At 39.3% G+C, this 144,179-nt stretch overlaps 1 protein-coding gene across 19 annotated transcripts; it reads left to right on the plus strand.

Moving 5' to 3' along the window:
• The first annotated feature begins 18,066 nt into the window (after nucleotides 1-18,066).
• On the plus strand, nucleotides 18,067-78,136 carry Wac (WW domain containing adaptor with coiled-coil). Of its 19 annotated transcripts, none has more exons than XM_063276468.1 (14): nucleotides 18,067-18,178; nucleotides 19,115-19,150; nucleotides 20,708-20,922; nucleotides 52,098-52,204; nucleotides 56,432-56,547; nucleotides 56,961-57,073; nucleotides 61,306-61,614; nucleotides 66,716-66,982; nucleotides 68,239-68,361; nucleotides 69,095-69,243; nucleotides 70,924-71,042; nucleotides 72,283-72,469; nucleotides 72,829-72,956; nucleotides 76,700-78,136. In XM_063276468.1, the coding sequence occupies exons 3-14, from the start codon at nucleotides 20,784-20,786 to the stop codon at nucleotides 76,767-76,769; spliced, it is 1,827 nt and encodes a 608-aa protein (XP_063132538.1). In that variant the 5' UTR covers nucleotides 18,067-18,178; nucleotides 19,115-19,150; nucleotides 20,708-20,783; the 3' UTR covers nucleotides 76,770-78,136. The 19 variants fall into 19 exon arrangements, 17 of the variants coding, with proteins under 17 accessions (XP_063132538.1, XP_038951661.1, XP_063132536.1 ...); XM_039095733.2 differs by having other exon boundaries at nucleotides 18,154-18,178; nucleotides 19,115-19,151; nucleotides 20,727-20,922; XM_063276466.1 differs by lacking the exon at nucleotides 18,067-18,178 and adding an exon at nucleotides 18,283-18,724 and having other exon boundaries at nucleotides 19,115-19,151; nucleotides 20,727-20,922; nucleotides 66,737-66,982; nucleotides 68,248-68,361.
• Nucleotides 78,137-144,179: the final 66,043 nt, after the last annotated feature.

A 144,179-nucleotide genomic window follows, 5' to 3' on the forward strand; every position in this document is an offset into this window, starting at 1 on the left:
CGCTCCGAAAGTGGGCCACTCGGATGTGCAGAGAGTCTGCCATTTTCCTTTTTTTTTTTTTTAACCTCGACGGACTGGTTGTGTGCCCGGTCGTGGACGTCTTTCTAATGATCAAGAGTGAGACTTAGGGGCGTTGTTAGGGACTGTCCCATGTTAGTTCTAAGGAAGATTAGAACACAGAGAAAACAAACAACACCAACAGTCAAACAAACAACAGACAGGCGTGCTGCACGGCTTTGGTACCAAACTGAAAGCAAAAAGTCAGATGGAGGTGGCAAAGGTCCGGGGCCCTCTGAAAGCCAAAAATACAGACAGAGGTGCCGTTAGTCCGGATCTTTCTCCTCCCAGATTGGGCCCCGAAAAGTCGGGCCCCTAACACCCTTGGAACGTCTTCCAGGGCTGCGGGGCGAGAAGTCCGAGCTCGTCAGCTCCTTCTTCGTCCCGCCCAAATTCCAAACAACCTGGCTGAGCGCTCACAGAACAGACCTGGCTGAGCGCTCACAGAACAGACCCGGTTGAGCGCTCACAGAACAGACAGAATAAGGCAGAACGAGACAAAATCAGACAGACAGACAGACGCCGGCCGGCTTACCTCCCAGTGGGTGGTCGGTGGTCCCTGGGTGGAGGATCTCCTTTCCCGGCCAATGCACCAAATGAAAAGCTCTCAGGGAGAACTTTCCCTCGGGATGGAGACCCTCCAACTCCAAAGACCAGACCGAGACACCACAGGATGCAATCAGCAAGAGGATTTGGTTTATTGTCGGGATACACAGGCACAGGCACCTGCGGGCGCTTCAGTCACTCGGGGGACTGGCGCGCCCCATGGAACCAAGGATGGGCTTTTATAGGATTTTGGGGAGCAGAAGCAAGCATACAGAAGCAGATGCATGGTTACAGGGATATAATTGGTGGATTCTAATATGGCAAGGGTTTAGCCCGGGGGCAAGTTTCTTAGCTACCTTCTTGGAACATAACGACTGACTCGGCCCCCCACCAGGGTGTGGGAACTCTCCTGGGGCTTTTTTTTCATTGTCAGGTGCTCAACCGAAGTCGTCCTGTTGCCAGGCCTTCAACCAAACATATCTTGCTTGGCAGCCGCTGTGTACTCAGTGTTCTAACCTTTCCCTGAACCAGTCATCTTAAGTACAGCCTTGCAAAATGGCGTTACTGCTGCTAAGCTGGGGTCTTTCACCACTAGGACAATAATGGACTAAACCTCTGAAACTGTAAGATAGCCCCAATTAAACATTTTCCTTTGGTTATGGTGTTTCTTCATAGCAATAAAACCCTAACTAAGACAGAAGTTGGTACCAGGGACTGGGGTATTGCTGTGATAGGCCTGACCATGATTCTGTTTGGAGAAATGGGAACTTTCAGTTAGAAAAGCAGTTGAACACTTTACGGGGGGCTTAATGGGCCATCTGAGTAGGAGCAAGGGAGACAGTGGCACTGGGGGTAATTTGAACTGTGTGGGTCTACCTCAAGAGGTTTCAGAGGAAAAAGAAATGGTAGTAGGTGTCCTAGAGATTGCGGTTTGTAATATTTTAATGACGGATGCGGCTGCCTTTTGCCCTTGTAAAGAGAAAATTTGCCAAGGTTTGGATTAATTACTTTTGCTGAGATTTCAAAACGGCCTAGTGTGAACCTTGTCCTATGGTTATTAGTGGCCATGCTCATGCAGATCTGTAATGCAAAGGTACAGGCTGAGCGAGAAAAACGCCAAATGTACAATTTGTACAGAGAAAAGGGGCACCAGGAAATGGAATGGAGCTAAACAGATTAAAGAAAATCCTGATGTCACATGGCATAAAAGGAGTGGTTACCTCAGGGCAAGATCCCATCCAGTTAAGATTCTAACAGGCGGGCTGGAGAGATGGCTCAGCGGTTAAGAGCACTGACTGCTCTTCCAGAGGTCCTGAGTTCAATTCCCAGCAACCACATGGTGGCTCACAACCATCTGAAATGGGATCTGGTGCCCTCTTCTGGTGTGTCTGAAGACAGCTACAGTGTACTTATATATAATAAATAAATAAATCTTTAACAAAAAAAAAAAAAGATTCTAACAGGCAAAAAGGGAATTTTCTCAAATACAAGTTAGAGCCAGGTGCCGTGGTGCACACCTTTAGCCCTAGCACTCTGGAGGCAGAGACATGTAGATCTCTGAATTTGCGGCCAACCTGCTGGTTTAAAGATCCAGTTTCAGGACAGTCAAGCTTAGGCAGTAAAAAGAAACCCTTGAAAACAGAAAGCTGGTGAAGATGTAGTTGAACAAGGGGCCATGTTCCAGCTCCAACAAGCAGCAAGATTTGACAGCTTTGGCCATGTGCTTTACAGTCAAGGACAGAAGAGAGGGATTATGGAATTGGCCTTCACAACTAAGGAAAACCTCGGAGACTAGGCATGTGTCCCTTCATGAAGGTCTGCAGAGACCATTGTGTGAAACTGTAGAGGTGATCCCTGGATTGCCTTGGAGAACCCAAAATGTTAGAGACCTGCCTGCTTCTGCCTCCTCCTGAGTGCTAGGATTAAAGGTATAAGCCACCACAGGAGGCTCTGCTTCCTGAGGAGGATGCAGAATACCCAGTCACCTCATACTCCTGCCAATGAACGAACCAATTCTCAGATGATGGGCTGTATACCCTTTAGATTGTACCCCAAACAACCTTTTGTGAAGGGGTCGTCAGGCATTTTGTCACGTTAGTGATTAACATTGATCCACACGGTGAGTTTGCATATGTGACAGCAGGAGAGAGGCCTGAGATGCCTTCATTCAGTTTGGAATGAAAGAAGCAATACTATCAAGTAAGTGAAGGTAAGGTAGGGCGGTGTGGAGAGGGTCTAGGGAGGATGAGAGTTTGAAAAATACCTTAGAATAGATGAAAAAAGTCGAAGACAGAAATGGTCATACTGCAGATCCATTTGATTTTAGGCAGCATGGACTGTCTTTTTATGTTGTATTGGGATCTGAACTCAGGTTCTCATGGCAGATACTACCAGTAAAGCTGCCTTTCCAGCCCAGACCCGTTATTTTAGTCTGCAGTAACGTATTACTATTAGTGTGATCAGAGACTGAAAATTCCATTAATTTGAGTTGAAGTTTTTACACACACACACACACACACACACACACACACACACACACACACGGTTTAGAGTATAGCTCTCAGTTTGAGATGAACATTAAAGATTGGCTAGTCCTTCTCTCTGCCTATACATGACTCATGAAGTAACCATTATGTGGCCTCTTACCTGCATTACTTACTTTATTCCTATTTCCTGTTCAGGATATATCACATCGATCCATTGCTATCCTAGAGGTTTTCATTTCCCTTTAGAAATATTGTTGTTGGTGTTATACTAACTTTACTCATAATTGAGTTACTACCAACTTGAGAAATCAAAGCTTCTCCTTGCAGTTAAACTTCATATGCTTGAGGTTTTCATTTTGCCTTTTTACTTTTTTAAACTGGGCACAGGATCTTGTACCAGCAAGCCTAGTACCAAGGAGACTGCAACAAAAAGGCTGTCTCAAATTCAAGGCCTACTTGGCCTACAGTTTTGAGACTTTGTTTCAAAAAACAAATAACCAACTGAAAAGATTATTTTTTAAAAACAGATGGCAAGTAGAGAGTGTATATGCCACAATCACACTTACCTAATGCCATACACTTTTCAAACAAAATAAGACCCTCCTTGAGATTAGAGGTAAGAAAACTGTCAGAGTGAAATCAGAGTTCTCACCTTAGAGGTAAGAGCTTGCTCACTTGCACATTCTTTCCCCCCCCCCTCTCCCTCCCTCCCTCTCTCATTCCCTCTCTTCCTTCCCCTCTCCCTTTCCTGTACCGGTCTTTTCTGCATGGAAGTATGTGCACCCCAAGTGTATGAAGTGCCCTCAGAGGCAGAAGAGGGCATTGGACCCCTGGAGCTGGAGTTAAAGGCCGTTGTGGGTCCTAGGAATCAAACTTGGATCCTTTGGAAGAACAGCCAGATCTCTTAATGACTGAGCCATCTACCCAGCTAAAGATAGCTTATTCTTGTTATGTAAATAACCTTAACCCATGTTTCTAGATCATATGAATGTGAATGATCTAGAAACATGGATTAAAGTTGTTGCCAAAGACATGTTCTGCAATGGACCAGGTTACATGAAAATTTATTAGTTACACAACAAAGACTGTCCAAATTAAGGCATATACCAGATACACTGTCATATTATAGCAAAACAGGCAAACTATTACAAGTGTTAAATGCTGTCTGGTGCCATTCTTAGGTTTGGGTAAGTAGAGGTTAGTGGCCTGTTGAGAAAGCATTATAATGGTTTTGAGAATGACAATGATGTTAGGTTAGATATAGGTGTGGTTGTTAAATGGCTTTCCAATGAGCTAAAAATGGCCAAGATAATTTTTCTCTGGTCTGTAACATTTACATTCTCCACAATCAAGAAATTCAGTCATTTGACCTGTAGAATTTGACATAGTTGTGACTTTTTTTTCTGAGAATTTCCTCTGTTGGCCAATCACATTATATCTATGTGGGAGCCATTCTTTTATGCCTCATGGTGCTGGAAAAGGCTTGCTCTTAGAGTTTGCTATAAAACAATGGAGCTGGGTAGGCAGCAAAGCAGTCTTCAGGAGAGAGCAACAGCTGCCCATGTTGTGTAGGAACAAATCCCTAGGTCATATCAAATTTATGAGCTATTATGATAGGGTCTGATCTTTCTTTTTCCTGACCTCTGTATCTGACTTCACATTCACCTGTGACATAGTAGGAATATTAGGTAATAGTATAGTAATCAAGAATACAGTATGACCTAAAGAAGTAAAAATATCTAGGGGAAGAAGCATTTTAACCACTCACCACTCACAATCAGATTGACTCTGTCTCCACTTTTGTCTACAGTTATTTGTATTCTGTAAAATATTTTATTTGATGTTAAGAGGATAAGCTGTTATCTTTTAATTCATAATCTTATCCTAGGTAGTTTGATTCCATAGCTATACTCTTCTGTGGTGGCTAGTTCTAATTTTTAGAAAAAAAATTTTAAATAAATTATCATAACTTCTGGTGATACATAATTTTGTAACTGTCTTAGGGTCTTATTGCTGTGAACAGGCACTGTGACCAATGTAAGTTTTATAAAGGACAACATTTAATAGGGGCTGGCTTATAGGTTCAGAGGTTCAGTCCATTATTATCCAGGCAGGCGTGGTGCAGGAGGAGCTGAGTTCTACATCTTCACCCAAAAGAAGCCAGGAACAGACTGAGCATCCTCAGGCAGCTAGGAGGAGTATCTCCAAGCCCACCCCGACAGTGACACACTTCCTCCAACAAGGCCACACCTTCTAATCGTGCCACTCCCTGGGCCAAACATATGCAAACCATCACAGTAACAAACTTTATTCTGTTTGCACATTAGGTTCCAGGATGGAAATTTAAATGGATAGTCATATTACAGAAGAAATCAGATATCCTAGTATCCCTTTAAATTTTTTAAAACAAAATATATCCTTTCCCAGATATCAAATAGTGACAGAGATGAAAAGATTAAACTTGTGAGAACTCGGGTTTTTCCATAGATTTTGTGAACACAGCCAAGTCATATTTCCTTTTTTCTAATCAGATAAGAAACTGGAATTAATTTTGCAATATTGTCATTTACTTTCATTGGCAAAATATAAATATTATTCAATTAAAAGTTCTGGGTAACTACGACTGATGACTCAATCAAGAAACACGAACTTTAAAAAACACACACACAACAAGCTTTGTTATCATTGGAAACTTTTGTACAATTGAAATATAAAGGGTCAACCCAGAGCTGGAGAAGTTTCTGTGTAGGAGTTCTTGAAGTTTTTAATTTGTTAAATGTAACATTTTAATATCTGCAGTGACGCAGTTAACCACTTGGGTGGATCCAGATCTATCTCCTTCTTTCTTAGCGGGAAGCAGTGCTTTACCCTCTCCGCACATTGGTATTTAAAATAAAGGTATACCCAACATGGAGCTCCTTTTGGAAACTTATGGTTTCAACAATTTAAAAGTGGTATATTGAAGTCCAAATCACACTGTATGATGAGAAAATTGCTTTATGAAGGCCATGGGATTTGAATCATTTAAATATGCATTTATGAGTTAAGAAAAACAAGATCTTGGTAAGCTGTCACGGTAAAACACCATCATTTGTCATTTTACCAAAAGCACCACTATTTCTCACAATAAGAAAACATACTAAGGAAAAATGTAAAAAATCTCATCTAAAAATAAGATAAATATAAATATGAAAGGATTTAGAGGTATACGAGGTATCAGTGGTGAGGCATGAATCCATGTAGACATGCTTTCACAAGTTGGCACAAGCTTGAGGTAAGAAATCTAAGGAGTTTGTGTACTTAAGTTTTATAGTACAGGAAGTAGTTAGATATACCCAGTAGAATCCTTTTCCTCCAGGCTGAAGAGCTTTAAAAGAAATACTTTAAAAATTTTTAATTAGGGGTTGGGGATTTAGCACAGTGGTAGAGCGCTTGCCTAGCAAGCGCAAGGCCCTGGGTTCGGTCCCCAGCTCCGGAAAAAAAGAAAAGAAAAAAAAATTTTTAATTACTATGTGTCTGCATATTTGTGTGTACATGAGTGGAGGTGTTTGTGGAGGCCAGAAAAGGGTATCAGGCCTCTGTGAACCAGTTATAGGCAGTTGTAACAACCTGACAACTGAATTATGGTGTTAACTGATTTTAATATTTATTTCTGTATATACATACATGTATGTGTGTGTGTGTGTGTATGTATGTATGTATGTATGTATGTATGTTTTTTTCATGACAGGGCTTTTCTGCATAGCCTGAAATTGACTCTGTAGACCAGGCTGGTCTCAAACTCAAGAGATCTCCTGTCTCTGTCTCTGGAGTGCTGGGTTTAAAGGTGTGCACCAGGGGCTGGAGAGATGGCTCAGCGGTTAAGAGCACTGACTGCTCTTCCAGAGGTCCTGAGTTCAATTCCCAGCAACCACATGGTGGCTCACAACCATCTGTAATGAGATCTGATACCCTCTTCTGGTGTGTCTGAGGACAGCTACAGTGTACTTGTATATATAAAATAAGTCTTAAAAAAAAGGGGGGGGTGCATTACCATTGCCAAGTTGATTAAGTTTTTATTTTTTTAGTTTTTATTTTTATTTATTCTTCTTTCATATATTACATCCCAGAGTTTACCCTCTCTTCTCTCATTCCAGTTTCTCCTCCCCAAATCCTCTATTTCTCTGAATTTTAATATTTTTAACCATGGTAAACTAATATATGTTTATCTTTCTATTAATTCCAGTCTTTTGTAAACCTTTTAATAATATAATTAACCTTATCCTCTTAGGTTTTTTACCCTTCTCTGTTAAAAACTCCTTTACTTTAGGAAAGAAAATTTACCATAAAAACCTCCATATTAATACCATGAGACAAAGAAACAAAATAAGGACATTTATTAACTTAATCCAAATTGCATTTGTGGCACAAGGTGACTGAGGGCAACCGCTCACATACAGCTGAGGCTCTTGCAGGACTAGGCTGACTTCACTGCTGCTTAGGGTTTTTAGTTTTTACTTTTTATATTTTTAAAGTTTACATGTATGGGTGTTTTGTCTGCATGCATGAATACTACACGCATGTAGTGCCCACAGAGGGCAGAAGAGGACGTTGTATTCTTGGATTTGGATTTACAGATTGCTGTGAACTACTGTGTAGGTGCTGGGAATTGAACCTGGATCAGCCAGAGCACTTAACCACTCAGCTGCCTCTCTAGCTCCTGCCTAGACTTAAAAAAAAAAAAAAGATTTAAAAAGAAAAGAAAGAAAGGAAGAAAATAAGATTCTTTACTTTTTTTTTAATCTTTGAAGACCCTGAAAGTTACAGAACGTTAAGTTCTAGGAAGGCCTAGGTGAGGTACCAGATGACTTTGAACAATTATTTTACTTTAGTAGAAAAGGCAGAGAGGAAACACAGCTAAATTTCTTCATGGTAACCCTTTAATTAGTTTTGGATACAAAAGCTTTCTGTTCCTCTGAAAAAACTGAGGGGGTTAGCAAATACTTTTATTCACTAGGCTAAACCGGAGTCTCTGTTGAAAACAGTGGCTGCAGACTAGATCTACAATATTTGTATACCTAAGTAGTTTTTTTTTAAAGCGTATTTTATAAAATATATTCTACAACATTACATCATGTTAAATATGTCAGAAACCTACTCATATAACATTCTATTACATGCAACAGAAGAACATTTTCTGCAAAGATAAATGTATATTTAACTTTTCAAAAATTATTATGTTATATATGTGAGTGGGATATAAGAATGCCATTGTGCATGTGCGAAGGTCAGAGAACAACTTCTGGGAGACATTTTCCTCTCTCCTTCGGATAGATTTCAGGTATCTCAGGCTTGCACAGCACATGCTTTTATCTGTTGAGCTATCTCACATCCGTAAATTATCAATATTGAGTCTAATGACTTAATGGATATAGAGATTCCTAAATCCAATACTGTCTTTTTGTAAACAATACTAGTTTTACTTTGATAACTTTTATATATATATATATATATATATATATATATATACAAAACTATTAAAATATCTAATTTTGTAACATTTATAACAGAATGCACTAACCCTTAAGAATGAATTAATGTTGAGTAAAGCTTTGGTTTATTTAGTATTGCAAAGATAAACACCATGACCAGAAGATCTTGGAACAGAAAGGTTTTTTTCAGTCTCTATGTTGTTTTATGTATGTTGTTTTTGTTTTGTTTTTTTGAGGCAGGATCTCATTATGTAGTTCTTACTCTTCTGTAATTTGCTATGTAGACCAGGCTGTCCTTGAACTCACAGAGAATTCTGCTTGCCTTTGCCTCCCCAAGTCTGGGATTAAGTTTTAAAAGGTGCATTACCATATTGGGTGGGTGGGCTTCAGCATGTATTTTGTAGTGCATCTCTGAAGGAAGCAGGCAGGAACTTGAGGCAGGAACTAAAGCAGAAACTGTGAAAGAGGGCTGCCTACTGGCTTGTTCAGTTTGTTTAACTATACGATCTTCCCAGGGAAGGCATTGCCCACCATGGGATGGGCCTTTTCATTTCAACCATAAATCAAGAAAATGCCCCACAGACTTGTCTACAGGCAATTTATAGAGGTAGCTTCTCAACAGAGGTTCCCTCTTCCCAGATGACCCTAGTTTGGTTTGTATCAGGCGAGAAAAAAATAACTACCACAAGAGATGACTTTATTTTTAAATAGCAAAAGTAGCAAGCTCAACCTTAAAAAAAAAATGCATATTTCATATGCAAAGCCCAGAAGCATGTAAAGGTGTCTCTACATATAAGCTGGTTCTTTCATTTCTTTTTAAATCTTATAAATTTATATTTTAAGTTTACCTAGAAAAGAGCATCGTAGAATTTTCTTGAGCATTTAGTAAGAGCATGTTTTAACAATTTAGTCAATCATTAAGCATAAGATATTAGTTATCTCTCCTGTAAACCTGTAGTAAATATTTTTTGTAGTTTTTCCAGAACTAACATTTGAAAATGCCAGATCTAAATCATTCTATCAAGTAACTCAGAATTAACATTGCAAAACCTATAATTTTGTTAGTTCTGACTGTGTAAAGTCTTTGTGTAACTCAGATTTTACAGTTGACTCTCAGTTTTCTTTTTTTCCTTTCTTGATAAGTTTTCTCCTAAGAGAGTTGCAGAAGGAAAGGGACAATATAGGTAGACAGGTAACAGTCCATATACATTAATGCCATAATTCTAAGTTAAGAAATTATCCTAAAAATGTTTACACACACACACACACACACACACACACAGGCATACACATGAAGTACATCTTGCTGTTCAGCTGTGTTCAGAAAATTTATGGGCTGGTTTAGACTAAAACCACCACCAAAGAAAAAACTCAACTCCCAGAATGCATGTCATAAATTCCATAAGCACAATTAGACCATCATTCACAGAAATACAGTAGAAATTTATGTAGCATGTGTGAAAGAAAAGGTGAACACATGAAGCTTGTGATGTGGACTTCAGTCCTATCTATTTTTAACAGTGGCTTGGTAGAAGGGGTTGCACTTACAAATGGAGATTTCTTTTTTTTTTTTTTTTTAAAGATTTATTTATTTAATGTATATGAGTACACTGTAGCTGTCTTCAGATACACCAGAAGAGGGCATCAGATCTCATTATAGATGGTTGTGAGCCACCATGTGGTTGCTGGGATTTGAACTCAGGACCTCTGGAAGAACAATCAGTGCTCTTAACCACTGAGCCATCTCTCCAGCCCACAAATGGAGATTTCTAATTGATGTCAGAAAACACTTTATTGCGCAGGTAGGGTGACTCAAAGTTCCTTGTAAATTTCACCAAATGTGACTCCGTTTTTCAGCCCAGATGTGAAAACTTAGGTTCCTTAAAATTTTCTTTAGTTTGACTGTCTGTAGATTTTTCTTATTTACAATCCTGATTTTTTTTTTTTTTGGACAGACTGACCTCTCATTTTAGACTTGACTAACCTCAAACTCAGAAATCTTGACTGCCTGTCTCCTAGGATTAAAGGTGTGCACTACCGTGTCTGATCTCTTTTTATGTTTATTCAAGGATAACATAAAATCTGTCCCCTAGACATAGATCTAGTTCCGTTTGGGCATCTCTAGAAAAGAGTGGGATGTGCTGGTGATGAGGTAGCTCCAGGTTTTCTGGTGGAGGGCAGGAAAACAGAAACAGGTGACTAGAAGTCTGAAAAATAATGCACCTTACAACTTCTCTTTATTTGACAGTCTATATAATTTTTATTTTATTTATATGAGAACATTGTAGTTGTCAGACACACCAGAAGAGGACATCGGATCCCAGACGGTTGTGAGTCACCATGTGGTTGCTGGGAATTGAACTCAGGACCTCTGGAAGAGCAGTCAATGCTCTTAACTGCTCAGCCATTTCTCCAGCCCACATTTTTATTTCCAATCCTTTAATATATTTCTTGAATTCTGGTAGTTTTCTAAACTCTCTTATTAACCTCTTCTGAGCTGTCTTATCGTTTCTGATTGGATGCACTTAATTCTGAATAAAGCAGACTGCTCAGTGACCATTAGAACCTTCTACACATAATAAATTGCTCAGTTAGCACCTATAATTCTACTGCACAGGACAGCGTAGACTGTGTAGTTACCCGCTATAATATTACTACACAGACCTTGTTTAGAGTGCAAACACCCAAACCAACCAGTCAAATGGAAAGAAGAAAGAAAAAAAACCTAGTTACAGAACGAGGAAAGGCTGTAACCAATGTATTGGTGTGGACAAGTGGGAAGTTACAGCACAGGAGGGGAATCTGTGCTACCCATACACTATCTGCTACAGTTCTTAGATTTGGGATTAATGGAAGCTAATTTTAAAGGTCTTAATTGTCACAAAAATATTAGGTCAGACACAGGAGTGAATAATGACTGGCTTTCAAAGCACCTAAAATTAGTCCAGATAATTTCTCTGGTCTGCAACATTTTCACTCTCTGTAATCAGTCATTTGGCCCTGAGGAGTCTCTAGAACAGTGCAGCTTCTAGTCAGCGAGGTGGGTAGGGTGGGGGTGAGGGTGTGCTTCAGTTTATAAAACCCTAGGATTGGGATTACAAGTGAGTGCCTCCCCACCCAGTTCTCTTCTGTTCTTTTAAAAAATACAAAAGGAATTAGAAAACTCCTTCTTGGGGCTGGAGAGATGGCTCAGTGGTTAAGAGCAGTAACCACTCCTCTTCCAGAGGTCCTGAGTTCAATTCCCAGCAACCACATGGTGGCTCACAACCATCTGTAATGGGATCTGATGCCCTCTTCTGGTGCATTGGAGATAGCTACTATGTATTCACATACATAAATAAATCTTTTAAAAAACCTTCCTCTTGAGATTTCCATAATTTTGTTATTTTTCTGTTAAATAGCTTTTCACTTAAATATTTTCAGACATCTAACAGGTAGCTTTGATTTTAGTGTAAAATGATAATCATGTATAGGAAATGGTGTAAAAATAGGTTAAGTGCCAGCTGCAGGTATTGGATCCTGGGCACTCTAGGCTTTAGGGGTGAAAAAGTGTGATGATTTGCTCAGAAAATCTCAGGAAAGATCTTCTTGATAAGGTGAAATTTAAGCAAAGCCCACAAGAGGGCTAATAAGAGCCAAAGCATAGGTCAATATGTAACTTTAATCTTTTCAAATCCTATTTTTTTTTTTAAGATTTTTAAGATTTATTTTTTATACATGAGTACACGGTAGCTGTTTTCAGACACACCAGAAGAGGGCATCAGATTTCATTACAGATGGTTTACAGATGGTTGTAAGACATCATGTGGTTGCTGGGAGTTGAACTCAGGACCTATGGAAAGAACAGTCAGTGCTCTTAACCACTGAGCCATCTCTCCAGCCCCCAAATCCTATTTTTAATGATGGTTCTTAAATGCTTTAACCTCCCTTGTAGCCCACCACCTACTAGAGGTAGTGGAAAAGAAAGGATACAGAGTGGGGGTGGGGGAGTGGACCTGTTTAGAAAAGTTCTTTGGAGTGCAAGGCTTGAAGTGAGTCTTAACTACAGGGAGACCCTCAAGTGAGACACGAGAACGGAGTTCAATGCAAATGCAAGAGGTTTAATTTTTCCAATGTGTCGGGTGAGTGACTAGAACAAGCAGCTTTTATACTTTTTAGGGTACAGGTTACATCAGCAAGGTTATGGCTAAGCATATTGACCTTTGAATCTTATTGGCTAGCAAGCATATGACATGCATTTGAACTCTATCTGGGACCAGACAGTCAGGTAACTATCAGTACATTCTGCAGTTTTTCAAGAATGTCCCTGCTCCTCCAGAGAACTGTGGGTGGAGAATGGAACTTGGCCTAGCCTTGACCCAAGGTGGGAAGCTGGTACTTGGTCTAATCTTGACCTGAGGAGGTGGGTGTAAGGCTGGCGTAAAGCCCCTAGGGTCCTTCACATGAACCTCATAACCCACGTACTTTCTACCAGGCCAAGACTCTTAATAGCTCTTATACTTCAGTAAGAACTAGGGTCCTTCAGGGGCAATTCCTGCCTGTGTTGTCTGGAAATCGGCGGTTCAGTTCACATGTTAGTAGGCAGCAGCAGCTCAATCCACTCCCAAACACTTTACAGATACACCAGCAGTCAAGTTCTGTGGGGCTGTGTTAGCAACAATGGTAACATGTTAACAGGACCTAGAAGAGACAGCCAGGCCTTAGCCTCAGCTAGAGTCAGCAGGAGGGACCCAGAGGGACACCAGGAGAAATTTATTTTCAGCTGTGCCTCTCTTAAGGAAGCCAAGATCAGTGAAGACTGGAGAACCACAAGTGCAGAGTGGCTAGCTGTACCAGCAAGCCAAGAAGGCTCCTTAGCTCTTTTCTAGAATGCTGTTTCACCCATGTCCTGAGAGCTGCTTCTCTTTTGTTTCTGCAAACCCAAAGAGAAAATCCCTATCTTACTTGGAGCTCCTTCCACGAAGGCTCTTCCAAACCAAAATGAGAGGAGGAGGCAGAGGGAGAGGAAGGAGAAGGGGAGGGAAAGGAGTGGGAGAAAAAAAGGAGAGCCCTCTTTATCAAAGGTCCAATTGCTTATAAAAGGAATATCTAGGGGTTGGGGATTTAACTCAGTGGTAGAGCGCTTGCCTAGCAAGCGCAAGGCCCTGGGTTTGGTCCTCAGCTCCGGAAAAAAAAAAAAAAAAAAAAAAAAAAGGAATATCTAGCTCCCACTCAACTCCCACTCAACACCCTTAGCAGGCTGAACCCTGTCACAGAGGTGGTGGGTGGTGGTGGGTGGTGGTGGTGCTCCATAACAAGTCAGTAGGGGCTGAACCATTTTACCTTTATGGTTGGGTAGGTTGAGGTCACCCTGCTGACTTTGCCTCTGGTCAGACATCAAAGACCACAAACAAGACCTCCCCCAAGCAACTTGCCTTAAAATAGGTAGAAACTTTCCATTTCTTAACATTCTCATCTGTGGAGTCTCTTAGAGGCACCAGAACTGCATCTCTTCAGGACACACCTACCTGCATCTGACAAACGCGCTATCTATTTCAACTTTCATATTTTGCTAAAAACTAGGTTTCCCTATGTATAACAAACACAAATATCCTACAACAGCAACAGAGCAAAAGTTCTTGAGGCAGATATATTCTTGGTATACTGAAGAAGTAAGAGTGAACAGTGTGAAATCAATCAGTGAGTAAAAAAATCAAATCATGAAATGACAATCCAGATGACAGCACAGATGGGACAGTTTGCATAGCACTTGTGCATTATAAAGTGTTACCTTCTGAAATAGGAACCCACTGGTGTGTTAGGTGAGGAAAGTTTTTGTTTTTTGAGACAAGGTCTCACTATAAAGCTGAGAGTGGTCTAAAAATTTGCCATGCTATCTAGGCTGATCACACATTTGTAATCATTCTGCTGTGTCCTATGAACTGGGATTACAAAATGATATTAATTTTTAAAAGGATCACCTTGACTACTGTGCAGAATGAAGTAGATCCAGTGGACAGGGGCTGACATTCTCATGGTTCAGTGGTTAGGTGATGGAGATTGTGAATAGAAAGCCTATGCTCAATGTCTTTGGACATATATTATTATTGGTACAGTTTGCTAACGGGGCTAAAGTATGACAGAATCAAGGATGGCTCCAAAGACCATTCTATGGGAGATTAGGATTCTTTCGGGGAGTGTGTGTGTGTGTGTGTGTGTGTGTGTGTGTGTGTGTGTATGTGTGTGTGTTCGAGCACGCATGCATGATTTGGTTTTGAATATACTAACTGACTAATGTACTGTAGACATCTGAGTAATGTTGCTGAGTAAGTCTGATTGTAGTGTTTAAGGATGTGAGGGCTGCAGACTTAAACCATCCAGCTAGTTTTGAGTGTTATCGCCTAGATAAGAGACAAGTACCAGTAATACAATTTGAATCTTGGGGCAAGCCAGGTTTCAGGGGTTAGAAAATGGGGAGGAATGAATGAAGAAAATCAGGAATAGCTTATTCAAGCAGGAAGAGCAGCAAAGGTGGCAGCGTGCATGCCTTGGAGGCAGAGGCAGGTGGATCTCAGTGCTCTGTGAATTTGAGGCCAGCCTGGTCTAGAGTGAGTTCTGTGACAGCCAACATTAGAGATCCTGTCTTGAAACACACACACACACACACACACACACACACACACACACACACACACACACACACACAAACACACTCTTAAGATTTTAAAATGGAGAATACTGATGATCTGGAGCAGAGCCCAGGGTGTGAGGGAATGGTCTGCTTGGGTCTGAGAGAGAGTTGTGAGGGAAAGAGGGAGAGAAAAGGGGAGAGGGGGAGAGAGGGTGAGGGAGAGGGAGAGAGAGAGGGAGGGAGGGAGAGGAGAGAAGAGAGAGGGGGGGGGAGAGAGAGAGAGAGAGAGAGAGAGAGAGAGCGAGCGAGCGCAAACAAGCAAAAGTTAAAGAGTCCAATAAAAAAATTCAGATCAAGAAGAACAAAAGTAAATAGGAGTCTTCAGAGTAGTGTTTTTCAACCTGTGAACTGAACAACCCTTTCACAAGGGTGACCTAAGATCACCTGAAAACACACATATCTACGAATTTTAACAGTGGCAAAATTACAGTTTAAAATAGCAACGAAAATAATTTTACATTCAGGGTTACCACAACATGATGAACTGTATCAAAGAGTCGTGCAGCATTAAGAAAGTTGAGAACCACTGTTTTAGAGGGAAATGCAAATCAACCCCCCACTCCTTCCACAGATGCTAATTATTATAACTCGTTTTAAGTTGACTTAAGTGATCTGACTGAGCACGTAAAATACATCAGACAATTATGTGTAAGTGACAAGTTTGGCTTTGCGTAGTGCAGTTTATCAGAGTGATGTGTTCCATTCTGATGTAGAAAGTTTGTTGCTGCTTTCTGATTTCTATTATCTGGGGTAAGAAGCAAGTCTTTTGAGTAAGGAAGCATTGGTAGGTTTAGAAGATGTTATACAACTCATTAAGAAGCAGGGACAAAGATTAACAGACCTAGGGATTTGCCTATGTGCACTTCAGGAGTCAGGAAAATAACTAGCTTCATTCTTACAGGGCGGTTTTTTCCAGCCAAGGTCATCTGTCCTGTGTAAAGGTATATATTGTAGTGAGTTAAGAGAACTGTACCATAGGCCGTTAAGGAGGAAAGGAACTGATAGTATTTTCCAAGGATTTATCTAAGCGAGGCAATGGAGTGTATATTTATATATTTTATAGGGACTGAGCTCAGGCCCCAGGAAGAACAGCTAGTGCTCTAGACCACTACGCCTTATTTATCTCCAGCCGTAGGCAATAGTTTTTTAAAAAATGAGTATAATACTTGATTTACTCCCTAGTGAATACATGTAACCTTTATTTGTTGTAGTTCTGGCCAATATGTAAGATAATTTCATGGGTTTGTTTGACGATATGTCCTTGAAAATGATATAAACATTTACAGGGTACTATTCATGGCCAAAAGCACTAAGGGTATGCCTGAATAAAACTAATCTAGTCCAGGTTTTTACCTCTAAGACTTACTACATCTTTACTATGTCTAAGAAAACTAGACACATCACAACTATCACTGGTGGACATTTAAGTAACAAAATCACTAAGCATGAGAATTGTGAAAACCGTGACAGTCCATATATAGTGGAAAGGATGGTTTACAGTATGAGATATCAACTATTGAGGCAGACAATGTTGTCATCTATGTCATTCTCACATCTATGTACATTGGGTACATGCTGATGTGGGAGTGAAAAATGAATTTTACTGTGTAACTTTGCAATCAATGAGTATCACTCCTACATCTGAACATTCCCTCCATAGCTCAGTCCTGTTACTATTTCAGAAGGGAACAAGGAGTAAGAATGATGATGGAAGTCTTCAGAATTTCTGTGTAAGACATGTAATATTTTTTCCAACTTGGTGTTTGGGACCGGACCAAAGGACCCTTACAGGAGAGATCTGACTAGCCCCACCAAGGGCATTTTAATTGTTTCTTGTGTTTAATCTGTTACCAATGACCTCTCCCTCTAGCCCTCCCCTGTCATTCCAGGCACTGACCACCTTTTTTTCCTAGTTACTGACAGCTTCTGTGGGCACTAAGCAGGGTTTTACTAGTTGCCATAACAATCTCTTAGCATTTGATAAGTGAATCTGACAAGCCGACACTGCCATTTAAACATTTTTTTTCTGCTATGATTTCAAGATCTCTTTATTTCTAGGTCTATTCCGTTATTACACTATTTAGAATTAACACTGTTGTAACTTTTTGGATACCAAATAGTCTTTTCGATTTTTCTTTTTTAACCTTGATGGGGTATTGTTTACTTTCCTTATGTGTTTTATCCTGCTCTCTTTACTGTTTACTGCAATTCCTTCTGTTAAGCCCATGTTCCGGGGCTGCCACCAAGAAAAGATTGTCACTGTTACGTTTCCTCCCCGTGTATCGCAAATAATTTATAGCAACCTCACTCACTACACCGCACGCTTTCTTCACACCCGTCCTCTCGAAAGAATTTCCTTCCAGGGAGAGGAAGAGCTAGGAGGGACACAGGAATCGCGGTAGGAAGGCTCGGTGGCTCCCCGTGGCCGGGCACTTACGTCTGCAGTGCCCAGGCCTGAGCCACAGGCGTGTGCTCCGCGCTAGTCGGTGACAGCACCGGCCGCGACTCTGGGTTCTCACGGCCGACTGAGGGCGACTTCCGCCGCGGCCCGTCGAGGCTCCGCGAAAACCGTCCGGGCCGCCCAATTAGGGGCTTTCCGACCCCCGCAAGGAGCCCGAGGGGCGGGGGCCGCGGCCGCCTCGCGGAGGGCACCCCGCCCCCGCCGCCGTTGCGCCTCTGGGCGCACGCGCAGCTGCCGCCGCTCCGCATTTAGTCCGAGATGGCGTCCCTCGCGCCCCACGGTTCTCCTCCCGAAGGCGGCTCCCACCCCGCGCAGCCAGGAGGCCCCAGGGCCCGCCTCACGCAGGCTCCCGAGCACGACTACCCCTAAAGTGGAACGGGAGTGGCCGGATTCGAGAGCGAGGAAAAGCAGCAACCGGAAGGGCTTGACGGGTCGCGGCGCTAGGAGCCCAGGCCTCAGAGGAAGAAGAGGGCGGGAGCAAGCCGAGGTTTGCCGAAGGCGGCTTTCTCGAGCTGCGCGGGGTGGGGAGGAGGGGGTGTGGCGGAAACTGCCGAGCTTTCCCGAAGGCGGCTGCGTCCGAGTTGCCCGGATGTAGTTGGTGGAGCGGCGGCGGCTGTAGCAGCGGCAGGAGGCGGCGAGAAGGACTCGGCGGCGGGGGGGAGGAGGGCAGGCGGCGGCGGAGCAGGAGGAGGGAAGGTGCTGGAGGCGTTCGCTCTCCGCGGGGACCGGAACACGGCCTCTCGCCCCCTCCCCCCGGCTCGCGCTGCCGCCCTGTAGTTGGCACCTCTGTCCCGGCTGACCCTAAGCGGTGGTGACGGAGGGAGATGACCGGGGACCGCCGGCGCCAGTAACGGGGAGGTGCCGCGAGCCGCCGAGGGTGCGCCGAGTCCTGGTGCCGGGGCTGCCCGCCGCCCGCCCGCCGCCCGCGCGCGCGCCCGCCCGCCTCGCGGCCGCTCTCCCCCTCCCCGACACACACACACAGCCGGGCATTGATGGTAATGTATGCGAGGAAACAGCAGAGACTCAGTGATGGGTAAATCGTCTTTTCGTTTCGGGCCGGGCCGCGGCGGAGGGCGGGCAGGCGGACGGGCGGGCGGGCGGGCGGGCGTCCTTATCGGGAGCTGGCCGCGCCGCCATTTTTGTTGTTAACCCTGATCGGGATCAGTCAGAGGAGGCGGCTGGCCGGGCCGGGCCGGGCGGACAGGCGGGCGCCCTGGGGACCTGGCGGGCTTGGCGAGCGGGCTGCTGCTGCGGCTGCGGCCCGAGTCCGAACCCGGGCCTTTGAGCCCCGGGAGCGTCCGCAGCGCACAGATCCGCGCCGGTACGTTTGTCGCCGGCCCGCGGGGAGGGGCGGACGGGAGACCCGCTTTCTTCCTTTCCCGGGATGTCTCTCACACTACGGTCCTTCTTTACTGTTTTTCAGCTGTCACGACCGGAGGGGGGACTCTCAGCCTTTCCAGGTACCAGCCGATCATGGGGTGGAGGGATTGAAGGGGTTGGAGGGGGAAGGGAGGGACTGCTACTCGAGCGCAGGCTTCAAAAGTCGCTACAGGCCCTTTGGTGCAACAAATCTGAAAGTAGCACCACTGGCCCGCTTAAAATTCCGTATTGGCTTTTATTAGCATTCTCCAAACGTGTCTAGGGACTTATCTTGAGAGCTGACTAGAGGAAGTTCAGGGTTTTGTTTTGTTTTGCCTTTTGGTTTTTGTTTGCTTGTTTGTTTTTAAGGAAAAAAAAAATACTCGGAAGCAGGAAGACCTGGCTAGGTTTGAGTGTGAAGGAGTCACTGAGGTGTAGTGATAGGTGACTTCGGAGGCACATTTGCTTACTATTCTATTGGGGAGCTGAAAGATAAATGTGAAAGTTTTAAAAGTATATGAACGGCCAGAGAGAAGTAACTTGAGTTACTCTCAGTAACGATACTCTTACCATTTTTTTTTTTTTAGCTCAGATTATTCTATTTCAAGGGAAAGGTTTTGTTTTTGCTTCAGTTAATTTAAACCTTCTGTGACTTAGTACTTCATTCTAATAGAAATGATTCTGGGTGTCTATTCCACTGAAGGTTTTGCATGTAAAGTTTTAAAGGTTTGCTGAAGTGTCCTCAGGATACTGTCTGAAGACAACAGAAGTAAATGCTTTATACTCTAATCACCTTTAAAAGAGAAAAGAATAGGAACAGGTCTGTGTCCCCCTCAAGGTTCTGTGGTCCAGGCTTGTGTCCAATTTTACTCCTGTCAGTCTTCTGAATGCTTGATTACACGTGAGAGCCACCAGCCTGGGAAGAGTGCAAGCATGTTTTCTAACCTGGTACAGGAACTTCTGGGATGTCAGAACATTTGCATCTGTCAAACATTATTGACCTCTCTCTCTCTTTCCCTCCCTCTCTCCTTCCCTCCCTCTCCCCCTCCTTCCTTCCCTCCCAACTGATACATTGTGTTCATCTTCAGACACCTGCAGTGTAAAACCATTATTTTGAGAGCATTTAGAATTATGCCTTCTTAGAAACATTGTTCATGAATCAGTTTGTTCTGGCACATATTGTTACTTTTAAAAGTATTTTATCCCTGAAAACTTATAAATTAGGGATAGTGCTTTATTTAAATCAAAAAAAGAGGAAAAACTTGTTTTTTAAAAAATATGGTTATTAAAATACGCTAATTTATAGATGTGCTTGATGTATTTATTAGTTATAGAGATTAAATGGATAGTAATTTAAGCTCTCAAAAAGTGATTTTAGTTTTGAAGGTTTTTTTTTCTAGTGGATCAGTGTGCCAAAATACTGCTTAAAAAGGTTTACATGATCGAGTAGGTTTTTTTCTTTGTGTGTGTGTTTGTGTGTTTTATGGTTGCATTTGTTACTAGGAGTTGCACAGTAACTTTTGATCATTTACATCGTCTCTGAATAAAGGAAGTACTGAAAATGGAAATTCTGAGTTTTAGTGTAAGGGAACTTGATATACCAAAACTCGTAATTTAAATTGAGAATTGAGTTTAAATTTCAATTTTTCTCTCTTTGGGGGGGTGATGTTTTACAGACACTTAAGTATTCGTCAAAGAGTCACCCCAGCAGTGGTGATCACAGACATGAAAAGATGCGAGACGCCGCAGATCCTTCACCACCAAACAAAATGTTGCGGAGATCTAATAGTCCTGAAAACAAATACAGTGACAACACAGGTCACAATAAGGCCAAAAATGTGCATACTCAAAGAGTTAGAGAAAGGGAAGGTGGTAAGTAGCTTTCTGGCCTAAACTATCATGTATGCATACTGCGAGAGTTCAAGAAAACAGTGCATTTAGCTGGGGAAGTTACCATGTGCTGATACCACTTTGAATCCATTTTTGTTTTTTATTTTTGCAGGCACTGTAGGAAAATGGTGTTAGCATGAGCACAGTGTTTGATAGTGCTTTTACAAATACAGTCTTAAACTAAATGTTTGCTAATGATTAGAGAGTTCCTAAACAGTTTCCCAAGAAAGAAATTTTTGAGTTTTTAAGGATTTTGGTTTTAGTTTGAAATCATTGGTCCTTCAAATTATTTCCCAAGGTGTTCAAGTTTTAATTGTAATCATGAATTATACACGTAAGAAGTTTATCAAGATAGCTACCACCACTAAAAAGGTTTTTTGAAATTCAGGAAATTAATTTTTGTTATAACCATTTAAAATTTTATGTTCCACCCCCTGGGGGTCTTGATGTTTAGATGAAACAGTCCTTTTTTAAATTCTTATTTGGCCTTTTGTATTGAGGCTAGCCTCAGATGAGCTCTACAGCTGAGGAAGATTAAGCTAGTCTTGTTTTATTTTTTGCAGTGCTGATATCTTCCTGTTACCTGCTCACAAATTGTGGTGGGGATGGGAATCAGTACATTCTTAGGCTGACTTTACTTACAGTTTATGGACATAACATTTACTTTTAAAGCCCACATTGTGGGATAAAATAGTTTCACTCGGGTAATTAAAAGCTGTCTATTTTTCTTTGACAATAAGACCTCATTGCTTAAGTAGATAACATTTACTCACGCAGTATTGATTAAATAATGGAGGAGATTCGCAGTAGAATGCCAGAGGCTTATTGCTTTTGTTTATGACTAGTTCTTGATGTCTTTAACTGCTTTTTGAAAATATTTTACATCTTCCATTTTACTCTTTTTTGTTTATTTTATTTTTTTGTCTAATGGCAGAATCAGCATTACTTGGTGCTATCATATATTGAGAAACACTGGCCTCTGCATTGAGGAATTATTAATGATCAGGAGATTGCTTTAGGATGGAGTAATTAGCAGAAGATAGTTGTATTGAATATAGATATCACTTTGTGGTGCTTATGCAGATAAACTTAACATGCTTATAAGTGTAGCAGGTAGCGTATTCAAGTATTAGACAATCCTGGATACTAAAATGACAATTGTCAGTTTTATGGGTGAATTTTCTATAGTTTTGCATGCCTCCTGGATAGTACTATTGATCAATAACTCTTCTATGTTTATTTTGCACATTAACTATTGGAAGGCTAGACTATACTTTTAGTATGCTTTGTTTTGAGCAGTTTTGGTAATTGAACTGCAATAGTATATTGTACTTGAGCTGATAGACTCTCAAGTTGTTTTGTAACAGCTTTACCCAGTTCAACCATCCATTCTGAAATCCAGGAAGAAATTAGTATTATACACTCAAGAAAGTGTCTGTAAATGATTTCATCTACTTACAGTGAGGCAGTGAATTCCTTTAGGGTTAAAATAGTCCTCACCAGTTTCCTTGCTTATTCATTCAACAACTGTTGTGCCAAGAATTGTGTTATATTCGTGGAAGTCAAGCTATGCTGTGGTCCTTGTGACCCTTTGCCTTGAAGCCTTCCTTAGGGTTTTTGACTGTCGTTTAGGCCTAATAGTGGGTTAGTTGCTTGTCTTCCCTTTTTGTTTGTTTCTTCACTTTGGTTTTCATTCTCTCTCATAAACGAACTCAAATACTCATTGGCTTTGTTTACTTTTTATTTGTGTCTTTGTTGATTAGTTCCATTTGCAAGCAGATTGTTAGTAATTTTTCTCCCTAGTTACATGCTGAATTATACCTTATTTGGTAATTCACTTCCACCTCTTCTCTGACTTCTGTAGCATAACAGATACCATAACTCTATTCTTTCCTAGTTCTTTATGGCAGGAATGGAACATACTATGAGCTAATTTTTCCTTTTTAAATTAAAATCTTGTTCTTTTGAGAGGATCTCACTGGCTGGCTTGGAATGTGATACACACCAGACTGGCCCCCAATCCATAGAGATTCATCTCCTTATAAAATCAATCTTCAGTTCAGGGTACACCTTTGAGGTTCACTATACACGTGTATAATGAGTGTATTTATACTTTTTCTTTGAGTCAGGGCCTGTGTGATTACCTTACCGCCTCAGCCCCTCCTGAGTTCTGGGATTTGAGTAGTGGTCCACAGTTTCTGGATCTGTTTTTGTTTTCATTGTGTTCAAAAACAAGAGAAAAGAAAGTGTTTGAGAGAATCCTTAGGAGTTTTAAGTAATTAAAAAAAAAAACTTAATGGTATAAATAACTTAGGGTGTATTATTTTTGTAGGGATTCTGTGAAACTTCACAGAATTTCAGACTTAACAGTACTCGTTGTCTTCCATGAGTGAAAAAGTATATTTGGAGTTCTTGTTTAGATGAAATATGTATGTATGTATGTATATATGTAGGCACATATGTATTTATGTATGCGTGTACCTACATACACGAGTGTGTGAACTTAGTAAAATTACAAAATTACATATTAAGTACTGCTTCTGAGGATTTGAAGTTTCTAGCTGTATGTTCTGTCTATCCCATCAGTTCTAGAAATGTTCTCATCTTGTAATATATTCATTATGTATGCTGAGCATGCCTCATCAGAAGATCTGAAATCCTGTCAATGTTAAAGCCTTTTGGATGATGATACATCTCAGCTGGTAAAGTCTAAAGAGACACCCTAAACCTCAAAAGTACTGAACATTTGGGGTAACATACTAATACGTTAAAGAATTAATCACTACTGATCATTGGAAATTTAAGTTTTCTAGATACAGTTTAATAATGTCTGCATCTTTTTATAAAATAATCCTATTAAGTGTGGTCCTATGCTCATCATGGTATATTTTAGGCAGGGTTTTCCATCATTCATAGAAAGCTCTAGTTGTACTTGCCCCTCATGTTGACATTGGAAAGTAGTACAAATAGTTTTGCTATTTTTACATTTCTACAAAAAAGGAAATAAAACAGGAAACTATTGATAGGTGTGTCTTGAAATTGTCTCTTTCTACTGGTGAGTTGTAAGCTCTGAAGTGAGACAAACTAAAAACTTATTTGATAGTGCTTAATATGGAATGGGTTAGTTTAAAACTTAGCTTTTATCGACTTAGTACCTTCGTTAAGCTTTTTTTAGTGGTTAGTTTTTACCTAACTAATTTGTAATATCAAAGGTAGGACTGAACATTATAGTACACTATATATGTATAGCTCTAGGCCAAGTTGTTACATGCTAGTGTTTTCTATTTACCAAAAGTTTCTTTAGGAAGAAATTATAGTTTCCCACCTGAGAATAAAGCTTGTTTATTTTTTTCTTTTGCTAAGTGAGTTGTTACTTTGGTACAGAATTTAATATGCTTATATATGGATTTTAGAAACTTCACTGATGAGTAATTTTGGTTTTATGAAAACTTTTTCTTTAAAAAGTCATCTTATGGGGTTGGGGATTTAGCTCAGTGGTAGAGCGCTTGCCTAGCAAGCGCAAGGCCCTGGGTTCGGTCCCCAGCTCCGAAAAAAAGAAAAAAAAAGTCATCTTATTATGTAGTATAGACAGAAATATAGTCATTGAACCTTTAGGCAAGTTACAAAAACAGGAAATACTTAAGTGATCAACAGAGTAAGGTTGAAAGATAAGTAGTCTGACTTTTGTCTTTTCTCTGGGTGGCACAGGGTTTCAATGTAATGCCCTTATATAGTCTTGATGATCCTGCATCAGCATCCCTGCTTTTTTTTATTATTACATTCACATATTTGTGTGTAGGGAGCATGCAAGAGGGTCAGAAGTTCTTTCCTATCTTGTGGAGCCTGGGGATTGGACTCAGGTAGGGCTTAGCAGCAAGCACCCTTACCCCTGAGCCTTCTCACCAGCTCCTCCCTAGTGTTTTTACTTCTTTGATCATTTTGAAAAGGTGGCCCATGCTTATCTTGAATTCCTGATTCTCCTGTATACACTTTTGAAGTGCTGAAGCATGTCAGCAGTCTGACAGTTTCAATGTCTTAATGTTTCAGCTCTGGTGCTTTGCCCTTAATTTGAGAAAACACCCAACTGTGCACAGTCTAAGCATGTGTGATTATAAATCTTGATTTAAAAATGTATAACAAGTTATTTCTCTTATAGCTTTTTGCCATACCACTATTTTTCCCTTTTGTTTTATTTTTGGGAGAAATTGTTATTTATCAAGGTCTTTTTTTGTATTTCTATTTTATAAATATAAACATTTGGATGTCCACTTTGACTGTTTAAGAAAATCTCTTAGTCAAACTAATTTCTACTTAGCTAGATAACAAAAATAATTGGTGTGACACGCCAATGACTTCGGCTTTATAAGGTATAAAATTATGATTGTTTTATTTGCTGAAAGCATAACTTTTCCTAAGTGTGTATGCTGTGTGGTTTTGGGGTGACATATCAGTTAACTGATGCTAAAGAGAAGATGACATTGAGCTGGTACCTTTGAGACACTGTAACAAGTTAGGAAACTAATTCCCTTATCATTTCAGAGCCTAGTATTTCAAGTTTATATGTCCACTCGCTCTCTTTTTTTTTTTTTTATTTTTAAAGATTATTTATTATATATAAGTACACTGTAGTTGTCTTCAGACACACCAGAAGAGGGCATCAGATCTCATTACAGATGGTTGTGAGCCACCATGTGGTTGCTGGGAATTGAACTCAGGACCTCTGGAAGAGCAGTCAATGCTCTTAACCACTGAGCCATCTCTCCAGCCCCATATGTCCATTCTCTTAAGGGCTTCTGTGATACCTTAAAGTTGCAAAGTCCCTCTGATCACATAGTCCCCCTCTGAAATCAGTTCCTAGTGTGTCCTGGTCTGCTGATTAAATTAATCAAAACCTTTAGGCCCTACTGTTTAGTAGCAAGCCAGAGTCTTCCATGTACATAAAACTTTATTTCTACCCTCAGATTATACTTAAGGTAGAGTATACCTTAAGTATACTTCCTACTACCTAGAAAAGGATGGTTTTGTGCTTACTGCCACTTTGTGATGATTCCCTGAGAGTGGCCCCTGAGTATTCCCTAAGAGCCCCTGAGTGGTGTTTTTTTTGTTATATACTTATTTCCCATACAGGAAGTAGAATTGATCTAGTTAAAGTGCTGTGAAGCCACTGAGGGGATAAAGAGTTTTTCAGTGACTTGAAATTCTTAGACTTGTTTTTACTATTCTGAATGGGTTTTTCAGTTTGTGCTTGTTGCTTGCTTGTTTGTTTTTAAGATAGGCCTCTGACTCTGGCAGTTTCCTGCCAGCCTCTGCTGGGGTTATATACCATGCACTCCTCTGAATACTTAAAAGTTAGTGTCAGTTTCAAAGAACTAGGTTAACTGGTTCTTTTAGAGTTAGAAAAGAAAGGAGCGTGGTGGATAATTGAATAAAGAGAGCTATAAAACAGGCTGCAGAGCATTTGTTCACATCCTTTGTGCCATTTGCAAATTTGGGTGGGATGTTTGATAAATAAAAACTTGAGTGAGTCTGGAGAGGTGGTAACCAATTTTGGCTGCTTGTCAGGATTGCAGAAGAGCTTGCTACAGTTTATTTGATAACGTCTGAACTACTCTGAGTCATAGGAGTTAGGAGATGGAACCTAGAAAATTGAATTTTAAATAAAACTAGTTTAATGTAGGTCTTTGTAATTTGAAGTTCTCGGGTTTCTAACTCTTGACAACATGAGGACTCTGCCGATTAGAGTGATTATTTGCTAGAACATGTATTCTGCATGTTTTATTCAGCTCAAGAACTTCTCGGTCACCTTCCTATACAAATGGATGGTTTTATAATTTGTATGCGTCTTAAATAACCAACTTAATGTCTAGTGGCAAAGGTATCTAGCTAATGTCTGGCACTAGAGAGATTTCTAACTTGTGTTAGCAACTGCATAGATCAGTGGATGTACCAAATTTGGGTAATTTGTAGCCACTGTTATTTTAGATAAAATTATTTTAAGCACTAGGATAGTTCAGTAGTTAATTTGAGTTCTTCTATTTGAAAACATACAAGTTAGCATATTTACACTGAGTTAGGTACCAGCAATTAGTTCGTATAGTTTATTTATGTGTATTTGTGAGACTTTGAAATGAGATAACAGGTCAGAGCACTTTGTAGCACAAGCCTAACAATGAGGTTTATCCTGTGAACCCATGGTAGAAAGAGCCAAGTTCTGAAAGTTGTTGATTGACTGGTACCCTTAAGGTGTAGCGTGAGCCTGAACTAACTTATCTCACACACTGACACACACACTCAGCTTTCAAAGTATTATTAGCACTTAGAGAATCCTTAGGATATGTGTGGTGGATAAATTAATAGGCTTAGATTTAAAAAATTTTGAATTCTTAATTTGAATCTGTATGCTGTAACAGCATTTCCTGAAAAAGTTATAACCTATTTTAACCTCAGAACTCATCTATTCTGGTAATGATAAAAACAATATTTGCAAAGTATGATCTCAGAATATTTTGCCTAGTATAAGGAAAGGTTGCATAAAATATTTTTTACATTCACTATTTGTGATTTATAAGAATAAATTTTAATCTTTATCAATATCAAAGAGGGCTGTGCCTGTTGGAGACAGTTGAATTGTAAAGATGCTTGAGGGTTGTTGAGTAAGAATGTAAGAATGTTAATATTTTGGCATAATGAGAAAAGACATCGTTTTGTTTCATTTTTGTATTTAGAGATTTTCTTAATGTTTCCTTGGCTGGCCTCAAAGTTTCATTGTACTGGCTGGCCTTGAACTCACAGACAGATCTTTCTGCCTCTGTCTCCCAAGTGCTGGGAATAAAACTTAAACCATCAGGCCTGGCCATGTATTTAGTTTTTTTTTGTTGTTGTTGTTGTTGGTTTTTTTTTTTTTTTTTTTTTTTTTGAGACAAAGTCTCAGTATGTATTCTTGGCTGGCTTGAAACTCAAAGATCCCCTCTCTCTGCCACCAAGTGCTGAGATTAACAGTGTGTGCCACCACACCTGGCAGAGAACTTTTTTATATGACCACTAAGTTTTGCTTTGAAAGCTAGTTGTGCTTTGAAAAAGTAGGATTAACATATGTTGGCTAAAAAATATTGGGCCTGACTTAACTTATTTTGAGACCAGATCTTTAGTAGGCTTGAGTGACTTTGTCTTGATTCCTCTCTCCCCCAAAAAGCCTATTATTGGAACATGTAAAATATGAAGGTGTTTTTTCTTTGTTCATATTGTATAGGCTTTCAGAGTCCAAGGTTATCTTTTTTGTTTGTATCTATGTGATTTCAGTTTGCTTTTTGTCCTTTTTGGCCCATGTCTGTATTAATTATTTGTCTTTTTTTTTTGTCCATGTCTGCGTGAATTTTAAATCATTATTATTTAGTTTTATTTCTGTTAAACTTTACTGGTATTTGCAATTAATGGTTCTTTACATATCATAGATTCTCTATTATCCTAGATACTTTTTATGTTTCATTATATTAGATAATTTTTTGTTGGGAGTGAAACCTAGGCAGAGACTCATGCTTGGCAGTTGCTCTACCACTGAGTTACACCCTTCCCTTAGGAATAATTTTGATGTTTGAAAATACTTTTTCATTGCTATGATTTCAGTAAATAGATCAAGCTCTTTGCTTAATATCTTTTGTATTTTTACGTGATTCGTGGGTTTCCTCACAGTGGGATAATGGTGCAGTTAGATTTAATTTCTCAGTTTTTAAGGCATAGTTTTTTCTGTGTATTCTGTCTTTGATAATACGTAGAACACAGAACTCAACTTTGTTTCTGGATAGTAATGAGACTGCATATAAGGAAGGTCTTATCAAACTTTAAAAAATGATTTCTTTAAGTTACATTAATCTTGTTTTAAAATTTTTAATTAATGGGTTGATATTTTTGAGTTTGTTTTGCTAGGTGTAGTTTTTATCCTGGAATTCATCTATGTAGGCTGGTCTTACAATTAGGATAATCTTCTTTCAAGTGCTGGTATAACAGGTGTGTGCCCAATAATATACTTATCAAGTTATTTTCTCTCCTACTATGTAGCTAAATTAATGATTGGTGCAATGATACAAATGGGCGAAATCTGCTATTAAATGCAAATGATCATTGGGGTGGATGTCTCTGACTCTTCAATTGGAGGACCCTTGAGTTTAAATGCAGGATATATTTTTGTCCTTTGTAAGAATCTAGACATATATGCTTATGTTAAATGAAGCTATTACTAGTTTCTTCTAACAGTAACAACATACTAGGAAGGACCAGGCAAATAAAAATTAAGAAATAGAGTTTTCCTACAGTCCTAGACTATGTTCTTTTAGGACACTGGGAACAAGGTGTAAGGTGTTGTATATTACCTATCCCTAAAAATACTGACAGATTGTAGTCTGTGCTCTTCATTCTTGAGAACAACTATTCATATTTAAACTAGTGATTTATTGTGTATGTGTTTTATTCCTAAAGTGAGCAATATTAATTGCAAGACCCTTTGAACAGGAAAAACGAGAATGCCAGCCATTATTACATGGCTAAACGTCATTTTTTTTTTTTTAACAAAAAAATTGACTTGTGAAAATAAATCCAGGGCTGGAGAGATGGCTCAGTGGTTAAGAGCACTGACTGCTCTTCCAGAGGACCTGAGTTCAAATACCAGCAACCACATGGTGGCTCACAACCATCTGTAATGAGATCAGATGCACTCTTCTGGTGTGTCTGAAGATAGCTACAGTGTACTTATATATAATAAATAAATAAGTCTTAAAAAGGGGGGGGGTAAATCCATCCAAACAGCTGTTCTCATTCAGCAATGGCTCAATGTTTAAAAAATTTTGTAGATTGATTTCACTGATGTATGTGGCAAAGCTATTTGGCAGGTAAATCAATGTCTCTTGAGTCACATCTGAGTTTTGACCTGAAAAATGACCAAGTTTTCTTTTGTTTCACAATATGCTCATTAATTTACTGATTTTAGTTAGTCAGACCTGTCCTTAGTTTATTGGGTTATATTTGAGTGAATGTTACAGGTTCCTAGGCTTGTTTTTGGTGGAATACTATTTACTGTTAATGTGTTTGTGGTTCTCTATTCCTTTTTTGAATATTAGTGTAATAATGTTTGCTTCTGAGAAATCACTACACTATTACCTTTCCAGTATTTTTCTGTGTGTTTTTAAAAAAAGATGTCTTCTTACCTAGGTTCATAGTTGACCAAAATTATGTTCAGAAATTCAGGGTTGTTGACTCACAGATACTTATGCTTTGGTTTGTTGAACTTATTTTATTCTCCTCTTTAGTATTTGAGGATTTCATACATGGCTGTATCTTGATGAAATCCACTCCTTATTCCCCAAACCCCCTTTCTGTGCCCATGCCTCTTATTCTTCCAATTAGCTTCATAGGCTGCATTTAGATTCTTTAGTTGAGTTAGTGCTGACTTGTATGTGCATGGGTAAGACCATCTCCTGGAGGGAGGGAGCATGGATATCCTTTCAGACCCTATCCCTAAAGAACATTTTGTCTCCTGAAGCCATGATTTGACAAAAGCCTCTGAGATGGAGTGGGACTCCATGCTCTTCCCTCATTCATGTTGGGATTTTCCAGGCTTCATTTTGTGCATACATTCCTAGTCACTGCTGGTTCATGGGTACATTGGTGATGTGTTGACAGCATATAAATGCATTTATAAAAGTGATAATTTTTCTCTATCCTAGCTAGCTCCCAAATAAATTTGACAGACTGAGATTTATTTTACAGCATAATATGGCTGAGCAGTTGTTAATCCATTCTATTTCTCTAAGCTAATCTGGGTACCTTTCAACCAAAATCCGTGAGATACCTGCATTTTAGTATTGGTCTTGTGCTCTCTGCTCCAAGTATGTTCTCACTGTGTCTTCTCAGCCCTCTGGCAGATCCTCTCCCTTTCCCCTGACTGGATTGGAAGTTCGACCCTATTCTCTCTTCTCTTCACCAATTGACTGGTCAACCTAAAAAAAAAAATTTTTTTTAAGATTTATTTATTTTATGTATGTGAGTACATTGTACACCAGAAGAGAACATCAGATCCCTATTACAGATGGTTGTGAGCCACCATGTGGTTGCTGGGAATTGAACTCAGGACCTCTGGAAGAGCAGTCAGTGCTTTTAACCACTGAGCCATCTCTCCAAACCGGACTGATCAACTTTTACTGACAAGTCAGAGAATAAATTGGGACAGTGTTTACACAACATTCAGGCAGGAGATACTTCGAATAAGCATTACAGTGCCTTGTCCAGATTGCAACCAGGTATGGGAGCAAAGAAATCAATATTTGAATAACACAAGGATAAATCTCTACATAGTCTTCAATAAAATTATGCCTATGATATCCTGTCTGCAAATACATTCTAAACAGCGTCTGGCATTGTTTCTGCCCCTTCTTCCAATTCCATCCCCGTACCTTGGTGGCAGTGGGTTGTAATTTAAGATAAAGCATGTAGATGTGACTACTTCACAGCCTCTTATCTGTGGTTGTGGGTTTCTGATAAGGGTCAAGAAGTGTGCTTATAGAGGTATAAAGACGACTTAAAGTGGCAGTTAAATATAGTTTGTGTATTTAGCTAAGCAATAATAGGTTTTGAGGGGGGTGTGTGTACTAGCTAGCTACTGGTTTTTTTCTTCCTTTATAGATGTGGGTGCTAAGTTAACAGTGTCGAGTGTGAGTTCTGTTCTGCATTAATCTGTTTTTTAAAAGTCGTTGGTTACTCCCATAATATTTGTGCCACTATTATACCAGTGGGCATATCTTTCCAGGTTAGTCATTTTTGTAGTGTTCAAGGGTCCTGCAGCATACGGTGAAAGCTAGCCAGTTGGTACCACCTTGGTTTCTCCATGTCCTATGACTCAAGTATTTGGTGTCTTCAACAATGGGGGTCTTAGTGATGTTTGGAGGGCAAGAAGGAGTGTTGTTTATGGATCCCACTGACCAAGAACTCAAAAAAAGGTAACTCATACATGTCACTGGACCTTTTATTTGATAAGCTGTGGTTTGAGAGCAGGGAGAGACAATGTCTACAATTAAATCCTGCACATAAAACTAGCTAGCTTTCGCAAGTGAGAGATTACAACATGCAGTATTTTTCCCCCTAGTTCTGGGTTATCTCTCTGAGAATGATAATTTCCAATCCACACATTTACTTGGAAATTCCGTAATTTTTTTTCTTTTTCTTTTTCTTTTCTAGGTGAACAATTCATTGTATATGTAAACATGTTAGTCTATTATTTATAAAATATTTATGGATGTGTCAAGCTTATGTAAATATTTTAGGAAATGTATTTAGTGTCCTTTCCCTTTTATGCTCTACCTTTTTACATCACAGTCTCATCAACCTTAGCATGAACCCTTACTAGTTTCCTGCTTTTGGGTACTGCAACTTCAACATACAAGGCTAGGTACCATCTGTATGTGAGAGTACATGCTTTTTTTTTTTTTTTTTTTTTTTTTTTTTGTCTTTCTCAGACTGAGTTAACCTCCCTCAGTAACACCCATTTGTTTGGAAATTTCATTTTTCTAGGTGTATGTAAACCATATTTCCATTGTTCATTAGTAGATGGATATCAATCTAAGTGGCTTCCATTTCCTGGCTGTTGTGACCAGCACAGCAGTGAACACAAATGAGCAGATAACTGTATAGTAGTATAGAGTCCTTTAGGACACAGTGCTGGTGTAACTCTGTGCACAAGAGTGATAAACTGGGTCATATGATAAATGCTTCTCTAGATTCTTTATGTCAGATGTATAACTGGTGAAGTTTTTGGCCCCCTCCCATTCCATAAGCTGCCTTTTCGCTCACGTGACAGTGTCCTTTGTTTATGAGGTCCCCTTTGTCAGTTGTTGGTTTTAATATCTGTACTACCAGTGTCCTGTTAAGATAGTCCTTTCTTATGTTGATAAAATGAAGCACATTCCACATTTTCTGAGATTCAGGATATCAGGAATAAATGTTACACATTTTAAAGTTGAGTTTTGTGTAGTAGTCCTGTATCTTTGTGTTAGATGCTTTAGCTTTTCATTTAGCATCATTTATGTTGATATCAGTGGAAGAGGGCAAGTATTATATGGAGTTCTCTTTGGGTTTTGGAAGACTCATTAGTTGATCTTTGGGTCTGTAATGTACCTGTCTGAGTATCACAGGAATGACCAGAAGAAGAAAATGTTGTCAGTGCAAGAATGCTTGTGCGATACTCTGTCCACAGTATTGAGGGCAGAAATTAATTCATATAGCCAGAAATCTTGAGTGCTGACTGGATTCTGATATTGTGAAAAGGGTCTCTTTTGAGCTTGGCAGTGTGTAGAGGTAAAGAATTAAGTGGAAATAATACCAGGCAGGTCTTTATTAAAATTTGGAGGTTAAACATTTGCTAGATTTTAGCATTTTGACTGAACACATAACATCTTGAGTACTATTTAACAAAATACAGAACCAGATTGAAATGTATAATTACAAAACTCCCTTGTAAATAAATAGATGAGTAAATCAGGAGAAACGAGACTTTTGCTTGAATTTCTGCCTTACCGGGGTTTGCTGTAATTTCCGCAAGCACATGCTAACTCAAATGCCCAGCCAGAAGTGTAGTGTTTCTTTGGTAATATCTTGGTTTTGCCTGTTGGTGTGGTGATGTTCATTTAGTGTTTTTAGTACATAATGTAGAGAACAGCAGACACCAAAACAGATACCTTCGCTGTTTTTAAGTTTAAGTTGAAGAAGGCTTAAATTTTCAAAAATATTGTAGACAGAACCCAGTTTTAGTTTTGTCTGTAAATGCCAAATAAACTTTAAAATTACTGAAAATATTTCGATTTCATATATACTTCTTTAATCTTGACACTGGAGAGGTAGGAACAGTGAGTAACATTACTTTAGTTCTATCTAGAAGCAGTGTGGCTTCTAGTTTGTCTCAAATTGTGTGTTAAATATACTTTTCATTTTCAAGAACAGAGGTTTCTCAGACCTCCATACCCCCAGCCCCAAAGCTAGAACGAGCTGTTTCTCTTGGACATACATCCAGAGGGATTCTATTCTACCACAGTGATTGTTTTTTTAAATTTGCCAATTTTAAAGAATTAAAATATAATTGAATCATTATCTCTAGTTTCTCAACCACCATACTCCCAATAATGATATGGAGACTTTTTATTATTTTTATTATTATTATTTAGGTTTATTCCCAACTAACATAACTTAATAATCCCGTCTATACTAGTCCCTGTTTGCCATGTGCTTTATTAACTTCTCATTCTGTCCCTGAACGTCCAGCTTCCTCTGAGCCTGATTCTTTTCCAGAGTTCCAACTCTTCCTGGAAGTTATGCTTTTTCTTCTTCTGTCCTGCTATAGGCTGTCAGCTCTTTATTAAAACCAATCACCAACTGATGCAGAAGAATGTTTACAAAAGACTCAGGCAGGTATTTACCCAGTAACAGTAACAATACCAAGGTCAACCCTGTATTCAAAATTATTATCCCAACAAATACTTTCTCCCTCTAACTCTTCTAACCATTCGTACATTGCTCACTCCTCACCCTAACTCATTCATGTTCTTTAGTAGTTATGGTTATATGTATATGTAAGTCTATCTACATACACTCACACATACCCCACACACATAGACATATATACATACATACATAAATATATAGATAGAAGCTGCTGAATCCATTTGCTGTTGCTTGTTTGTATATTTTCAGGGCTTTGGAATTAGATTAAGGGGCTCATCCAGGGGAAGACTTAAATCTTCCTCACTCAGCACAGAACACCAACACTAGGGGTGAGACCCAGGAGACTTTTAGCATTTCTGTTGGTGTCGTCATTTAGGTCTTGTTAGACAATCACGTTGAGACATGGGTATAGCTTCCCAGTCATTTCTAGGAAACAATCCCACAGCAGACTTTCTGGTCCTCTGTTCCTACACTCTTTGCCCTATCAGTGGATGTTCCTTGAGTCTCAGTTTGTTGATCATATTGTAGGTTCATGCCATTTGCCCCTTCATCAGTTGTTCTCCTTATTTTACCAGTTGTGACTTTCCATAACGCTCTTCATCTGCCCTCCCCCACCCCAATCCCACCCTACCCCTGCAAAGAGAAGCTCCGAAGAAGGATGAGAGCCACATTTCTATTACCATAGGTTCTTGCACATTCATGTTCTATTTAGAATTGTATGGAAATGGAATCACCTCATTGTACATCAGTGGTGATAAATAAGTGCTTCATAAGCATAATGGAATTTTATTCAGTCACAAAGTGAAATTATATAGGAAATGGATACGTGTGGAAATAATAAATGAAGTAACCCTGACTTGGGAAGTAAAATGCTGCATGTTCTTCATATATACATCCTAGGTTTTTGTATTTTCTCATTTACCTGGAATTCTAGTAGATTTTAATGGGTGACCAGCATCTCCTTGTTTGTTCCTCCTTTTTACGTGATCACACACTTGGACCACCATGCCCATCTTCTTTTTAAATGGATTCTGAAGTAGAACTAAGGTCCTCACGGTTGTACAGCAAGCACTTTGCTGACTGAGCTATCCTAGATCTTAGCTTCTTATGATTGTATTTGTATCAGTGACTGTGGCTGTGGGTGGGTCATGAAATTATAAAGGGAGAAAGCGAATATAGGTCTAGAATGAGATTGGGAAGGTCATTAAAGAATGCTTGTGGGGGTTGGGGATTTAGCTCAGTGGTAGAGTGCTTGCCTAGCATGCACAAGGCCCTGGGTTCGGTCCCCAGCTCCGAAAAAAAAAAAAAAAGAATGCTTGTGACACGAAAACAGAAAAAGTATTGGGGAAGGTGAGAATGTGGCGGGAGGATCTTCAAAAACATGTTTTTTTTAAAAAACAAACCTAAAATATTTGGTATGCTAATTAAAAATACTTTATCAGAATGAGTAGCTTTTACTCTCAAAAATTCTGGCTGTTAATCAAATACTGATTTTTGTTTCTCGTTGGTTTAATTTTAAACTGGAAATGCTAGGGTGGTGGTTCAGAGGGTGAAGGCACTTGCCATCAAGCCTCAGCACCTAAGCTCAGTCTCTAGGATATTTATTGTGAATGGAAGGGTCTGCCTGACAAGTTGTCCTCTAGCTTCCTCAAGCTCACATGCGTTATTATCATAATACAAAAAAGTATAAGAAGGCATTTTACAACTTTCATAAATTATTTTGATGTTTTATACATGAGAATACTATACTTTGATTACTTCCATGGCTACCCCCTCCAGCTCCTTCAGTTTTCATGTATTTTTTAGGTTTTTATTTTATGTGTATGAGAATTTTGCCTGCATGTATTTATGTGTACCACTCGTGTGCCACATTGGTGCTGGAGATGAAATGCATGGCCGCTGTAAGATAAGAGCAAGAGCAGCAGCTGTTCCCTGAGTCTTCTGTTTGGCCCTAATCTTTATATGTTTATTAAAACTCAAAAATTACTTGAATGTTATATATGAATACACTGCATTTGCATTATTTGTACCTTACTCTATTTAGTTTCTTATATATTTTCCAAGCCATTCCTTTTCAAAGTTGTGATTTATTCCATTTGTTTTTGCTTCGTATACACTTAATACACACACACAGCCTTAGTCCAGTTACGTTGCCCTTATTGGCATGTGTGTAGGACTGATGACTTAAGATTGAGCTAAGTATCCTAACTTGTTCTTTCTTTCTTTTTTTTTTTTTTTTTTTTTTTTTTTTTTTTTTTTTTTTCTTGGTTCTTTTTTTCGGAGCTGGGGACCGGACCCAGGGCCTTGGCTTGCTAGGCAAGCGCTCTACCTCTGAGCTAAATCCTCAACCCCTAACTTGTTATTTCTTGATGTGAATATTATAACCTAAATTTCATTATTGATTTTTAGAAATGGATATTTCAAATAGCTAGTATAAGTTCCAGGCTTCTCTTACTATTGAGTTTAGAGTACTGAGGTTTAATGAAAATTAGTTATCTTGTTATTGATCTTCACTTACTTTTGCTTAGCCAGGTTTGTCTGTATAGCTGAGGCTGGCCTTCAATTCCTGATTCACAAGCTTCCACAGTTTAGATCTTAGTTTTTGATGCCTTTATTTTTCTTTGTCTATAACATTTACCACCTGTTTGTAGCAGCTTATGAGTCACCTTGTGCATGTTTAACATTTCTTTCTTTTTTTTTTTTTTTTTTGGTTCTTTTTTTGGGAGCTGGGGACCGAACCCAGGGCCTTGCGCTTCCTAGGCAAGCGCTCTACCACTGAGCTAAATCCCCAACCCCTATGTTTAACATTTCTTGATTTGGATTAAATAGTTGTCACACCCTTCCCCATCTCTTGCAGTTTATTCTCAACCCTGCAGGTACTCTTGCCTGAAACACTCATGATAAATGAAAAGCACATTTGCTAATGTATATAAAAGTCCTTTAGTGCCTTCCTGTCGGTCTTGAGCTAGAACACTAACATTTCAAGGAGTAACTAGCTATAGCGTTTCTTACATTCCTAGCTTGAGTTCCTAGTTCTTGGTAAATATTTAGTTTGGATGTACTAAATGTTACCTCCTGGTCCCCTTTGCCCATTGCTTTGTACTTTTTAGACTTCAATTTGCAAGCTCCTTTCTCTAACTAGCCAAACCAAGCCTAGAATAATGCAACATGTCAGTTTTGGCATATATATTATCTGGCATATATTCTACTAGATACTCTATATTTTAGTATTTTAATGTCTAAAATTAGCTGCTTGGTTTTCTGTCCCATTCATGCTAGTTGTTAAGTGATGAAAGGTGCCTTCTATTACAGGCCTGTAATACTGACTTGTTTCCTCTTTTGTGTCTTCTTTAGCCACGTGTGAGCAGCAGATTGTTACTACTCATGTGTTACTATTCCTCTTCTTTGTCTTGATGGTTAACCCTAAGCTTGGTTAGCTTGTTTGGTCCTCCCCTCTTGTCTCTGGAGTCTTGGTTCTTCACTCTCAGGGTTTTACCCACACCTTTCTCGTAGTCCTGAGAGTTATTGCTGCCTTACTACTTACCTTTCTTAAAAAAAAATTGATAAATGTACTGTCATTTCAGACTTTTGAAAGTGATAAATGTTTGAAATGAATAATTCTAGAGAATAGTAACAGTTTATTGAAATGTAGTAATCCAAAGGGTCACAGTGACTGATGTGTTAACCACATTTTGTATTCATAACATGAACAGAATGGTAAAATGCTTGGTTCCCCTAGAATGTTTTTCTGCATCTACAGCCAGTGATTTAGTCTTGTTAACTTTCTGTGTGCAGTTTTGTTCACCCAGTTTCCCAGAGGGAGCCCTGTACGTTTTTTTTTTTTTTTGGCATGGCCAGAAATGTTATACAGTTGTTTTTCGAAGTTTGATGATTGCTTGAGGTACATAAAAATGCCACTAGTATAAAGGCCATGTATGTGCAAAATTGTGGGTGATAGAAACTTAATGTATGCAGGTTTATCATGCTTCCACAGTCACAGTGCTCATTCTCAGAGAAGTTTGCAAATTGCAAGTATTCTTACAACACTAGGAATTAATAGAGTTCAGGATCTAAGAATTAAATCTCATCGTGATTATTGGTGTGACATCTGGGATAGATAATAAGTTAGAGCCTAAAAAATATTTAAGTATGCTTGAAACTATAATTTAGATTCTTGATGGTAAGAGAACATTGACCCTTATTGTTCAGAGAAGTGCAATAATCTTGGTCATCCTGGGAATTTTGGTTCTGTGTCCCTCTCAGATTAACACCTTCCCTGTTTAAGTCCTTTAATAGAAAGTCTATTTAGGATACTATACACAGATCACCTACAGAATATTGGTATGTGTGTAATACAGTGTAACATTGTTGTGCAGTATAGTAAGCTGTTGCTATGTTGTGTTGCTGAGAAAATGGTAGCAAGGAAATGCCTTCGTGCATGTTCAGTATGACTCTCCCAATTTTTAAAATGCTTATTGTGTGTGTGTGCATGATTGGAGTATGCTATGATGTGTACATATGGCATTTACATTTACAGAATTCTCCCCTGCCCCCAATACTTTTGCGCTGTGATTGGTTAAAGATAGGGAACTCCCAGATACTGAGATCTGACTTGTATCCTCTTTTTCCTTGTAAGCAATTCTAATGAGATTTAGTAGGACCCATTTGGAAATCATTTGCCCTTTCATTCTTAGTGACTTTTTGACTCTTGAATCATATACCTTGGGGGCGGGGGTGACATTTTGATTCAAATAGGAGAAAGGTGCATATGGTATTGTAAGATTGCCACAAACTCCATTCTCTAGGAAATAAATACCCCTTGTATATGTTCTTGGAAAAAAAAAACTGCTAAAATAAAGTTTTTAAATGTATTTTTTTTTTACTTGTGTGGGAAACTTCCTAGATGTAGGGTTTCTATCTTTTTTCAAAATACCAGATCTTTAGTAATAGCTGTCAGTTGTTAAATTTTAAATATTTAATTGACCAAAATGGAGTGTTTTAAAAGTATCCAGTGTGATGATTTGATAAATAATTGTACCGTTGAAAAATTAATATGCTCATTACTAATGCAAGAGACTCACAGAACTTGTTACTATATTCAAAGTGAAAGTTTGTGTCCTTTGACCAGCCCCCTTCGACAGCCTGGCCCCACACTTTTTTCTGTTCTATCATCAGTTCAGCCAAAGTTTCCACATGAAAATTGTATGTCGTACATTGTTTTTCTGTCTTTATGTAGCAAAATCTGTGTTGGTACAAATGGTAGGCTCTTTCTTTGGTGAGTAGGTGAATAATATTCCTTTGTGTGTATGCACCATATTTTCTTGAGTTACTACTTAAGACCACACATTCTGACTCTTGGAAGCAGTGCATGACAGTGGCTGAGGTGTAGATAACCTGCCTTGGTTTTCTTTGCTTGTTTGTACATAGGTAAGCGGACATTCCTTACATATTATAGATTTTCTTTGGTTGTTTGTACATAGGTAAGTGGACATTCCTTACATATTATAGGTATCGAAGAGACTCTTATACATGTGTATGTTCATTTCCACCCCATTCTGTCCCCTTCCAACACTTCTCATATCCTGGACTCCCTTTCTAATCCATGACCTCTTTGTCGTTGCGTACATATATAGACACATGCATATATGTGCTCTGTGTGTAGCATTCCATTTTTGTTACATAGCTTTGTGTTTCTGGCCAGTCCCAAGCAGGCACCTACCCAGGAGCTATTTTGGATCTGTGACTAGAACATGCATGTATGCATGCACGCACGCACGGGCCAGTTATTCTTAAAATGCCTTTGCTAACACAATGAGTACTTCTGAATCATTCCCTGCTACCCCAGCCTCGGTGAGAGGCCACTTAACCTGAAAACTCATGTGGCTGGATTGCTTTTCTCCTGTTACTTCTGTTTCCCCTTCTCTAGTCCTCCCAGTCGCCCTCTCAGTCTACCTGATTATAATTTTGAACAATAGATGAGAGATGGATTACTAAATTTTCTTAAATATTGTGCAGCCATAATCTTACATTGGTATAAATCTTTGCAATTGATGTAAAATTATAGTCTCTTACATTGGTATAGAGCTTATATGTTGGTATAAAGTTAAAGTTTTCATTGAATTAATCAATATATAGATATTGATAAACAATTTAAAATTAATACTGTTACTCTTAGACATTGTACAACTCATTTAAGAACAAGATGATTAATGCAAGTTAAGGGCCAGATAAGATAGTAAACTCATGGATAGGTTAGATTCTAATTTAATTGTAATAAAGTGCTTTCAATTTACTCATAGAAATGATTAAGAATAGATAAAGTTTAACAGTTCAAGTATACTTTATATAAATAGTCTTCAAAAACATCAGAAATCCACAAAATCTGACATTTAACCATTATAATTAAAAGTTTTGACTAAAAACATGTTTGTTCCTGACAGCACTCCCTTCACAGTTCAGAAAAAAATATTGCACATCTTTACTTCCAGATGTGGCAAGGTAGCCACAGGGCAAAAATTGCCTGTTTCATCTATGAACAAAATACTGCCCCAAGTGGGCACCCTGCAGAATAGTTGATCGATAGCTCTGTTGAGACAGGGGAAACATCCTTTAATTTTGCTTTACAAAGGTCAGATGATCCTGGGCCAAAAGGCTCCAATGTTTTGAGGAATGGGGGACTGTCAAAGTAATCAGCTGTCTCTACATTTGTTTAAATTTGAGAAGCTATGTTTGGTGCTTCCTATATACTCAGGTAATGTTTAATTCCTTCTTAGATTTCTGACAGGGTTGAAGACTACTTATAATAGTCCCATACCATTAAAGACATCATATAGAGTAGAAAACAAAGTTTTCAGATGGTGTTACTTACAGTCTAAAATCTAAACATAATTCAGGAATAGAATTGTAACTCTTAAGTTAGGAATGACTATCTAATTGACAAATATGTAGACTAGATTTTAATTATATATCATACTTAATTATTTACATGATTGTTATGGTTCTTCTTAGTTTATATCTGAGGGATTTTTTTTAATTGAATAGAAAGGGTGAAATGCAGAGAGTGGTTCTGATGCTTTGATTTAATTGGGAATCTGTTTACTGACGAAGGGCCTTGCCATTGTAGTGGCACCCTGGAACTCTCGCTATTAAAATCATTTCTCCTTCCTCTTCTGCAGTGTCCTATGGTTAGGACGGGTGAGATCTATCCTTGCATCTGCACATATGAATAAATATTTAGAGTGCAGTAAGAGAGTATGCTGGTTTGGAAACTGGCACTGTATTAAGATTTCTTGAAGTCTGTAAAATTCTGTAAAAATCTTGAAGTCTTTAAAAATAATTCTGGTAGTGACCTGGATTTATATTACCAGGATAAATCCTTTTCTTTTAGAGTGCCTTAAATCCAGATAGACTCAAGTACACTTGCTGCTATTGTACTGTGGGGATTTCTTGCTTTTCTGGTTATTGTTGTGGCTCATAGGCAACGTGACTGGTAGGGCTATTTACTTTCCTTCTTTGGCAGCTTGAATAGTACCTGTGGATACTGTGAGAGCTAGTCCTCAGTCAGGAGGCTTCCAGGTTAGTCCCAGCTTGATTCCTCTAAGTGCTGGGTCACAAGTGTGGCATCTTCAGCAGAGGGTCAACCAAGGGCGAGGGCAAAAGCCTGGAAACTGTTTTGCTAGTCCCTTCAAACCCCCTGACCTACTTGAAGGGAGGTTCCCCGTGACTGGCACTATGTTTTTATTATCTGGCTTCTTTTTAAGCATTTTTCATCAAGTGGGATATTTTTTTAAATATGTATTTACTAACATATGTGTATTTTTAGGATGTTTTCTTACATCTTTTCAAAGTCCTTAGTGTTCTCTCGCACTTATTTCTCTCCTTTTGAATCTCCCTGCTTTCCATATTTGCAGTTAAGGTATTTCACTACACACCCCAATACCCATCCCCTGCCAGCCTGGTTTTCCCAGTTTCTCCTTCATAGGGCCTGTGTCCTACCATTCCCCTCACTAGAGCTTCTTGTACCCCACTCCATCTCTAGGGCCTTTTAACTGGTCTCTCCAGTTAATCCAGATTGTGTACTCACATCAAGATTACAGGTTGGAATCCACGAGTAAGAGAACATTCTTCTAATACTTTATTCAGTATATAATGCATTCATTATATATTTTGGATATTTGAATCTTATGAGGTATTTGACTCAAAACCATGCATTCCCATTTTTCAGGGCAGTGTCTGCTGCAGCAGCCTCTGAGCAGAGGTGTTTTGTACTGTGATACCAGTTAATTTGTATGTTGTTGTGTGCTCGTGTCATATCACCTAAGAGACAGTTTTCAAACAGTTTTAGAGTTTTCATATAAGTATTTAACCTTTTTGCATATGTTCTAAAAGGCCTCAGTTTTCTTCTTAGAGATGTTTAGATTTCTTGTTATTGTTTGTTTCTTGTAATGTATTCTTGGTAGTATTTTCTATATGTGTTGTTTCATATGTCTTAGTGGCAAACTCATCCTAGTTGGGTTACTATATTTTTGTCTTAAAGTTTTATAATTGAAAGTATGGATTACTGGTGCTTTCTTCTTAAAAATGTTCATTTGGTATGTTTATTTTTTGAGAAAGGATAGTTAGAAAGATGACTCAAAGTGATGTGATCGTGTCTAATAAACAGTTATGTCTTACATGAAAATGGACTTACATGATTATGATAAATAGCTGATAAACAAGTGTATAGCTGATAGTCACTATGAACACCGTGGGTTTGGCTTTTTATGTCAGTGTCATCTGTGTCACTCCCTGTCACCAGTCTGAGGCTGTACCCAGAACTCAGTGATGGTACAGTCGTCACCTCTGCCCAAGTCCTAGTAGTTAGAATGGCAAATGCCTTCCTCAGTGTCTCTCTCCAGCATCCTCTACCCACTGCTTCTCTCACACCCTTCCCACACTTCACAGCCAGCTCTCTGGCTGCAGTTCACCAGCCACGTTTTCCTAGCCAAGCAAGTAGGACAGCTCATGGTAGAGTTTAATGCTCTTTGAGTTTACTCAGTATCATCCTGGGGCTTCAGGCTTCAGTTTAAGAGCAATGTGCTCTATTTCATTATCTGGATTCCCTTTTGTTAATCACACTGTTCTGACTGTTACATGGAACATTTGTTATGTTTTCTGACAGGAACTAAATATATAATTGACTGATCATTGGCCATAACTTAATGAGTTTCCAGTGCCAACCAATAATATCTACTTAGACAGTGTAGCAGCAATATAAAATTAGTGACATACAGAGTCACCATTAGGTGTAAGGAAGAATTTTTTTTTTAAGCATCCCTAACAAAAAACTTAAAGGATAGCTTTAAATGTTCAGAATTCAGAAAAAATGTTCTTTTTGTCCTATTTTTCACCTTTGCTCCCTGACCTTTCCCTTACTATGCCTGGAAGGGAGTGGAGGGTTGTTCTAAGTTGAGTGATTAAAGTTTTTTTTTTTTTTTTTTTTTTTTTTGGTTCTTTTTTTCGGAGCTAGGGACCGAACCCAGGGCCTTGCGCTTCCTAGGCAATCGCTCTACCACTGAGCTAAATCCCCAGCCCCTGATTAAAGTATTTTTAAAAGAACCATCTGAAGCCTGACTCTTGGAATTTGATTGGTAGTTTCTATGCTGCCAAAAGTGTTGGAAGGATCAGAGAAATTGAGGTGGTTTTCCTTTGTATTTTTGTTTGTCTTACATCAGAGGGATTGGTAGCTAGATCAGAGCACTGGAGTGGATTTACTAACACAAAGACTTAGAGTTTAAGGGAATCAACTTAAGACTCCAGAAGATGAATGAATACTAGGGTTAGTAGAGTCTTGGTAAAGGTCAGATAGTAAATTTTAGTTTTATAGTCAGTGGGCTTTACAAATACTACACTGTAAAATACTGTAAGTCAGATGAATGTATTGTATCTATCTGTGTTGTGATGTGGCTGACTAGGATTTATAGATTTACCAGAGAGTCCATGTACTAATTCCCTGGGAAAACATAAATATTTGAAGTACAATTTTTATTGAATTTATATTGATTTCACACCATTATAAAATCATTAACCATTGCTAGTTGGGGAACTTGAATTTATACTTCTAAAACAACCATAGGCAGGAGGATGGGTGTGACCTGATTTAAATGGGGGTTTGCCAACACCTATTTTACATAAAGAAGTGAGGACTAGGGCTTTGCTCTGAAACTTAAGTCAAAGTTTGAGAAAGAAACTTAGCACAGGAGTGAGGTGCTATTGACAGAACAAGAGGAATGTCTGGGAAGGGTGTCTCCTGGAGGGTCAGGAGGGAAAGCATTTTAAAAACTGTGCGTGGGTCAGCCTATGCCAGTGGATAGAAAATGTGAGAATTGGTGACTTGGAGACCTGTAGGATATGGGCCACAATAAGAGGAGAGATAGTGGATTTGGGCTTTTTTGGAAATTTTGGGCTTTTTTATGCCACCCGTAATCTATCTATGTGTTGGATGAAAAGTAGATACTTGAGATCCTGCAAATCGTTTAAGGTATAAGGAAAAATAATGTATGTAAATGATGTCTAGCAAGTCTTATTAGTCTTGTGTAATCTGATAATTTTGATTTATCAACATATTTGCCCTGTTTAATGATACTATGTTTAAGTGAAAAGTCTCGATTTAGGAATAAGGAAAATTGAAGAGATTAAAAGTTGTGCCGCCGCCCTCCCCCTCCTTGTATTTATTTTGTGTGTGGTTGTTTGCGTGCAGCTTGGACTGATTTTTCTAGGGGATCACAGTCCAGTCAGCACTGTGTTTATCTGCTGTCTATTTCAGAATTTTTTAAGTGCGATGTTGTCTAAACCTATCTTAACAGCGTCTAGGCAAACAAGGCTGAGACCTGAGAAGTCTCTTAGCCTAGTCATGCTTCTGTGGGCTGTGATAAAACTCCAAAAGCAGCTTGGGGAGGAAAGGGTTTATTTATTCGGCTTACAGGCTATCATGCAGGCAAGTTAGTCAGGAACTCAATGCAGAAGTAGAGGCTAGAACTGAAAGACACCAGGGGACTGCGCTTTATTGATTTGCTCCTCCTGGCTTCCCTAGTTTCCTTTCCTGTTTCTTTTATTTTTTTTTAATTAATAATAGATTTTCATACTATATATTTTGATCCTGGTTTTATTTTCCCTAGTTCCTCCCAGATCTTCCCTTCCATCCTATTCTGTAGCATTTTTTTTTTTTGACTCAAGTTCGGAATTCCTATTCATAGCACCACCTGCCCACTGGTTGTAATGCCTTTTCCCAGATAACTCAAGGTTATGTCATCTTGACCAAAACAACACAAAAGAAAAAAGGCCAGCTAGGACAAATGACTTTTATTAACTGCAGCCAGCCTAGACTATGGAGTGAGGACCTATCTCAAAATATAATCAAATAAAGTAACAACAGCAGCAAACCCTCTTGTAATTGCATACCTTTATGCATATTCTTTTCAAATAATCTGATTGTTTTCATCAGCACTTTGGAAGATCTGGTTATAAAAGCACCTGGTATTTTTATCTATTGTGAAATTTGGCTTTTTAACCAAGCTTAATGCTTTTGTTGAGGTAGGTATGTAGAACAGGGAAGCTTTGGGCTTGGGTAGGAGCTGCTTCAGGTATTGTATACTTAGTTCTTTATTTCTGAAGCAAATCTCAGGATGGCACCTGAAGAATGACATACAAAGTTGTCGTTTGGCCTCTTCTTTAGCACTGCACCTTAAGCACATGTGTGCCTTCCTATGAATACACAAGAAGATTGGGAGTAGTGGAAAGTGCAAATGTCATTAATTTGACTGATTTTTTTTTTTATAGCTATTGGGATCTTAAATGGGCTGATTGAAGTTTTGGAGTAAGATTCAGAAGAGCCATTAAATTAACAGTTACTAGGAATGACTAGTAGTTAGGAGCAGTGTCTATGGAGTGTCAGAAAGCATCTTTAAGCAAGTGAAAGAACGAAAACATAAAACTTGTAAGTGCATGTATTTAATGGTCTGCTTTTTTAATTTTTTTAGCTTGTTAACATTTGTGTATGTGTGAGTGTGCGCGCGTACTCTTGCCTCCTTATTGTCTGTGAGGTCCCTGATCCTGGGCTGGTTGGTATAGGTGTCCCATTTGGGACTAAGCAATCAATCACTTGTTAGCCTTTCTGCATCAACTGATGCTCACTGCAGATGCTCACTGCAGAGAGAAGCGTCTTGGTACAAGGTTGAGAACAGCACTAACTAGGGAGGTAAAAACATAAATACTTAGAAGGCAGTTTTGTAACATTATAAATGACATTAGTAGTTTTCTCTCCTAGAAGCTATGACCCTCCCAGGTTTATAGTCATGTGAAGCAGGCTCCCAGTCAGACTTAGAAGTAGTTACTCACCTCATAACCTTCTCAAGTCCCTGACAGGCAACTGTAGTTTTTATTTTTATGTTGTCTTTTGTACCCTACCACTGACCTTTACTTCCAAGCCCTCTTTGATTATTTATAGTGTACAATTTCTTTGATCATATCATTAGTTTGTGGAGAAGAAAATCTTTGCTTCTAAGATTTCTTTGAAATGTATTTCCTCGACTGGTTTATGTTGTCCCTTTGGTCTCTGTTACTAAGATTATGTGTACTTCCCCATATTCTTGTACATTTAAATATATTTGTATGTAGGGGTTTTTTAAAATTGTCTTTCTTATTTTTTTCGGTATCTTTTTTTATGTCCTTGAAGTCTTTTTATAATTGTTTATAATCTCATACAAATACAGAAGAAAGTTTGAGAAATTTATTGGAGCAGAGTGACAAGTGGAGATTGTTTTCTCTGAAGTTTCTAGTATTTGATTAATTATCCTCTCAAGCAAGGACTTCGATATCTTGTGGTTCAGGAAGTTCTTCATCATACTTAAAAAATTTCGTAAGGAGACAGTTCTCATCTTCCACTTTGGTTTTGAGTGGGGCATGATTTATGTGTGTCATTCAGCAGCCCTGTGCATTTTTAACAAAGTTTTAAAATATTTGAAGTCATATGGTAATAATAAAATTGTGTCTTTTACTAAAGAAAGTGAATTTGATACAAAAGAGAGGGAATAAAGGACATAATGTATAGCAAACGCAAGATTTGCAATGTCAAAACTTATCCAAAGTGTTTAAAATAGAGAAAAGAGTAAATTTAACAAAGTTCTAAGATACTTACCTACTTAATGTGTATTGTTGGTGCGTCGCGTCTTTGTTTGTGTAAGCACACGTGTGCCTGGTGTCAGAGGAAGCTAGAAAAGGAGGCCTGCATGTTGGAATCGCTGGCCTTTATTTGCAGATGATGCCTCTGAATAGCAGCAGCTGTTCCTAACTGTTGAGCCATCTCTCCGGGGCCGGTTTCCCTGACTTTTAAATTGGGTTATTTTTACTAAGCTGTAAAATTTCTTACTGTTATAGCAGTTCAAAGTCATTTTCACATACTGTTTATGATTGTAAAACATGTCATATCCGTCCTTATTACCAAAATCTGAATAGAGTTCCTTGTATAAAAATGGCATAGTTTTTGCATATGGCCTATACTCATCTGTTGTATCATCTATAATTTCTACTATAACTCCAATGCTGTGCAATTAAAATAATTTTATGTATTGTTTAGTTAAATATATTTAAATGAACCATATGAGAGATGATAGTATAATATTTTGTACTTTTTGATTGATTTGCATAACACACACATTTATGATAAAGCTCAATTCATGACCTTTGTTTTAAATGTTTACTCACTGGTTGCTATCATTAAAGTTATCACTGGTCCAAAGATGGTCACTGACTATCGAGTACAGTTAAGTAAGCTTAGTGTGCGTACACAGACAAAGACGCGACGCACCAACAATACACAATAAGTAGGTAAGTATTTTAGAACTTTAGCTTCTAATGTGCTCATTCTCATTAAGAGACATTGGTTTAGTTTTGATTTAACATCTCACTACTAGTCAGCTGCTATTTTGTAAATTACAGTATAATTCAAAGCTAGCTTACCTTGTTCATGCATTGAGACGTCTTTTCAAGGCAGAGGATCAGTATTGAAATCACAATTGAAGAGCAGAAGGCAGAAGCCGTTCACTGCTGAGCAGTGGAGCATCAGTCGGAAAGCAGTACAGGCTCATGCTATATCTCCATGCTGTGCTTCTTGGGATAAATATTGAAGAGGGTAGAACTTCGCTTATCGTTTAATTTCTTCAAACCACAAATATAAATGTCACTTTCCCACCCCCAGCATTACCCTGTAAAGGAATCCTTAAGGTGCTTTAATGTTCTTATGATTCATTTTAATGCTAAAGCTTTAAGGGCTCAGAGGACATTTCAGTAAACTCTAAGTTTTATTAGTAATGTGCAAAGAGCATAAAGAGGGCACTAGATTATACAAATAGCTTAGTTTCTCTTTGCTGAATTGGATGCAACATGATGAGATTATCTATGCACAGGTGTGTTACCTCTCATTGTTCACTTGAAAGGTCACTGGATTTCTGGGTTGAGCATTATGGATGGTTCTGTTCCTGCTCATGTTATTGTCTCAAACGCTTATTTTTTCTGTTTCCTTTATAGTCTTTGTTATTTTAAGAAAAAAATATTTTTCTTCTTATCCTGAAACTACGATCATTGGGTGTGATACAGAAGTTAAATATGACATTAAAAACAAGTTAGATTTCATAAAAATTTTGTGTTCAGCACTATTTTAGGGCAGGACTCAAGCCATCACTGCTACCCTGGGGGGTTTGTTCCTCTGCCAGTTGTATTGCTTAAACTTAGAAAGACAATATGCAGAGGGGAAAGCTCAAAATTCTCCCTCCAAATGCTTTGCTAAGTTATGGTTTCGATTAGTTACCTTTGTTAAGTTTAGTCTAGTGTGTGTTGATGCTTACATGTTTGGACATGAAGATAGTATTACTTGACCTAAAAGCTAACTGATAATCTTCTGTCAGTCATAAAATCCTTACAGTTTTTAAGAGAGTCTTACTAATTGTTGCAATGTTGGGTGGTATTTATGGTTTCATTGATAATCACTAAGGCAGGTAGATTCTTGGGTCTTAACTTTGTGAGACATCATGCACAAAATACTATGTCCATAGAGTAAACCATTGTGTCTTTAGCAACGCTCTTATTTGATCCTTCTTTAGATTTAACATAGCTTTTTCTTTAAGAAAATGAACAAATGTCAGAGTAGATCATTTAATTCATCCTTATTACTAGATTATTTTGTTTTCATTTCAGATAATAGCAGTGGCTTTTTTCTTCTATTATTTTTGGCATTATTGTATGAAAATCCATGTAAGCAACTTGATGAATAGTGCATAAAGATACTCTAATGACATGTGTTAATTATTGTATGGTTTATCTGCAAATGGAAAATTAGCAAATATTTAAGATTCGCTTTAAAACCTTGGTGTAATAATTGGTAATTGTTATTGTATATATTTGTAATAACCTTTTAGGGCATTGGTTCTCAGCCTGTGAGTCATGACTCCTTTGGGGTCAAAACAACCCTTTTACAGGGGTGGCCTAAGACCATCAGAAAACAGGTATTTGCATTAAGATTCAGAATAGCAAAATTACAGTTACGAAGTAACAACAAAAAAAATAATTTTATGGTGGGAGGTCACCACAGTATGAGGAACTGTATTAAAGAGTCAGCAGCATAGGGGAGGGCGAGTACCACTGTCCGTCCATAGGGCCCTTACTGTGATGTTGAGTTCCTAGAGTAGAAAGATGCATGCATGGTGCAGCATAGCAGATTGATTCCAGGGCTTTGTATCCAAATGTCTCTTACCAAGTAGCCCCTGAAAATACCCTTCATCCTTCCAGTATCAGGTTTTGATCGTAGTTCGAGAAGGCTGTCTCTAACATGCTCAGATTGGATTTAAATTAAATTTTAAGTAAGATTAGAATAGTTTTACCCTTTACCTACCTAGCACATGAGAAAATTTATACTCTTAGTGGGAAACTGATGTTCAACACGCTGTATTTTGTGCGTGCAGCCTAGAAATCATGAGCAGTACTTTGCAGAGTTGGGAAGATTTTCTGGAATGTAGATTTTCTCATGATTATGTGATTATATTGTGTATGGCCTGAAACTTGGACATTTGCCTACTTCTGCCCAACCTGAGCCTAATTGGTTTCTGATTCTCGTGGTTGTTGGATTTATTTATTACCTATATCTAGAAAAAATGGTTTAATACCATATTAGATAACAAGTGCAGTATGTAAGCACATGTAAAAGCCATCAGGCTTCTCTGCTTGGTAGACTTATGGGTGAAGTTTTTCATTAAATTCCTCACACTGGTGTTAATTTGGTTAACTGTACTAATGTTTAAGTGATCCTCTTCCATGTGTGACATCAGTCGATGATGAGTCTGTTCATGTCCTCACTTAGAAAGTAAAGAATCCATATCCAAAAGTCAGTGTTGGCCCGAGCTGTTGCTAACCGCTGTTTGTTAGTGCACAGTGAGTGTGTATTCGGTCACATATTGTTGATCTCACACACTCGCTCCCTCTCCCGTTGACCTTTGAGTAGATGAGCTGATGGTTTCTGAGTTTTTGCTTATTTAGATTTGTGTAGCTTGGCTTCTCTTTCATTACCCAAGTGCTAGCAGTTAAACCTGTCGTTTGTCTTGGTGTGAGTGACAAGAACTCTATACTGAATTCCATTCTCAAGGCTCTACATTGGCTTTTCCTAAGATAACAGTGGAGACTCCGTCATCCCTGGTTGGGATGTGTAGATGTTGGGTATGACTCGCATTACTTCTAAGAACTACTAGATTGAGTTGGCTCTGGCAAGAGGAAACATTTGATCTCATCCTTACCAACCAGAGTATAGGTTCCTCACTTAGATTTTAAACTCTTAAAAACTTCGAGTGATTTTAGCTTAAAAAATTGCAAGACTATTAAAAAGCAAGTTTAGAGATTATGTTTTAAAAATCAGATTTCAAGGGCTGGAGAGATGGCTCAGCGGTTAAGAGCACCCGACTGCTCTTTCAGAGGTCATGAGTTCAATTCCCAGCAACCACATGGTGGCTCACAACCATCTGTAAAGAGATCCGATGCCCTCTTCTGGTGTATCTGAAGACAGCTACAGTGTACTTATATATAATAAATAAATAAATCTTTAAAAAAAAAATCAGATTTCAAAAATACTGAAAACAGCTAGTTCTCTATCTCTTGTCCTTTGTTATACTCCTTTCGATTTTCTTTACAAACAGTCTGACAACACGATTCCTTTTCTTTTGGTTTTGTTTTGTTTTGAAGAAATGTCTCTTCTTAATTAGTCCTGGCTGGTGGCTGTCTTAGAACTCATTCATGTACATAAGGATAGCTTCAAACTCCTAGAGATCACACTGCTTCTGCCTATACAGTTTTGGAGTTAAAGACATACACCATCATGCTTAGCTGTGCAGTGTTATTTTTAAGCTATGTCTGTCTATTGTAGGATGACACATTTTCTGTAGTATGAGAAGCATTAATTGTATTCGCTGTTATATCACATAACTGTAATTTCAGCTGCCTTGTGCTGAGACTGAATGAATTCAATGCCAGTCTGGACTGAACAGGGATTACATGTTTTTATGTATATTCAAAGGATATGATACTCAAACAGTATTTACAATGTCATGGCTTAAAAAAACAGATGAATTATAACTGCCTATTCTTTGTTCTTTCTATTTAAGGGACCAGTTACTCTCCACAAGAAAACTCACACAACCACAGTGCTCTTCATAGTTCAAATTCACATTCTTCTAATCCAAGCAATAATCCGAGCAAAGCTTCTGATGCAGTAAGTATTAATGTGATGCTGGGCTTTCAGTGCACACCGCGAAGATCCTTAGATGTTGTCTTCTGATTCTTAAAATAATTCAATTGGAGTTGAGTTTAATGTATTTATTTTCCTTTGTTATATATTTAGTACAAATAATACCAGACCAACACATTTCTAAAGTCATTTAAGGTTTAATTCTTTTTAGATTTGCATAAATTGCTTATTCTGCTCTGTACTTTGTACTTTATTAGACAGTGAGAGCAACATCCTGATCCTCAAAGACATGAAAAAAAAATACCATAATTTTAAATACTTACGCAGGCTCAGATTAATGAAATAGTGTTGTGGGTTCAAATGAGATTTTTTTTATGTATTCATTTAGCAGAAAAATACTTAAATATATGCTAAGGTGTCATAGAACTAAGACGGTATGGCTTATTTTATTGGAACTTGGTATCTGGTGGTGACAAACACTATCAATTTAGAATGTTATTAAAACTGTTTGGGGGATCATTAAGATGATTTCCTATCTCTTCCAACAAGTTGAGTATAGCTTAGGGAGCCCAAGGTTCTGTTTACTATTAAAGAGATAAAACAGCACTTAAAAAGACATAGGTGTGTGAAATTGATGGACAGGATGGCACAGGTCAATAATGCCAGAACTTTGGGTAAATCTGCCTTAATTACAAGAACTTTGACGTCAGATGGTAATAATAAAATTGTGTCCTTTACTAAAGAAAGTGAATTTGATACAAAAGAGACATAATGTATAGCAAACACAAGATTTGCAATGTCAGAACTTATCCAAAGTGTTTCATATACAGGGAAAGAGTAAGTAAAAGGAAGAGTATTTGGAGAGATTCCTCAGAGGTTAAGAGCACTTGCCGCTCTTCCAGAGTACCTAGCTAGGTTCAGGGCCCAAGAGCACACACTCACTTGACAGTTTACTAACTGATGCTGCCTTTTAGCTCTGTGGGCACCTGTGCTGCACATAGTGTGTGCATGCAGACAAAACAAAATGTGAGTCTTAAAATATTCTTTAAGAACTTCACATAAATTTTAGTAAATTTTACCTGGGTGATTGTCATATTTTAGATGGCATTGGAAGACAGGTCTGAGCACTGTATTCTCTCTCCCTCTGGTCAAGTAGCATAGTTGTATAGAACATTGGGATAACTAGTTGAATATTGTGAAATTCTAAAATGTAAGTTTAGATAATGTGCCAGGTCAAGTTAGGAAAAAAATTAAGCTACTTACTTTAAAACCATGAATTAAATACATGTATATGTAGACTTTAAACAAGGACCCTTCTGACTTTGCTCCTTTAGGAAAAAAAAATGGGTCTGGAAAGATGATTCCATTGTTTAAGGCCAGGATCACAACCAAAGTGATAGAAAAAACAATGCACTCCTGCTTAGAAACAGCTGTGATAGAGGGCTGGAGAGAAGGAAGGCTCAGGAGGTAAAGGCACTTGCTGTGCACCTTGAAGACCTGTTTAATCCCTACCTAGGAAAGAAGGAGAGACAGAGAACTGACTCTCCATTGTTCTCTGTCATCCACATACCCACCATGGCATTCTTGCCTCGAGCCCTCATGCACAGACTGGTGTGTGTGCACATAGGTAACAAAAACAGATGCAGGACACTATAGTTGAAATCTCTCCCCCCACCTCCCCAGGTATCCTCTGCTGATGGAAAGTGCTGTAAATGCAACCTTGACTTTGTGCATTCACGTAACAGCCCTCTTGTTACTAAGTAGTCTTCGTAATTTTGGAGCATTTGCTTATCCTAGACCTTTGCAATCTTCCCATTTGAGACAGAGTTTCACTGTGTTGCCCTACCTGGCAGGTCTACAATTTATTATGTAGACCAGGGTGGACTAGAACTCAAAGTTCTAACTGCTTTGCTTTCTAAGTGCTGGGATTAAAGATGTGTGGAACCATGCCTGGCTCTGCTGCCAGTTTTGCCTAGAGACAGACTTCTTTACTTACAGAAAGAAGGGAGTTTATCAAGAACTATTGGGACTTTATGAGATTCTTTGTTGTAAGAAAGGCCATGTATTGGACAGGCCCATGGCTCCAGCTGCATATGTATCAGAGGATGGCTTTGTCGGGCACCAATGGGAGGAGAAGTTCTTGGTCCTGCCAAGGCTGGACCCCCAGTGTTAAGATGGGAAAGGGTGGGTGGATGGGTGGGGGAATACCTTCATAGAAGAAGGGAGAGGGGGAATGGGATGGAGGCTCATGGACAGGAAACCAGGAAGAGGGATAACATTTGAAATGTAAATAAAAAACTGTGCAGTTAAAAAAAATTAAAAAAAAATAAGAAAGGACATGTGTATTAATGAGCTGTTAGTGAACAACTCTAAGAAAGTAGAGATATTTTTGAAGAAGAAACAGCCACATGTCAGAGATCTGTTCAGATTTGAATTTAAGGTGGGACTAGATAGGTGTCTTGGTAGAACTTCCTTCTATAGGGAAGGTTGTGACTGTCACTTAGCTGTAACCTCGGCTGGCATGGAACTTACTGTGTAGACCAGACCAGCTTCAAAGCCTTTGAGAGCTGCCTTTCCCGTTCGAGGGCCCTTTTAAAGTCACACATAATTGTGCACTTTTCCTTGGACAGTTTCTGTAAGCTTGATGTTTATTATATATTTTAAAAACTTAGATCATTCAGAATACCAATTAAGCCCATCATGTGTTAATATGCATTTAATAAAACATCTTTCTAGAGAAAAAACTATATTAAAATCTGTGGTTTAGTTGCAGTATTAAAGGATTTAATGTCTCCAACCGTGTGTGTGTGTGTGTGTGTGTGTGTGTGTGTGTGTGTGTGTGTGTGTGTGTGTGTGTGTGTGTGTGTGGTCATTTCGTCCTGTGTGGCTTCTGGGTGAATGCCCATTTTCTTATGATAGTATTTTAGTCATGTGAAAATTTATCTCAAGTATTTCCGATAATACCTGAAAACTGGTTGTCTGTGACTACATGCTATATAACTTAGAAGATGTGGTGTGTGTGTGTGTGTGTGTGTGTGTGTGTGTGTGTGTGTGTAGGACTTGAGTTGTCAATTTTACATACTCTTTTTTTTTCAAGTCCATAAACTTGTCAAGTGTCATTCGTTGCACATTGGTATTTTAAATTACACTCTTACTAGAAATGGGCTGAGATGATAGTTTACTGTTTTCCGATTGCGAAAGTGTCTTGCATTTTTATAAAATAAGATATCCCATTTGTACAAGCTGAAATTTGATAGTAGTATTATAGGCCGGTATATTCCGTGATTATGCATGTTGTGTGGTGGGTAGAGTGCTTTACTGTATAGCCAGTGAGGATTACATGGTAGGTAATTTGGGAGCTAGCTTAAATATAAAGACTATTGCTTTAGGGAAAGCAAAACAAAATAAAAAATCTTGAGACAGATGATAATTTGCAGAATATTCCTTGAAGCACACTGGTTGTTTAGATCCCAGTATCTGCCTGTTCTGTTCCAATGTTCTGTTTTTTTTGTTTTGTTTTGTTTTGTTTTAAATTGGATATTTTTTATTTACATTTCAAATGTTGTCCTCTTTTCCCCACCCAACAACCACCCTCCCCTTCCTGCCTCCCTGCCCTGACATTCCCTTACACTGGGGGGTGGGTGGGGTATTTCAGCCTTGGCAGGACCAAGGACTTCTCCCTTTGGTGCCTAACAAGGCCGTCTTCTGCTACATACACAGCTCTCCAAGTGTTCTTTTATTATTAGCCTTGAATCTTAGTCTGTTTCTCTCATCAGTCTCTCAATCACAAATTACTTCTTGGCTAATGTTAACCCCTTCTGAACAAATATTTAAAAGCTTCTAGATTCTATAGGGTTGTTCAAACAGGTCCTTACTTTTAATCTGCCCTTTTTGTCTTAGACACCAGTTCCATGCAACCTCCCTTCAGGTTTTCCTGATTTCATCATGATTTTACAGGACTATCAAATATCTGTGTAAGACCAACTGAGAAGTTTAAAAGAACAATGTTAGTTACAGTATTATACTGCTACCTTGTGTTTTCCATTTTTTTCTTTCTGAATTCAAGATGTTAATAATTTCATGTTCTTCATATGCCTAATAGTCTATATACACTATACTATAATGCATAAAGGTTTTAATAGATTCTGTTCATATATATATTTGTATGTTTGGTATGAAAATTATTAGAATTTTTAATATTTCACATCAAATGCTTAAGTGGCAGACTAATTTTTAAAATGTGTTTTTAAGCCTTATGATTCTGCAGATGATTGGTCTGAGCACATTAGCTCATCTGGAAAAAAATACTACTACAATTGTCGCACAGAAGTTTCACAGTGGGAGAAACCAAAAGAGTGGCTTGAAAGGTACTTGCTTTTAACGTAGTAATACTCCCTAATTCATTCTGCAGGTCACCATTCTGTGTCATTAAACACTAGCTATTGGTTTTGTACACTAAACTCCCTTTATTTTTCAGTTTTAGTTATGGTCATATTTCTGTGTCTTCCCTCCTTATAAAAGTGTTTCTTGGACATAAGAGCCACCCATGTGGAGGCCCGGGAACACTCAGTAGGCTAGTAGTATGTTAGCTGACAGTCCTTTCGGTGAGAACCATTCTTAGTGCTGTATGCCATCTTCCAGACCAGCTTCAGACGTAAACCATGTTCCCTTTTATCCAGTGTACAGTTTTGTGGCGCATTTGGCCAGAAAGTTGGTATAGAGACTTAAGTACTTAGTGTCATTTTTATTCATAAAGTGATGTTTATTCTTTTACTTCTAGAGAACAGAGACAAAAAGAAGCAAATAAGTTGGCAGTTAATAGTTTCCCAAAAGACAGGGATTACAGAAGAGAGGTGATGCAAGCAGCAGCCACTAGTGGGTTCACCAGTGGAAGTAAGTGGTTGGTTTCCTTCCTTCCTTCCTTCCTTCCTTCCTTCCTTCCTTCCTTCCTTCCTTCCTTCCTTCCTCCCTCCCTCCCTCCCTCCCTCCCTCCCCCCTCCCCTCCCCCTTCTTTTCGCTTTGAAACAGTATGTTTGCTTTGTTACTATTGTTTTAATTTAACAGCTCATAAGTTCCATCCGCATGTGTAAATTGGCATGAAAATATACATGATTTCTATTATGCTGACTGGCTTTTCAGCTCTGTTTCCTGGAAAGGGAAACAGGTGCAGGTAGAATAGGGGTCTGTGTGGTTTTCATTACTCATGTTGCCTGTAGTACAGACTTGGTAAAGAACAAGATTTCCATATTTAAAAAGAGGATTAGCTTATAGTCTTAAGTAGTAAATGATTGAGCCCCACCACACACATTTATTAACATGCTTGGAGGTTTTGACTGTAGGTTCTTATGAATAGCTGACAGCCTTTTCTCCCTTAGTGAGGAAAATCTTGGTCTGTTTTCTGTATCCCACTGTGCAATACTGTCATTTTGGTTATCAAGGAGAAGAAATCAGTATGTAGATGGTCCCTAAAATGGATGTTGTTAGACATTACAATGATGTGAGAGTATACGCAAACAACTCGTCTGTTTTTTGTTTCCTGGGAATACTAGAAAAATCACTTCAGGTAATAATTCTTTAGTAGTACAAAATAAATTTCTTGATTTTTTTTTTTTTTTTTTTTTTTTTTTGCCTGACTGTACTGAGTTCACATCATTGCTATACTCCTCCATCCCTTCCTCCAGTAGCGTATATGTATGTTTTCAACGTGTCTCTGGTTTACAATACTATTGCTGAGATCTAAAACATCATTATCTGTACTTACATGTTAATTCCACTGTGTTTAGAGATCTGTATAAGCTGGATACTGAGGCTTTGAAGAAACATTTAAATCTTTTATAAACTATTTTTCATCCCTTGTTTAAGGGACCCTTGATCTGTATGACAAACAGGTTATGCCATAATGTTTTATTGAGATTTATCCATTGATGTGAGTAATTGATTCTTAATAAGGGGTATTGATTCTTTAATGGCAAATGTATTTAGTGTGAACTTTTAACATAGCAACATTAAATCTTCAAAATATGAGTACGATTATTCTTGATTTTTAGTGACTGATTTCAAGTATTAAGTTAGGGAATTTTACAGAACATTATATTTAATCCTATGTTGCCTCTTGTCTCAGGTAACTAGCTGACTTTGACCAAACAAAAAGAAGCTAAGGTTTTTATTTTTGAAGTAATTAAATAGTATATTGTTTATTGTTGCTAGAGCAGTTGGTGGGCAGGGACTAGTGACGTGTGCATGAAAAGATCTTCTAAAATGAAGAACAAGGAAGCTGTTTTGCTTGTGGACTAGACTCTAGAATGAGTGCTGAATTGGACCAGGCGTTTGCCATTAGGCTTAAGCTAGTAGTTCCCAAAGAGGAAACTTGGTTTCTAGGAATATTGGGTCGCTTTCATTAATTTCACAGTCTGATTTACATCTGCTCCTTAACTGAATTCACATATGTACAGATAATGAGTCCATGGGTCCATAGCTGGATTTGTGGTTGTATAAATTTGTTTTCTAACTTAAGTTTTTCTATACTGACTACCTTTTAAATAAATTCATTCTTCTCTAAGGTTAAGAGTTTATAAAGGTAAACACTAAGAGACCTAATTTTGAATAAGAGATGGGGAGATTTTTGAATGTTTTTATATGTTGTCATATATTCAAAGTCTAATGTTTATAATTTAGAGTTAGAAAAGCCTAAAATGGTCACGCACTCCTTTTTACTGTATTAGGGAGGCAAACAGGCGGATGTATATAAAAGTTAGTGTTAAACTTGTAACCCTATGATCCAGGAGTGTTTTGATGTGCATGCTTTGTTTACTGTGTACATGTGTATAGAAATCAGACCTGCTTAGAACCACAAATGAGATTATTGCTTACCCTGCTTGTTCAGTAGTGTCTCTGGGATCTGCTTTTATTTTGATTCTGCATCTGTTAAACTATTGTCTGCACTATTGAGGTTCATTATACCATCCATAAATTGTCTGCTATCTGAATACTGGGCTGGGTTTTCAGCTATTTTACATTCTGTGATTCATATCTGTCCCTTAATGAACCTAAGCTCCTGTGTGTACAAATGATGAGTCAGTAGATTTGGGGTTGAAGTAATAGTTGTATTTTTTTATCTTAGTTTTTAAAGTTTTATGTAATGGTTGAGAAAGATTTTAGTTTTTCTGTCAAATTTCTCCACTAAGTCATATAAAGTGCTGTAGTAATAAAATCAGTATCCCATTTAATTATTTGACATTGTCAAAAACTATTTTGTTTATTGGCATTTGGGTTGAATGATGGTTGGAGTGAGAAGTTTCTTAAAGATGGTAGAAATGTTACCACATTCTGGATTTCAGAAATGTATGGATAATTTTTCTTTTGGTGTTAAAGCTGCATCTTGATTATTTTTCTAGAATTAATAATATGCATCTTCTAAGCTCAGAGAATCCTCCACTGGGATTTCTTATAGCACTAGTAACATTTTGGATCAGGCAATTCTTTGCTGGAGAGACTGTCCTGTGTTTAAATTGTTATTATACCTGCTAAATTAGCTAGTCACCTCCCACCATGGCTTTGAAATTGAAATGAGTGGGGAGTGGTGGTACAGATATACATTTCTGTAAATTTCCTCTGTCTAGTGATGGTAGGAATCAGTTGCAGCTCCATCTTCCCCAGTTCCTAATCAACTATCCTTTTGACTTATTTTTTTAATAATAAAATATACTTTGAAGTAATACTTTAATACTTTGAAGTATTATTTTATGTCTTCTTCTGAACATTTTGACCTTTACATGTTTTGCTTCAGCCATATACAACTAAAGGAGAATTTTCTAGGTTAATGAAATAAAAATAGGTAATTAAGTGGCGTTGTGTTGTTTGGCATGGTGTTATTCCTGTTGTTTCAGGTAGAATAGCATCCTCTTTGTATCAGGAGACTAAAGTGAGATTCTAATAGTCCATATAAGGTAGAGCTATATGTATTTATCTATACAGGATTTTGGATACCACTGTCACAGTTGAGTCTGCATTTGCTATTGGTTTGATGATAACATACCAAGTTATATTAGATACTTGGAGAGTTTCTTTTGATACAGTTAAGGGCTTTTTGGTGGTAAACCACTGTTTTAAAGGTTCTGTTGTTGTTGTATAGTAGTGGCAAGGTGAAAACTGACTCATAGAAGTATGCAGAAGTATGCTCCTTATACCTTCTTTATCTTAGGGTCAGAGGAGTTTGGATTGTGAAAGACATACATATTCATAGTCTTTGAAACTGTCATGATCAAAGGGCACATCCTTTTGATCTTTTAATCTTATGGTTTTTCTTTTCTTGGATATTACTTTGGAATATTAGTAGGTTTTTTTAAACTAATGACCTTTGTTCACATAATTGTTTAAAGAATTTCCTCCTTTTGTATTACTTTACAGAAGCAAAGTTACCAGTATTTAAACTTCAGGGTTTTAGCTATTTCCTATACCTCCTTTCTGAGCTTAAATTCTTCTGGTTTTTTTTTTTTTTCCCCCCATTTATTCTGGCAATAAGCATAGTTTTTTTGTTTGTTTTGTTTTGTTTTCTGATTATGCCTGCATGCATATCTTGGATTTCTCTCTTCAGAATAACATGTGACATATGAATATGCTACTTTTGCCAGCATTATATAAATATTTTAATGGTTTTGTTTGTGATGCACAATTCAGTATATGATAAGTCATTGAATCATTGAAAGACCTACAGTAAACCCTTAGAGCCTACATTAGCTAGCTGCCTAGATACTCAAAAATTTAGAAATAATGAAGCCAGTGGTCCTTTGTAATTGGACTACTGGATAATTATTTGACCCTGTGATCGATATGTTAAAAGAATCAAGAAAATATTTGCCTTTATATTTTTAGAATTTTTTTTTTTTTTTTAGTAAAATGTTAGACTAGAATCTGAGAATAGATTAATGTTTATAGTTGCTGTATTGCTGTTTATATGCCAGTGTTAAAGTTGCAGCCACTAATTGGACTCGCAATTTAAGGAAAGGAAAATAAGTTCAGGTGTAGTGTTCAACTAGCTGATGTTCATGTCGTAGGATTCTAACAGCATTTGTTTTTCTTCCCCCTTCTGTCATTCCAACATCTCTTTTGGGAACTGTGAACTACAGTGGAAGACAAGCATTCCAGCGATGCCAGTAGTTTGCTCCCACAGAATATTTTGTCTCAAACAAGCAGACACAATGACAAAGACTACAGACTGCCAAGAGCAGAGACTCACAGTAGCTCTACGCCAGTACAGCACCCCATCAAACCAGTGGTTCATCCAACCGCTACCCCAAGCACTGTTCCTTCTAGTCCATTTACGCTTCAGTCTGATCACCAGCCAAAGAAATCATTTGATGCTAATGGAGCATCTACTTTATCAAAACTGCCTACACCCACAGCTTCTCTCCCTGCACAGAAAACAGAGAGAAAAGGTATGCTGTTACTGCTACACGCTGCATGTTGAACTGTAGTTGTAAAATAGTCTTTCCTTTGGCTCAAGTAAGACTCTTAACTCTAAATTCTTTTCGAGATTTTCAGAGTGTTATTAGTTAGGCTTAGGTCTAAAATTAGAAGTTTAGGTTTATCTTTTAATTTATAATTTTCAGAACTCAACATTTTGGGTTTTTTGTTGTTTGTTTTTTTTTTTTTTCCTCATTTGTTTTGCTTCAACACCGAAACTAAGTATTTATTTAGTTCGTAACACTTAGTAGTCGTTTTAAATAACTTGTCAAATTTAGATGGCGCAGTGCATTCCTGCTGCTTAAAATTACTGCTCAGTCTTTGTAGATACTATCCCCATGTTTCAGGAGCTTCTGGCCTCAGTCTGTATATTAGAAAGCTAAGGTATGAGGCAGAAAATAAAAGATATCATACCTTACTTCTAATTAAACCTCAGATCTGAGAACTGGAAGTAAACATTACAACACAAATTTCCTTTATGCAACATATGTAATAACCTTAGCATGCTCAACATATGTAATAACCTTAGCATGCTCAAAAAGTGAGGTAACAGCTGCTTGGGGTGGTGGACAACATAAACAGCATGAGAAGCTCTCATGTGTGAGTGAGGCCTTCATAATCCAATCTGAAAGCAATCCCAATTACATCTATACTAGAACTGCTGCTCACATCAGGTTAATCTGTTGGTCTGTGGTAGTATGCCATATTAAATGATACATGAGCGGGGTCTTTGGTTGAGTGTGTCTCAGTTGATGCTCTCTCCCTGGGCATTGACAAACATTTAAGACATTTGCGGTTTGTTTTAGATGGTGGACCAGGGTGTCTGGAATAATGGTAATATGTTTGAGTTGGAGAAATGCCTTCATTGGCCATGGTTTTAAAATGTACTTATAATAAGAGAGGAGTGTATGTGCTGTGCATATAATTAAAGGATCTCACAATAGGTGTAGAGCTATTTAATTTTGCCGTATCTTTTGAGAGAAAGCCATTTGTATTTATGTCAGGACAAAAGTGTAGGGAAAAGTGAGCCTCATCACTTTTGTAGGAAATTATGTTGGTGTGAGTGTGAAACAAAGGAGTCAACTTGTCCTACATTCTGTGTGTGTGTGTGTGTGTGTGTGTGTGTGTGTGTGTGTGTGTGTTTGTGTGTGTGTGTGTGTGTGTGTGTGTGTCTGTCTGTCTGTCTGTCTGTCTGAGTGTTTACCTGTTTAGGTCAGATTGAACAGTCCTTGGTTATCTTGTCTTAATATACAAACAAATAGGAAGAGATAGACAGATATACCAGAAATACATTTTTCTTAATTAAGTAGCACACAATGACCTTTCTTAATTGCTCTCATGTCCCTTCTAGTTGTAAAGTCCTTCCTAGAATTGTGAAATCACAAAAACAAGCCATAGATACAAGCCCTCGTACCTTACTCTGGTCAAGTAAGCCCATGTTAGAAGAGTTCACTGGATTTAAATTAGCAAGTTTTTCATCTAGTAAGTAAAGGTATGATGTGTTTTATGTTCTTTTGCTAACACAAAGCAGTTATAAAAACAGACCTGCTCATAGCGAGCTCTTAGCACAAATTAAGTCTGGTAGCTAACAGTCTGGTTCAGAAAGGGAACAGATAGTCATTCATTGATGTGCTGGGTGAATCTCAGGGACTTAGTGTACAATTCCTTACCCTGTTTTATGGTGTCCCCAAATAAGAATAAGCCTTAAATTTGCTACGTGTTTAGGCAATAATGCCCTTTTGTTGCTGACATAAAGAATACGTTAACTAAAGTGGACCTTTCTCAGTCTTAAGCTCCTTGTTTTTAAAATACTTTTAAGGATCCCAAGTATTTTCATAAAAATTGAGAGATTGGTTAGACAGACATTGCTGAATATATATTCGTTAGTATGGTAAAGTAAATGTTACGTGCAATAAGCATTTGATCAACTTAAAAATGTGAAGTTTCAGAAAAAATGCTTACCTTGTACATTTTTGGTGGCATTTGAAAAGTGTAACAGGAACAACCTGGTAAAAAGAATATTAGAAAAGAATTATTTATAATGGAAGCAAGGATTATACCAAAAATGTTTGTTTGCTGCTTTGCAGCTAATAAATTTTCACTGTTAGACTCTGACAGATGACTGACTCTGACAGATGAAAAAAAAAAAGAAACAAGATTGAGAAATATCAGATTTTTTAAATTTAATGAAATGCATACATTCATGTGTATTTAAACGTGTAGAAAAAAGTATGTGTGCCTGTACATGTCTCTGTTCATGTGAGCACATAAAAACCCCTGGACCTGTGCTTTACAGCCATTATTGTCACCTTACCTTTTTTTCTGCTATAGAAGAAACAAACACTTGAGTTCCGTGTGCCGTGTTGTTAGAACACCACAGGAAATTGATCGGTAGTGTTATTACCTGAGCCTTAAGATCTTAACATATGTAAGAAGAGATTATTTGTCAGACCAGAAAGGTGTGAATCAGAAATATATTTTGACCAGTGTTTGCTCTGTTGGGTAGTTTGGAATAGCTAGGAATACAATGTACTTCTTTTAAGTTCTTACCCCTCTGGCAAAGTTAGAAGAACAAGTCAACAGTTTATAAGTAAAAACATAAAGGAAGGTGATTTGTTATCTCTCTTATGGACATATAGTTTAAAAAATGGAGCGTGTTCTGTGCTCTATATTTCAGTACAAATTACCTTATTAAGGTGATTCTGATAAGCAGTATATTTATTAAGAGCTAGTGTTCAGAAGCAAACACTGTTGCATTTTGTGGAACCACTCTCATTATGTCACTTTGGCCGGCCTGGAACTTATTATGACACTCAGCTACATCTGCCCCTGCCTCCTTCCTGAGTATCGGATTGTATAGTCCACCTCACTAACTTATACCCAAATCAGACTAGAGAATTCAGGCCTTAAAAGATGTCACTTGCCCTAGGAAGCCATAAATTTTAAGTGGAGACAACTGATCTCCCAGTCAAACTGTTCTGTCTCACAAAACTATATACATGTATTCTTAGCAAATAATCCTGTTAAATTTAGAAGTTAAAGCTTTCCATAGCTGTAAGGACATTCTCTAGTGGTGATTTATACTCTATTCCCTCATTTTATCATCTTTATATTATTGATAATTTTTTGCTGGTTATTTGGTGGTTTTCTATTTCAAAACTCTTTGATTAGACAAAGGAGCATCAAAACAAAACTGAAAACTTTGTGTCTTCAAAAACATTACGAATTGGTGGCAATCTTAACAATGAAAGGAATATAAATCCTGATTTAATAATTCATACAATAAATAAAATAGCATTTGTGTCTTTCTGAAGAAAGGTAAAGAAAAATGCATTTAAGGGATAGGATCTAAAGAAATTTACAAATTGTAATTTATACAAGAAATCTGAACAAATACAAATGAGTATAAGGTGTAATAAAATTAAACCAAATTTGGTGACAACATACTTTCCTGAAGAGAAATTGTTATTTCAATGTTTCTTTCCTTTGTCTAAGGCCTAAATCAGCAATGTGTAGAAGTTTTAGGTAGTCTTCTAGTCTCATGACTTGAAAAACCCTTCAGAACTTCTGACTTGATAAATTCATTAGGATGTCCATGAATTGTACATGAAATTTATAGTACTTTTGAAATCTATACATTTAGAGAGATGTCATTCCTAGGTATTTGACCATGGAAGTGATACTATGAAAAGACTAACACTCAGCTTGATTGTAGTAATTCTCAGCTCCTTTGGGGCCATGAAGGTTCCTTTTTTAGTTTTTGTAAGTACAGATGTTTATGATTATCAGTCATAACATGGATATGATTCTTACAAATGAACATAAACAGTAAATGATGCTTTAGCAAATGTTGATAGTTTTTTTTTTACATCAGTGTTAATAGGGTAGAAAAATGGAACATTCTGAATTGTCTAATCTACTGTTATCTAAGTGCCCATATTTCTAAAACCCTTTACATGGTTAGTGTTGTGTGACTTGACCTAGATATCACAAAAGGAAGTTTCGCTTTCCTTTCTTGTTGGTAAGCTTGAGTTATTACCAGTTTTGAGTTAAAATAATAGTGCTTAATTATGATTGAATGTGTATGTAGACTCATACATGCACATGTACATAATAAGTATGTGTATCTGTGTCTTTTAAGTTGGCATTTTTCTCTCTGTTTAATGAAATCTAGTGGTGTACTATTCCTGTGTGACAGGGTCTCACTAATGTAGCCCACAGGCCTTGGAATTATTTCTATTCACATTCCCATCCTGCTCTTAAAGACACACAGTCTCGCAAGTTAAATTGGGTTTTAATTAACCTGGCAGGGTAAATGGCTTGCTGGTTGTGCTCTCTTCGTCAGCAGTAAATAAAGTCTTGAGGATTTATAATTCCAGTTTGTCAAACACAGTAAAGATTACACTACTGGTGCTTTGTGTTCAGGTGCGTTGGCTGTACCCAGAAGAAGAATTTGTAGCTTTCCATGCGTTGGACATCTATCTTTTATTACCAAATACTAGGAAATGGGGTTCTCCTTTATTTTTACTATTTAATTAAAGGGCCTGGTTATAGATAGTAATGTTCATTATGATTAAATCTTAACAACCACAAAATGTGTCCTGAATCTTCTCATTCAGTATTCATTTTTTGTAGTTGGTTTTGGTCATGAATGGTACCTACCTGATACCTATCCTTTAATGTTACTGCTTGTTGCTTAGTACAGTGCTCCCAGGTACTTCTGATTTTTTTTTTTTGAAATGGCACATAAGTCTTGTAGCCTTGTTATCTTTGATTAACTTCCTTGTGTGTATGTTTGTAGAACCATATAGCAGTGTGAGTTTCAAATGATACGTGAAGATGAAGATTATCAGCTTTTTAAAGTTAAGGAACTAGAATCTTTCATGTTCTAGCTTCTCACTTATCCTATTTATCAATAGGAGTATAAAATTATCTGTTGAGTGTATTACAGCTAGGCTTATTTTTCCTGAGGTTCAGATACAGTTCGTAAGTGTATAGCACATGGAAGATGTTGCTGTGATGTGCTTGGTTTAGTTTCTGATATTGAAACATTTCTTTCTTTTTTTTTACGAGCCTTTTCTCCCTTTCATGTAGAATCTGCTCCAGGAGACAAGTCAGTATCACACTCTTGCACAACTCCTTCCACATCTTCAGCCTCTGGCCTGAACCCTACATCTGCGCCCCCAACATCTGCTTCAGCCGTACCTGTTTCTCCCGTCCCACAGTCGACAATACCTCCATTACTTCAGGACCCAAACCTTTTTAGACAGTTGCTTCCTGCTTTGCAAGCCACGCTACAGCTTAATAATTCTAATGTGGACATATCCAAAATAAATGAAGGTGAATACACATACTTACAGTTTTTTAACATTATTATCTCTATTGTAAAAAGTTATTTATAAAACTCTCAACTCAAGGAATGACTCTTAGTTTTCTTTTCAAATTTATGTTGGAGTTTTCTGCTTTAGCATCGCCACCTCCAGTGTGCTTGGTGGTGTAACTGAGTTAGTGGTGTTCAGACAGTTTCAAGCCTGTGAATATGAAGATCTTAGAAATCCCATGAGGCAGCTACTAGCCAAAACTGCTAGAGGGTTTTTTTGGGGAGGGGGTGGTGGTTTTGTTTTTAGTAGTGTTTTAGGGTTTTTGTTTGTTTTGTCTGTTTAATCATGACTTTGATTCTTTTTCTTTTTACCTTTCTAAGTTATTTGGACCAACACCTCATAGAGCCTGAGCAAAAATGGATTTGCTGTTAATTTGAAACCATTACAATTCAAATGTTAAGTCTCTATGCATTTTCTCATAATAGAAGGTGTTACGTTAGAGCCTTCTCAAACTGCCTGGTTTTCTTGTTACTCTGAACTTGAGTGTATTTATTTTATTCTTTAAGATAACTGCAATTTATTAGTTTGTTTCGTTAAATGTTTTATATAAGCAGTCCAAAATTATATAAAGCCATCTGTACAAAACATTCTTAGGCATTAAAAATGCATGGCATTTCTAAATACCAGCTGTTTTGGTATCCCTTTTTAAGACACGGTGAGTGTTGGTATACAGGGCTTTTATTGGTCAGCTTGTTGAAAATAGTCATGTGAAACAGCATCCCTTCAGTCTTTCTGATGAAGCCCTAAGGACTAACATGCATAGGCTCCTGCTGCTCTTAACACGTCTTGGCAGCTTTAGAGTTGTGTCAATTTACCTTTATTGTTAACCTGTTTTCCTTCTTTGACCATTTCAAGTATTTTTTTAATATGAAATTTATTTTTATATATGCATTCGTGTTTTGCCTGCATGTTTTTCTATGTGAGGGGTCAGATCCTGGAGTTACAACAGTTATGAGCTGCCGTGTGGGCGCTCGGAATTGAACCTGAGTTGGGTCCTCTGGAAGAGTAACCAGCGTTCTTAATGACTGTGCCATTTCTCCAGCCCCCATTTTAAAGTCTTTGTTCTCATTGATTTATTGTGTATGCCAAGCTTTCATTTTAAAAATTTCATGAAACCAATTTGTATTTTTACTATTGCTATTTGTAAGCTCTGAGTTTCAAGTTAGTAATGTAAGGTGAATTTCTTTGTTTTGATTGGATTTTGAATGTTTTAAGTTCTTACAGCAGCTGTAACACAAGCTTCCCTGCAGTCTATCATCCACAAGTTTCTTACTGCTGGACCATCTGCTTTCAACATCACCTCTCTGATTTCTCAAGCTGCCCAGCTTTCTACACAAGGTAGTCTTTCTTCCTCTTGGGTTACTTAAAAGATTGTCTTTTCCTTTTGTTTTGTTTTGAAATTAAGGGAAAGTTTGCTTTTAGTTAAGAAAATATTTGGTATAATGGTTTTGTTGGACTTTCAATATGTGTGTATTCTCAGGTCTGTTTATTTCCTTCACTTTAGATTTTGGTGTTCATCTGATTATATGCGTAATATATCATATTTTAATCAAAATATAAATGTATTGATACAGTTTACTTGAAGCAAAAAAGTCAAACTGTAGTATGCCCTCCGTCTTTCTGAAACATCGCACACACTTGAGGTGGAAATTTGCTTTGTGTTGTTGGAAGCTTTTGAGTGACAAAGCAGAAGTAACTTACTCCTTTGAACTAAACATGTGCAGGAGAGGTGCTGTAGTATAACGGTCTCTGTTGGAAAGTCCACAGACAAGGCAGACAGCATATTGAGGATAGAAGTTTAATGGTAGGAATTCATAGCTCTTGCCTCATGAGGCAAGGGACTATATATAGACAATTCCTATGCTTATGCAGAGAATAAATATGAATTTTGGCTGTTTAGAAGGCTACTGTATGTGAATAAGTACAGGTTCAGTTTTTGATGTTCAATATGGACATCAGATTCTGTAGTTTCAACTGGGTATCTTTGCAGTGTGTGGAGTGACATAGACACCTCACTGCATACATGACATTTTGGGGGTCATTTGAACTTAATTACATCATTCTATTGCAGCCCAGCCATCTAATCAGTCTCCAATGTCTCTAACGTCTGATGCTTCATCCCCAAGATCCTATGTGTCTCCAAGAATAAGCACACCTCAGACTAACACAGTCCCCATTAAACCTTTGATTAGTACTCCGCCTGTCTCATCACAGCCAAAGGTATGTCACCATTGTACTAATTATGGAATCGACTAGTGTTTAGAAATGATAGCATTTTCAAGTGTATAGGCCCAGGAAGTGCCCTTTGAGAATGAGGTAGTGGTGGAATGAATGGCAGATGGCTGATATTAGATGGGGCAGCAGGGGTGAGTTGCCAGCAGACCTGAATCTGAACTTCTTTTGTGTACTTCATGATTTATTCCTGATTGGTTTTGGGATTGGCGACATGCAATTTTTTTTCTCCCATTATTTCATTTTAAAACCGAACCAACTTCTCTAATAAGAATATGACATTTAAAATTTTTTGCTAGCGAATTGCATGCTCTTTGTTTCTCTTAATAAAATTTTTATGTTAATCTAGTTTTTGTAGTAGTAGGCATGAACGGCTGTTCTTGGGTAAGGAAAATCTATAAATTTCTACTTAGTACACAGTTATGAAATATAATTGGAATATAACTAGATTTTACTAATGTTACATCAACTTAGACCCCTATCACATATCTAACCAGTATTCACTCCGATCTCGCTTTTGTGTATGTGTGTGGGTGTGTGTGTGTGGGTGTATGTGTGTGGGTGTATGTTTTAATGGGTTTGTGTGTGTAGGCTGGTGAGTACATGTGTGGCGTCATCTTCAGTTTGTCATCTTATTTATTGAGGCAGTGTCTCAGTTGATGCAAAAGTGTGAGCAAAAGATTAATGCTAATCAGGCTAGCCAGTTAATCTGGGAGTTCTACCTTTTGAGTGCTGATTTTGTAAGTTGGCCATTCTGCTAGACTGGCCTTTATGTAAATTCTATGGGACTCCATTCGCTCTTAAGTTTTGTGGTGTAGCAACAACACTGAGTAATCTCCCCAACTTTTTTTAAAATTAATATTCCATCTATTAGTATGTGAAGGTTAGAGCTTGCCATATATTTGGGTTTGTGTTTTGTTTTTAATGATAAAGGTAAGACATTTTCTGAGAGAAAAACTTAACTTTTTCGTGTATTACATCTGAATGTGTGTGTGTGTGTGTGTGTGTGTGTGTGTGTATTCAGATGTTTATCTACCATTTTCAGTCATGGGCCTTGTTTTATCTGTCTATAGTGTACCTTTTTTTATGATAAATATAATGCACATACATTCTCCATACTTGCACACATGTGTTGATATGTGCTGGAAACGAGTATCTGTGTGCCAATAATATGCATTTTTATAGAATTCATAAAAAAGAGTAGAAAACTGGTAGCATTGGAAATATGCTTTTATGGTTTTTACCATAAGGTGTTTTGTACAAAGAATGGCTTAAAATTCAATTTTGGGGCAGAAACATGGCTAAGTTGTTAAGACTTGTTACTGAAATGAGATGGGAGTTTGGATTCCAGATTTAATGTCTGTGAGTTATGGATGAGCAAAAGATTAGGTCCAGGGGATCTGATACTTATATCACACATACATGGGCAAGTGTACACACAACAACTTTAATTTGACTTTTTAAAAACTGTTAATTTTATGAATATAAAGTATATGTATAGATATATATATATAACTAAAAATGTTAGAGTCTCCAGTATTAATGTAATGAAATAAAATTTGAGAATTCCGTTCACCTCTGCAGAATGTTACTAGTATTAGAATTATTTTTTAATTAAATTTCTCATGTGATTAAAAAAACCTGTCTCTCCGGATTTTGACATTTTAGGTTAGTACTCCAGTAGTTAAGCCAGGACCAGTGTCACATTCGGCTACACAGCAGCCCGTGACTGCTGACAAGCAGCAGGGCCATGATCCTGTCTCTCCACGAAGTCTTCAGCGCTTAAGGTTAGTTGGTTAATACTGTGTTATTATTTATTTTTAATATGGCATCCTATGCTGTTTGAGCAAGATGTACTCCATCTCAGAAGAATTTGACAGGCTCATGGATGACTTTTACTAAACAAGTCACACAGTTCACAAAGAAGTTTAAAGGCATCTTTAAGCTGTAACTAGATGGAAATAAACTGTGTGCTACTTGTATAGGAAAGGCACGTGGCATTGTGTTTGCCACAGTATTTGCTTTTTAGCCTACTCATAGAAATTTTGAGAGTATTGGTGAAATAAAAGAAAAAAAAATCCTCACCTCCAAAACCAATGTTACACATCCTTAAAGTCTTTAAATCTAACCTCATTCAGATCACTTTTCATATTGTTATAAATGTCATATATATGTGTTATGTTATGAATAATTGTTACAAACTGTTTGTACTTTTCTGTGCTCATTCTGAATGGTTTTTTGTGTATACTTGCTTTCTGGCCAAGTATTTCAGAATTTATACATTGAAATGAGAATTTCTTCATTCTAAATGATCCCTTTAGAAGTCAGCAATGTTGCCATTGCTCAGAACAGTTTTGGGAAATTCTTATTTTAAATAATGTTTAGAGGATGCAGTGTTACTTTAAATATATCTTCAGTGATGAAAATTCTTTTAGAAATTTAGTTTTGGGGAATAACTGAAATCTGTTCAAGGCCAAGTCTGGTGAAGCAGGTACGTAATCAGCTTGGGTGGTTGAGATTTTGGTTTTTATCACCATATGTCCCCAAGCCCTGTCCCAGAGTATTCAGATTTCAGGGAATCCCTTTTCAGTTTGTCCCTTTTTTGGTCTCATTCTATCAACTGTCCACTCAGACTTCTCCAGTGACATGCTTGTGTTTTTTGCCTGATGTTATTTCAGTAGTCTTGATTCAAGAGTAATTTTGATACCAAACAGACACGTGCTGTTAATTAAATGTGTTAATTAAATACATGTGCCTTATATTTGTGACTATGAAAATTTGACCTTCACTTCGCGTTCTGAGGTTAACTGTTCTGTTATTTGAAGTTTCAGTTTTAAATAAAAACTCCAGTGTTCTAAAGGCTATTGAATTATACATGATATACTTTGGATCAGCAGTTCTATTTTATAGTGTTTTATATATATAATTGTAGTAAAAATTTGGATATTTTAAAGAATACATAGTGTTTTCTAGAACTTTTTCATGCCATGTAGAAGCCCATTATATATTCACGTGTTTGTCTTGCAGTAGCCAGAGAAGTCCATCACCTGGTCCAAATCATACTTGTAGTAGTAATGCATCAACTGCAGCTGTTGTACCACAGAACGCATCTGCTAGGCCTGCGTGCTCATTAACACCTACTCTAGCAGCACACTTCAATGATAATCTCATAAAACATGTTCAAGGGTGGCCTGCAGACCATGCAGAGAAACAGGTAATGTCTCTATCTTGTCATTCCTCACCCCTCATTTCAGTTTTTTCTTCTCTTATTTTCTTTTCTGTGATGTTACTGTGAAAGTTGTGTAAATATAAAGTTGGCTTGGAATTTAATATCATAATCACTTTATCTGCTAGAGTGCTGGGATAGGGTGGACTAAAACAAGATCTGATTGAAACCACATAGTTTTAAGAACCCTGAAGGAAAAAACAAAACACTTTGCTTAAGAAGGTTATGTGCTTATACATGAAAAGTTTTATTTTGTACTTTAGTGTAAGCCCTTATATTCTTTTTGTGTATATATATATATATATATATATTCATATTTTATGTGAGCTTCAATTCCTTAACTGTAGGCATCAAGATTGCGTGAAGAAGCCCATAATATGGGAAGTGTTCATATGTCAGAAATATGTACTGAGTTAAAAAATTTGAGATCATTAGTTCGAGTATGTGAAATTCAAGCAACTTTGCGAGAGCAGAGGTAAGTTATTCAGTGTGTGTGTGTGTGTGTGTGTGTGTGTGTGTGTATAATATAAATATGTATTATATAATACATATATATATGTGTGTGTGTGTTTTGGTTTTGAATGACCTTAGGAAGTCAGATTTGGCCAACAATTGCGAGGAATCCTCCTGTCTCTGCCTCTCCCATACTGGAATCATAGGTATATACTGCATACCTGGCTTTTTAATATGTGTGCTGTGAATACAAAACCAGATTCTTAAGTTTCTGCTGTTAGTTTCTCTTTCCAGACCCATTTTTTAGCCCCTGAAATTTGTTATCTTTTCAGAATTAACTATTGTGCTTTTCCCCCGCCCATATCTGCTGTAAGTATATTTTAAGATCCCCCATTAGATACCTTTAACCGGTAAGTGGAAAACCACTAAATTAATGCCTTCAACATTAGCCACACAGGTGCTAGCTGACTTTATAGCTTTTGCAGTTTGGGTTCCAACAGTAAAACTAGTACGATTCTTATTTACTTGCTAGTCAATTTTCTAGAAAGAAAATTCTTTTTTAAAGCTCGCTCTCTCTCTCTCTCTCTCTCTCTCTCTCTCTCTCTCTCTCTCTCTCTCTCTTGTTGATGAACTTTATCTTTATTCCTGTAAGGAGGCACTTTGTGATTTGTCAATGTCCTGTTGCAAGTTTTAGGATTTCTGTGTGCAGTGGAACTTGCAGCATTGCACCTGTGTTTAGGGTTTTATTTTGGAAAAGAATAGGCTCTTGAATGCAGGCATCTCAATACTGCAAAGGCCAAGCTGATACTCAAGAAAAGGACTGTATGAGGAGTAGATGGGGGGGTACCATGTGCAGCTTGTTTATACTGTACAAGATGATGCTTTATACCCTGGGGAGGAGAGGCAGGACAAGAGGGACACGGAGGGACTCACCCATGCAGCAAAGAACACTGAAGTTTCAACTTGGGAATTGTTTAGTTCCTGAGTGTTTCTTGTTTAAAAATAGCACAAAAGGTCTAGGTGATTTGATAACAGTTGCTTGGTTAGGTACCTTTTTGATGTTTTTAACCCTAAAGAAGGGACAGCTTGTGAGTGAATGACTTCAGATTAGATAAGCGTGTGAACAGAAAGTTTATGAGAAGAACCACATGATTATCCACTTTAGGATGGTGAAGTTGATATGGTTTTGGATTAGGTATGGGAATCATGTAAGAGTCAAATTATGGTCTTGTAATCTAATCATACCATGTTCTACCAATATTTTTATAATTTAGTTGGCTTATGGGGTACTACAGTGTCTTGGTTTCTCATTAACTCATACTCACTTTATTGGGATTTTTCTTAAGTTAATAACTCTCTCTATACTCGTTGATTTATAACTCTGTACTCCACTAAGATATGTTACTTTAAGAATGAGATGTTGCGGGCTGGAGAGATGGCTCAGCGGTTAAGAGCACTGACTGCTCTTCCAGAGGTCCTGAGTTCAATTCCCAGCAACCACATGGTGGCTCACAACCATCTATAATCAGGTCTGGTGCCCTCTTCTGGCCTGCAGGCACATACATGCAGGCAGAAAGCTGTATGATGTATATATACATGATAAATAAATAAATGTTTAAAAAAAGATTAAAAAAAGAATGAAATGTTGCTGGTAGCTAATTAGAAATGCCCTTCTTTCTTTTTATTTATTTATTTATTTATCTATTTACACACACACGCTCACATACACATACTTATAGATAGATAGATAGATAGATAGATAGATAGATAGATAGATAGATAGATAGATAGAGATAGATAGATATAGCGTGGTTAAATTGGCTTGATAAAATTTTAGATTACTGCTTTTATCCTTAGATTGTTTGAAAATAAAGACGATGTAGTACTGTCTAGCCAAATGGGGTGTATCTGCAATCTTAGCTTTCCCTGTGCTTATGATGTTCGGTATATTTGAGACATGTGCTTTGAGAGCAAACTTATTAGTAACATTGTAGCTTGTCATGATTCAGGGAAAATACTATTGTCTGCAATCCATAAATATATATCAGTTTGTGATTTATACAGTTAACTTGGAATCTTGTTTTTTTGTCTTTTTCTTTCTAGTTTTTTGTTAATCTAGCGATATTTACTACTTTTAAATATCAGCTGGGATTCTTTCATCGTAGGATTGCTTAGGAATTAGCTCTACCACTAAATCAGCATTGGACAGGCATTGGACTTTTTCAGTTGTTTATGTGCCTTAAAACCATTTACCTAGAGGCTGGAGAGATGGCTTAGTGTTAAGAGTACTGGCTTCTCTTCCAGAGGGTCCTGAGTTCAATTCCCAGAAAACACATGCTGGCTCACAACCATCTGTAATGGAATCCCATGCCCTCTCTGGTGTGTCTGAAGACAGGGAGAGTGTACTCATATATATAAAAGAAATTGTAAAAAAAATTTTTTTTCTTCCTGGTCAGATACCAAGTCAGTATATAATTCATTGTTAATATAGGCAGTGAATACTGTAATCCACAGGAGAGAATAGAGTCTATCAAATTTGTGACTAACTGTGGAATTGGTGTTTTATTTCTTAGGAGTGCGTGAGTGTGTGTGTGTGTGAGAGAGAATTGATGTTCTACTTTCAAAGTATAGATGGGAGAATGATTAAAGATTGACTCCAGGTCCTCACCTTACCCTGAGTCACACTTCCGGAACAGTTTTTTATTTTTAATTGTCATTTAATTGTATGTATTCTTGGGCTAAATTGTGACATTGAATGTCTCCCTGATGTTTAGCTTAGGATAATTTGTCACACTCAGTACCTCAGCTAGCAATTTTGAAATGATGATTTTATTTGGCATCAGCTTTACACACCGACATCTACAGTAATTCCTTTGTAGTAATTTTGCCTTCTCTGTTTTAATTCTAATCTTAACAATACTATAAGTGTTGTGTTTTATAGAAAAGACGAGAGAAGCAATATGTTTGGTGGTGTGTAGTCATGTATGGGGGAAGGGTGTGCCTCTGCAGGTCCGTGCTGAGGCATCCCTTCCCCATGAAGGATCATCTATAGGGATGGGAGTTACTCAGGGAGTGGGGAGGAGAGTAGAGACAGAGAAAGGCAGAGGGGAAAGTAGAGGAGTAGAGACTGGCCACGAACACATGGAGATAGAGGAGGGAGGGGAATGGGGACAGAGCAAGAAAGCAAGGTGGGCGGGGCAAAAAGCCCCTTTCATAGTGAGTCAGGTACAACTGTGGAGTGAAGCCTAGACAGAATTCTAACATTCCCCTGTTTTGGTTTAATTAAAAGAGGAAAAAAAAAAAATAGAGGCAGTGGTGGAGCAGGAATAGGGTCATGGTGATCTTCAGCTACTTCCCTGACTCTGAGGCAATGTCTCTGGGGAACCTAGGAACACGGGTATGGGGATGTCGCTCCAATCTCAAAAGAGACTTGACTGTTTCCTTGCTGTCCAGGGTCTGTGGAACCATCTCCTTAGGTATACATTTGAAGCAATAAGCAAAATAAATACATTTACCCCATACTTAACTCCCCACCTACCTTCTTTTTATTGTATATACTACACATAAATTTAAACTTATTCTGTATATTTGAAGTAAATTTTGAAAAATTGCTAGGAAATTAAGAAAATTTCTAGCTTTTTCACTGTTTTGATATATGTGCTCAATACTGTGAACAAGTTGTTTTTATTATTCATTATAAAGACTCATTCAGTATTTACAAAGTTTTTTGTAACAGAGATCTTAATATCTACTTTTATTTTTCAGGATACTCTTTTTGAGACAACAAATTAAGGAACTCGAAAAGCTAAAAAATCAGAATTCCTTCATGGTTTGAAGATGTGAATAATTGCACATGATCTCATAGAGGAACTGTAAATCTGTTGCCCAGTCATAACATTTTGAGCTGCATTTCAGTAGACCATGGACCGTTAAGCTGGGCAAATGAAATGACAAGGGGACGGGGTCTGTGAGAGTCAATTCAGGGGAAAGATACAAGATTGATTTGTAAAACCCTTGAAATGTAGATTTCTTGTAGATGTATCTTCACGTTGTAAATATGTTTTGTAGAGTGAAGCCATGGGAAGCCATGTGTAACAGAGCTTAGACATCTGAAACTAATCAATGCTGAGGTGGCTAAATACCTAGCCTTTTACATGGAAACCTGTCTGCAAAATTAGCTTTTTTTAAAAAAAGAAAAAATTTGGGGGGTTAATTTATCATTCAGAAATCTTGCATTTTCAAAAATCCAGTGCAAGCGCCAGGTGATCTGTGTGTGAGGATACGATTTTGAACCTTATGAGCAGTGTACAAATATCATGAGACAACTGATCAGCACTTGCACCTGATCAAGAGCAGTGCTGCTCCATTTGTTTTGCAAAGAAATGTTTTCATTTCCTGTATGTTCCATTCCCTCTGAAGTCCCTTGGCCTGATTTTATCCATTTTTTTAAAGGTGCCCTCTTTCCTTTCTTGGGGCACTGTTGCTGTGGCACTTTTCTATAACCTTCTCATTCCTGTGTACAGTAGCTGGAGTTGCAGTGATTGAGCATAACCCACGTTTGTATAAATTATTGAAATCCATTTTCACCCTGTAAGAATGGACTTAAAGTACTGCTGGGCAAGTGTGCTGGAAGTACATTGACTGCTCAAATACAAGGAAGTGGCCCAATGAACATGGTTGTGGGAGGGGAAAGGAGAAACAAAGCTAGTCAGATGTGAATTGTATCTGTTGTAATAAACATGTTTAAACAAACACAGTTTGTTACTTTTTTTTCTTTCGGTCAGTACATATTAGAATTTGAACTACATGAGGTTCTTTATCAAAACTATTCTTGTTGAATATTTATATCTTATTACAAGTAATAATTCCTTATATGGAGGTTTTGTTTAAAGCACTAACAATAAATTGTGTAAAAGATACTCAATGAATGTGAAATTCAACAAGAATGAGGAGTCACTTCCCAAGTGGTGTCATTTGTTCAACTTGGTTTACTTGTCTTGCTATTCTGACACTTCATTTTGAAGGATGTCTGTGTTGTACCTAACTTTTCAAGTCTGGTGCTGACTGTTGTTCTTAGCATCACAAACAGTTTGTGTCATTGAATTTCCTGCTGTTAACAGAAACAACAGGAAAGCTCAGCTTTGTATAGTGTTTCCTAAAGTATATTAAAATAAAAAAGAAACGATTGCTACTATAAAGCTACATGGGCTTTTTCTTTTACCCCCGTTTGCTTAAAAATTTTAGTCAATATGGCCTTAGCCTGACACTGCCAGGATTGCACCAAATCATAGGAGTTTTTGTTTGTTTGTTTTTGTTTTTGTTTTTTTTTTTTTTTTTGTCTTATCAAAATTGTAACATCTGACTTAAGAATTGCCATTGTTGGGCAGGTGTGTACTTCCAGATCTACAATCAAGGGATTTTTGTTTTATACCAGAATCAATGTTAACTTTCTGAATGCCTGAAATTTAAATGTTACTTCTTTGCTTTGACTATATTTAATTATATTTAAGCTAAAGAACCTATCTCTAAGTTTAATAAATCTGAAATGATAGTATGATGTTTGCTGATGGAGAGGAAGGGATAGCTTTATACAGGAAGCTGACTTCCATTTGTTACTTTCAAAAAAATTTTAAACATTAAGAAAAGACATGTCCTTAGTTATGATGAAATGTCTAAACCGGTGCAGTTATTACCATTTGCCGAACTGTGCTCATGTATGTTAATGGTGTCTTCAGCCTGTACAGTGTCTGTCTGGGCAAAGGACTCTACAGGTTTGTAGTTTAAGAGGGGACCATATAGTCAGGTGCAGCTGACTTGTGAGTTGCATAAGTCAATCTTGTCAGTCCTCCATCTATGTCACTATCCCTCTTTGTTTTAATGACTACAGCCCTATATGGATTAGTTAATATTTTAGAAAAAAATGTTTAATTTGAAATTTCTTGAGGTATTTTGTAGTATTTGATCCAATTGCATTTTTGTAGTAAAACTTTAAACATTGCCCTTTATCTACATATGGTGTTTGGCTCTTAGCCTCTGGAAGTGACTAAGGCATATATATCTGTTAGAGCAGGGTCAGTAACCTAAGGGTTATCCTTAGGTGCCATGAATTTGAACATGTAACTGGGTTTAAGGAATTTGAAAATTAGAAACTCTGCATAGCTCTAGAAAACCTCCCTTCTGCCTATTTAAAAAGTGAATATTTACTGCTCTTCACCACATGGGGTTGTGATAAATCTGTTAGAAAAATCTTCCCCAAAGAACCAGCAGGACTCCTTATTTTTCTTGTTCTATTTAGTCTTAAGTTAGTTTTAAAACTTGGGACTGTAAATGTTTTTTAAGAAATACAGAATACTCTATAATTTTGCTCCCTAAAATAGATGGCATTATGTTTATTTCATGCTTGTAAAATAATCTTATGGAGGAAGTGCTGAAAACAAGCAAATGAGATTGCTTTTCCTATTTAATATTCTGTGTATAAGTACCTTAGCTCTAAGGGAATTCTTCAAAGAGCAACATGCAGGAAAGACCATTTACTCCCCTACCAGAGCCTTGAAGTCCCTGCTTCAAGCTACTGTGTTTAGGTGCTGAGTTTAAATATCCAGAGTTCTTTTCAATACCTGTAAATACTGCTTTTATTCTTGTATTTGTACAGAAGTGTGCGAAATGATACAAAAAAGTAATAAAAATGTTTTGACTCTATGGTGCAGTTATTTCAGAACTGTGAAAACAGAATTCAGGACAAAATTGTGTATTTCTGAAGGAAATTTAAAATACTTGTTCTAGATAGCTAGTAAAGTATTAGTAATTGTGTTTAAATGTTCTTCCACAGTCTGAATATTTCTGGAACTATAGGCATGCAGCCCCAGTTCAGTGCCCTTACTCTATCTATCTCTGTCTGTCTGTCTGTCTGTCTGTCTGTCTGTCTATCTATCTATCTATCTATCTATCTATCTATCTATCTATCTATCTATCTATCTATCTATCTATCTATCTATCTATCTACTTTCTATGAATCCGGACTTGATTACCCTCTCTTCCCCTTCCCCCAATGGGCTTGATCAGAAGCCTTTTATTTAGAGGCCATGTTGTACTTCACTGTCTGTCCTAAATCCTTGAGCTTTGGGGAATGCCGCATCCAGATTGCCTAGATGCTTCTGGGTCTGTGAGTTCCTGACACATATCTGTAGATAACTGCCATCATGAGGTGAGTACCTATAAAAATTCTCTTTAGAATAGGTTCCCTGTAGTTACTCAAGTCCCAAGTTTTTGCTCCTTGCCATGTGTAGACCTACCCCATCAGCTTTACCTTTCAAAATGCATTCAAAGCCACTCGTCGCTGACCATAGCAGCCCACTCTGAGGTCATCAGTTAAAATCCTGACCTTTCTGCTGCTGCTTTAGTTTCTCATAGGTTGTTGCCTCTCATTCTATACATACATTGCCCGTTTGGAAAGTAAGTGACACCCTGCGTGTTTAGAGGATTTGCCAGATCTATATGTCCAGTTTGCCACTCAAAAAAAAAAAAAAAAAAAAAACAAAAAACCCAGCACCCTATATATACATTTTTGTCTCTAGTACATAACCCCTTTATGCTGAGTGAATTATAGCTGTCAGAGGCTTTAGGGCAGAACTAGAATTTAGAATTTGCAAAGGTTATTGATTTCGTTTGGAGTAGTGGTAAAGCAAGAAAGGAACAACAAAGAGATGAGGTGGTTTGATAATAGTTGAGTCTAATAAAAATAACCAGATAGTAAACTCCCAATTGACCTTAATGATTAGCATGGTAAGATTTATTTGGGGGCAGGAGGAATCAACCGAGCCTGTGAACATACTGTTAGAGTGTTAGTAAGTTAACCAATGAGAATTAGGACACTGCTACTCCTGGGACCACCCTTGGGGCATGAACCAGTAAGTCTTGGGCCACCTTGGGTAGAATGGTGTGAGGTGCATGGGAGTAGGTAGTGCCTCTGGGTTTTCCAAGATAATGAACTTAGGCTTTTGGTTCAGGTGATTTCCTGTTCACCCAACTAGTTTCTTCTGACATTTAGGATAAGAACAATATACAGTTTCAAACAGTTATCTTTATTTTTTTTTCAGTCCAATAGTTATCTATCCCCTACAATCCTCCCTCCAGCAGTTCTTCATTCTATTTCTCCTCCCCCAAGTACATGGCCAAGCCCAAGAGGTGTATCAATGTTTTGGAAGACAAAATTCATGGTTAAAGAAAATAGCACCATAGACAAGTTCAAACCAAGTTTCACCTTTGTTGTTGGCCATTTTTTATTTAGGTCACACACAGAAAATGGGCCAGAGAACACATGCTGTCAATGCTGTGTCGGGCTGAATTTCTGTGGATAAGTTCCATAAGTGGGTTTCCAAAGGTCCTACCTAAAATAATGAATTGATGAAACCAAAGATAGCCTCTGGTTTTAAAGTGGCAGAACATTGTTCCACACAATAAGAAGCACCCAGCCCTTGATCCAAGAAGTGATGGCCATAGTGAAAGGAACAGGAGTGTAAGCAAGCACATTTCCTAATCACACTCAGGCAGTCCGGGCTAAGTGGGGAAAATGTTAGGAAGTTGGGTCTGTGGGGTAGGTAGTATATGGGATACAAATCACTACTTACCAGGGAGCCTGCTGAAGCTGACAGAATTCTGTCCTCACCTTCTCTCCTCAGTGCCTGCATTGGCGGATCTTAAGTGGAAGCACTGGGCCATTTCCTGCAACAGCAGAAGGGGAGAGAATTTTTTTTAAAGTGTGTTTTTGTGTATACGAGGATTTTATAACCTCATTATACATGTTATACCTGATTAATCATCTACTTCCCATTTTTTTCTTACCCCAGGTAGTGAGTGTCCCCTTCTGTTTATACATTTCACTACTTCCCCTTCCCCCATACATGTGTTCTTCCTCTTCTCGTATTAGTTTCTTTTTAAAGTTTGCTTGTGAGCCTCGTCTTTAATAACCAAGCCTTCTTGCCATTCCTAACTTCTAATTTGTATTAACTAGTTGCATATGGGTGTGCATGTGCCATGCTTGCATGTGGAGGACACCACTGTGGTGTCAGTTCTTCCCTACCTTTATGTGACCTCCAGGATTTGGACTCACGTCATCAGGCTTGTGCCTCAAGCACCTTTACCCTTGGGGTCATATCCTTTCACCCTTGACTTTTTAGGTCAAATAATAAGCTACCAGAACAGAGGAGAAGCACATGTCTAATTTGAATGTTTATTCTTCTAAACATTTAGTTCTAGTTAAATTCAGTGTCAATATTTTTATATCATCCTGTTTTGTTATATTTATTTACATTTGTTTATCTGTATGTGGAGGTCAGAGGACAAGCAAGGGGAGTACACTTTCTCCTAGCAACCCAGCATGGCCAGCCTTGGCAGCCAGTACCTTCACTTGCTGTGCCATCTCGATGTCTGGCTTCTCACCTTCTTTTCTGTTGTGCAGTTTCTTAGTTGTATGCAATATGTTGTAATCATACTCCTACCCCTATTGCCTTCTCTAATCTTCCCTCCACACCTATTAACTCCTGTAGAGAGACTGCCTTGTGTATTTTACGGTTGCCTCACCTGTCAATTAAAAAGCCTACACTGTGACTTGGGCAGGAAATAGAAGGTGGGACATCGGGGAGGCAGAAAGGATTCTGGGATAGAGCCAGATGCTGAAAGATCAGCCAGGAAAGATGTTATGAGATGAGTGCACGGTACCTGAGTACAGGTAACCAGCAATGTGGCAGAATATAGGTGAGAATAAATGGGATAGTTTAAGTTTTATCTAGTCAGAGAAAAGCCTAGATGTATGGCTAAAGTATTTGTAAATATATTTCTGAGGACATGAGGCTGAGAAGAACCATGACCTAACTTAAAGATTGCGCCCAACTTAAGGCAATTGAAACCTAAGTTTACGACCTGACGCCTAGCTTAAAGGTGGGGAAAAGTCAGGCTAGCAGGAACAGATACCTGGTCTATTTAAAGAAGATCAAAATCAGAGCAAAGCCCAAGTTTCCCAGAAAAACACAAGAGAAATGGCTGGGATGAGGTTTCTGAGCCAAGGAGCAGGAACCTTCAAAGAGATAGTACAGAAGTCTTTTAAAGGAAGTCCCTACTAAGCTTAAAATCAGAACACAGAGGTTTGGGCTCCTCTCAAGGGCAGAGCACAGCTGCAGCCAAAGGGGAAGAATTAGCTCCAGGTTACACACAGGATGTTGGTGCAAGGGTGGATGGCAAAATCAGTGGAGACTTCCCAGAGGCCACAACTGGTCTATAAGCCACTTCAGGTTCTCTTAAGCTTGTCACAGCAGCCTGTTCTGTCCTATGGGAATTAATGCTCTGCACTCTTGGAGAGCAGGGGGCGGGGGGGGGGGCAGGCACAGCACAGCACGAGTTCAAACAGCAGACACAGGAAACAGAGGCAGATCTTTGTGAATTCTACACCAACCTGGTCTACACAATAAAGCCAGACGAGACTCCCTGCTGATCAATACAGCAGTAAATCCTGCAAAGGACAGTCTAAAATTCAAAATGATTCATTTTTTTCCTTAAAGGTGCTATGTAAGTTTTTGCTTAATAATAATTAGAAGTGTCCTTAGTAATTTAAATATAAATACACATCAATCTTAAATTTATATAAAGAAAAAGGCAATATAGATAAATTTATTTGCAAAAGTTTATTCACATAAGTATGTCTATAATTTCAAATTGAAAGATAATGCTTTTTCTTTTGCCAAAAAGCATTTTTCCCTAGGAAAGGTATATTCTGCTATTCAATGTAAGAACCCTGAGTTATGGTTGAGGCAGGTAAGGAATCCAGAAACCACTGGGCAAGGGAAACTTAAAAGAATAATACGGTTAAGCTTATTAACTGTATTGTACATTAATTATCAGTTTGGCAATATAATATAAAAACGGGTTTGTTAGAGGGGTTAAATCAAATAAAAATGGATTTTGTTAGAGGAGATAAATATCATAGAGAATAGTATATTGTTTTAAGTTTAACCAGACAAAGAATTAATGCTGGTTGAAGTCTAAATGTGATATATGCCATCATAGCATCCAATAGGATACACTGACGGACAATGGTCTAATGAAAAATGACACAGACCGGGGACTTGCTACCCCCAATAAGGTAGGGGGTAGCAATGCTTTCTAAGTAATGAGGCTCTTTAATTATGGGCTCCCATGGGAAAACTGGTTACAGCTTACCCTAGCGCATGACACATAGACCTAAGGCAAAAACCTCTAAGCAGATGAAATTTTACTTGGGAATATGCTTATACACTAAAATGGAGGGGAATTTGAATAAAGTTGAATATAGGAAAGGATATTAATAAGAGAGAAAAAGCTAAAATAAATAAATCCACATACATAGTAATCTCCAAGAAAGGAGAAAGAAATAAAAATTGATATGCTTTCAAGGATACACAGATACTAAATAAATATATCCATATTTTTGATCTCAATACTTGGTAGTAAAAGTCAGGGACATATAGATTCCTTGTGAGTTCAAGGCCAACCTAATCTATGACACAAATCCAAGTTAGGCCATGCTACACAGAAAATTTATATCAATAAATAATACAGTAGTTTTGAATTATCAAAATAAAGATGCTTATATGTTCAATGGTTAGGATGGTATTGCACATCCTCTTTGAGAGAGGTCAAAATGGATCAGACCTGAGTAGAAAAGGGTCTTCTAGATTAAATCAGTCTGTACTTCCAATAATTTCAAACTGCTGGACAAAGAACATGCTATGTTGGAAGAGAGAGAGATGCTCTACGTTTGTGGTAATAGAAAAGAAGAAAAGATTTGGATTCCTTTCAAAATAATAAGGATCATATTTGATAGAGGGAGACCCTCTGCAGAAAGAAAGGGAAAAATGAAAAGGACCAAATGGAACAGAAAGATATAATGCTTTCCTTTACTGAAACAATTCTGAAACGGACTGGGACATATATATGTCTTCATATATATAACTTCAGCTTACATAACCAATAAATATTGTTGGCTACAGAATTTACATAACTTAATTCAAATGCAGTGAATGAAAATTTATAGTGCAGTTTGATTATATGATCAAACTAACTTCTGAAGAAAACCAGTTGTCTTTCACCTGCTAAAATATAGAGCAAAAAAAAAAATCATCCTTAATTAATCTGTGCACCCTGCACATTCCATACAAATATCTTTTTAGAATTATAATTGCTTGTAAAATTTGTATGTTGCATAAGAGAAGGTCAAAAAAGCAGTCCTGACAAGATCCACTTTTGAAGATGCTGGGATGCCTGCTCCTACCTCAAATACATCAATGCTATTTCCTCTAAAGGTATGCTTTAGGGACAACTTCAGAACAGCTAGCTCACTAGCTCTTTCCATCCCTCTGTCTCCCACAATTATGAGGTTGTATGGTGATAGGAAAGGTGAGGGAGAAATGTAATTAAATTATAGTCTCAAAAATAAAATAATAAGATGTTATCAGAATCTCAAAGTGGTTTTCTGGAAACTATAGTAAAAACATACATGAAATAGTTCCTTACTAGGTTTCCAACTCAGAGCTGGAAATGGCCATAAACTTGGTACATAATGCTAGAATAGCTTGCTGTATAAAAAGCATCACAAAAAAAGTCACAATGCAGGATCTCACCCACTTAAATGTTAGACATGGGTATACATGGAGAATTTTCAGTGACAATGCTGTCATTTACACGAACAAAAATATGGACAAGTAGGCTGGAGACAAGCAATTGCAAGTTTTTTTCACCTACTTAATAACCTTACTGGGACTGGGTGAATGGTAAGGAAGAATTAGTTACAAAAACAGCAGCAAACAGGATAAAGAATTGTAGGAGCCATTAAAAGTATACAGTGCTTTTTTTTTTAGTAGTCAAGCTAAATTCCAAGAACTCAGGCTAGACAGTTCATGCTGCCTATAATTCCAGCTCCAGGAGATTGAAAGACATTTTCAGGACTCCACAAGCATCCATGCTCCTATTCACAAACCCACACTCAAACACCATGGAAGTGTTGTAAGAAACACACCCATGGGGAAATTACACCTGAGAAAAAGCAAGAAAGTAATTTTCTTGCAACAAACCCAAAAGAAGAGAGCCACATAAATATAATTCCACCTCTAACAACAAAAATAACAGGAAACAATCACAATTTCTTAATATCTCTTAATGTCAATGGATTCAATTCCCCTCAAAAAAAGACATAGACTAACAGACTGGATACATAAACAGGACCCAGCATTTTGCTGCATACAGGAAACACCCCTCAGTGACAAAGACAGACACTACATCCGAGTAAAAGGGTGGAAAACAATTTTCCAAGTAAATGGTACCAAGAAATAAGCTAGAGTAGCCATTCTAATATCAAATAAAAATCAACTTTCAACCAAAAGTTCTGAAAAAAGATAAGAAAGGACACTTCATATTCATCTGATTCAAAAAATCCACCAAAATGAACTCTCAATCCTGAATATCTATGCTCCAAATGCAAGGGCACCTACATTCATAAAAGAAACTTTACTAAAGCTTAAAGCACACATTTCACCTCACAAAATAATAGTGGGAGACTTCAACACCCCACTCTCATCAATGGACAGATAATGGAAACAGAAACAAAACAAAGACACAAAGAAACTAACAGAGGTTATGAACCAAATGTGTTTATCAAGTATCTATAGGACATTTCATTCTAAAACAAAAGAATATACCTTCTTCTCAGCACCTAATGGTACCTTCTCCAAAACTGACCACATAATTGGTCACAAAACAGGCCTCAATGGATACAAGAAGATTGAAATAATCCCATTCACCTTATCAGACTACCATGGATCAAAGCTGGTCTTAAATAACAACAAAAAGGACAGAAAGCCCATATACACATGAAAGTTGAACAATACTCCACTTAATGATAATTTGGTCAAGGAAGAAATAAGGAAATTAAAGACTTTTTAGAATTTAATGAAAATGAAGGCACAGCATACCTAAATTTATGGGTCATAATGAAAGCAGTGTTAAGAGGAAAACTTATAACTCTGAGGGCCTCCAAAAAGAAACAGGAGCGAGCATACACTAGCAGCTGACAGCACACCTGAAAGCTCTAGAATAAAAACAAGCAAATACACCCAAGAGGAGTAGATAGCAGGAAATGATCTAACTCAGGGCCGAAATCAACTAAGCAGAAACAAAAAGAACTATACAAAGAATAAATGAAACCAGGAGCTGGTTCTTTGAGAGAATCAACGAGATATATAAACCCTTAACCAGAGGACATAGAGAGTGTATCTAAATTAACAAACTCAGAAATAAAAAGGGAGACATAACAACACAAACTGACAAAAAAAAAAAAACATCAGATCCTACTACAAAAGCCTAAACTCAGCAAAACTGGAAAATCTGGTTAAATGGACAATTTTTTTTCAGACAGATACTAGGTACCAAAGTTAAATTAGGATCAGATAAACCATCTAACCAATCCCATAACTCCTAAATAGAAGCAGTCATTAAAAATCTCCCAACCAAGGGCTGGAGAGATGGCTCAGTGGTTAAGAGCACCGACTGCTCTTCCCGAGGCCCTGAGTTCAAATCCCAGCAACCACATGGCGGCTCACAACCATCTGTAATGAGATCTGATGCCCTCTTCTGGTGTGTCTGAAGACAGCTACAGTGTACTCATATATATGATAAATAAATAAAACATTTTAAAAAAATCTCCCAACCAAAAAAAAAAAAACCAACAAAAACAAACAAACAAACAAACAAAACAACAACAACAAAAACCCCCAGGACCAGATGGGTTTAGTACAGAATTCCATCAGACTTTCAAAGAAGACCTAATACCAGTACTGTACAAACTATTCCACAAAATAGAAACAGAAGGAACACTATCCAATTCCTTCTATGAAGCCACAATTACACTTATACTTAAACCACACAAAGACCCATGAAGGAAAGAGAACTTCAGACCAATTTCCCTTACGAATATCAATGCAAAAATACTCAATACAATTCTCCCAAACCGAATCCAAGAACACATCAAAACGATTATCCATCATGATCAAGTAGGCTTCGTCCTAGGGATGCAGGGATTATTCAATATACTGAAATCCATCAATGTAATCCAGCATATAAACAAAGTCAAAGAAAGAACGCTACATGGTCATCTCATCAGATGCTGAAAAAACATTTGACAAAATTCATGACCCATTCATGTAAAAAGTCTTGGAAAGATCAGGAATTCAAGGCCCATACCTAAACATAGTAAAAGCAATATACAGCAAACCAGTAGCCAACATCAAACTAAATGGAAATACTTGAAGCAAACCCATTAAAATCAGGGACTAGGCAAGGCTGCCCACTCTCTCCCTACTTATTCAATACAATACTTGAAGTCCTAGCCAGAGCAATCAGACAACAAAGGGAGGTCAAAGGGTACAAATTGGAAAGGAAGAATTCAAAATATCATTATTTGCAGATGATATGATAGTATACTTAAGTCATCCCAATATTTCCACCAGAGAACTCCTAAACTTGATCAACAACTTCAGCAAAGTGGCTGGATATAAAATTAATTCAACAAATCAGTAGCCTTCCTCTACTCAAAGGATAAACAGGCTGAGAAATAAATTATGGGAATGAAACCATTCATCATTGTCACAAATAACATAAAATACCTTGGTGTGACTCTAATAAAGTAAGTGAAAGATCTGTATGACATGAACATCAAATCTGCAAAGAAAAAAATTGAAGAAGATCTCAGAAGATGTAAAGATCTCCCATGCTCACGGATTGGCAGGATTAATATTGTAAAAATGGCCATCTTACCAAAAGCAATCTACAGATTCAATGCAATCCTCATCAAAATTCCAACTCAATTCTTCATAGAGTTAGAAAGAGCAATTTGCAAATTCATTCACAATAACAAAAAACCCAGGATAGCTAAAACTATCCTCAACAATAAAAGGACTTCTGGGGGGATCACCATCCTTGACCTCAAGTTGTATTATAGAGCATAGTGATAACAACTCTATGGTATTGGTACAGAGAAAGGCAGGTACATCAATGAAATTGAATTGAAGGCCCAGAATTGAAGCCACACATCTATAGTCACTTGATCTTTGACAAAGGAGCTAAAACCATCCAGTGGAATAAAGATAGCATTTTCAACAAATGGTGCTGGTTCATCAGCCTGTAGAAGAATGCAAATCTATCCACTCTTATGACCCTGCACAAAGCTGAAGTCCACGTGGATCAAGGACCTCCAGATAAAAATCAGATACACTCAAAGTAATACAAGAAAAAGTGGGGAAAAGCCTCGAACACATGGGCACTGGGGAAAGTGTCCTGAACAGAACAGCAGTGACTTATGCTCTAAGATCAAGAATGGACAAATGGGACTTCACAAAATTGCATAGCTTCTGTAAGGTAAAGGACACTGTCATTAGGATAAAAGTGGCAACCAACAGATTGGGAAAAGATGTTTACCAATCCTACATCTGATAGAGGGCTAATATCTAATATATACAAAGAACTCAAGAAGTTAGAGTCCAAAGAGTCAAATAACTCTATTAAAACTGGGGTACACAGCCAAAAAAAGAATTCCCAACTGAGAATATTGAATGACTGAGAAGTACCTAAAGAAATGTTCAACATCCTTAGTCATCATGGAAATGCAAATCACAACAACCCTGAGATTACACCTCACACCAGTGGGTAAGATAAAGTCATCATGTGGCTTTTTTTCTTGAGTTTGTTTATGTAGTGTACTACATTGATGGATTTTTGCATACTTAACCATCCCTGAATTCCTGGGATGAAGCCTACTTGATCACAGTGAATGATGGTTTTGATGTGTTCTTGGATTCTGTTTGCAAGAATTTTATGGAGCCTTCCGGTCTGAACCAGTGCCCTGAGCAGACCTTTGGCAGTGGCTCCATACCCTGTCCCACAACATCCAGAGGAAGCTTGACTCTGAGGTGCTCTAACACACCCAGGATCCCAGGAGACACCACAGTATCTGCCCTACATTATGTAAAAAGTTTTTGTCTCTGTTTCAATACAAGAAGTTAGGACTTTGAATATTACAGTGTATATTATTCATTAAATGAATGGTATTTTCTTAGCGGGTCCCTCTGAAGGTGTTTTACAAGTCTTTGCACTTATGCAATGAGCTTTAAGATTTTGGAGGTAAGTTATTGCTCCAGAAAAGATCCAAAGGCAATATCTTTTTCAATATTTGGGACATCAGTTATATCCTAAACCATATGACACAAAAAATTCAGAAAAGATAATTTACTTACTTTTAATGATCTTTACAAGCTGTTAGGAGATGTTAATTAGCTAAAACCTCATCTTAAGCTTATCACAGGAGAACTGAAACCTCTGCTTGATATTCTCAAGGGGATGCCAATCCTGGTTCCCCCAGACAATAAGCTGATGAGAGAAAAGTAGCTTTGGAGAAAGTCGAGGAAAGCTATTAGCCAACAACAGATACATTATATAGACTGTGATCAATTGTTGGCTGTTTGCACCCACAGTAGTCCTTTGGCAAAAGAGACCATTAATGTGGATTCATCTTCCTTCATCTCCAAAGAAAGTTTTAACACCTTGTTATGAAGCTTGCTGTGTTAATACAGAATTGTACGATAGAATCAAACATTTGTGGGAAGAACTTGATGGAATATTCCTTATTCCAAACAGCAATTAAATTGATTATTGCAGGATACTGATATTTGGCCTATTGCATGTGTAAATTTTTAGGCAAAATTGATAATCCTTCTGTAAAAGATATGTTGTTACACTTTTTCTCTATGCATGCCTTATATTTCCTGTAAATCTACGCATGCAGGCCATAAAAAATGTGGTTACTATTTTCACAGACAGCTCATCTAATGGTAAGGCAGCATATGTCATTGGATCACATGTTCATTCTCTTGAATTTTCCCCTGCTTCAGCACAAGTGATTGAACTATATGCTGTAGTTGCTGTTTTATAAACGCTGAAAAATCAAGCTTTCAGTTTGTATACTGATAGCCAATATATACACCTCATGGTTTACAATTGCATGAAACTGTTCCTTTTTTTTTTTTTTTTTACATACTGCTAATTCCAAAATTTTGCAATTATTTATGCAAATACAACTCAAGTGAACATACTGTTCTTTACTTTATAGGACATTAAAGAGCTCATACTGAATTGCCTGGACCACTTAGTGAGAGCAATGACATAGCAGATTTGTACACTTGGCAGATTATAGGCCTTACACAGGAACAGTTAGCCAAACAATAACATTCTTTATATCATCAAAATAGTAACAGCTTGAGACAACAATTTGGTATTTCTAGAGAATGTGCAAGTCAAATTGTAAAGACTTGTCCTGAATGTCCTCAATTTCTACCTGTACCACATAATGTGTTAATCCTTGAGAATTTACACATCTTAAATTACGGCAAATGTAGGGAGCTGCGACGTGCTGTGCCTCAAAGATGGCTCTGGTTTCTGCCTTCCACCCTCCCAACGGTGAGCGCTCCTTGTAGTAAACAAGTCCTTATTTGGCTATGCCTGCCTGGCCTGCTAGCTTCCACATAGTGACAGCCTATCTGCATGACCCACATGGCTTGCTAGGATTGGCCAGTGCTAGCTGTTTAAGTGTGGTGCGGGGGCTCCCCAGGGTCAGAAGATTGTATCAAGGTTCCTGAGTAAAACTGCTTGAAGAAGACCTCCTCTGGTCATGTCTTCCTTGCTGGTCGAGGTTGGGCATGGCAAGTGGTGGCCCGTAAGGGGACCTCCTGAGATCAGAACTTCTAGCAGTCAGGGCAGCGCTGGAAAGTTCCCAAGGTAAGGTGGGACAATAAGGACTGCGGGAAATAAGCGGCTATAAAGTCTCAGGGTAGTGAGCAAGTAAAGTTCACGGTAGCAGTGAACCGAAAGTAAAGTTCGCGGCAGCAGCGAACCGAAAGTAGCAAGATGCGCGGTGAATGTAGCCGTAGCAGCGTAGAATGTTTTTGTCATGGGGACCTCACAATCTCGTCCAATTTTTCTGGCTCTTCAAGAGCTGTTTGAGCGAAAGAAACTAAAAATAAAAAGGAGCACCGTAGAGAGATTTCTGAGCAAGTGCGATGCCATTGCACCCTGGTTCGCAGTCTCTGGTAATCTTACTGTGGCAAGTTGGGAAAAATTAGGGAAAGACCTTGATTTTGCCTGGGAACAGGGGATTCTAAGACCTGGGGTCCGTTCAGTGTGGCACTTAGTGCGTAGTTGCCTTGAGAATCAAAAATGTTGTCAGGCAGCTATAGAGAAGGGGCAAGCTGCCCTAGAAATGCTTCAAGAGGAGAGGTCAGAAAAGCAGGGAAGTGCAAAGGAGACAGACTCAGAAAAGACAGATACAGAGGAGGAAACAGACAAAACAGATTCAGAAGAAGAGTTACAAGAGTTAATAGATCAAATGCGGAAACAGTCTCTAAGGAATAGACAGAAGAAGAAAAGGAAAAAGCCTAAAATGGCAGAGGAACCTCCTGGGCAGTTCCCCTCGGCTCCTCCTCCCTGCAATATGTTGTAGAGGGAGGAAGTAGAGTTTCGGGTAGTACATTCTGCCCAGAACTGTAGAAGGCAGTCCGCACAGAACTACATGTGGCCTATCCTGTTTATGTGGATGCTAATCAAAAAAGGTATCATGTGCCTTTAGACTTTAAGGTGACCAAGTCCCTGGTGGAATCAGTCAGGACATATGGTATTACGGCCTCATTTACCATAGCTCAGGTTGAGGCCTTACACAGATTTTGCATGACTCCTAGTGATTGGACTAACCTTGCTCGGGCCTGTCTTAGTCTGGGACAGTATTTGGACTGGAGAGCTTTTCTTATTGAGTTTGCCAATGAACAGGCTCCCACTAACTTGGCAATCGGGGGTGGCCAGGCTGCCTGGGATAGGGAAGATTATGAAAAATATGGGCTATTTTCCTGGTAAAGGAATAGGGAAATACCTGCAGGGTAGGACTAGCCCTATAACTGCCCAACAGAGAGAAAGGAATCAGGACCTGGGTTTTTCCTAGGGGTTGCTGAGGAAGGCATTCCCATTACCTGGAAAACAGAGGAGCCGGTGTGGATTCCTCAGTGGCCGCTTTCCTCTGAGAAGCTAGCTGCAGCTAAAGCCCTGGTAAATGAACAGCTGGCTACGAAGCATATAAAACCATCAGTGTCACCTTGGAATACCCCAATATTTGTAATTAAAAAGAAGTCAGGGAAATGGAGACTGTTGCATGATTTACGAGTTATTAATCAACAGATGCAAATCATGGGCCCAGTGCAACGCGGGCTTCCTCTTTTATCCTCTCTGCCAGCCTGTTGGCCTGTTGTAGTGATTGATATAAAAGATTGCTTTTTATCCATACCTCTTTGTCCAAGGGATAGTGAAAGATTTGCTTTTACTGTTCCATCATGCAATCATGAAGAACCTGATCAAAGATATGAATGGGTGGTTTTACCACAGGGTATGGCCAATAGTCCTACTATGTGTCAACTTTTTGTGGGCAACGCCATCGCCCCATTAAGACAGAAGTTTCCTGCGTTGAGATGCGTCCATTTTATGGATGATATCCTTTTAACTGCAAAGAATGAAGAGATTTTAGATTTAGCATATGGAAATTTAGTTAAATTGCTAGAAGGTAGGGGATTGATTATTGCCCCTGAAAAGGTACAAAAGGGCAATCTTGTAAATTATTTAGGAGCAAAAGTAAGTCCTTATACCATTATCCCCCAGAAGGTTGAATTGAGGAAAGATAATCTTAAGACTCTTAATGATTTTCAAAAATTACTAGGAGATATTAATTGGGTCAGATGTTATTTAAAATTACTAAATTATGAATTAAAACCATTGTATAATACTTTAGTTGGGGATTCGGCCTTGGATTCTCCTAGACAATTGACTGATGAAGCAAGGGAAGCTTTAAAGAAGGTTGAAAAAGGATTACAAGGTGCCATTTTACATCGATGGAAGGAGGGTACAGACACTGTGCTATGCATTCTAGCCACCTACATGCAGCCCACAGGATTGTTGTGGCAAGATGGCCCTCTGCTTTGGGTTTATCCCAGAGCTTCTCCAGCTAGATCAGTAGAGTATTATCCTATAGTAGTTGCACGATTAGCCCTGAATGGGATCCAACAGTGCATACAATTTTTTGGTGTTTCCCCAACCTCGATCATAGTGCCTTATACAGGTCAGAAGATGAAGATCTTGTGTGGCACTGTGGATGATTGGGCTATATTACGCTGTGGATTCTATAGAGAGATAGATAATCATTATCCAAAACACCCTTTGCTATCCTTCTTTAAGGAACATCCCGTGATCTTTCCTAAGGTTATCTCCAGTGTTCCTATACAGGGGGCGCCAAACATTTTTACAGATGGATCCAAAAATGGCTGTGGAGCCTATATGGTTGACCATCAAGAGCCAATTTTGTGTCAATATCAACCCGGCTCTCCACAAGTAATTGAACTCAAAATTGTACTGGAAGTGTTTAAAAATTGTTCTTTTGCCTTTAATTTGCTCTCTGCTTCATCATATGTTGTTAATGCAGTTAAGATATTAGAAGTGGCTGGCCCTATTAAAATTAGCAGTACGGTATGCCAGCTGCTGAGGGAACTTCAGGAATTGATCTGGAAAAGAGGTCCCAAGTTTTTTGTCCAACATATTAAAGTTCATACAGGTTTGCCTGGTCCTCTAAGTGAGGGAAATGATCTTGTGGATAGATGTACCCGAATGGAGTTTATCTTCTTAAGCTCATCATTGGATCAAGCCTGACAGTTTCATCAACAATTTCATGTGCCTACTAAAACCTTACAGCAGAAGTTTCATCTGTCTCGAGCAGATGCTCGACAGATAGTTTTAGGATGTCAACAGTGTATCACTTTCCACCATCCCCCTAGTGTGGGGGTTAATCCCAGGGGCTTACTGCCTTTAAAGATTGGCAAATGGATGTAACTCACATATCTGGATTTGGGACTCTAAAATACATTCATGTTTCTGTGGATACTTGTTCAGGTGTCATTCATGCTACCCCTATGAGTGGGGAAAAGGCACGCAATGTTATTGGACACTGCCTAGAAGCCTGGGCTGCTTGGGGAAAGCCTCAACACTTAAAAACTGATAATGGCCCAGCATACACTGCCCAATCTTTCAAATCCTTTTGTAAACAGATGGATGTGCAGTTGAGCCATGGCCTGCCTTATAATCCCCAAGGACAAGGTATGTTGAGCGAGCTCATCGTACATTAAAGGAATGCGTAATTAAACAAAAAGGGGGAATAGGCCATGGCAGAACTCCTAAGGAACAGATATCCTTAGCCCTTTTTACTCTTAATTTTTTAATTTTGGATGATGATTGGCCTTTCTGCCGCTGACCGACATCAATGTCGGGTGGGCACGTTGAAAGGTTATGTGAAATGGAAAGATGTGATCACTGGCTTATGGCATGGGCCAGATCCCGTTTTGGCGTGGGCGAGAGGGTCTGTTTGTGTGTTTCCTCAGGACCGGCAAGATCCGTTGTGGGTCCCTGAAAGATTGACCAGGAGGTGCAACAAGAATAAGATCCTGCTGTTGCTGACACTTCTCGGTGTGACCCAAATGCTGGTCCAAATGGAGCCCCGGTGGGGGATAATATCAGTGTTCCTGAGACTCATGCCGATACGTCATGACCTTTAAGCCCACTCCTCTAATTTGTCTAAACAGTTGTCAAGTTATCTTTTAGGTAATTGGACTGGAGAATTCGATTTCTTAATGGATCAGCTACGTGTAGCCATCGTGACCATGAACTCCACACATGCGGATGCTAGTCTGGCTACGGGATTGTCATCTTGGATTGCTGCTGTTATGAATCATCTGAGGGAGTGGGCGGGTATGGGAGCCCTAGATGGACTCTTGCTGCTGGTCTCCCTAGTGAGCCTGTGGTGTCTTTGTAGAATGAAGTTTGTTCAGAGGCGGCACGCGGCTATGATGGTACAGGCATTTGCAGTCATTGAAGCAGGACAGTCTCCTCAAGCCTGGCTTACCATCATTCAGAAGACCTAGTTGTACCTCGCCCCTGAGTATGTGTGAGTGACCCTGCCCAGTGACAGGCAACTTCCCTTCTACCTAAGGCATGAAACCTTGTGGGCGTCGAGGTGTCCCGAGACTGCCTTTGCCTGCTTGATTAATTAAACTGAAAGACCCCAGCTTAGCAGCAGTAACGCCATTTTGCAAGGCTGTACTTAAGATGACTGGTTCAGGGAAAGGTTAGAACACTGAGTACACAGCGGCTGCCAAGCAAGATATGTTTGGTTGAAGGCCTGGCAACAGGACGACTTCGGTTGAGCACCTGACAATGAAAAAAAGCCCCGGGAGAGGTCCCACACCCTGGTGGGGGGCCGAGTCAGTCGTTATGTTCCAAGAAGGTAGCTAGGAAACTTGCCCCCGGGCTAAACCCTTGCCATATTAGAATCCACCAATTATATCCCTGTAACCATGCATCTGCTTCTGTATGCTTGCTTCTGCTCCCCAAAATCCTATAAAAAGCCCATCCTTAGTTCCGTGGGGCGCGCCAGTCCCCCGAGTGACTGAAGCGCCCACAGGTGCCTGTGCCTGTGTATCCCAACAATAAACCAAATCCTCTTGCTGATTGCATCCTGTGGTGTCTCGGTCTGGTCTTTGGAGTTGGAGGGTCTCCATCCCGAGGGAAAGTTCTCCCTGAGAGCTTTTCATTTGGTGCATTGGCCGGGAAAGGAGATCCTTCACCCAGGGACCACCGACCACCCACTGGGAGGTAAGCCGGCCAGCGTCTGTCTGATTCTGTCTCGTTCTGCCTTATTCTGTCTGTTCTGTGAGCGCTCAGCCAGGTCTGTTCTGTGAGCGCTCAGCCAGGTCTGTTCTGTGAGCGCTCAGCCAGGTCTGTTCTGTGAGCGCTCAGCCAGGTCTGTTCTGTGAGGGCTCAGCCAGGTCTGTTCTGTGAGCGCTCAGCCAGGTCTGTTCTATGAGCGCTCAGCCAGGTTGTTTGGAATTTGGGCGGGACGAAGAAGGAGCTGACGAGCTCGGACTTCTCGCCCCGCAGCCCCGGAAGACGTTCCAAGGGTGTTAGGGCCCGACTTTTCGGGGCCCAATCTGGGACTCTGGTTAGAGGAGAAAGATCCGGACTAACGGCACCTCTGTCTGTATTTTTGGCTTTCAGAGAGCCCCGGACCTTTGCCACCTCCATCTGACTTTTTGCTTTCAGTTTGGTACCAAAGCCGTGCAGCACGCCTGTCTGTTGTTTGTTTGACTGTTGGTGTTGTTTGTTTTCTCTGTGTTCTAATCTTCCTTAGAACTAACATGGGACAGTCCCTAACAATGCCCCTAAGTCTCACTCTTGATCATTGGGAAGACGTCCACGACCGGGCACACAACCAGTCCGTCGAGGTTAAAAAAAAAGGAAAATGGCAGACTCTCTACACATCCGAGTGGCCCACTTTCGGAGCGGGATGGCCAGTGAATGGCACATTTAATAAGATCATTATTTTACAGGTTAAAGATCGGGTCGTCCACGGACATCCTGACCAGGTTTCTTATATTATCAGAGCCTTCTAAGAAACCTGTCCTCCCGGCAGACCCAAACTCCCCTCTCATAGATCTTCTCTATGACAGGCCCGGCTGAAACGGAGGAGGCAGAGCCGCCGGCCAGATCAGTTGCCGGGCCACAGTCTGATAAGGGTTTCTCCCCTGTCGCAGGGAGATTGCACAATAAGCGCGAGGTGATGCCAGATTCAACCTCCCAGGCTTTCCCACTTAGACAGGGAACCGGTGGCCAGACCCAATACTGGCCGTTTTCAGCAGCTGACATTTACAATTGGAAACAACACAACCCTTCTTTCTCCAAAGATCCGGTGGCACTCACCGACCTAATAGAATCTGTTTTACTTACCCACCAGCCTACTTGGGATGACTGCCAACAGCTCTTACAGGCCCTCTTAACCTCAGAAAAAAAAAAAAAAAAACAAAGAGTGTTCCTAGAGGCCAGAAAGCATGTTCTGGGAGATGATGGGCGTCCCACCCAGCTGCCTGAGGACCAAACTGGGATTTTAATACAGCTGAAGGTAAGGGACACCTACGCCTTTATCGCCAGTTGCTTCTAGCGGGTCTCCGAGGGGCTATACGACACCCTACTAATTTGGCTCAGGTAAAACAGGTATTACAGGAAGCAGGAGAAACTCCCTCCGCCTTTCTAGAGAGACTTAAGGAGGCCTACCGTATGTACACTCCCTATGACCCAGATGACCCAGGACAAATGACGAGTGTCTCTATGTCCTTCATCTGGCAGGCTGCTCCAGATATCAGGACTAAGTTACAGAGGTTAGAAAATTTGCAGGGCTATACATTACAGGATTTACTTAAAGAAGCTGAAAGGATTTTTAATAAGAGAGAGATAAAAAAAAGACAACAAAGAATTGAGTCGAATCTTGGCCGCCGTAGTACAGGGCCAAGAAAAGAAGGGAGATAGGGGGGAGCTCGAAAGGGGCTGAAGCTGGATAAAGATCAATGTGCCTATTACAAAGAGAAAGGGCACTGGGCCAGAGAGTGCCCCAAGAAGCCTGGCGGACCCTGAAAGCCTCGACCACGAACCTCCCTCTTGGCTCTAGATAAAGATTAGGGAGGTCAGGGCCAGGAGCCCCCCCCCCCCTGAGCCCAGGGTAACGCTTAAAGTTGGGGGGCAGCCGGTTACTTTCCTGGTAGACACAGGAGCCCAGCATTCAGTCCTCACTCAAGCTTCAGGACAACTCAGCGACCGGACGGCCTGGGTACAAGGAGCTACTGGTGAGAAACAATACCGATGGACTACGGACCGCCGGGTTCAGCTGGCTACCGGTAAGGTGACCCATTCCTTCTTACATGTTCTGGACTGCCCGTACCCTCTGCTGGGCCGTGACCTGCTCACCAAACTAAAAGCACAAATTCATTTTGAGGAAGGAGGGGCCCAAATAACTGGCCCCCACGGAACTCCCCTTCAAGTTCTAACCCTATGAACCGGGACAGGACACTGGCTTGGGCAGAGACTGGTGGGATGGGGTTGGCGCTCCAACAGCCCTCCTTAATTACAACTCCAGTCTCCATAAAACAATACCCCCTGTCACATGAAGCTTATCAAGGTATAAGGCCTCACATTACGAGGCTTCTAGATCAAGGCATCCTAATCCCCTGCTGGTCGCCTTGGAATATGCCTCTTCTGCCTGTTAAGAAACCCGGCACTGGAGATTATAGGCCAGTACAAGACTTGAGAAAGGTCAACAAGAGGATAGAAGATATTCATCCGACTGTTCCAAACCCTTACAATTTGCTCAGTAACTGTTCGATGAGAAACAGGGGTATGCTAAAGGGGTCCTAACACAAAGGTTGGGACCCTGGAAATGCCCTGTGGCCTACCTGTCTAAGAAATTGGACCCCGTGGCCTCCGGCTGGCCACCGTGCCTAAGGATGGTGGCTGCTATTGCTGTCCTGATCAAGGATGCTGGAAAATTGACTTTGGGACAGCCACTCACCATCCTAGCACCCCATGCAGTGGAGGCCTTGGTAAAGCAGCCCCCAGACCGCTGGCTCTCTAATTCTCACACCAAGCCTTGTTACTGGATGCAGAACAGGTTCAGTTTGGGCCCGTAGTCACCCTCAATCCTGCCACCTTGCTTCCTCTACCAGAGGAGGCAGAACAGCATGACTGCCTACAAATCCTCGCAGAAGTACATGGAACCAGGCCGGACCTATCGGACCAGCCTCTTCAGAATGCTGACCACACATGGTACACGGATGACAACAGCTTCTTGGCAGAGGGAGAGCGAAAGGCTGGAGCTGCGGTCACTACGGAGGACAAAGTGATTTGGGCGAAAGCCCTGCCTGCTGGTACCTCCGCACAACGGGCTGAACTCATCGCCTTGACTCAGGCGTTCAAGATGACAAAAGGTAAGAGGCTAAATATATATACAGACAGCCGTTATGCCTTTGCCACGGCACACATCCATGGGGAGATCTACCGGAGGCGGGGGCTGCTCACATCTGAGGGTAAAGATATGGCTAAAATTCTGGCCCTCTTAGAAGCCCTATTCTTGCCCAAAAGACTGAGTATTATACATTGTCCAGGACACCAGAAAGGGCACAACCCAGAGGCACGAAGAAACCGGCTGGCCGATGCCACGGCGCGAGAAGCGGCCATGAGCAAACAAATCTTGTCCTTAAATAGCCCAGACCAACCCATGCCCCCACCAGTGGGACAAACCAGTTGGGTTTACGCCCATGAGGACATAGAGCTCCTAAAAAAAATGGGGGCCATCTTCCACCCTCAACTAAAACAGTGGGTCTACAAAGGACTTTTGAATTGATCTCCTTTTTACATAAATTAACCCAATTGGGGTTTAAGAAGATGAAAACCTTACTAGATCGGGAAGAGATAAATCTGTGTTTTTTTGTTTTGTTTTGTTTTGTTTTGGTTCTTTTTTTTTTCCAGAGCTGGGGACAAATCTGTGTTTTTTTGAATCGGGACAAAGCGATACAAAAGGTGACTGAGAGTTACAAAGCGTGCGCTCAGGTTAACCCGGAAAGGACCATGATTGGACAAGGAGTTCGTCCTAGGGGACACCGTCCCAACATCCATTGAGAAATTGATTTTACTGAAATTAAACCAGGTATATATGGATACAAGTATCTCCTAGTGTTTGTAGACACCTTCTCAGGATGGGTCGAAGCCTTCCCCACAAAACACGAGACTACAAAAATGGTCACCAAGAAGCTCCTCGAGGAAATCTTTCCCAGGTATGGCATGCCTCAAGCGTTGGGGTCGGACAACGGGCCCGCTTTCGTCTCCCAAGTAAGTCAGTTGGTGGCCAAATTGCTGGGGATTGATTGGAAATTACATTGTGCCTATAGACCCAGAGTTCAGGTCAGGTAGAACACATAAATAGAACAATTAAGGAGACTTTATCCAAACTTATGCTTGCAACTGGCTCAAAGGATTGGGTGGCCCTCCTTCCCCTAGTTCTATATCGGGCCCGGAATACCCCGGGCCCCCATGGTCTAACTCCTTTTGAAATAATATATGGAGCAACTCCTTTTAAAATAATGTATTTCTTTGATTCAAACATTGCTGATTTTGCTGACAGCCCTTCTCTGAGGGCCCATTTACAGGCCCTACAGATTGTGCAGAGAGACGTCTGGAGACCTTTGGCCGCTGCTTACCAGGACAAGCTTGAGCATCCGGTGGTGCCACACCCGTTCCAGATTGGAGACACCGTGTGGGTACACAGACACCAGACCAAGAATCTCGAGCCACGGTGGAAAGGACGGAGTCTCGGCTTAGATCCACGCACCACACGTCAAGGCAGTCCGGTCTGAGGAATTGACTAATCACAACACTACACCCCAGACATGGAGAGTTCAGCGCACTCCAAACCCCTTAAAGTTAAAACTCCTACGTGGCTCCTCCTAGCCCTTTTGTGGCCTAGAGTCAGTGGGGGAATAAGCCCCCACCAGACAGAAATTTCTTGACCAAGTCGAGTGAAAGATTTCACTCAAAGTTAGCAAAAAAAAAAAAAAATGGGGGAATGAAAGACCCCAGCTTAGCAGCAGTAACGCCATTTTGCAAGGCTGTACTTAAGATGACTGGTTCAGGGAAAGGTTAGAACACTGAGTACACAGCGGCTGCCAAGCAAGATATGTTTGGTTGAAGGCCTGGCAACAGGACGACTTCGGTTGAGCACCTGACAATGAAAAAAAGCCCCGGGAGAGGTCCCACACCCTGGTGGGGGGCCGAGTCAGTCGTTATGTTCCAAGAAGGTAGCTAGGAAACTTGCCCCCGGGCTGAACCCTTGGGGGGCCGAGTCAGCCGTTATGTTTCAGGAAGGTAGCTAGGAAACTTGCCCCCGGGCTAAACCCTTGCCATATTAGAATCCACCAATTATATCCCTGTAACCATGCATCTGCTTCTGTATGCTTGCTTCTGCTCCCCAAAATCCTATAAAAAGCCCATCCTTAGTTCCGTGGGGCGCGCCAGTCCCCCGAGTGACTGAAGCGCCCACAGGTGCCTGTGCCTGTGTATCCCAACAATAAACCAAATCCTCTTGCTGATTGCATCCTGTGGTGTCTCGGTCTGGTCTTTGGAGTTGGAGGGTCTCCATCCCGAGGGAAAGTTCTCCCTGAGAGCTTTTCAAAACAAAAAGGGGGAACTGTAGGGAGCTTCGACATGCCACGCCTCAAAGATGGCGCTGGTTTTCGCCTTCCACCCTCCCAACGGTGAGCGCTCCTTGTAGTAAACAAGTCCTTATTTGGCTATGCCTGCTTGGCCTGCTAGCTTCCACATAGTGACAGCCTATCTGCATGACCCACGTGGCTTGTTAGGATTGGCCAGCGCTAGCTATTTAAGTGTGGTGGTGGGGCTCCCCGGGGTCAGAAGATTGTATCAAGGTTCCTGAGTAAAACTGCTTGAAGAAGATCTCCTCTGGTCGTGTCTTCCTTGCTGGTCGAGGTTGGGCACGGCAGGCAAATGGATGTAACTCATATTTCTGATTTTGGAAAAGTAAAATATGTACATGCGACTATTGACACATCCTCAAGCTTTCTAGTTGCAACTGCTTTAACAGGAGAAGCAACGAAAAATGTAATTAGTCATTGCTTAAGTTGTTTCTCTATGCTTGGTGTTCCAAATCAGATTAAAACAGATAATGGAACTGACTATTTCAGTCAAGCATTTGATATGTTTTATAGACAATTTAATGTTACCCATATTACTGGGATTCTTCATAATTCTCAAGGACAAGGTATTATGGAACTTTAAAACAATATCTTTATAAAGTAAAAAAGGAGGAGTTAGATTCCCATACACCACACAATTATTTAAATAATGCATTTTTTTATTTTAAATTTTAAAAATCTGGATGCCAAGCAACTCTGCTGAATGTCTATGGCGCCCTACAACTAGGCATACTTATGCCTAGTTGAAACAGAAGGACCCACTTACCGGCATATGGCATGATCTTGATCAGGTATTTAATATGGGGAAGAGGGCATGTTTGTGTTCTTTCTGCAGGATGCTGAAGGAGCATGGTGGCTTCCAGAGTGATTGGTGAGACATGCTGATGCTGGGACAAAGAATGATTCTGACTTGTAAGCTTGCTGAGTGCCCTGACAAAGATGATGGAAAGTTGTATTGGACATAAGTGCCTGACCCACCCTTGCTTGCCTATATCTCAGACTGGACAAGCTGCCTTGCTTCAAACTTTTAGACCTTGTGGGACAGAGAATGTGGAGACTGTGGAAACTGCCTTCAAAAACTTAAAAAGAGAAGATATGTTGACGCTTCTCTTTCCTTTATGTGACAAGTTATTCCATCTCAATCATGGACTGGTGTAGAAATCAATACAATACTGGAAGAAAGGAGATGGCAGTCTTCATTTGGAAGGCTGGTTCTGAATCCTTTCAGAGACATAGTTGGAAGTTAACTACAGTTCTTTGTGAAGACATGTTAGCAATAGATAAAATTGGAACTGGATCTGGACTGTGAAAAAGTGTTAATGCATGTGCTAAGGCTCTTAATCTTTTATTAATTGATCATGTTAAAATTACTTTTGTTTCTTCAACAGTATTTAATGTAAGTTGTATTGATTGTGCACATTCTAATTAATGTGTTGAAATCTGGTATGTCTGTTATGGTGGTTTATCAACCAGCTTTTGTTTTATTGCCTGTGAGTATTACAGGACCTTGGTATTGTGAAAAAGGCTTGCAGATACTGGAAGAAGTGAGTCAGGTTTTAAACAGAAGCAAGAGGGTAGTGGGCTTGATTATTGCTGATATAGCAGCTTTGATTAATACATTAGGAGGTAGCACCACTGCTTCTGCAATTGCTTTGACATAAGAAGTCAAGACAGCTACTTTTGTTAATCATTTAGCAAAAAAAAAAATGTTACTAATGCTCCGAGTATTCAAGAGGAGAGGCATTTTGATGCTCTTTATGATTTTACTCAAATTATTGGAGAGGAGGTTCAGAGTTTAAGAGGAAGAAGACATCTCAAGTGTCATGCCAAATCAGATGATAGATTTGTGTCACTTCTAAAATTTACAATAATAGTCGCTATAATTGGGAAACAGTTTAAAGACACTTCAAGGGTGTTTAGCATAATTCTAACACCTGGATGTTTTAACTTTTCATAGTGAGATTATGAATTTTAAGAATGCTGTAGATATTGCTGATACATTTTTCATGGCCTGAGGTCAATATTTCCATCTTGGTCAAGCTTCAAGAATGTCATATCATGCTATCCCTTCTTGTCCTGTGAATATTTTTATTCCTGCCCATTGTGATAAAGCTTGCCTTTAATAACATCAGTATGGGGGGCTGGAGAGATGGCTCAGTGGTTAAGAGCATTGACTGCTCTTCCTGAGGTCCTGAGTTCAAATCCCAGCAACCACATGGTGGCTCACAACCATCTGTAATGAGATCTGATGCCCTCTTCTGGTGTGTCTGAAGACAGCTACAGTGTACTCATTTACAATAAAGTAAAAAAAATAACATCAATATATTGGCAGCCAAAAATACATGGCTTGAAACTAAAAATGGACCCCAGACAGAGTTATTAATTTAACAGGCTGACAGTTACAGATGGGTAAGTTCTGCATAGAGCATTACACACCTAAGACAGAAGTGCATTGCTTTTAATAATGCATATTCCAGGATGGGTAAGGAAGACAGTATTGTGAGAACAACCTAAGACAGACGCAGTCCTGTTTATGAAATAAAAAAGGGGGAGATGTGGGGCTGCTTGGCAGGAATTTGACATTGGACCAGGACAAGGAAGTAAGCTCAGAGAGGAATCTGATTTTAGGCTGGAACAAAGAAGTAGGCTTCAGACAAGAATATGATTTTGGGTTAGGACAGGGAAGTAGGCTCAGATATCTTTGCCATTCTGGTAAGCCTTTAGAAACAGTGATCACAGGACTTTGTTTATTGCCTTGCTTATTCCTTGACAGGTTGTGTTTATTGTCTTGCTTGTTCTGTTAACCTAGAACTGACCTTATTACTTGCTTGTAATTAAAATTGTATAAAAGCAGACTAGGTAAAAAAAAAACCCACCTCAGCCTCAGAACTGCTGGGGTCATGCTATAATGTTATCTATTTGCCTTTTTTCCTTTTTAATCCTCTCTCCTTCGGTGGAGAACCTGTTGACTGACTGAGATGGCTTGGTCACCAGGCAGCTATAGTGGCACATAGTGGCACACTTTCTCCAACAAGGTCACACCTCCAAATAGTGCCACTCATTGGGCCAACCATATTCAAACTATCACATGGGTGTTATTTAAGAAAATAATAGCTTGTTGCATTTCAATACTGCAAAGAGCCCACATGAGTAACAGTTGAGGGATACCACTGGCAACATGTTTATACTTACAAGATGATGTGTCATACCCTGTAGAGGGTCAGGACAAGAGGGACATGAAGAGGCCCATGTAGCAGAACACTGATGTTTCAATTTGGAATTGTTCACTTCCTGAGTTTTTCGAGTTTAAAGACAACACAAAACATCTGGATGAGCTGATATGACAGTTGTTGAGGATATCCTTGATGGTGTTGAGTTTTTAATGCTAAAGAAGGAACATGAGTGAATGACTTCAGATTAGATAAGCATGCGATGAGAAAGTTTATGGGAAGAACGACATGATTGTCTATGTCAGTAAGGTGAAATTCACCTGAATTTGGAATAGTTGTTTTAGAATTAAGATCTTCATAATCTGAAGTCAAATCATGTTCTATATTTTAACAAATTAGTCCATTTGCTAAGTACTATGGTGCCTTTGTCTCCCATTAACTCATATTGCATTACTAGGGTTGTTCCTCTTAGGTATACAACCCTATTCCTTCATTTAAGTGCTCCAAAGTAATCCGTTACTTTAGAATCAACACCCTTTTCAATAGCCACAAACAACATAAAATATCTTAGGGTGACCCAAACCAAGCAAGTGAAAAACTTGTATGAGAAAAACTTAAACTCTCTGAAGCAAGAAATTGAAGAAGATACCAGAATACGGAAAGATCGCCCATGCTCACCAATCAGTAGAATTAACATAGTAAAAACAACCACACTAACAAAGGAATCTGCAGATTCAACACAAATGAATCCCTTTTATATTAAGCATGTCCTATTGCTGATTTCTCCAGGGAATGCCTTGGTATCAACCTGCTGAGATGTTCCCTGCTGTCAAAGAAAGACCAAATCAGGTTCAGACATCATTTTAGAAAACCTGACCTTTGTTTGAACTCAAGTTAACTAACAGACCTGTACCTAACATCAGTTTCCAGGCCACCCCCTAGACAAACCTGTGTCAAGCACCAGGTTCCAGGTTACTCCTCAACAAATCTGTACTCCTAGATTACAAGCATATCCCTGGCATTTCACTTCCTAACAACCACCCATCAGGAAGTAAGCATAAATTAAGTTTATGGTAAGCATAATTGGCCCTCAGCACCAGCCAATTATGGTAAAGGCTGTATGCCCCCCCCACCCCGTACTGGTCAGATCTGTACCAGACTAGATACCCCCTTCTTGCATCTAAAAATGTGTATCTAAAACTAGGCTCAGGGCTCCCCTTTCCTGCTGTGTCAGGGTTGGGGGGAAGCCCAAGCTCAAGCTTGAATTAAAGAGACTCCATTGCAATTGCATTGGATTCGGTTCCTTGGTTGTCTTTTTTGGGGTTGTGAACTTTGCATGGCACAACATTTTGGCGCATTAGCTGGGAACTCCAAGTCCTCCAGGATTTGACCTGGAGGGTCTCAATAGTGGTAATGTCTGTCTGTGTCTATGAGTCTGTCCATGTGTTTATATATGGTAATTCTTGTCTGTGTTTTTGTCTGTTTGTATACTCTGAGTGATGCCACACCTGTAATTCTGTTCTGAAAATAGGCCTTTATCTGTGTCCTTGGCCAGATGCAATTAAGGTAGACTTACCAAGGTAGACTTACCAGGTCTGGGCTTAGTGAGGCAAGGGCACCCCCATCAATCTGGTTACCTTTATCTCTTCCTGACTAGGAGGGAGGGACGAGTTTCTTTTCTTGTGTATGAGCACCACCTTCTAGTTGGTTCTTATTTCTGCCTGATAGAGGAAAGGTTGAATTTGTGCCTTTGTGTGTTACCTGATAGAGAGGAAGGAAGAGTTTCTTTACATGCGTATGAGTGCCACCTTCTGGTTGTTTCTTGTTTCTGCCTAATAGAAAGGAAAGATTCAATTTGTGTTTCTCATTATAGGGCAACTTTCTGACAGATGTTTAACATGGGACAAATGCTTTCAACTCCACTGTTAAAAACTAGGAGACAGATTCTTTCTGTCACCATTAGGAAAACTTTTTTCCCCCAGACTACAGGTAGCCCCACCTTATCCAATTCCTCTGGTAGAAGAGCAGTAGCTCTGCCATAGGCAGCCCCACAGCAGTCCGGGGAGGGGAGACCTGCTGCAGGGAGATGAAGCAACAAGGGGCTGCCTTCCAAACCTGAGTTTGTCTTTCTGCAGACTTGTAAGCAGCAGGTGATCAAGGGAACCAACCTCATCACTATTGATCCTTTACCACTAGTTACATTTATAATTGGAGAACTCAGAATTCCCTTTTCAGTAATTAATTTCTTGGACACAGTCCTCTTCATCTACCTGCATTTACAGAATCTCTTCACCACAGAAAAAAAGAAAAAACAATCCAGACAGAGGCCAAGAAGCTGATTCCTGGCCTTACAGGGTGAACCCATCGGATGACTCACTAAGTACCTATTCATGCCGGCTTTCCCTTTGCCCTTCAAAGGTAAGGGGAGACTCAGTCTGTGTTGTCAGGTCTCAAAGCAACTGTAAGACAACCACCCATGGGGCTGGGGATTTAGCTCAGTGGTAGAGCACTTACCTAGGAAGCGCCATTTGGCCAAAGGTAAATAAGATAGAAAAATAAAGAAAAGTTCTTCAGCTTTCTTAGAAAGAGTTATAAAGACATTCCAAAGTGAAAATATCAGTAGCTCTAGCTTTTATCAATCAGAAAGAACCAGCTATGAAAGAAGAAGAAATCCTCTAGAGGGTTGAGAGGTTAAGAGAAATGAATCTGAGAGACTCAATGATAATGACAGGGAAAATGATAAAAGAGAAAGTGCAGGAAAGACAGGTGAAAGATCAGAGGCAATAGACTCACGACCTGGCAAAGATCCTGTTGGTAGCCATGGCCAAACCAGAGGACTGTAGGAATGTCTGAAACAAATTGCTCTTATAAACCAATGTGCTTAGCTCAGGCCATGGCACTGGGCCAGTGGCCCACCTGTGTAGGAGACAGCTAAAACAAATGGCTTCTGGAAAAAGAGATCCGAAATGCCCCTGCTTGAAAAGAAAAAGATGCCCAGGGTAACCCTAAAACTAGAGGGAAAACACCCCAGCTTCTTTATAATTAATACAGCTCAACATTCTCCTTGCTAAAACCTGAAGATAAAGTCTTTTCAACCGTTTATAAAGGACCTCCTGGTGGCAGCAGAAACCAAACAAACCCAGTTGCTAAAGGCAACTCTTTGTGCACCATCACAGCCATAGTTCTCCTGTCAAAGGTGCTGACAAACTGTCATTGAGCCAAAGCCTGTCTACCACCAATGCCAGAATGACTCATTAACAGTCTCTCCTCTTAAATGCTCCCAGGATAGCATTTCAGGTCCCAGCTTCTCTAAGCCCAGTTACTCTGCTGCCTGATTCAGACCTCCATGGGCTTCTACATGACTGTTCAGGCATTTTGGCCCACATCCATGTTACCAGATCAGATCTTCAGGGTACTCCCTTGATGGATACAGAAATAACATGGGTCACCAATGGCAACAATTTCATTCAGGATGATCAGAGATATGCTGGGTCAGTGCGGTCTCAAATACCAAGACCATATGAGCACAGCCACTCCTGTTGGAATGTCAGCCCAGAAAGCTAAACCAGTGGCTCTAACCAAAGCGTTAGAGATAATAAAAGATAAGAGACACAGATAGCTTGCACGTCTTTGCTACCATTCATGTCCACGGGGCTATTTATAGGGAGAGAAGCCTTCTGATGGCAGAAGGAAAGACTAGCAAAAATAGAGAAGTCCTCTCCCTACTAAGGGATCTAAGGGGGCCTAAAAAGCTGGTCATCATTCACTACTTGAGACACCAGAAAAGAAAGGACCCAGTTTCCGAGGACAACAATAAGGCAGATCACGTAGCCAGTCACGCTGCTCTAAAAGTCAAACCTCTCTTGCGTTGTGTTAAGCAACACAAAAGGATGTTCCATCCCTCACTAGTGCCAGCTACTCTCTGGCCCCGGTGGTCTTGCTGGTTCCATGGCTATCCCCATGCAGCGACAGCTCATCTTTCAGTTAGCTGTCACAAATCCTGGTAACCAGATAAAAATCAAAACTCTAGAGGCTTGTAATTTTTCAGTCAGACTTATATCAGGTTCAATTCTCAACCTTCAAAATGCTCACACAAAGAACCCAGAGCCAATTGATAGTGATATAAGCTGCCCACGTAGATTGGACAAATTGTCCTATAATAATCCGTCCCTTATGTGATACTCATAGCTACCTGTGGTTATTTAAAACCACACTGATCTGGGTCATCCTTCTCTTCGTCTATCTTCTTCCTTCTCTTCCCTTTATACTCTCTGTCCCATGTCTAAAATTCTCAGCCCACCTTTCTTTCTCACTGCTCAATCACAGGCTCTTGCCTTACCCTGTGCCTGCCCTCACCTGCATGTAGACAGCCATCCGCATTCCCCCTTTCTGTCCAGTTAAAAGGCTCTTTCCTCTCCAATATAAGTGAACAAACCAATTACCATTTGTAAATTATAAAGTGTAAGACACACCTAACATTCAACATCATTCTTGTCAATTAAATAGAGCACTCTGTCATCTATCCTAACTTAAAAAGGCTTATAATTTTATATCTGTCATGCCCTGATTTAGCTTGGATACAATCTGAAAACTATCCTCTCAAATGAGTTTTCTTAATGCTAAGTAGCCTGGGTAGGCTATAGCTAGAATTGATTGTACAGCCATGATCTCATTTGGTAGAAATGCTTATAGTTGTTACTAAGTTGAAGTTATAGTTTCTCACATTGGTACAGAATTTGTTTTGATTCAGAATCAAGGTTTTCATTGGAACAGGTCTCCTCTATTGTTATAAAAATCTTAGAAGTACGAGACCATTAATTAATGCCATTACAAACTTAGATGATTAAGCAATATGAGTTAAGGCCGGATAGCAAATTCTTGGCTCTGAGTGAATTGCTAGGTGCTTGCTAGATATTTTATTTAGAAACAACTGAGAGCAGTTAACAGACAACAGTCCAGATTACTTTACATAGATAGTTTTCAAAAACGTCAGAAATCCACAGAGTGTGACATTTAATGTTATTTATCATTTGTTGAGACACATCTGCTCCCAACAGCGCTTCTTTTGTGGATTCAAAGATGTAACTGAGCACCTACTTCCAAGTGAGGTTACATTGTGGCGAGGTAGCCATGGGGCAAAAGTTACCCATTTTTTCTACAGACCTGTACTGTTCATGAGAGGACACGCATTACAGGATAGGACAGCTTAATTATGCCAAGACAGAATAAGCTAGTCCTTAATAATTCCTGTTTCATGAGGTCTGTCAGATGACCCTGGGCCAGAAGACTGAGGACTGATGCTCCAGTGTCTATAGTCCCCCAGCTAACAGGGGACTGTACAGGTAGGCAGCTGTCTCTACAACTTGTCTCAGTTCTAGAAGCTGTGCTAGGCTTCTTTTATTTTCAGTTGATATTAGTCGCTCTTGGATTTATGGCAGGATTGAAGACTAATTATAGTTTCATAGCCTGCCCACTCTATTTAACATTAAGAAAACATATTTAATTGGATAGTTTTCAAATAGTATACAAGCTAGCCAGGACTTAACATATGGATTTTAAGACTTTCTTAGTTTAGGATATATAACAGAGTGTTCTATTTAGTCGAAAAAAATGATGGACTGAGTGTTAGATGTATTTTGTACTTTATAAATTATAGAATGGTAATGGTTATACTCAATTTATATCTGATGGAAAAATTATATCTAATTGGACAAAAAAGGAGGAAATATAGATTGCTGTCTGTAAGCAGATGAAAAACAAGGGTAGAGCCTTTTCTACTGGACAGTAGAAAAGGAGGGAAGTCTAAGAGAGATAGGAGGGACAAGGGAAGGAAGGAAGATGGAGGAAGAGAAAGAGTATTCAGATTTCACATAGCTTTAAATAGCCACAGGTAGCTATGGATATCATATATGGGATGGATAATTACAGGACAATTTATCCAATCTAAGTGGACAGCTTATATCAATAACAATTGGCTTTGAGTTCTTTGGGCATTTTGTGGGGGGTGAGAATTTACTGATATAAATCTGATTGATAAATTATAAGCCTCTAATAATCAGGTTACCTGGAGTTGTGACTAACCAAAGGAAGTGGATGGCTGGGAATATGAGCAGAGTCTGTAGCAAGAGAGCCACAAGATGGGCAGTTTCTGCATGGGGATAGCTACTGAGGCATCCAGACCTCTGGGGCCAGAGAGTAGCTGGTGCTAGCATGGAATGGTGCATCCATTTTATTATTTAATGCAGCATTCATGCCCTTGACTTCCCTGGATCCAGGGGATTCTCCCCTCCCTGACCACCCTGCATTACCTGGACTAGAAATTTGCCCGTGTCCCAATGTTATGACGAACAGTAGTATGAGATTCCAAACTCATTATGCCAAAAGAAATAGGACTACAGAAGATCCACTGCTCTTCCCACATGGGCATCTGGAGAATACAGATTTGCTAATATCAGGATGAGAGGTGCCAACTTAAAGCTAGCTGAGATTGTCAAAGATATAAAGCCTGCTGGCTAACTAATATAGTGGCTAATGAGAAGAACCCTGGCAACAGTTTCAGAGGCACAAAGGCTGGAGCCCACTGGGAGACAGCCTCCACAGAAGTAACACCAGAAAAATTTAGATAGAAATATTTACTGATGTTTATAGATACCTTTTCAGGTTGAACCGAGGCTTTCCCCAGCAAGAATAAAACTACATACACAGCGAGGGGGAAAAAAAGGTCTTATAGGACATACTGCCAAACTATGAAATTCCTCAGATGATAGGGTCTGGCAATAGACCAGCTTTTGAATCCCAGGTAAATCAGAGACTAGCCAATATTCTAGAGACTGAGTGTACATATGGACCCCAGAGTTCAGGACATGTAGAGAAAATAAAACTCTAAGAGACCTCAACTAAATTGACCTAAGAGACTGACAATGACTGAATTAACTCTTCTCTTCATTCCCTGCTGTGAATGAAACTCTCTTTACCAGAGGGACTCACTCTTAAAATTTTACCTGGTTCACCTCGCCCCATTATCTCTAACCTACAGGCAGAGGTTATTGTAAATGCAGACAATTACCAATTATTAGATGATCTCAAGGGTGTTCAATGGGTACACAAACATATTTACCATAAACTTCAGTGCTCTCTGTGAACAGGTCCACCTCTAGAGCCCGAGCCAAGAGATTGGGTCCTAGTCACACCACCACACCACACCACACCACCAGGAATCAGCTAGAACTTCACTAGAAGGGCCTCTATGCTCAAACATGCCTACTGCCCAGAAGGTTGACAGAATTGCCGCCTGGATTCACCTTATTCATGTTCCAGTTGCAGAACCATTTGTAGTTGAGGACAAACTGGAAACAAAAACAACAGAAACAACAACAAAGAAAAAAGAAAGAAAGAAAGAAAGAAAGGAAGGAAGGAAGGAAGAAAGAAAAGAAAGGGTATCAAGTACCCTTCCAATCCTTACAAGCTCAAGTTACAGTGATCCTGATGAGCATTCTCAGATATACAGCCCTACCAGCCCCTTAATCTTACTTGGCCCTACATCAATACAGTCACAGGGAAGGTTGTCAATTCCACTTCTCGGGTTACGCCCCTGGATCCCTGGTTCTCCTATCTCCATGTTGACCTCTGTAATCTGGTGGGTAAAAGATGAGACCTCCCCCTCTAGAGCAAAGGTGCGAGAGTACCCATCAGCTTATGGCTATAACACCCATGTGGCACATTGGGAGAATAAACACCAAGCTTCTTACATTTACCTGCAACATTGACAAACTTATAACCAACCAACAAATGCAGAGGCCCTGAAGTTTTCTTCTGGGTAAGCCTAGGGATGGGAATCCACTGAAGAGATACATTAGAAGCCTCCTAATAAGGACCTCATCACCGTGACTAGGCTCAATACCTGGGGCTGTGGGGAGAAATACTATCCTCTTATTAGATTATATGATTATATGATTTGAGTATATGATGGCAAAAAGACTAAATGAGTAAGATGTGGGGACTGAGACTTTAGGTTACTGTAAGAATACTAGAGTCCTGTTCATCATACAACTCTATATTCAGACATCCCCAATTGTTCTTGGCTCCAATGTCCTTCAGGCTAAACCTCAGCCCACACCGTCTCTGCAGGCCCAGACACCAATCCTACCCCAAGGCCCATGCCCACCTTCCTCTAGAAAGGCCCCAACCCAAGCCACCAGGACAACACAAAGACTGATTAATGAGAGACCTGACCCCCTCTGGAATATGATGGCCTGGTCTTTTCAGTTCACCAGTGCCTCTAGACCTGAGTTAACTGAATCATGCTGACTGTGCTTTAAGATAATACCACCATACTTTGAAGAAATAACTCTGACTGGAGATTTTACTGAAACTGAGAACCCCAATGAGTGCAGATGGCAGCAAGGTAAGTCTAGGCTGATCTTACAAGCACCTGCACAGGGACAGTCCCTGGGGCCTATAGCCATCCTTTTAACTGGATCTACAAGACAAATCCAGATAATGACAAATACCTATTGCCAACCACCAATGCCTGCTGGACATGCACTGCAAGGGTGGCTCTATGAGTCCACTGGGCTATATGACATCAGGACAAAGAATTCTATATACTTGACCACTTTTACCTAGGATTATCCATCACACAGATAACCATGTCCCAGATTTCCTAGATGAAACCTCTGGTTTAGTCCCCACAAGAGCCAAGCAAGAACTCATTTTGGCTGCAACTCTGGCCGCTCTCATAAGATTGGGCATGTTCTGGCACAGGAATGGGGATAGCTGCCTTGGTGTTACAAAACAAACATGGTGGTATAAGAGAGGCTATAGACACTGATATAAAGAGATTAGAAGAAAACGTCGCTCTCCTCCAAGATTCTCTGGATTCCCTGGTAGAGGTAGTACTTCAAAATAGAAGAGGGCTGGAACTCTTGCTTATGGCACAGGAAGGGCTATGTAAAGCTCTTGAAGAAAATGCTGTTTTTTGTTGACCACTTTGGAGTCAATGGCCAAAGTTAGAAAAGACATGGCCAGAAGGAGGGGGAGGGGAAAAGAGAAAGGGAGAGGGAGAGGGAGAGGGAGAGGGAGAGGGAGAGGGAGAGGGAGAGGGAGAGGGAGAGAGAATAGGCACAAAGCTAGTTTGAATCATGGTTCAACAGCTCCTCATGGCTGGTCCCCTGCTGGGACCTCTGCTCATTTTACTTCTGTTCCTTACCTTGACCCCTATACTCTAAACAAATTAGTCCAGATTTTGAAAAAAAAAAGACTTAAGACTATTCAACTTATGATGATAAAATAGTCAGTACCAGTCCCTCTATAATGAAGCCTATGAGCTTCAAGAAGTACTATGACTGGACCTTCTAGTTACCAGAGCAAGGGAGAAATGAGAGACTAAATCTTTTGGGTTCAGACTCCATCTTAAAAAATGTGATCTAAGGTTGAACTCAAGTTAGCTAGCAAGTTAGTACCTAGCTCCAGTTTCCAGGCTACCTCCCAACAAGACCTGTGTCTAGCACTAGTTTGCAGGTTATTCCCCAACAAATCTGCACCCCCAGGTTACAAGCCCACCCCTGGCACTTTGCTTCTGAACACGCACCAATCAGTAGGAAAGCAGAAGTTAATGATTTGGCTCCCAACATCAGGCAATGATGTTAGATGCCATAATGCTGCCAATCTGATGTGTACCAGGCTAGCTGCCCCCTTCTTGCATCTATAAATACGTGCCTAAAACTAGGCTCATGGCTCTACTCTCTGGCTATGGCAAGGTTGGCAGGGAGCTCAACCTTGAGTACAGACTCTATTTTCCTTGGTGGTCTTTTGGGTGTTCACAAACATTTCGTGGCACATTACATTACACTGTTTTTTTTTTTTTTATAAAAGATAACACTTAGCATCTGAGATTTCAGGCTATACTACAGAGATATAGGAATAAGAACCACGGGTTGGCATACAAACATATGTTGATCAATGGTTTTGAATCAAAGACCAAGAGATAAATCCACATGTCTATGGACATTTAGTTTTTGACAATGAAGCCAGAAATACACAATGCAAAAAGAAAACATCTTCAACAAATAATACTGGTCTAATGTGATGTCTGCACATAGAAGAATGCAAATAGATCTCTATATATCACCCTGCATAATCCCAAGTAAAGGTAGACAAAGGTCTCAACATAAAATCAAATACACTGAACCTGATAGAAGGGAAAGTGGTAAATAGCCCTGGAGGCACCAGCACAGGAGACGACTCCCTGAACACAACACCTATAGTAGAGGCACGAAAATAAAACTAATAAATAGGACCCCATGGAAATAATAAAATAATTGCAAGGCCAGGGCCAATGTCAATAGGATGAAGCAGTAGCCTACAGAATTGGGAAATATTTTCACTAACTCCACATCTGACAGAGGGCTACTATCCAAGATATATAAAGAACTCAAGCAATTAGATAGGCCAAAACAAACAAGGCAATTAAAACAAGGAACGGATCTACAGAGTCTTCTCAATAGAAGCATATCAAAAGGAACACTTAAAAATGTTCAGTGTCTTTCCCACCATCTGGGAAATGTAAATTAAAACTTCATCGAGATTCCCTCTTACATCCTGTCAGAATGGCTAAGCTCAGTAACTCAAAGGAAAGCTCATGCTAACACGGATGTGGCTCAAGAAGTGTACTCCTCCATGGCTGGTGGGGGTGCAGCCTGTTCAGCCACTAGGAAAAGCATTATGGGAGTCCTCGGAAAATGGGGAATCTATCTACCAGATGACCCAGCCATATCACTCTTGGATATAAACCTAAAGAATGCTTTACCCTATTACAAAAACAAAACAAAAAACTTGTTCATCTATGTTCATAGGGGCTTTATGTACAATAGCCAGAAATTGGAAACAACCTAGATGTCCCTTAACCAAAGAATGAATGAAAATGTGTTATATTTACAAAACAGAGTATTACTTAGCTGTTTAAAATATGATATCTTGAAGTTTTCAGGCAAATGATTGCAACTAGAAAAACATCATTCTGAATGAGATAACCCCGAAAGAGAAAGTGTAATTCCTTTTGCCTAGGTATTGGCTGTTAAGCAAAGGATAATCATGCTATAATAAACAGACCCAGAGATAAGGCAATGAAGAAGGCTGGGTGGAGGTGGGGAGCAGTGCATGGATCTTCTGGAGAAAGGGAAATAGATTTTGCAGTGCCCTGGTGATGGGTGAAAATGAGAATAGAAGAGATCAGGTTTCGGTGGGGATTGGAGGGAGAGAGTAAGGAGAGAGACTACTAGAATGGGGGGGGGGCATTTGAGGGACAATGTGGAAAGCCAGTGCAGTGTAAACTCACAGGAACATATGAGGATGACTCTAATGGTGATTCTTGGTATTGGGATATAAGAAACCTTAACAGGACATCATTTTATGTAACTAGGCAAGGCTTCCAGTGATCAGACTGGGATATCAACCAAGACAAAAACTTTCTACTTACAATGTGTCATGCTTCCAAGATGTACTGGGGTTATGGTGGAGAACTTGTGGGAGTGACCAACCAATGACTGATTGAAATTAAGACCCACGCCACTAGAGGGAGCCAAAGCTCAAAACTGCTTGGATGGCCAGGAAATGAAAGTCGGATGGGCCAGAGGTCTAGAGTAGTACTAAAAAATTTGAAAATACGCTTGCCTAGGAAGCGCAAGGCCCTGGGTTCAATCCCCAGCTCCGAAAAAAAGAACCAAAAAAAAAATTGAAAATAAAACGTTGATGAAACGAATTCTAACGATATTTTGTATAATCAGAGATCAGTGTCCAGCCCAACTGTCATAAGAGAGACTTCCTTGGCCAGCTGAAGGGAACAGATGCACAGAACCACAGGCAGGCATTAGGCTGAGCTGCAGGAACTCCTTAGAAATGGTAGGAGGAAGGGGGGATTGGAAGAAGCAGAGATGTGGAGGACATCAGGAGAACACAGCCCACAGAATCAACTAAGCAGGGCTCACAGGGTCTCACCGGGACTGAATAAGCAGTTATGGAGCATGAATGGATCCGTGCAAAGTCCTCTGCAAATATGTTGCTTTTGCTTTGTTTGTGGGTTTTGTGGGACTCCCGACAGTGGGAATAGGGGTGTGCCTTAGTTAGGGTTTTATTGCTGTGAACAGACACCATGATCAATGCAAATTTTATAAAGGACAACATTTAATTGGGGCTGGCTTCCAGGTTCAGAGTTTCAGTCCATTATCATCAAGGCAGGGCATGACAGCATCTAGGCAGGCATGGTGCAGAAGGAGCTGAGAGTTCTACATCTTCACCGAAAGAAGCCACAAACAGACTGAGCATCCTCAGGCAGCTAGGAGGAGGGTCTCCAAGCCCACCTCACAGGGACACACTTCCTCCAACAAGGCCACACCTTCTAATCGCGCCACTCCCTGGGCCAAGCATAGCAAACCATCACAGGGTGTTTGACTTCTCCCTGCTCTTTTACTCCCTGGCTTTCCTAGTTCAGCTGCACTTAGGGGAGGTTGTGCCCAATTTGGTTGCATCCCGTTTCCTGGTATGGGAGCTGGAAGGAGTGGATGGAGGGGAGGACGCAGTCAGGATGAATTATATGAGATAAAAATAATTAAAAAGTGAGACAGTGTTGGCAGTTATTAGAAATACCTCCCTTTTATTATGGTTAGCTACAGATTGGACCATTTAATTGGTCAGTTAAAATTCTTGTTAAAATCTGCGATGCCTAAAGAAAATGTTATATTGTGTAGCCAGGTATAGTGTGTATCTGACATCTTAGTATTTTCTCCTGTACCTATTCTGTTTTTTTATCTGGAATATGCCGAGATGGGACATTAAATCACATATGTGTATTTGAAACACATGCAGTCAAGGACAGCATCATCATATCTATATAATTGTTTCAGAGGAAATATTTATTCTGGACTTAAAATATAAATATCTTAGTAAATATCAAATTGTGACTTAGACAGTTAACCTGGAAGCCTGGGTTTTTTTTTTCTTCCTAATTTTAAATAATCTAGAGATAATTATTACTTTAAAAAAATATCACTTGTTGTTGTAAAAATATAAACAAAAAAAGTATTGTGGTCTTTTACCTCTCTAGGTCTGCACCGCAGTGCCCCAAGATATCTGCTAGATATCTTGGTGGAAACACATCCCAACAATGTGGCGGCCCAGTGTCTCCTGCCACCACACACGTAAAAGAACACACAACACAATAATATTTGACTCAATTGATAAGATATAATTGCCCACTTAATCATACAACGCCCAGTGCCATCCATCCCTTAAGAACATTGATAACAACCTGTAAATACACAGAGCGAGATCTTTACGTCAGCCTCCATCATCCTGCCACAGCTTCTCTCTCCCTCCCTCCTGTCTCCTTTCCGTTCCAGTCTCCTCCTCTTCCTTCAAACTTCTTTCCCACTCATCCTTCCTTCTCCTCCAATGACAGGCCTCCTTCTATCCTGTACCTGCCCCTCACCTGTACTTTACAAATTCAATGGGGAGAACGTTCTGGTGAAGTCACCTGATTCCTGAGTAGTGACTAGGCAGCTGCCTTTGGGGCAGTGGAATTAGCATCAAAATACAGATAACTTCAGGGCAAACCACAGCAATCGCTGGACTCTTTTGTCATAGTATTGCTTAGGAAATAGCTCTAAGCCTCCAAGAGCCTTGTGACTGACCTTGTGCACAGGCATTTGACCTTCAGGTAGTTACTATATTTCAAATAGTTTCCCTGGTCACATATCAAGTTATTGCCTGATTAAGTTCTGGTAGGAAATAATGTAATTCATATGACAGAAGAGATCTTGTCAAATTTCTGATACTCTGTGGAAGTTGTATATACGTGAGTGTATACATGTGTGCATGTATAAAATGTACACCCACTAAGATAAATTCAATTAGAGTTCCACATTAAAAGTTCAGATGAGAGAGTGTTTGTGGATTGAATCTAAGCCTTCAATTTACCATGTTACAGCTTCAGCTCCATTTTGTTTTTTGATTTTTAATTGTTGTAATTGTATGTCTTCATGGGCTACATTGTGACGTTTCATTGTATGTCTCCAGTGTGTGTTGTCTAGCTTAGAATAACTGTCACACTCAAAATATTCAACTAGCAATTTTGAATTGTGCCATATTAGATATCTGGCATGGGTTTTTAAGGATCTACATCTACACAAATTACTTTCTATTTTATTGACCTCTTGTCTCTGGTAGGTCTAATCTTAACAGTAGTATAAGCTAGAATAAATGCAATATAGCCGTATCACATTATTACTACCTACCTCTTTTAAATGATATACTGCATGTAAATTTTAAATCATTTCGTATATTTTAAGTAAGTATTGAAGTATTGCCAGAAAATTAAGAAATTACAAAATTTTAATGTTTGATGTGTGAAATAGTATTATAAACTAAGATACTTTTATTATTCAGTATAACTAGTGACTCATTATTTCCATATTTTTCTGTAATACACAAATCTTACTGTCTGCCTTTATTTTTTTCAGGATACTATTTTTGAAACATCAAATTAAGGAACTTGAAAAGCTAAAGAAACGAGGATTCCCTCATGGTTTGGAGACATGAATACTTGCACATGGTCTCATACAGAAACTCTGTTTTATTGTCATAAGAGTTGAGGTGCATTGCACGATTAAGCTGGTTGGATGTAATAAAAAAAAGCAGGGCAGGGGTCTGTAAGAGTCAATCAAGGGGAAAGGTATAAGACTGACTTGTCAAACCTTTGAAATGTAGATTTCTTGTGGGTATACTTTCATGTTAAATATGTTTTGTAGAGTGAAGTCATGGGAAGCCATGTGTAACATCTGAAACTAATCAATGCTGAAGTGGCTAAATACCTAGCCTGTTATATGGAAACCTGTCTGCAACATTAGCTTTAAAAACAACAGAAGGAATTGCTGTGAGAGGCAATGTTCAAAATACTTGATGTAGGATGACTGGTTGATCAGGTAATCTCACACTTTCCTACCTGCCATGCCGTGAAACCCTCAGGCCTCAGTCAAGGATCCCTAGAAACCAGCATCAACAGCCATGACTCTTCATGGGCTAATTGGGAAATAGATAATAAAGAAATAAAGCCAGGAATATATGGACATAAATGCATACTAGTTTTTATAGATGCCTTTTCAGGACAGGTAGATGCCTGTGCTACAAAGAAGGAGACTGCCAATGTAGTGACAAAGAAGATTCTGGAAGACATAATACTGAGGTATGGTTTGCCTACCCTGCTTGGGTCTGACAATAGAGGAACATCCATCTCTAAGGTAACTCAATCTTTAGCACAGGTTCTGGGGACCAATTGAAAATTACATTGTGCATAGACCCCAGAGTTTAGGACAAGTAGAAAGGATGAATCAGACCCTGAAGGAGGCCTAAAACAAATTAACACTTGAACTTGGCAGTAACTTGGTGTAACCTCCTACCTTATGTCTTATTTAGGATGAGGAATACCCCTACACTTTGGGTCTCATTCCCTTTGAAATCCTATATGGAAGGCCCCCTCCCATGAGGCCTAACTTCCAGTTTGATGTTCTACATGAATATGAGCTGCGTAAGTTCTAAAAGTCATTGGAGACTCTCTATAAGGTCTAGAAGCAACTCTGGCCTGCCACCTGCCAGGTTTATGAATCTGTTCCTCCTAATCCTCATTGCTTTGAACCAGGTAATAGAAGTCTAGGCTAGGAGACAGAACTACAAGCCTCTGGACCCTTGCTGGAAAGGGACCTCACACCGTGATTCTGACCATGTCCAAAGCTGGCTGTTAAGGTGGACAGGATCCAAACATGTATACACTACTCCCACATTAAGCCTGCTGGGAGAGAGATGACCCAGCACTTGATGTTCCACCAGAGGAGGCTTCCACAGGAATTGCCACAAGAGCAATAGAAGGTCACTCCACATATTATCAATCCACTGAAGCTGCGATTTAAGTGATTTTGGTTGAAAATCTGTTTTATCAGATATTAGAATGGCTACTCCTGTTTGTTTTGTGGGCCTGTTTGCTTGGAAATATTTGTTGAGCCATTTACTCTGAAGTAATGTCTATCTTTGTTGCTGACTTGTGTTTCTTGTATGAAGCAGAGTGATGGATTCTGTCTACATATCCAGTCTGTTAGCCTGTGCCTTTTTATTGGTGAATTGAATCCATTGATGTTCAGAAGTATTAATAACTAATGGTTGTTAGTTACTGTTTTTTTTGTTGTTGAAAGTGGTACTGTGTGTTCGTGATTCTCTATTTAGGAGTTTGCTGTGAGATATTTTTTTTTTTTTTTGGTTCTTTTTTTCGGAGCTGGGGACCGAACCCAGGGCCTTGCGCTTCCTAGGTAAGCGCTCTACCACTGAGCTAAATCCCCAGCCCCTGCTGTGAGATATTTAATTTCTTCTGTTTCCTTGGGTGAAGTTGCCCTTTTTGTGTTGGAGTTTTATTTTTATTAACTTCTGTTGAGCTGAATTAGTAGAAAGATATTGTTCAAATTTGGTTTGCTTATGGAATATCTTGGTTTCTCCTTCTATAGTAATTGAAAGATTTTCTGGGTATAGAAGTCTGGGCTGGCAACTGTGGTCTTTTAAAGTCTGCAAGACATCTTCCCTGGATCATCTTAAAGTCTCTGTTGAGAAGTCTGATAACTTTGCCTTTATATATTACTTGTCCTGTTTCCCTTGCAGCTTTTAATATTTGTTCTTCATTCTGTATATTTAGTGTTTTGATTTTTTTCTGGCCCAATGTATTTGGTGTTCTGTAGATTTCTTGTACATTTAGCCATCTCCTTTTTTGAGTTAGGAAAGCTTCTACAAATTTGTTGAAGATATTTTCTGGCCTTTTAGACTGGGAAACTTCACCTTCTTCATCGTCTTATTCTTAGGTTTGATCTTTTCATTGTATCCCGAATTTCCAAGATGTTTTGAGTTAGGAGCCTTTTACATTTGATGTTTTCTTTGAAATATTAGTTTATTCTATGTTTTTTTCTACACCTAGAATTCTGTCTTCCATCTCTTGTATTCTGTTGCTGATGTTTGTGTCTGTAATTCCTTTACTAAGTTTTCTCTTTCCTAGGTTTTCCAACTCCAGGATTGCCTCTATTTGTGATTTATTTATTGCTCCTATTTCTGATTTTAGGTTTGGACCATTTTGTTCCTTTTCCCCCATGTGTGTGATTGTATTTTCCTGTATTTCTTTAAGGGGTTTGTTTCCTATTTAAGGGTTTCTGCATGTTTGACTGTGTTTTCCTGTGTTTACCTTTAAGGTAATTATTTATATCCTTGTTAAAAGCCTCTGTCATGTTCATGAGATGAGATTTATGGTCACAATCATGCTTTTCGGGTGTGTTAGAATATCCAAGGCTTACTGTAGAAGGAGAATTGGGTCCTGCATGTGTCATGTTATATTGGGTTCTGTTGATTTTGTTCTTGCCTTTCCCCATCTGGTTATCTCTGGTGTTTGATGGTCTGGGTGCCCTGGGTTAAAGCAGGCCCCACAGTAGGCAGGTGGAGATGCGAGTTCTGGTTTAGACCCAATCTCCTGGAAGGCAGGATGAACTGTGTAGGTGGGGAGTGCCTTGAGGATCCAAGAGTGTAAGTGGATGTGTAGATAAGAAGGGAGATGGAGCAACAACAGTATGGTGTCAGTGCAGAGGTCTCACCTGTGTCCCTAGAGCAGGACTCCTGGGAGACAGGCAGAGCTGTGTGGCAGGGGTGGTGGTATGCTGCTCCACAAGTGCAGATAGAAGTGTAGACCTGAAGGGGTCAGAGTTCTGACAGGTTGAGGCAGAACCCAACCCACATCTACTGGGCTCTGTGCAGTCCCTCACTTGCTTCTCCCTCTTTATCCCTGAACCTTTTATAGGCAAGAAAATTGTGGGTTGAGGGTTTTGTGACTTTGTCACTATCCCCATTCCTCCATTGGAGAATGGCAAGTGGTTTTATTCCCCAAGACATTTCATTAATTCTTCATTGGATACTTTGAGCTTATTCATAAATGGTGTTTTTTTTGATTATTGTCTAAGTATGTCCTATAGGTGGCCATTATTAGAGATTGGTAAATTTGGAGGGGACAAACTGGCTTGCTTCTTTTTATTCCTTGTGGTCTGCACTGAGTCTTGCACACTAGAGTTATTTTGAGATTGTGTCCTTCTGGTACATTTGATCAATAATTGATGTTTCTTCAGCATATCTGTACTTGGTCTGGCAACATGATGCTTAGAGTTTGGTCATGAAAATACCCACTGCTAACTCATCAGTAGAAAGGGAATATCCACTTGGAATAGCTCACTTTCCAAATGGAATGCAGACTCTTACCTCTGGAAGTGGTCCATGAAGTATTTGGGTACTGAGAGCAGTTTTGTCTTGGCTCTGACCTGAATAACCTATATCTTTTATCTGATCAGTATGTGTGTGTGTGTACTGAGCATGGACACTGAGGTTGCATGTTGTAGACCAGTGATATAGAATAGGATCAGAGCCTGTGTGGTTCCCAGCATGAGCTTGGAGATGTGCAAGTGGGTAGTGTCATCTGTCATAGGTTTCTGATCTTCACAGAATCATGTGGAGTCCCAACATGTCCTAGTACAATTCTCATAGTGTTCAAGATTTATAAACAACCACAGCTATTTTAAGATCATATGTGCAGTCTCTGCTCCCAAACCCCGTGGGGGAGAGACCTCACCGCCTGATCAGGTGGGCACTCCTGAGGCTGCAGAGCGGAGGAGACCACCAACACTGCCCACCCCTGCCCACATCCCTGGCCCAAGAGGCAACTGTATAAGGCCTCTGGGTTCCCGTAGGGGAGGGCCCAGGAGCGGCAGGATCCCTGCGCCTGAGACACTGTCAGAACCTGAAGGAAACAGACCGGATAAACAGTTCTCTGCACCCAAATCCCGTGGGAGGGAGAGCTAAACCTTCAGAGAGGCGGACACGCCTGGGAAACCAGAAGAGACTGCACTCTGTGCACATCCAGACGCCAGAGGAAAACACCAAACGCCATCTGGAACCCTGGTGCACGTAGGCTCCTGGAAAGAGCGGCGCAGATCTTCCCAGTTGCTGCCGCCGCGGAGAGGACTTAGGCAGTACCCCACGAGCAAACTTGAGCCTTGGAACCACAGGTAGGACCAACTTTTCCCCTGCAAGAAACCTGCCTGGTGAACTCAAGACACAGGCCCACAGGAACAGCTGAAGACCTGTAGAGAGGAAAAACTACACGCCCGAAAGAAGAACACTCCGTCCCCATAACTGGCTGAAAGAAAACAAAAACAGGTCTACAGCACTCCTGACACACAGGCTTATAGGACAGTCTAGCCACGGTCAGAAATAGCAGAACAAAGTAACACTAGAGATAATCTGGTGGCGAGAGGCAAGCGCAGGAACCCAAGCAACAGAAACCAAGACTACATGGCATCATCGGAGCCCAATTCTCCCACCAAGGCAAACACGGAATATCCAAGCACACCAGAAAGGCAAGATCTAGTTTCAAAATCATATTTGATCATGATGCTGGAGGACTTCAAGAAAGACATAAAGAACTCCCTTGGAGAACAAGTGGAAGCCTACAGAGAGGAATCGCAAAAATCCCTGAAAGAATTCCAGGAAAACACAATCAAACAGTTGAAGGAATTAAAAATGGAAATAGAAGCAATCAAGAAAGAACACATGGAAACAACCCTGGACATAGAAAATCAAAAGAAAAGACAAGGAGCTGTAGATACAAGCTTCACCAACAGAATACAAGAGATGGAAGAGAGAATCTCGGGAGCAGAAGATTCCATAGAAATCATTGACACAATGGTCAAAGATAATGTAAAACAGAAAAAGCTACTGGTCCAAAACATACAGGAAATCCAGGACTCAATGAGAAGATCAAACCTAAGGATAATAGGTATAGAAGAGAGTGAAGACTCCCAGCTCAAAGGACCAGTAAATATCTTCAACAAAATCATAGAAGAAAACTTCCCTAACCTAAAAAAAGAGATACCCATAGGCATACAAGAAGCCTACAGAACTCCAAATAGATTGGACCAGAAAAGAAACACCTCCCGTCACATAATTGTCAAAACACCAAACGCACAAAATAAAGAAAGAATATTAAAAGCAGTAAGGGAAAAAGGACAAGTAACATATAAAGGCAGACCTATCAGAATCACACCAGACTTTTCACCAGAAACTATGAAGGCCAGAAGATCCTGGACAGATGTCATACAGACCCTAAGAGAACACAAATGCCAGCCCAGGTTACTGTATCCTGCAAAACTCTCAATTAACATAGATGGAGAAACCAAGATATTCCATGACAAGACCAAATTTGCACAATATCTTTCTACAAATCCAGCACTACAAAGGATAATAAAGGGTAAAGCCCAACATAAGGAGGCAAGCTATACCCTAGAAGAAGCAAGAAACTAATCGTCTTGGCAACAAAACAAAGAGAATGAAAGCACACAAACATAACCTCACATCCAAATATCAATATAACAGGAAGCAATAATCACTATTCCTTAATATCTCTCAACATCAATGGCCTCAACTCCCCAATAAAAAGACATAGATTAACAAACTGGATACGCAATGAGGACCCTGCATTCTGCTGCCTACAGGAAACACACCTCAGAGACAAAGACAGACACTACCTCAGAGTGAAAGGCTGGAAAACAACTTTCCAAGCAAATGGTCAGAAGAAGCAAGCTGGAGTAGCCATTCTAATATCAAATAAAATCAATTTTCAATTAAAAGTCATCAAAAAAGATAAGGAAGGACACTTCATATTCTCAAAGGAAAAATCCACCAAGATGAACTCTCAATCCTCATCTTCGATTGGTTTATATACAAGTGTGCAATTTCTAGGCTTGAAAGTAAAATGATGCTATCTGGTGCTGGATAGAGGAGCCTTATTTTTTATTATGGCAGCTTGCTATTTTTGTAACATGGTGATTTGGTTGAACACAATAAAGTACAGTAGTAACTGATCTCCCCCTCTTCCTGGATGAGTGAGGAGATGATTGAATGTTGGTGTCAGCATCCATGAGCATATTCAGATGAGCTTCTGCTTCTGTTGAAAGGGATGCTGTGTTTGATTGTGGTCTGAAGCTTTGAAGCACTACTTGGCATCTCCTTCCTTGGAGGTCTCACTGTTTAAACATAACAGATTTGATAGCTTGTTGGTAGGGTGAGGTCCAGCTTGTCTCCACTAGGTCATCTTCATGTGAATCTGGTGGTTATACGGTTTTGTTCTAGGGATATTTCATTTTTTTAATAACGGTTTTAGCTGACATTCATGGAGAGAATGAATCCTTAGAGCTGTGCCACTGGTGGAAGGAAATCCTGTCTAGAGTATGTTTCTTTACAAGGCTGTGTCACACCATCCTTTGGGCCCTCTGCTGGAAAGGTAGAATCAAGTCTCAAATGGTGCCTTTTGAATTGTATCCTCTAGTATTATAGATGTGGGACAGTGCTGTATCATACCTCTGTGGATGTAGAATGGCTTGTACCTGCTTTATGATGCGTAGTGGTGGCTGTGCTTTATCGGAGCTGTTTTTGATGATGTTGCTCAGAATGTTTTCTTTCCAGATGATGATTGAGAAGCTAATTTAAAAAAAAATGGTGCCAGGTACCACAAGAGTAACAGAACTGTGCTGTTTTCTCGGGTTTTGTTTTTTTACTTTTTTTTTTTAATGGAGTATGCTGGATGTCTCTATAATTTTGTTCAGATGACTGCAGAACCTGGAAAAGCTGTTGCTGCTGTTGATGCATAACACTGCTATTATTGGTCTTTTTATATAAATATAAATATATATATACAGATATATAATTTGAATTTTTTGAAACTTTACCTGTGCTGTCAACTTTGGAAAAAAGTATCCCCGTTTACTGTGTTGAGTTGGCACCGTACAGAAATTAACAGCCATATTGGTCTAGAAATGTTGAACTTAAGTTTTTTCCATTTGTACAGGGGTAACACACTGTATTAAATATGTAAGGTCTTATATACGTGGGTTTGATTACAAAAACTAATAAAGTATTCTCTAAATTAAAAAAAAGAAATCAATGAAAAAAATATTTTTGTAGGTTTAAAAAAATTTAATTCTTTAAATAAAATAAGCACACTCATCTCATTAGTATGTAAATTTTCTTTGATATTTATTACATTGTAAAATTATGTGTACCAAAGTGCTGTTTTAAAATAAATGTATTTGTGATTTATTGCAAAAAAAAAAAAAGATCATATGTGCAATGTCTGTGTCAGGTAATCTTAGTTACTCATAGCACCTAACATCCCTTCTTTCTATATTCCTGTTTTTCCAGTCTTGGTGTATTTTCCCCTTGCAATTTTTCATATCCTAAGAGGCAGTAGTTTAAAAGTTTAGGGGTGAGAACTCATCCTCAATTTTCTTTTCTTTTTTTTTTTCGGAGCTGGGGACCGAACCCAGGGCCTTGCACTTCCTAGGTAAGTGCTCTACCACTGAGCTAAATCCCCAGCCCCCATCCTCAATTTTCTAAGTACTTAGGGCAACTATTAGAGTTTATATGCCCTGCTATTTGCTGAAAAGAGAAACTCATTGAATAAAGATGAAAATTTGCATGTGAGTATAAAAATAAACATTAATAATGCAGTTTGGAGAATTAGCCTATTCCAGGAAAGAACTCTGTAACTGAATTCCCTGAAAACACATATACAAACAGCAAAATAGAATTGGCAGTCTTGTGTGTGCATGTGTATTCATGCATATATATTTATATACATGTATACTTATATGTAAAACAATACTAATTGAATAAAGGTGTGGAAATGGAGGGTAGAATGGAAGGAAGGAAGGGAAAGGGAAGTAATGTAATTACATTTTAATTAAACTGTATTTAAAATCATAAAAAGAATTTAAAAAAGAAATTCAATGTTTGTACTTCATAAGAATGTGTACTCACATGGTGTAGATGTCAGCAAATGTTAAGTGCTGAGTATGTTGTTCTGTCATTGATTAAATGGGATATTCATATCAATTTCCAACACCCAAACTCACAGAACATCACAGGAGAGTGGGGGAACATGGCCAAGTTGTCTTCTGTTTTGACATGGCTGCTGCAATTGTGAGTCACAGCAGATCTGGCTATTTTGCATGATATCAAGGGAGTCAGCATTCCAGCCTAAGTCTGGAAGGAACTTTGAGGTCTTAACCCTAGCCAAGGAGCAACTGTTTGTGGCTTGTGGGCTAAGGAAGAAGGAAACCATTTGTCTTTGGAATGTGGCTACTTTGGTCCAGTAGATGGCACCATATCCTTGTGCATGAAAGCATCAATAAAAATGATCATAGTAATAGTTAATTTACATAATTAATTAATTTATATAATTTATATCACACACACATGAAGGTGAAAGGGGGAAGTGGTTAGAGTCTGGGAGAGAATTAGAAGGGAGATTTCAGGGTGGATATGATCAAAACACATGTACACATGAAACTACCAAAGAATAAAAAAAAATTCTTGGAGAATATTTCAAAGACCAAAGTAAGATAAAAAGCAAAACAAAACCATTTTCTCAGACAATGCTATTTCAGATAGGAAAGGCTACACATGATTAATTTCTTAATTTTGCCTCTTATTATTAAGAAAGACATGAGGAAAAATTAATGCAATTTAGAATTAGTATTAAAAATTTGTCTTTCAATGGGAGTTTTCTTATTATGCATTTAATATCTGGAGTAAGAGTACCAAGAATATTACTATGAGAATTCATAACTGGATTGCTTTCCTGTAAACTTTGTACTGGTTCCATTCAGACTCAAAAGGTGTTGTCCTCCAGACATGTTAAAAATAGGGAGAGTACAGGGCTGGGGATTTAGCTCAGTGGTAGGGCGCTTGCCTAGGAAGCGCAAGGCCCTGGGTTCAGTCCCCTGCTCCGAAAAAAAGAACCAAAAAAAAATAGGGAGAGTACATAAAATTATCTTACTGGTGACACAAATCTATCAAATGCATTTAATATTTGTGTATTTAATGACAGCAACATCCTTCAGCCATTGAAAGAAAATTAGAGTTCAGATATGTGTTGAATGCATCATTGGTCAACTGGGTGGACATGGTTTCACCTTCAGCTGAGATCCTTTTTGTGAAAGGGTTGGGAATCTGAGAATAGCATAGCTCGGTTTCAGAGAAAGGAGGGCTGGCTCCATGTTCTTGGCTCTTGTGTGATTCCTGCCCTAAAGGAGTTGGGAATCTGAGAATAGCATAGCTCGGTTTCAGAGAAAGGAGGGCTGGCTCCATGTTCTTGGCTCTTGTGTGATTCCTGCCCTAAAGGAGCAGATCTGATCTCTCAAGATGGCATGGTTGCAGTTGATGGCTTCCCTGTTTTTCACACTGCCCCTGATTTCTCCTATGTACGTTGCTCAAGCCTGACCCCATCAGCTTCTGTTTTCAATGTTGCTGTGGCCATGGGATACTGGCCAAAGAGGAACCCACCAGGAAAGCCAACAGGGCACAGAAACCTCAAAGCAGCCAGAAACAGGATCCTTCAGGTTTCTATTAGTACTCCAGAGCTAATCCTGTGACACAAATCTCCACACTCAAATCCCTCCCACTGAGAACTGGTCTCCCAGGAGTGCTGACACACCTAAGATCACAGGCTTATGGGCTCACAGGAGGGACAAGCTCCAATCAGAGACAGCAAGACCAACTAACACCAGAGATAACCAGATGGTCAGAGACAAGCACAAGAACATAAGCAACAGAAACCAAGGTTACTTGGCATCATCAGAACCCAGTTCTCCCACCACAGCAAGCCCTGGATATACCAACAGACCAGAAAAGAAAGATTCCAATTTAAAGTCACATCTCATGATGATGATAGAGGACTTTAAGAAGGACGTAAATAACTCCCTTAAAGAAATACAAGAGAAAACAAGTAAACAGCTAGAAGCCCTTAGGGAGGAAATACAAAAATCCCTTAGAGAATTACAGGAAAACACAACTAAACAGGTGAAAGAATTGAACAAAGCCATCCAGGATCTAAAAATGGAAATAGAAACAATAAAAAAAATCACAACGGGAGACAACCTAGATAGAAAACCTAGGAAAGAGATCAGGAGTCATAAATGCAAGCATCACCAACAGAATACAAGAGATAGAAGAGAGACTCTCAGGAGCATACCATAGAAAACATTGACACAACAAAGAAAATGCAACATGCAAAAGGCTCCTAATCCAAAACATCCAGGAAATCCAGGACACAATGAGAAGACCAAACCTAAGGATAATAGGTATAGAAGAGAGCAAAGATTCCCAACTTAAAGGGCAAGTAAATATATTCAACAAAATTATAGAAGAAAAGTTCCCTAACCTGAAGAAAGAGATGCCCATGAACATGCAAAAAGCAAACAGAACTTCAAATAGACTGGACAAGGAAAGAAATTCCTTCTACCATGTAATAATCAAAACACCAAATGCACAAACCAAAGAAAGAATATTAAAAGCTGTAAGGGAAAAAGATCAAGGAACAAAGACAGAACTGTCAGAATTATACCACAGTTCTCACTAGATTTCATACAGACCCTAAGAGAACACAAATGCCAGCTAAACTCTCAATTAACACATATGGAGAAACCAAGATATTCAATGATAAAACCAAATTTAAGCAATATCTTTCTACAAATCCAGCCCTACGAAGCATAAGAGATGGAAAACTCCAACACAAGAAGGGAAACTACACCCAAGAAAAAAAAGCAAGAAATTATTCTTCTTAAAACAACCCCAAAAAAGATAGACACAAAAACATAATTCCATACCTAAGAAGAAAAAAAGCAGGAAGAAATAATCACTGGTCCTTAATATCTCTTAATAGCAACAGATTCAATCTCCCCCCAAAAAGACATAGGTTAACAGACTGGATACATAAACAGGATCCAGCATTTTGCTGCATACAGGAAACACACCTCAGGGACAAAGACAGAAACTAACTCAGAGTAAAAGCCTGGAAAAAAAAATTCCAAGCATACGGCCTGAAGAAACAAGCCAAAGTAGCCATTCTAATATCAAATAAAATTGAATTTCAGCCAAAAGTTATCAAAAAAGTTGAGGACCACACTTCATACCCTTCAAAGGAAAAAACAAAAACAGACCTATCAGAATTACACCACAGTTCTCATAACAAGATGAACTCTAAATTCTGAACATCTGTGCCCCAAATGCAAGGGCACCCACATTTGTAAAAGAAACATTACTAAAGCTCAAATTACACATTGAACCTTGCACAATAATAGTGGGAGATTTCAAAATCCCACTTTCACCAATGGACAGATCATGGAAACAGAAACTAAAGAGAGACACAGTGAAATTAACTAATGGTATGAACAAAATAGATTTAACAGAATTTAATAGAATATTTCATCCTAAAACAAAAGAATATATCTTCTTCTTAGCACTTCATAGTACCTTCTCCAAAATTGAACATATAATTGGTCACAAAACAGGTCTCAACACATACAAGAAGACTGAAATAATCCCGCACATTCTATCAAATCACCATGGACTAAAGGTGGTCTTCAATAACAACAAAAACAACAGAAACCCCACATGGAAGCTGAACAATGCTCTACTCAATGATAATTGGTCAGGAAAGAAATAAGAAAGAAATTAAAGATATTTTAGAATTTAATGAAAATGAAGGCACAACATACCAAAACTTATGGGACACAATGAAAGCAGTGCTAAGAGGAAAACTCATAGCTCTGAGAAACAGGAGAGAGCATACACTAGCAGCTTGACAGCACACCTGAAAGCTCTAGAACAAAAAGAAGCAAATGCACCCAAGAAGAGTAGAGGGCAGGAAATAATCAAACTCAGGGCTGAAATGGACAAAGTAGAAACAAAAAGAACTATACAGAGAATCAACAAAACCAGGAGCTGGTTCTTTGAGGGACATCTGGGTTGTTTCCAGCTTCTGGCTATTATAAATAAGGCTGCTATGAACATAGTGGAGCATGTGTGCTTGTTATATGTTGGAGCATCTTTGGGGTATATGCCCAGGAGTGGTAAGGCTGGGTCCTCAGGTAGTACTATGTCCAATTAGCTGAGGAATCACCAGACTGATTTTCAGAGTGGTTGTACCAGCTTACATTCCCACCAGCAATTACATTTGCACCAGCAAGATAGAAAAACCCTTAGCCGGAGGCAAAAGAAATTATCCAAATTAGAAAAACTAGAAATGAAAAGGGAGACATAACAACAGAAACTAAGGAAATCAAAAAAATCATCAACTTGGTGCTGGTTCAAGTGGTCAGCATGTAGAAGGCTGCAAATCAATCCATTCTTTTTTTATTGGATATTTTTAAATTTACATTTCAAATGTTATCCCTGTTCCCAGTTTCCTGTCCATAAACCCCTATCCTATCCCCCTTCTTCTATGAGGGTATCCCTCCACAACACCCACCCCTTCGAGCCTCCCCACCCTGACATTCTTCTACACTGGGGGTCCGGCTTAGGCAAGACCAAGACTTCTCCTCCCATTGTTTCCCAACAAGGCCTTCTTCTGCTACATATGCAGTTAGAGCCATGGTTCTGTTCATGTATACTCTTTGGGTAGTGGTTCATTCCCTGGGAATCTAGTTGGTTGGTGTTGTTGTTCTTATGGAGTTGCAAACCCCTTCAGCTCCTTCAATCCTTTCTCTAACTCCTCTGATGGGGACATCATTCTCAGTTCAATGGTTTGCTGCTAGCATTCTCCTCTGTATTTGACACGTTCTGGCAAAGCCCCTCAGGAGAGAGTTATATCAGGCTCCCGTCAGTATGCACTTCTTGGCATCAGCAATATTGTCTGGGTTTGGTGGCTGTATGTATATGGACTGGATCCCCAGGTGGGGCAGGCTCTGTATGGCCTTTCCTTCAGTCTCTGCTCCAAATTCTTATCTCCTCTAATAAATCTCAAGTTCAAGTAGATCAAGGACCTCAAAATAAAACCAGATACACTGAGTCTAATAGAAGAGAAAGTGGGAAAGAACCTCAAACACATCATCACATGGGAAAATTTTCTGAGCAGAACATCAATGACTCAGGCTCTAAGGTCAAGAATCGACTAATGGGACATCATAAAATTGAAAAGATTCTGCAAGGCAAACGACACTGTCAACAGGACAAAATGGCATCCTATAGAATGGGAAAAAAATCTTTACCAACCCTACATCTGATAGAGGGATAATATCCAAAAATGTACAAAGAACTGAAGCAAACCAAATAACCCTAATTAAAAATAGGACACAGGGGGCTGGGGATTTAGCTCAGTGGTAGAGCGCTTACCTAGGAAGCGCAAGGCCCTGGGTTTGGTCCCCAGCTCTGAAAAAAAGAACCAAAAAAAAAATAGGACAGAGAGTTAAACAAAGAATTCTCAGCTGAGGATTATCGAATGGCTGAGAGGCACCTAAAGAAATGTTCAGCATCCTTAGTCATTTGGGAAATACAAATCAAAACAACCCTGAGATTTCACCTTTCATCAGTCAGAATGGATAAGATCAAAAGCTCAGGTGACAGCAGATGCTGGCAAGGATATGGATAAAGAGGAACACTCCTCCATTGCTGGTGGGAATGTAATTGCTGGTGGGAATGTAAGCTGGTACAACCACTCTGAAAATCAGTCTGGTGATTCCTCAGCTAATTGGACATAGTATTACCTGAGGACCCAGCTATACCACTCCTGGGCATATACCCCAAAGATGCTCCAACATATAACAAGCACACATCCTCCACTATGTTCATAGCAGCCTTATTTATAATAGCCAGAAGCTGGAAACAACCCAGATGTCCCTCAGCAGAGTTATAGATACAAAAAATGTGATACATATACGCAATGGTGTACTACTCAGCTATTAAAACAAAGACTGAAAGAAATTTTCAGCCAAATGGAACGGAACTAGAAAATATCATCCTGAGTGAGGTAACAGAGTCACAAAACAATAAACATGGTATATAATCACTGATAAGTGAATATTAAGTAAAAAGCTCAGAATCCCCTAGATATATCTCACAGACCATATTAAGCTCCAGAAGAAGGGAGATGAAAGTGTGGATGCTTTAGTCCTACTTAGAAGGGGGAACAAAATAATCATGGGTAGAAATATAGAGGGACTTGGGAGGGAGAGAGGAGGGGTAGAGAAAAAGAGTGGCAGGATCAGGGTTGGGAAGAGATGGGGGTGAAGTACAGAGTGTCAGGAAACTGAATGGAGCTGTGCAGCATTGGGCGTTTTGGGGCTGGGGTTAACCACTGGAAAGTCCCAGATGCCAGGAAAGCAAAAGACTCCCAGGTCCCAGTGGCAATGGTATTAGCCTAAACACCCAACAAAGGGGAGAGAGAACCTGAGAGGCTACATGCAGAGGTTAGGCACATTCCCTGGATTAGGGATGGGGCTACCTACCCATCTCAAAAATATTAACCTGGAATTGCTCCTATCTCAAGTAAATACAGAGAAAAAGAGTAGAGCAGAGCCTGAAGGGAAGGTCATCCAGAGACTGCCCTCCCTAGGAATCCGTTCTATGTGCAGACAACACATCCAGACGTGATTGCTGATGCCATGAATCACTTGCTGATAGGAGCCTGATGGGTTGTTCCCTGAGAGCCTCTGCCTGAGCCTGACCAATCCAGTTCTGGATGCTCACAGCCAACCATTGGACTGAGCATGGGAACTGCAATGAAGGAGTTAGGGGAAGGACTGAAGAAGCTGAAGGGATTTGCAACCCCATAGGAAGAAACACATTATCCATGAACCATACCCCTCAGAGCTTCCAGGGTCTAAAATCACCAACCAAAGATTACACATGGAGGTTCCATGTGCTTATGTAGCAGAGAATTACCTTATTTGGCATCAAGGAGAGGGGAGACTCTTGAGCCTGTAGAGACTCGATGTTCTAATGTAGGGGAATACTAGGGTGGTGAGGTTGGAGTTGGTGGATGGGTGGGTGAGCTCCCTCATAGAAGCAGGGGGGAGAGGAAATGGAGTAGGGGGTTTGCGGAGGAGAAACTGAGAAGGGAAGACATTTGAAATGTAAATAAATAAAATAACCAATTAAAAAACTAAAAAAATGAATACAGACAATAATCATCCCACCCTAATATCCCCTACAATGAGGTATAATGTTGACAATTGAATGTGGAGAAATGATTAATAGTTTTAAAAATAATTATCAAATTAAAAATGTAAGGGAGAAAAAACAAAGTATTTCAAAATCAACATGGAATTCAGGTTTAATATTTGTTAAGCCATTTGCTATGGAAGCATAATCTTGACACCAAATTTCATACTCATGACACCATATTTAAATCTATTTAAAAATCAACCTTCTGAATCTAGAGAGTTAGGACGATAAGAAAGATTCTCTCTCTCTCTCTCTCTCTCTCTCTCTCTCTCTCTCTCTCTGTATCTCTTTGTGTACTTTTTGTAATTTTATTTTTGTGACTAAAATATAATTATGGCATTTCCATATAAAATATAATTATGATAAATTCCTCCATATACCCTGCTTTGTTTTCTTTCATATTCAAGGCCTCTTTTTCATTGATTGTTGTTTTGTGAGTATAGTTATATGTATATAATTATACATCTATATCCTACTCAGTCTGTAAAATATTATTTCTGTGTGTTATTATCATTGATTGTTTGGGAATCTCACATCATGCATTCCAATTGCACTCACCTCTGAGTCTTCCCATGTCCACTTTGCCTAACTCCTTACCTAACTCCCTACTTACCCCCCATACCACCACCGAAAGAAGAAAAAGACAAGTCCATTTTGTATTGTACATATACTTACAGGAGCATGGTCAGATTCTTAGTTTGCCATCCCTGAAGGGAAGATGAGTCTCCACCTGTATAAACACAAGAAACTTAATATAACCATACAGTGACCAGAGAGGGGTAGGGTCATCTCTCCTGCTCCTACAGGCATCAAAATGGCTTCAAGTGACTGCCCAAACCTCAGAAATTTGGACTTCTGAATGGGCTTTTGTGGTAGCATAGGCTGCAGATAGCTATAAGGTCCTTGGTTGATTCAGGACCACCCATGAACTCATGGCTCTCAGCTACTGCACAGACCATGGACCTCATCATGGTCTCAGTTGCCTATACATGACCCCTCCATCTGCATCCATGTCACCGACCCCAACCCTCAGGACATCACTAAGGCATCAGTCACTAGCACAGACCACATGCATCAATATTCTGGCTTCATAATGGCCTGGGGCAGAATCATGGACCATGACACCAACATGATTGTCTCCAGTGCCATCATGAACAATGAAGTCCTTTGAGAGGTCCAATCAAGAAAGTGAAACTTTTCTCATTTCAGACCTCTGTTGCTGCCTAAAGCCAGGGGAATCCCCTGGCCAGGTGGCAGATTCTGGGGCTGAGTGTGAATCTGCATAAACTCAACCATCCCACTCATCCTGCTGGACAATGACAACATGTTGAACTTAACCCTTTTGCTCACCTGTCACCATCATCACATCTCTAGTTCTGCCTCTCTCCATAGCACACACACCACTCCATTTTCCTCTCTTTCCTACCTACCCATCACATATTTAGTCATCCTTGTGGCACCTGACACCCTGTGCCATGAGGCAGGAACATAGCTTGTATGTTTTCAGAGATGACCTTTTGGATAGCCAATGGGTGTGTACTTCCCTGGTGAAGACAATTTCTTCCATTCAGAGCATCTGCCAATTCTCTGCAATTCTTGGAGATACCTTCTAAGGGTATGGGAGGTACATGAAGCTTTGAGAGAATTTTGCTCAATACTCACTTTCAAAAACAGGAAGAAACTAAAGACTAGACTAGAAAATGAACAACTATTTTTCTGTTAGATAACCAAATTAACCAAAAAAAATTAAAATAGTGTCTCAATCAGTCTTCATTTTCTGTTTTCCCTTCACTTTTTCATTCCTGAAAAAGAAAACTCCATAATAAAATGTGAATAAATGCTTTTGAAATTAGACAGTGCATAAGAATTAATAGTCAACAAACCTGAAATGTGAGTCTGACTTAGTTAAGAAAAGTTCTTCAAGACAAACCCAAATATATACATATATATACACACATATATATATGTGTGTGTGTGTGTATGTATGTATGTATGTATGTATGTATGTATGTATGTATACATATGGAAGGTGATTATGGAACCAATACATTTACTTAACCCTGTGAACTAGGAATTTGCATTCCTTTCCAGAGTGGGATTAGATTTTCCTTCACATGCCTTAGGGAATTGAAATAAAAACTAAATATGGCTGTATTAGTCAGGAGGCAAAAATATTCAGAGAAATGAGGAAGTATATCTAAAAGAAATATATGTTCTGGTGGATTTTATTTTGTGTGTATGTTCTTGATAGGATGACTAAAATACTGAAATGAATTTTTATTAAAAGTCCACTGATTCTCTTTGGTGTCATTGCAATAGAAAGGAATCCAGAGTGAGGAAGAAGTCACTGGAATATTGGGTATGGTTCTCCAGGTGATTCACAGCTATAAAGCTGACGAGAGCAAAAATAAAACTAAATAGCTGAGAAATTTTCTTGTGACTAATTTCACATGGCTAAATATTCTGTTCTATGTTTGTTTGTATGTTCTGGTATGTGTGAGATAGCATATGTCTGAGATGGATGGGAGGTGAAGAAAAAGCCAGTAGGTCACACTGAAAGCACAAATTGGAGAGGAGGAAGCCAAGTTATCATACTTGCAGATGATATGATAATATACATAAGTGACAGCAAAAAACCCATTAGAGAACTCCTACAGCTGATAAACAACTTCAGCAAAGTGGCTGGATGTAAAACTAACTCAGACAAATCAGTAGCTTTCCTATGCTCACAGGGAAAATGAGCTGCAAAAGGAATTTGGAAAACGCAACCTTTACAATAGTCACAAATAATATGAAATATCTTGGTGTGATTCTAACCAAGCAAGTGAAAGATCTGTATGACAAGAACTTCAACTTTCTGAGGAAAGAAATTGAAGAAGATCTCAGAAGATAGAAAGATCTCCCATGCTCATGGATTGGCAGAACTAACATAGTAAAAATGGCCATCTTACCAAAGCAATCTACACATTCAATGCAATTCCCATCAAAATTCCAACTTAATTCTTCACAGCAATAGAAAGAGCAATTCTCAAATTTATCTGGAATAACCAAAAACCCAGGATATCAAAAACCATTTTCAACAATAAAAGGACTTCTGGGAGAATCACTGTCCTTGACCTCAAACTAAACTACAGAGCAATAGTGATAAAAACAGCATGTTGGTACAGAGATAGGCAGGTAGATCAAATAAATAGAATTGAAGACCCAGAAGTGAACACATACATCTTTGGTCACTTGATCTTTGACAAAGGAGCCAAAACCACCCAGTGGAAAAAACAAAACAAAATAGTGTTTTCAACAAAGGGTGCTGGATCAACTGTCAGTCGACTTGTAGAAGAATGCAAATTGACCCATTCTTATCTCCTTGTATGAAGCTCTAGTCCAAGTGGATCAAGCACCTCCACATAGAACCAGATGCACTGAATTTGAATAGAAGAAAAATTGGGAAAGAACCTCGAACACATTGGCAGAGGGGAAACTTTTCTGAACAGAAGATCAACTATAGACAAATGGAACCTCATAAGATTGAAAAGCTTCTGTAAGGCAAAGGACACTGTCAATAGGTCCAAACAGCAACCAACAGATTGGGAACAGATTGTTTCCAACCCTTCATCCAATAGAGGGCTAACATCCAAAATATACAAAGAACTAAGAAGTTAGACTCCAGAGTACCAAATAACCCTATTAAAAATGGGGTAAAGAGTCAAACAGAGAATTCTCAACTGAGTAATCTTGAATGGTTGAGAAGCAATCAAAGAAATGTTCAACATCCTTAGTCTTTAAGGGAAATTAAGTTTTTAAACATATAGAAACATTGCTGCTCTGCTTATACTAATATTTCCTTGGAAAAGAATTTATGCTATGACCTCTAAAGAATGTGAAATTAGAAAAAAGAGCTGAGTGAACAAGTCTCTTCTTTCCTTTGCTTTCTGTAAAGAACAGATTCTGGGGATGAGTAGATGGCTCGTTTGGTAAGGCGCCTGCTATAGAGGCATGAATTTCTATGCTTGGAGCTCCAGGCATGGAGATTGAGACTGAGGATTCATGGGATTTGCTGAGAAACCAGTATAGTCCAGTTAGTGATTTCTATGTCCAATGAGATTTTCTAAAAATGTAACATGGTAAGTGATTAGGTGGACACCCTATGTCAGTTTCTAGCCTCTGCTTACTCATACATCATCGAAGCATTCACATTCATACTAAGGAACAGCCTCCCCACATACAAAAGAATAAATTCTAAATATTATGTTTTCAATATTTTGTCATCTGCACTTACAATTATCCATATTATATTATTAATAACCAAGAACTGGGTTTATTCAGCCTTCAACTCTTGCTCTACTGCTACATTTTCACTGTTGTGTAACTGAGTTCAGTTCTTACAGAAACCCCATTGTAATGACCAATTGTACCTTGAAACTTTAATTTATCAACATTCTATTGCATCGTTTGACTTGTGGCTATTTAAGATGAGATTAACTTCCTGAATGTACTCTGGGTCGTTATTCAATCTATCTCCAAAATTCTGTCACCTTCCATTTCTGTTTTACAACTGAAACTAAGTTTTTTTTTTGAATCGGAAATCCCACTATTGAGGTCATTTACATTATTCTGTACAGGTGGCTGTTGTTACCCAACAGGCCAGGTGGTATGGTATGAGTATCTTCACTACTGTTAAGTTCTGTTAATTTTAACATTAATACTATGTACAAAAACCTGGTATTTCTAACATCAAAGAAAATAGCACTTCTCTATTCTTATTGTCTGGCAATTGTCTAGCTTTGGTTACATTTAGATTGTATGTTTCTTGGACATACTTTTGTTTTCCCTGGAATTTGGGGTTGTTTTAGTGTTCGCCTTTAGAAAGATGAAATTGGTACCATACATATTGCAAATATCACCTAAGTTTTACAAAGTACAATATTTCCTTTTTACTTCACTATTTTCTGATGTTGAAACCCTTCCTTCTTAAAGTACATGCAGTACAAATTTGAAAAGATTAACGAGTAAGCCTCCTGAATAGCTAAGAATTTTAATAACTGATCCTGGACTGTTCTAACCAACTCTTCTTGCATCCAAAGTCTTCCTTGTTTCATATGTCACAAGACACAGTAAAACAAACAAACAAACAAACAAACAAACAAACAAACAAACTAGCTCATGCTAAGTCAAATTCTTTGAGGTAGAAAACCATATTTTTTTGGGTGCGTGCGCAACCCCCCCCATTTAATCTTGTAGTTTCTTTGTAGTTCTGTTTAAACATACATACTCCAATGATATCTGAGTACAAATATGAGTTCTTCATGTATGGTACTCCTTCAAATTTTTCTCTTTTTTCTTTTGTATATTAGCTTTTTATAGTATTAGTATGCATGTATGTATATATATGTTCATGTAGGTATACACATACATGTGCCAGCACATTCTTCCATGCATTACTGTACTAGGGGTCAATATTGTATACTTTTCTGAATCAGTTTCTTCTTATGTTGAGACACATTTTCTTATGAACTTGGAGCTCATTGATTCATCTAGGTTGGTTGAGCAAACTACTCCAGGACCTATTTGTTTCTGACACCTCTGAATATTTCCCAGCACTGGTTATGGATGCATGTTCTCATAACTGATTTAACTTGGATATTGGTGATTTTCTGATCTCAGTCTTCACAGGTATGTGCAATAAGTTGAGCTTTTATTTACAGAATTAAGGAGAAGAGGAATGAAATCCGCACAAGGAAATGTTAGAAACGCTAAGACTCTCAGAATAAAGCTCAGTCCTGTAGCTTGGAAAGTCTCCTCCAGCTTCAGACCCTTCTAGAACTCTGAAAGGAAGCATGGGAAGGAGTGCTGGGTTTCTAGATAAAGACTCAAAGGAGTAATTGTTCATGTCAGGGATGTGGACACTGGAATAGATGTATTCAATGGTATTTTTGCAGGACTCATATAACCCTACTCACAGCTGTCACCTTGAAGATGTATCACCCTTTTAGTCTGGCCCTCCTCCAGTTTTAATGACCCACCCAGAAGAGGAAAAGGGAGTTTTACTGGAAGGAGCTCCTCAGACTGTCTTCCTCTGCCTGTCTCCCGCTTAAAGTCACATATGTCGAACACATTTATTAAAGCAAACAACAAGCAAAGAAGCACACACATAGCCCCTCACCTCTGCTCTCCCCTCAGCACCTTTCTCATGAAGGGAAAACTGAATACCCAGAAGTATGTAGTTGGACAGCGGCCTAGAAATCTGGAAAGTGTATTATGCCGGATCCTCATGGGAAAGCACAGTTTCCAGCAGCTCTGGCTCTGGGCTTCCACACGCCATCAATCCAGTGCCTGGCAGTCTCTGCTCCCTTCTTCCCCTCACCTCATGCAGAGAGCAGACAGGAATAACTATGAATCTCAAGTTGCAGTAGCCAAGCCATGTGGGGAAGAGAAGGAAAGGGGAAAAAGGGGGTAAGGGAATTCTGAAAAGCTGTAACCTTCCAACAGTCCTGACAACTCCATTTTGTGTTCAGGCTTTTTCTTACCAGCTTTCCATGGACATTTGAATACAGATGACTTGAGGGAGAAATTAGTGTTTTTAGGGGCTGGCAGAGCTGGCATGCTGATCTGCCTTCAAGAGCTATCTCATAGAAGGAAATGAAGATTCAGTTGCCTTGAAAAGGGGAATATGCTTGGAAATAATCAAGAATACATTCTTTTTTTTTTTTTTAAATTCAGAGTCTTCTGGCCACAAACTCTGTATTTAGCCAAGAATCCTCCTGCTTCCACTCTCTCAAGCATTTGGTGTGGTGCTAGGGAATCAAATCCAGGGCTTCCTTCACACTAGCCTGGGACTTTACCATCTCACTTTGCTAGTGAGAGAAACAGCTGAGGCCCTCATTAAACTCCTGCAGGTTTAATTTACTTGCCTCTCAGAGCAGGAAACTGAGGCACATTGGGACCCACTATGAAAATTATGGATATGCTATTTGGAACAATAACATATAAGTTAGGCTTATATGGGTTAGAATAAATGTTCACTTTTCCTACCTTCTGGAGTCAGTATAACATTCTATAAGGATTTGGTAAATAGTGTTTCTAAAGAGCTAATTTTCTCAGCTCTCATACTTTCTATGATTCCATGTGTTTGTACTTCTGTTTTTCTAGAAAAAAACAAAACATGTACTTGGCTTGTGTCTTTTTGACTACTTCTTCAGCAATGGTATGGAGAAATCCAGACTGAGTCAGATGTCCCCAGGACGGCTCAGTCACAGCTACTGCTAGCTTCCACTTCAACCTCAGGCACAGACATTTACATCCTTTTGCATAAAGAAGGCTCCGAATTCTGGATAGGATTTTGTGAATTTCACTTTAGATCAGTGTAATATTAACAGCCACAATATATGAGTATAATTAGAGAGCATAGGAGAGATACTGGGTATTTATTTCTTCTGATAACAAAACTATATTCCTTCATTGCTTTCATCAAACAAGAAGGTATTTTTCAAAAAATCTAATGTTCAATGACTAAAAGGGGTACACAAGAGTGTTGATGTGACTTTGAAAGAATGTTCTATAGAAATGAATGCTCAACCATGCTTTCTCTTTTTCTTTGTGTGTATTTGTCTGCATGGAATATGGGTACATGTGTGCATGCCTTTGTGTGTTCTTCTACCCTGAGATGCCATTTCTCTGAAGTCATCTGTACCCTCCTCCCATTTTTTTAAATTTAGAATTTCTCATTGGGCTGGGCTTTTTAATTCTGCTATACAAGCCCCAGGTATATGCTAGTCCCTACCTCCTAGGTCTGGGATTAGCAAGATGTGCCAGCATGACAGGAATTCTGTTTTGTTTTTATGGGGGTTTGTTTGTTTAGACTTTGGGTTCTCATGTAGCAAGGATCTTACTGAGATATTTTCCCAATCCCTAAAACATGTTTCTTTTCTTTTTTCTTTTTTTTTTGCTTGTTTTGTTTTTTTTCTGAAACCCCAGTCTGTGGTTTCCTGACTCAGCCTAGGTGTTTGTTCCATTCTTAAAATATTCACAGCCTGTAGTCTTCTGACCTCCATGTAAGTACATTTTCCATGCCCATCCTGGAGGCTCCCACTTTGTCTTGATAGATCTCAGTGAAATTTCATTGTTGCCTTAAAATGGCTTTTTTTCAGAGGGTGGTTACTTAGCCCCTTGTGAGGACAGGAGTATTGGAGAGCTTGGCTAAAATGTACAGATGCTGGATACCCTGAGTTTGTGGTGCTTTCGGTTTCCAAGAATCTTACAGAGGTTTATGTGCTTTTGAGTTTGGCAGTGTAGTCTGTTTAGAGTTTCAATCTGGCAGGCAACCTGGAGCAAATGAATCTATAAAAACAACACACAGAACGAAATGGTTCCTGGACTCTAGGCTACACTTATTCCAAGGAAAAGAGCAATGCTATTGAACAGAGGTGGGCAGCATTTCTGTTCTATTACAGAATGTATAGTATAGAATATATTATAGAGTGTATAATTCTCATGGGAGTGAAGTGGAAATAAATTAGATATAACTGTTAAAGGAGAAAGGCCATTTAACCTGTTCGAATTTTTCACTTTTTAAGACAATATGTTTTCTAGTTTACCTAGTCTCTAAACTAAAACAATTATAGTCTAGAAGTAAAACGATTATTTCATTCTTTATTACCAGAAGACTGGGGACTAATGTTTCAGAAATAATGTAGGCTAGAATGAAGGCTGTAACTCAGT

Source organism: Rattus norvegicus, chromosome 17 (assembly GCF_036323735.1).
Source record: "Rattus norvegicus strain BN/NHsdMcwi chromosome 17, GRCr8, whole genome shotgun sequence".
NCBI lineage: Eukaryota > Metazoa > Chordata > Mammalia > Rodentia > Muridae > Rattus > Rattus norvegicus.

What these genes read in the sequence shown, in the direction of transcription:
- Wac (XM_063276462.1), top strand. Translation starts at nt 18,684, where the DNA reads ATGGTAATGTATGCGAGGAAACAGCAGAGACTCAGTGATGG. An exon ending in TAGTGGGTTCACCAGTGGAA is followed by an intron (nt 57,074 to 61,305) that starts GTAAGTGGTTGG and finishes TGTGAACTACAG; the next exon opens with TGGAAGACAAGCATTCCAGC. An exon ending in CGAAGTCTTCAGCGCTTAAG is followed by an intron (nt 71,043 to 72,282) that starts GTTAGTTGGTTA and finishes TTTGTCTTGCAG; the next exon opens with TAGCCAGAGAAGTCCATCAC.